Raw genomic sequence first — 133,880 nt, forward strand, 5'->3', positions numbered from 1 at the left:
AAAAACCCAATTTAAACCACTTGTCAGGTGACCCCCCAACAAAGACTTCTAAAAACAAATAGAAAAGAATTTCTTTTGGGTTTTGTTTTGGGACGGCCAATTTAAAATGTGTACGTACGACTCAAATTTCAATTTAAACATTAAAAAATACCAAAAAATTATTTTATTTTTTACAGCAAACCAAACTGGGGACGTAATGTTTATATCTGGTAAAAAAAGGGGGGTTCATGAATAAATTTTTATCAACTATAAAAATTTGGGTTTAAATTAAAAATTTCCCTAGGATAAAATGTTAAAATTTTTTAAAATTAAAACCCCTTTCCGTTAAAATTTCCCTTAAAAAGTTAAAAATTTAAAAACCGTTAATTTTGCATGACAAATTCCCTTTTGGGGTTAACTTAAAATACCTCTGATAAACATTTTAAAAAAAACAGCTGTTTCGCTGTCCCCGTTCCTACAAACTAATTTTATTTTCCTGCTTTTTCCTGCATTAAAATTGTTTTTCAAGTTAAAAAACCAAGATACATGTTAAAAACCACTTCAAACTTATTTAAAAATTGCTTTTTGGGAAAACTTGATAACCTTTGGGGCTGAAATATTTAATTTTTTCAGCCCACTTTCGGGCCAAAAGCCCGTTACATTTCAAACAAAATAGTTTCTCAAAAAACTTATCCCCTTTTTATTTTAAAGGGTTTTCTGAAACTCTCAAAATATTTAAAAATAAAAAAAGGTTGGCAAGACAAAGTGTAAATTTAAAAAAATTTTGCAACCTTTTTTTCCAAAAAAAACACGATGTTTGCCGTTTAATCCGGGGGATTTTAATCGAGATGGGAGCCGTATTCAATAAAAAAAGGAAATTTTAATTATTACGGTAATTTTTGAAATATAAAAGCGGGGCCTTTTAAACTTTCCCCTTTTTTTTTTTTTTTTTGGAAAACGAAATTAAATATAAACAAAATAGTATAAAAAGGGTTTTATATTAAGAAAAACAAACATTCAAAAAAAAAAACCCCCGCCCCTGGACTTTAAAAAATTAGTTTTCCCTTCGATTCGAAAAAGAAAAATTCTTAAAAAACCCTCCATGTTAGATAATTTTTGTAAAATTTGTTTGAGGAAAAACTTTATCCTCTAATACACAAAAAAATTTAAATTTTCCCCCTTTAAAAAAAAAATTTAAAAACCGATAAAAATTTATAATATCGGGGTTTTAAATTCCCCGCTTTTTCCTTATTTAAGGGAAGTTTTTTAAACAAACATTTTTCAAATTTCCCCGGGGTTGAGGGCCCATGCCCCCCTTTAATTTAAAAAATTAAAGGAGCGAATGATCCCCGGGGTCACATTAAGTTTAAACTCTTTGTTTTAGCATCGTGATTTCTGTTTCTCCGGCTTCCCCCCATGGCTTCTTTTGTCGAATTTTTTGAAGGTAGGAAAATTTGAATTTGGGGTTAAAATTAAACCTTTTAAAAAACGAAAAAAAACCAATTTGGGCCCCCCTATAGAAACCCAAAAGACTCCAAAAAAGGGGTTTTCATGGTTCACCCTAAGTGTTTTATTTACCTCGTGAACTGCCCCCTCCTTTTTAGTTTTTTGAAGCTGGTTTAACTTCCACGTCCCCGGCAAACACTCTTTACAAGCCCAGCTAAAAAATCCCCCAATCTCGTTGGGGTCCCGATAATGAAGTAGCCCCCCAAGATGGCAATTTAAGAATGGGGTTCCAAAATCAAAAAAAGGTTTTTTCCCCCCTGGAAGGTGGAAAAAGGGAAACGAACCAATCTAATTTTTATCGCATCTTATAGAATCCCTAAAATTCCGATTTTTTTTAGAACGAAACCATGTTTTTTTTTTTGTGGGAGACAGAAGCCAATTTTGAGCTCCCTTTTTCGCAAACTGCTCCAAAACCCTTTTCTTTTTCTTGTCAACCTTTTTTAATATCTCCTTTTTTTTCCCTTTTAATTTCCCAAAAAACCTGTTTTTTAAAAATAACTTGAACCATCCCCCCCCCCCCCTCGATTTCCTTTTTCAGTTGGGAGCAACGATTTTCCTTTTATTTAAATTTTCCAGTCCCCGGGTTAAAAAAAGCGTCAAACATGTTCTCTTTTGGGTAGATACTCCAAATGTGGCATTCCCATACCCCCCGTTCTTTAAAAGGTAAGACATAAGGTTTTTTCGGGTAAAGGAGAAATTTGGGCAAACCCAAAAATAGTTTTAATAAGCCAAAGTGATTTTTTTTGGGCAATAGGGGGCCCATTAAAAAGAGCTGAAATCCAATGACCCATAAAAATTTAAATTTTTTGGGGGGAAAAAACCGTTGCGAAAAAAAAGCGGAAAGGGGCCTGAAGGGTTTTTGAAATTTTGGGAAACTGTAAATAATTTTTTTAGCAAACACTCCACTCCAAAACAAGGTTTTTAATGTAAGTTATCCCTTTAATTCAGGGGTTTCCCCCCCCCCAGCTCCAAAAAACCTTTACCATCATTCCCGATTTAAAAATATTTGGCAATCCGGAAATATTTCCAGACTTAAAGTAAAAGGTTCCCGGAATTTTTTTAGGGTTAACCCAAGGGTTTCTCCTGGTTCCCCCGAAGTTACCATACTTAAGTCCTTTTTCAATGATATTTTTCCACCATCCTAGAAGTGCGTGAAAAGTAACCCCTCCTGTGGCGGGCACGGTAACCATACTTTTCCCCCTTTTTTTTTGTGATCCTTCTAAATTTTCCCTAGTACTGGTAGAGGTTTTCAATTTCAAAAAACGACATTGCCAGGGGGTCCCCCCTGGGGTTTTCCCCCCCCACTCGGGTTTTTACTCCCCCAACAAAAAGGGCCGGGAAAGGTTTTTCCCGGGACCAAAGTTGAAAACAATCAACCAACTCCCCAAGTAAATCTCCATTGGGTAAGAGAGCTTTTTCCCCTTTAACCCGAAAAAAAAAAGCGTTACTTAGGCTCAACTAAAAACAAATGCTTCTTCAATTCTGTTTTTGAATTTTTCTCCCGCAAAATTTTAATGTAACCCGGGTTTTCCCAACCACTTTTTGTCCCTTTTACAAACCTGCATTTGGGCCAGCACAACTTTTTTTCGCTGTTTTCAATTCCCAAATCAAAAAATTTTTTCCCCCTATTCGTCCCAAAATTCCCCCCATTCCTATTGGGCCTCACCCCCCCGGGGACTTTTTTAAAACCCGGGAAAGAATCTACTGTTAACGTAGGAGCCAACAAAATCAAAGGGTTAAACGGTTTTTTAAAGCGAAACCCAAACCCTTTCAAACTTAAATCTCCCTTTACCAAGTTTCTTTTCCCTCTTCTTTTAAAATTCTTATGCGTTCCCAAAAAAAAATCAAAAAAAAACAGCATCAGTTTTTGATTGGGCCCAGAACCCTTAGTAAATTTTGCCCCCCCTAAAACCATTGTCCCCCGTCTATATTATAAAACAAAAGTTCTTCTATTTCTCGTCGGGGCCCAAAAAATAAACTATTCTCCCATAGGCATTGGTTTTTGGTGCTTCCAATTAAACGGGGTTTCCCTATTTTCTTTTAACATTTCTAGTATTCCTTTGTTATCGTTTTCACACAAAAAACCACCGCAGACTTACTTTTCCCTTAAACAAGGTTGGCAAATGTTTTTTTTGGGACAATCCTTTTTGCTTCCGAAGCCCCTCGCAAAAAGGGCTTTTTTTGTTCTTGCCCTTTTTCCTCATAAGTGCAAAATAATTTCCCCCGCCTCCATAATTCTAAAAACCCTTTTTTTTTAAAAGGGCTTTTTGTTCAGCTTTTTACTTTTTTTCGGGTGGTTTTTCAGAAGCAAGCCGGAAGGGGGGAATAAATTTTTTGATTGATGAAAAACGAAAAAAAATATCCCATATTAAAATGTTCAAGGCCACGAAAAAAATTCCCTTTTCAAAGTCCCTCCCTATCTTACAAGGGTTTGGGGGCCCCAAAAAATTCTTTTTCCCTTGGGACAATTTTTCCCCATAGCAACTTTCCCAAATTTTTTTTCTTTTAAAAACCGTACAATTTTGCGGTATTCATCATGCCACTTTTTAAATTGGGGATGGTAAATACGGGTTTCCCCTTTAAGTATTCGAAAACCCCCGTTCCCCGAAACCCGGCAAAGATCCCGCATTTTTATTCAAATGGAGAGTAAGGGCCAATAATGAAAAAAAGAACTCAAAACCAAAAAAAACGAGATTACTTTTTTTAAAAAATGAAACAACCCTTCAGGGTTGGGTTAAATCCTTTAAAAATCACTGATTGGTTTTGGGAAATTTGATTTGATGTTAGAGGTTTCCCAAAAACAAATTTAAAAAAATCACAAAAGTTTTTTTGAAATTTTTAGTCGTTTTTTATTGGGGTTTTGGGCCCATTTAAATAAAATTAAAGTTTTTTAAAACCCCCCCCCCCCATAAATACGTTTGAGTAATTCCAACCAGAAACCATATGGTTTGGTATTTGGTTTACAAAAACTTTCCTGGCAGCTTTTTTTACAAGGGCCCCGTGACTTTTCCCCTTTCCGAGTACCCGGGAAATTTTTTTTAAAATTTTAACTAAATGTTATTCATCAATCAATTTTTGGGAGCCTTCCATTTTCTCCGGGCGATGGTCAGAAATGGTGCATTTAAATTTTAATACACAAAACTTTGCAAAAGGGAAACTAAATAAAGGGGACTAAATATCCCCCCATAATATCGGGACTAACGCTGCTTTTTTTATTTGTATCGCCCCGCATCTGTATCAAAAAAATCAAAAACTTTTTTTACTAAAAATTTCGAACTTTGAAAAAAATGTTTCCCCCGGGTTTTTTTTTAACTGGGGTCATTTTTTAGGGAACTTTTTAGATTAATTTAATACCAAATACCGGTACATTTACGTACCTGAAAACTAAAAGTGAAAAAATAAAATGGGGCCAAACCCGAATCCGTTCTTTCAAAATACAGCTTTTTATTTTAAAAACCCTGGAAAATTTTACGGGAAAAATACTTTACGATAAGTTATGTTTACGAGAAAAAGTCACGTTTTGTAAATTTTTATTGTTAAAACGGGTGTCACCACGATACAAACCCTAAAATTTTTAGTTTTTCCAAAAACCCCAAAAACCCCGCAAAAAAAAGACATTGTTTTAAATTTTTAAAAAGCTTGAGTTTTTAAAAAAAGGGAACTTTTTTTTACTTCTTCAATTTTATGTTTCACAAAGAACCCAAATCCTGTCTATATAAATTTTGCCATATTATTTTAAATTTGGTATTGTTCCGCAATAAAAGATACTTTTTTTTTTTTTTTTTTTTTTCTTTTTTTTTAAAAGAGGGGGGCCAAGAAGCCCCCTTAAAAGGGTAGCATTTAATGCTCTGCCTACCTCTGGGGTGTGGGAACCCCCTTGGGGGAAGGTTTTCCCGGGTGAATAAGGGATTGGTGGAGGAAAGGTTAAAAAACAGATACCATAGACAACCCCTAAAAAACAATTTTAAATTTGAAAACTGGACAAGTTAATCAAAATCAATGGGGCCTTTAAACAATAGGAGATTAGTCCAGTTTTAACAACAAGCTTAATAACGTTTAATGTTCATAAGATTATTGTACACTGCTTTTTCTTCCCAAAATTTATTAAAAAAATGGGTCAATTAACTCTTTTCTATAAAAAACCAAAGATAGAAGGGTGGACCAAAGCTTGTTCACTGGGAAAACTTAGTATTCCCCTTAAATTCTACTCCAACCTTCAAAAAGACTTACAGTTTTTAATAATAGGGAAAATAAAATTTTTTTAAAAAATTTTAAATATGCGTCTTTAAAAAACTAGTAAAAAAAAGCAAGAAAAGTAGACAACTTTTCCCAAAATGGGGATCCAAAGGCCCCCCGAAAGGGAAAAAAGACACTTTTGGGGAAGTTCCCTTTGGGAAAAAATTTAGGGAACTTAAGGGTTTTTGTAACCCGGGAATTGGGAGTCATCTTTAAAAATTTGCATGCCCTTTTTTTGGGTTTAAATAGACCTTTTTTGACCGGGGAACGGCCTAGCATGGGAATCAGGAAAGGCCCGGGGACCCCCAAAAAAACCCCTACTATAAACCCAAAAGAAATAATAGGACAGATTAATGAAACGGGGTTTTTCCTTTTGTAATAAAAATTTGGTTTTTAGGGTTTTTTAAACTTTTGCGAAATTCGCTGTAAAGTAAAGTTAAGGGGGTGGCTTTTTATGTATCTCTTTGGCTTTTGGGGAAAAAATGGTGGTACTGATATGTAAAACCCTATACTTAAAGTATGGGGGAGTATTAAATAGGTATTTTAAAAGCTGGTCCCCATTGATGTCTTAACCCGGTTTGGGAAAACCCAATCGGGTTGGTTTGATTGGTTAGGGGGGGGGGGGGGTGGGGGGGGGGGGGGGGGGGGGGGGGGGGGGAGGGGGGGGGGGGGGGGGGGGGGGGGGGGGGGGGGGGGGGGGGGGGGGGGGGGGTGGGTGGGGGGGGGGGGGGGGGGGGGGGGGGGGGGGGGGGGTTGGGGGGGGGGGGGGGGGGGGGGGGGGGGGAATTTTGGGGGGGGGGGTTTGGGGGGGGGTTGGGGGGGGGGGGGGGTTTTTGGGGGGGGGGGGTTTTATTTATTTTTTGGGTTGGGTTTTGGGGGTTGGGGAGTGGGGAATTTTGGGGGGGGGGGGGGGGATTTGGGGGGGGGGGGGGGGGGTTTTTTTTTTGGGGGGTTTTTTTAATTGGGGGGGGGGGGGGTTTTGGTTTTTTTTTTGGGGGGGGTTGGGGGGTTTTTAATTTTTTGGGTTTTTTTTGGGGGGTTTTTTGTTTTAAGGGGGGGAATTGGTTTTAAGGGTTTTTTTTTTGGGTTTTGGGGGTTTGTTTTGGGGGGGGGTTTTGGGGGGGGGGGTTTGGGGGGTTTGGGGGTGGGTTTTTTTTGGGGGGTAGAGGGGGGGGGGGGGGGTTTTGGGGGGGTTTTTGGGGGGGGGTTTTTTTTTTCTTTTTTGGGGGTTTTTGTTTTTTTTTTTTGGGGGTTTTTTTTGGGGGGGTTTTTTTTTTTTTGGGGTTTTGGTGGGGGGGGTTGGGGGGGGGGGTGGGGTTGGGGTTTTGGGGGGGGGGGTTTTTTTTGTTGTTTTGGGGGGGGTGGGGGGGTTGGTGGGGTTTTGTTAATTGGGGGGTTTTTGGGGTTTTGGGGGGGTGGGAATTTTTTTTTTTTTTTGGGGGTGGGGGGGGGGGGTTTATTTTTATGTCCGTTAAAAATTTTATAAAAAATTTATTGCCTTTAATGTTAAAAAAATCAAGGGAAAAATTTTCCAACTGTCAAGCTGCCCCAGGAATTTTTTTAAGGGAAAAAACCCAAAAAACCCCAAATTAACCTAAACCCCCAACCCTTAAAATAACAACCCCCCCCCCCAATTAATTTTCAACCAATTCCCTAAAATTTTAAAAAAAAAAATTTCCCGAAAATCCTTTTAAAAGAAAATAAAAAAAATTTGGTTTTTTAAAAAAACTTAACCCCAACCCAAAGGTTTTAAAAGTTTTAAGGCAGGTTCCAAGGGGAACCCGGAACTTAAATTGGGTTTAAACAAACCAAACGGTTTAATAAAAAACCAAAACCCCCCAAAATTTTTTTTAAAAAGGAAACATCCAAAACCCAAAATCGTTAACCCGGGAATTTGAAAGTTTTAATGGTTTTTTGAAACCCCCAAACCAAACAAAAACCCCCTCCAAAAATTTTAAAAATTTTTAAAAAAATTTTATAATTTTAAAAAAATTAACAAAAAATTAAATTAAATTTAAAAAAAATTTTTGGGGAAAAATTCCTTTTATTTAAAAAAACCTTTTTAATTTAAAAAAAAAATTTTTTTTTAAAAATTTCCAAAAAATTAAAAAAAATTTTAAAAACAAATAATTTTCCCAAAAAGGGAAATTGGGTTATGTTGGGTTTTTAAATAATAATCTGAAAAAAAGCTAAAATACAAAACCACAAAAACTAACAAGGTGAACTTTTAATTTTCCCCCACTAAATAACGACCTGCATTCCTCCCCCCCCCTCCCCAAAGTGCCCCCCCCCCCCCCCCAACTCCAAGGCCGCCCTTCCCCAAAAAAATCCCCCCCCCCACCCCCCCCCCCCCCAACCCCCCCCCCCCCCCCCCCCCCCCCCCCCTTTTTTTCCCCCCAAAACCCCTAACAAACCACATGCCATCCCCCCCCAAACCCCCCCCAAAACCCCAATCCCCCCCCCAAAAAAAAAATTTCCCCCCAAAAAACCCCCCCCCCCCTTCTTTTCCCCCCCAAAAAAAACCCCTTCCCCCCAGAACCCAACCAACCCCAAATTGCCCCCCAAGGGCCCCCCAAAAAGGAGAAAAAATGCCCAACCAAACCCGTAAAAGTTTAACCCGGCCTCCCCCCCAACCCAAGCCCAAAAAAATCTCCCAAAACAACCCACGCTCCCAAACCGTATTTTCCCCCCCCAACTCCAAAGCAAACCCTTAACCCGGAACCCCCCCACAGGGGCCCAACCCCCCCCCCCCCCCCCCCTTTTTTTTCATAAAACCCCAAAAACTGCCCCTTCCCAAGGGGCATCCCCAAGGGGCGTTCTAAGGAAAGGTTTCAAAAAGGCGCGTTTTTTAAGGAAATTTACAAAACGTTTAATAAGGGCCCCCACAGATGAAAACCCATTTTCCCGGAAGGTTTCCTTTTTGGGGGCCACCTTCACTGGCCAAAAAACCCAAAAAGAAAGCTTTGGCCCCCTTTTTCCCGCGTAAGAACCAAAAGGAAGTTAAACCCCCGGGGACATCTCCCCGGTTTCCCTTTTAAAGGAAGTTTTCCCAAGGGCTTGGGGAATTTGTTCGGCCAATTTTAAAACCCCCCCCAGATTTTAGGGGTTTCCCAGGTTATTCTGGTAAACCCTGTACCCCCTTAAGTTTTTTTTTGGCAGAAAAAAATTTCTTTCGACCAAAATTCCCCTCCGTTTTTTAAATTTACGAAAAGGTTTAGATTTATTTTTTTTATTTTCCCTTTACCGTTTTCCTTTTTTCTGTGTTTTTTTCCTTTTTTATTTAATTTTTTAATTTTTAAAGGAAAAGAAAAAAAACAATGCTCTTTTTATGTCACATCTTAGCTATTGTATAAGTTGCTGGGGTGGGATCCCTAAACATAAGCTAAATAAAATCTTTGCAATTCAAAAACGATGTATAAGACTGCTATTTGGTAACATTCCCAATTTTGATCATAAAGAATACTAGGTTCACGTACTGTAGTGCGACACGTACTCTAGTGCGACACGTATCCTAGTGCGATACCTCCAAGATCGACACTGTCGCAGTAGAGTACGCTACCTGGATCGTAGTGCGACACGTACCCTAGTGCGACAGAGAATTTCCAAGGCCGACACTGTCGCACTACAGTGCGCTACCTGGACTGTAGTGCGACACGAACTAAAGTGCGACAAAACACTTTACACATTCAATAAACATTTTATTTTCCATTTTTAATGACAAGAGTGTAGTCGTGTATGAGTAATGGGGTTAAATATAAAATCAAAGATTGCGATCACAATATTCAATTCAAAATCATTGTTCCAACACACTTCAACTAATCCATTCTGTCATAATCATCGTAGCTATCAATCACAGCGTTCAAGCGACGGTCGTAATCAGTCCACTTCTTCAGTCGGCGAGGAGGTAGTTGTCTGAGCATCTTCATTCTTCTGGTTGATCTTCCATTGGGTTAGATTCTTCAGGACGTCGATAAATCGCCAGATAGTAGGGTTGGTGCAGCCCATCAAGGGGGAGAGGAGGTTTGTGTTCCGACCCAGGTACGTTCGTAGTAGTCACTAGGCAGCAAAGGAATCCATCTCCGAGGGAAGGGTTGCTTTCAGCTGCGTCCAGGTCACAGTAGTGTTGTTCGTCATACTGAGACGTCCGGAGCAGGTCTTCTCAGTGCATCGCCAATAGGTCTTGTCGTCGCGATTCTTATCCAGGCAGTAGCGGTATCCGTCGTGGATAACGTTTCTTGAACCAGTAGTGCGTCCAGGAATTAATGTGATTGAAGAAGACATGTTGATGTTGTTCGATGCTTTGGTAGAATCATCGTGACCTTATTTATGGCCCAAGCATATGAACTTGTTATCCCAATCGGAGGTATACCTTCATACGATGCGTGTGATAGGAATGAGGATCATATGCTGCTTAAGAGTTACCCAGTGGATCACACACTGCATACGTGGCTTGAACTGACCCGAAGGAATTATGATCAGTGGATAACTTCGAAACACGTGATGTGAACCGACGAATCGTATTGGCAAGATCACTTCGAAATAAGTGACGTGAACCGACCCGACGAATCACTTAATGGTCCATAAGAAGGATAGGATGTGACCTGAACTTGGAAATAAGTTTGTCGGACTTCGCACTAGAGTACGTGTCGCACTAGAGTACGTGTCGCACTAGAGTACGTGTCGCACTACAGTACGATTACCAGAATACTACTTGACCTGTGCACGTTCAAGAACTTATAACGAACATATGGCTAGCAAGAACTACTGTCTTGAACACACTAAACCGCTGTTCACTGAGCAGAAAATTATGAACCTGGAGAATCTGCACATGTATCATACATTTATGGAACTATTCAAAATTCTTAAATTTGATGTCCCCCAGTCGATTAAAGATCTTTTCAAGTTCTTTCCTAGAAATGAAAAAAATTCGTCTGATCGTCCCATTACTGAGGTCAGATATCTCCCAACAGAACTTTTTGTACACTTCTACGAAAATTTGGAATGATCTGATCCCCTATGTATTCGAAATATGTGATGCTAATGAAGATGGGATCATAATCCCGGGTTCTTCCAAAAATTCAGACTTATCAGCCTCGTCAGGTATTATTAAATCCAACCTTAAAAAGCACTTGCTATCCCTCCAAAATCGAGATGACCCTAATACATGGTAACTAATCTATATTATATCTCAAATTCTACATCCGGTACGGCTCTGCACACATGATATCTCTCTCTGCCATGAAACATGGCTAACCTTTTAAACTATGATTTAAAACCTCAACCTAAACTAAAACTCAACTGGGCTCTCCTGTGTCACCAAACTAGACCAATAAGCAATTTTAGATTAATATATTTTTCTATATTTGTATAATAAGTATATTGACGTAGTGGATGGTTGAGGGGGTTTCAAGCACAGGTCACTCTCAAATCCTAAAGATAAGCAGTGACCTTCGGCACTTCAAACCTCTTCAAACCTCCATTGATTTATTTATTATTGGTATTGTTTGATTGTGCCGTAAAAATAAAAATTTCTTTTTTTAAATATTTGTTTTATTAATTTGTTTCATGTATGGTATTGCTATTTATATTTGAATCGTATAGAAGTTTGTAAATTAGGAGATATTTCACGTAATTACTTGTCATTTTTAATTCTATGAATTTGTGTATAATTTGTAGCCCAGGAAATGCAATAATAATAAAAGGTTGTGTGGCTAGCATAGTGCTCCTAAATATAGAACACGGGTTTGATTCGGTGAAGTTTTAACTTTTGAACCCCAGTTTAGTAAAACACAGCAGATCATTGTCTTGGCGAGAGAATAATACTGTACAGAATATGTGGTTTATATCAGTCGTTACTCTGTTTTATTATTAGAAGTTTTGTACGTGCCTAAGGTTTACACACCCTCTGAAATACTTACAAACAATATGCTCATATTACTCATGATACTCCTGACACTATATAAATATTCTCTTCTCCTCCTCTCCCTTTACTACCTTCATACACTGTCTATCAGCAAATGAGCCATATAAATATAACAACATGATAATGACAATATAATATTACAATGTGATAGCAGGGTTATAAAGTTAAACTATAAAGCTTAGCTAATTTCACAACGGCGGGGTAAATTGGGGGAAATGTGACTGTATCCGATGTAATGTGCGTATAAGCCAGGCTCTACGTACCAACTACCAACGACGAGGGTTGATAATTATCAGTTTAGAGGGATCAACTTGACGACAACACCAACAATTACTCTTTTTAAGTGTCCAACTCTTAAAATAACTCTTTTGAAGTGTCCAACTGTCGGGGGGACCAAGCCATCTGAGATCAATACTCGTATAGTACCGTACAGATAAGCTGTAACCTGTGTCCTTCTGAAAAACTTTTTATCGTTATCTGCATCCATACTGTTTTGTCGGTAAACTAAATAAGATAGTTTAATGTTTATTATTGATATGTTAACTCACAAAGGAGCGGTTCTGATGAAGAGGGTTCGTGTTTAGTTCATATTAGGAAACTTGGTACTGATTTATCTTGTGAAACTCTTTATAGTTTGCGGAATTATAATTAGTTAATTGTTTAGAAGTTGCAGTGCGTACACTGTATAATGTATATGAGTATATTAATTGTATATGTGTATATGGATATTTCAGTGAATAATGGGTTAAGGACTGTATGACTGGATTAATTAATCTACTCCGTCCGTTTGTAACTTTCCAATCCTGCTTTGATTTAGGAATCGTAAACACATCTCCATTTTTCCTGCGGCAAATATTCAGCCTAACGCAGTTTCATTTTTCACTTATCTACAAAACTTCGGCTAGTATAGATTCTTTTCCGTTACAGTTTTGGTTTCGTTCATATTTTATCTGTAAAGGACTGTAACGATGCTAATAAGCTAAAGAGCTAATTTATCAACAGTTACTGCCCGATATCTAAGTAAACTGCCTGACTTTGACAAAACAAATCTGCGGTGGCGAAGAGAACTGTTATATTAGTTAGAGACTAAAGTTCAACTTAAAGGTTGAACGTTCAACTTCACAGGTCTAGTGGCTACTCTGGATAAACATCAAACATCCCCCCACAAAAGTCCGGTCCTAGTTTGTTGGTCAACTGCTATCTCGAAACCAAGTTTCACAAAAAAATCAGGGTGAACACCCCCCCCCCCCCCCCCCCCTTAAATATCGGTAATTTTACAATTGTTTTACAGGATTGTTATCAGCTCAGTCAAACAAAACTTTTGGTACCAAATTAACAATATTTGAGGGTACAACCCTTATTTAAAACTTGTTTCGGGGATTTAGCATATTATTTCTTTAAATCTGACAATATCGGTTCCTAAAGTTTCGTCTCGCCAAGTTGATAACGGACCTATAAAAAGTGTTTTAGAATAACTGATACTATGGAAGTAACAGGCCAAAAACTTTGTTTAAACTGTAAATTTTGCATGCGGCAACCAAAAACCGTGTAGCATTTTTTGCTTTCTGGTAAATTATGTTATTCACATTTTAAACAACTTTATCAAAATCGGAAAGAAAAAAAATTATGCTCCAACTCTTAGAGCTTATTACTATTAGATACATAAACTAAACGTAAAATGTTATTATCAAACTGGTTTAAATTGTAGTGTTGAACTTTGAACTTGGAGTTTACAAATTAATAATAGTGCTCTGTGGAGGGCGAACATTTGTTTTATAACCTAGTTAGTAAATATAATTAGAGGCAGGGAGCAATGATCGGACTGTTCAAACGATATGGTAATGTCATTGAAATTCTCCTTAATTAGTGAGCAAACAAAAACTTGCCGGGTAACATTTTGTCTTCGGCCTGGACTAAATGGGCTATTATGTTTCTATTAGTATTATGAAGGCTTTAGGGCATTGTTGGCTACAAAAAGGGTTGTGTTGATGATGAAAGTGAAATAGAACATGGTATGGAGAAGCTGTTAATTCCACTCAGTAACAGCATCTTTGAGGGTTTGTTGTTTTAAAACATATATGTGATACGGAATTTGTATCTATATTAAGCAGGAGCCTTCCGAATACATGTGTAAATCGTCTACAGTATCTTGTTTAATTTTAAACAGTAAACACATTGTTTGGATAATGGTTTATAGTCTGCTTGGTACAGGAAGTGGTATTTACACCACTGTGCTGCTTACCTGCAATTACTATATTCTCTTGGAAGCCTTATATATATTAAAGTGATTTTATATTTACAAACGATTTCTTTTATTAAATTTTCCGGTACAGAATATGTCAAAGCTTGCAATTTTTTTTCTTCATAAATCTTAAATTTAAATTCTACGTTTTTTCAGCTGTAGGGGTTTAACGTTTGAGTGTATTGCGTTTATACTTTGAAATATATCTTATTTGTACACTCCAGCTGTGTCCATCTATATAATTATAAAGTAGATACTGCTAATCGTTTGCCAAGCCGTTAAAAGCCCAAAATTTCTATCGAATTATAATACTATAAACAGGTTGACATTCAGAAAGCAGCTTTAGCGTCCTTAGTTTTGTTTTCTTTTTCCAGCTTGCGCTTTTCACTTAAAATACATGGTGTTATCGAGAAATTTAATCAGATTCGAAAGCAATTCTGGATTCGATGCGAAAAAAATAGCATTTAAAAGATCTTCGTAATGTGTCTGTGAAGGTAAGAAAGTATTTAATAAAATAACGGAGATACCTACGTTATTAACAACTCCCTCAGTTTTTGCAATATAAAATGTGTCAGTTACTTATTACATTAGTCTGGCAGCCGTTATTACACATAAAAACGAAAGGAGGAGGAGGAGGAATCCGTCACGTACACTGGTAGAGGAGGCTGAACGTGTGAACTGCCTCTCATCGTAGTGCTGAAGGCGCTAACCAATGCTAACCAATGCTAACCAATGCTAACCAATGCTAACCAATGCTTACCAATGCTAACCAGTGCAAGTAGTAACCAATGAATATTTGTATCACTAATGATAGTTTGACAGCTCCTAGCATCTTGTATCTGGTATACGCCTCTCCTCAGCAGCGAGTGAAAAGTAAGATAAAGACTCCTCATGAACCGAGCTGAGTCTCATCTCTAACGTAGTACTAGTAATTTTGTTATGAATTTCGTTATGACTTTTTTGTATCGAATTTTTTGAATTTTTAACACTTGTTTTTAGATCATGAATACCGAATACGATGTAGTTACATTGAAACGTCGAGTAAACTCCTTTCCCTAATAAGAGCATTTTCACTTGTCGCAACAACCGGGATAAAGATAATTTTACACAGAATACATTACAACAATGCGACTCATAAATAATACTCCAATCCGGATTTTACACGTAGTACTATTAGCAAGGTCTCATCTCTAAAGTAGTACTATTAGCAAGGTCTCATCTCTAAAGTAGTACTATTAGCAAGGTCTCATCTCTAAAGTAGTACTATTAGCAAGGTCTCATCTCTAAAGTAGTACTATTAGCAAGGTCTCATCTCTAAAGTAGTACTATTAGCAAGGTCTCATCTCTAAAGTAGTACTATTAGCAAGGTCTCATCTCTAAAGTAGTACTATTAGCAAGGTCTCATCTCTAAAGTAGTACTATTAGCAAGGTCTCATCTCTAAAGTAGTACTATTAGCAAGGTCTCATCTCTAAAGTAGTACTATTAGCAAGGTCTCATCTCTAAAGTAGTACTATTAGCAAGGTCTCATCTCTAAAGTAGTACTATTAGCAAGGTCTCATCTCTAAAGTAGTACTATTAGCAAGGTCTCATATGATGAGTTCTCATAGTCACGTGATGCAGGTGGAGATTGTCTGACAGCTGCAATAAATCTGCTGTTTTATTGTTACATCGTAAGTTTGTTATTGTATCTAGAGTAGCATAGAGTATTGTAATATTGGCTCCTTATTATATCCATAGCACCAACGTCCAACAGGGATCAGTATTAGATGTATTATAATTTGCTGATTGATGCAGAAATGATGCTGATAGTGGAGGGAGCATCGCAACCCTTGTGGTTTCATTGTGCCCCGCGCTGCGTCATTATTCGTTTGTCAAGCTCCTCTTCTTCTTGATTATGGATATGACTTAGCAACTGTTTACTTCCATTAGGCTCTAAAAATACCCGTCACGTGATTTCATGACGTCATCTAGTGCACTTGTCACCTCTTAATGGAATTATTTTCCTTTTTAATGGTATTTTTATGCTCACGTTATTTTTACCCCCTCTAGATTGGTAGCTCATACAGACCTTTATCGTACGGGAATTAGAGACTTTGAAGTTTGATCCCGAAAATATCAAAAGTAATGGTGTAAGTGGTGGTCAGGGGGAGAGAGTTGTCAGGCACCCACTTTACATGGTTCCTTTGTCGTCCGCAAGCAAAGTTTCTCGATCTGGCCACTCCTGGTATATTTGCGTTGGTGCGGTCTCCTTATTTCTTTCTAAAGGACTATACCAGTTGTTTGGTTTGTACGTCGCTGTACTAAGAGCCTTAACCGGAACTCAAACCCTGTCCCGAACATAACCTGAACCCCAATCAGAACCTTTATCACTTATACCAACAAAACTGAGCCACAAGATACTGCTTGGTCATCGGATTTCAAATCAATTGGTCTTCATGAAAAGTTGACTGCAAGACGATTGAATGATACGATATTTGTGGATCCTATCTTCCACCATAGTAATCAGTGATTATCGATCAATTAAATAGTAGACCTGCTAGATGACAATACACTTATACACAGATACTATCGATCAATTAATATGGTATTGATCTTTTCAAATAGCATTGATCTTTTCGGTAACACGACATCTGTTCGACAGCGACATCTGTTCAACAGCGACTCTTGTCCGACTCTTGTTGCCAGAAAAAAACGACATCTGTCCGAAATTGTGATCTGATTTCAATACGACACATTTCCAATTGAGGACATGATCTGAACTGTTACTTGCTACTTTGTATGCGTATACAATCGATCTTTTCAAACAGCTTTTCATCCAATCTGTCAATCGACCGATGAAGAGTGAAGAATTATATGAAACGTTCGTTTAGAGGAGTTAGCTGATTTTCTTACGATCAATCACTATGTCGAGAAGGCCTCTGGTAAGATAAAAGTGCCCACGTGCATAAACTATGAGCCATGTGACCTGCTCTAATGAGCTCCACTCCAGTTGCCCAATTTGTGGATTCTAACGTCGAATAAATGTCATAATTGAAAGCCCTACTTTTGTAAAGCAATTCTATAGAAAAATCGTGCCCAGTGCGGATATAAAAATAACTGCACTGAATCGGACTTTTTGACTAATTATTGCAAGACCGCTAACGGGACGGACTGGTTCTGAAATATTATTCTTATATCTAGGAACCATAAACAAGCATTCGATTATCATGGTCCGCTTAACCCACGTGCAGACAACATCATCACGAGGTCATGTGCCATGTCAGCTGCCAGGGTGGTAACGCTATCCAGCAACACAATCAACCAATAGAACTAAACTTGCGATTTTCTCGTAAACCATGATGGTTGAAACCACCATTTTGTTGATGTCTGATGTCGTACAACTCTATCCAAATTGATCGGGAATACGACCTGAAAATTTGGGCTTAACAGCCCTAATTTCCAGGTGAATAACCATACTTTACATTTTGATACATAAATATTATAATTATATTTCTAAATCGAAGAGGTCTATGTTTTTGTAACGTGTGTTTATGCCAAGAATTTGTGGTATATTTATCATTTACGTGTCGCTCGATGTTACGAACTTATTGACAGGATCTCTCGTTGACAAGGCCCGTATTAAGCCGCGTCTCTCTGCTTCACGAACAACACAGATAACATGCTGCGTGCGAGCAACAATTCAAATTGTCATTCAAATAGCTGGCATATTTCTTGACCTACAGTTTCGGAGAATTTCTTACGAGATAAATATCTCTTACTGATTAAAGCTCGTTTGACGAGCAGGATTTGGATATAGTTAAGCTTGTCTTCGTGCCAGGCTATATCTTTCTGAGTTGACCTTCTTAATGACTTTAACTTTTACAATAATTTCTCCTTGAAAGTGAGAACAGAGCTCTCCCGAATGTTACAAGTCGAGAACTTTAATGATTTGAATTTGTAGCCAGAGCTCTCCCGAATATTTCTCAGCTTTTGGAACGAACCAAATAAGTTCTCTTCTTTATAGTGGAGCGTACCCGGGGATTTCTCGTATTTATTGGAGTGTACTTGAGCAATCCAATTTTATTTTTGGGCGTACTCAGTTATTTTCCTTTCATTTTGGAGCGATATCATTGATTTCAGTCACACGTCTGTCTGTCGTGCAAGGGGTCCCAAGTTCGCGGATACCAAAACGAATTCATGGTTATTGGTTACCATGGTTACCGACTATCGAGCCCATTACCATAGTGAAAATGGTACAGCTAACAGCTGCTACTGAGAATATACACTAAGGTACTGCAGTGCAACTGCAGTAACATATGTGTGTTTTCAAATACAATTGTAAATACAGGTCTTTTCGCAACCCCTCTCTTTCCCCTACCATTACACTCCTTAGTTCGATAGATTATGCCTAAAAACAGCATGAAGTGGATTGTGGAGCATTAGTGCACCATTAAATTTTATTTTTAAATCGATTTAACACTACGATTCCAGCTTCGCAAACCTCGTACGACTTTTCCAGCTACCGTTATAACACCAGCAGAGACTTTTACTTAAGATTGAAATTCGTCGAGAACTATTAGATCAGATATATTTTTTTGAACATATCTGGATACCTTGCTAAGCCAGTCCCCACTGTCTGACCCTCTCCTTCACTAAATCTAGGTGGCCGATCCTCACGCTTTAACATACACTAGCAGGAACCCGTCTAACCCTCGAGTGGTGTCAAGACTCAAGAGACTAAATAAATTATTACCTATGCTGATTTGAAGGCCATTAAGACATTTGACCCAGTCAAAAAAGTTTCACTTTTATATCTCTTACGTTTTTTGCGGAAAATCGTGTTAAAGTTGATGCCGTGGTGTCAGTGAAATGGTACGGATATATATATCGTCTCGCTTTATATATAGTAAGATGTTGTCAAATACCTGTAACCGGGTAACTCTTGCGGAGTGTTGAAAGTATTGAGCGAGGGAAGATCGTGGGGATCGTGTGTAAAACTATTGAAATTAACTACAGCTTCCTGCTGTCACAAAGTATGATCCTACACAACATTGCAGGATTAGTTGATTATAAGATTTCACATTCTTATATAATGTTTTCACTTGTATGAGCGAGCCTTGCATTGTTATACTATATCTGGTATCTTAGTACGGTACTAAACTGTACGGTACTAAGGGCTCAGCTTCCTAATCCTGTATACCTGGCCAGCTGTAAGGTGTCGTAATACTGCTTTATATAAAATACAATGATATTCAGTGTACACTATGCAGGGGTGTTATAATCGCATTATAATAACTTAAAGAGTACGATCAAATACTTCTAAAATCTTACCCGTATTATTTACCTGCTAGATATCGAATACTCCTAAAATCTTACCCGTATAATTTGCCTGCTAGATATCGAATACTCCTAAAATCTTACCCGTATAATTTGCCTGCTAGATATCGAATACTCCTAAAATCTTAACCGTATAATTTGTTTGCTAGATATCGAATACTCCTAAAATCTTACTACAATTTTGTGTAATAATTTTATAAAGGCTCCTAAAAGTAAAGGTGCTCCAGAGCCTTTGATGTGGATATTTTAATATTCTCAGATTAGATAAAAGTAGTTTGTATAATTAGTAAATGCGTATACCATTGTTAAACATAAAACCTTTCATTTCAAAGGTTTTTTAAATTTGCCGAATTCAAATTATTCGTTGATACTGAATTTATAGTCAGACTTTATAATGATACCGTTTATTAAATTCCATTTCTTTGTTTACAACTTATTGTAATGCCGAAAACAGATTGCTGCCGCGAAGACATTCGTTTCGATTGAGACGGTTCAAAATTCTGTGTTTTACAACGTGCCGTATAGGGGTAGATTCTGGTGGGTAGGTGAAGAGTATTTTCTTGACACACGACAGATATGAACCAATCAGCTTCCACTATTGACCAATCAAACTCCAGAATCCCTGTCACGTGTCAAGAAAATATGTTTCAACCCCCACTAGAAAACACACCAGGGACAAAAGGATTTCGTGATTATTTTGCCCAAAAATCGCGATACCGCGATTTTTAACAGACTGTACATAAGACTATACATAAAAGTTGTCGCAAATAATGAGAAAAATCGCGATTCCGCACATGCCGCGATTTCCTTTTGTCCACTAGAAAACACACCCATATATCTAGCATACCCTGACTAAACTGTTCAGGGTCAATGTTGTGGCACTCTCAGACAATGGAGCGTGTAGTGGTGATAATAGCCACGTGACTAAACCAGCACTAAACCCTGACGTCATCAGATAGTGTGACGTCGTCACTGAGGTTTTTAAATGAAGTTACTTTCGCTTTTGAGTACTTTCGCTTTTGAGTACTTACTACTTTCGCTTTTGGATTCTTTTGCGGTTTGAATGAATTTGGCTTATTTGTGCTTTTTGTATGTTTTATATTATGTTTAAAAGTTTATATTATAAAAAAAGTCTAAAAATTTTTTAGAAAGCGTGACGTCATCCCAGCCAGAGAGGTCACGACCCCCGCTGACGTCAGCGAAAGTAGTGACGTCAGCGAAGCACGTGACTCGAAAGACTCACGTGACATGTCCCACCGAGTGAGCGGGTCTAGCTCCCGCAGCTACTCCTCATCCCGCATGAGCATGTCCAGCAGCAACTTCTCCCGTGCCTCCACCTCCTCTAGAAGCTACAGGTGAGAGATATTTCACAATATATAATGCTTTTGGACACGAAGGGTCAAGGGAAACACACAAAATAAGGCTTGAAATATTCGTAAAACTACATCATTAGACTTTAGAGCCTCGAATTATTTGCTATATAGTAGTGTTGAAAGTATTAAAACCTCACAAAAATTTAACATTATAGCTAGAAGGTAGTAAGAAGTTAGCAAGTAGTAGTAGTTATAGTAAGTACAGGGTTCTATCAGTGAAAACTCCCTTATAGTTAGGGAAAGAGTAATAAACCCTGTGAGTAAATTCGTAACAAAGGTTTCTTTGTTGTCCAATGTCCCAGGAACCACCAAAAATTATTACTTTTATCCCTCCTATAGAACAGCGAATAAATATCGACAGTTCACCTGAATGATAAATATCACAAGGGCCGGGTGCGGTCTCAACAAGAGAGCACACCACCCGTTAGTGCCAACTTGGCCACACCACGTGGAGGTTCGGAGAGGATTTCGTGACCCATATTGACAGTTCACCTGAATGATAAATATCACAAGGGCCGGGTTTAACAATAACTTCCCCAGAACGAGTAGAACGTCCCAGATAAGAGGAAGATCAGAGAGCAGAGTTGCGGAGCGAGTGAGGAACAGTATCAGACGAATCAGTACCGTCTTCTTCGAGGCCCCTAAAGATAAGAACAAGTTGCTGGGCACTCTCGACGAGTCTATTGAAGACAGTGAGTTAATTTTCATCATATCTTCATTACCTTATATGGGCAATGGTAGTGTTATCATGGTTTCATAACCACATGGGTTAATGGGTAGTCATTTTACCTAGCCATGAGTCTACGCGTACTGAGTGACGCGCTTGTTTCAAGCGAGAGGGCACTGGATAGAGCAAGGTTGTCATCAATATTTATCTAATATCTATTCGCGTTAAGTTGTTGAAACTCATGTTTTTGGCGACGAATTCGAGGACAAAGACAGGATAATTAAATATTTTGGAAGGATGATCAGCCAATTGTAAATGAATCACCTGTGAGATTCTATTTCACCAAATTTCACTTGTTTTTTGGTGTCCATCCTGAATAGTAGCCCAAATTAGATCTATAACCGTTTGTGAAATTTCGAAAAATAAATTTGGACACCTTCCAATTTGTCTAATCATAAATTTGACACGGCTGTTGCATGGAACCACTTACTCATGAGACAGAGAAATTATAAAAGAGACTTTTAAGGAAGTGTTGTTCCGATAAATATATGTCTTCTTGAAATTTTGGTTGAACATCACCTATACATTTGATATAAGGGGTATTATTTCTAGCGTCCATATTAAATTGGCAGTTGTGGGTACTGGGTAACTGCAGTATTTTTGGTAAAAGCACTCAAACATCACCAGCTCTGCACATATATATGACATGTTGTAATGTGACATTACTTTATATCCACCCCATTATTGCCCTATATTGACATGCTAAATTGATTTTGGTGCTTCCCACGTGTGTTGCTATACCGACAAGACTACAGCACGTGTGTTAGAAACCGGGGCGCTATTCGACCGCATCTCCTACTATGAGCAGTACCCGGTAACTTTCATCTTTAATAATAGCCACTGACCCCCCGCGTACCGTATCAGATACTGTTCCTCGTTTGTCAGCGAAGTTTTAGTTTTTTTAGAGCCGGCTTGCTCCTCTAAAGGATCACAGGTTTTAAGCATTTGTAAACAATGTGTGTCTTCTCATAAGTATGACTAAAAGGTCTGACAGAACAGTGATAATGTTGATTATAATAGCAACTTTAGTTGCATATTAACTATTATAACATAGCACCACTGTTGTACATGCAACATTTTCTGTTGTTGCAGCATCAAGATTCTTGATAAGATGAATTTTAAGCTATTTTGTCTTTACGTACCTCGTTAAAACTGGTCTCCACAGCCTTGCTAGTTTCTATTTTCCGTTGATTTGCCACCTAATTTCAATGAAATGGTGTTTTTCATACAGCGAAATTTGTTTCAACGGAAATATTGAGGATTTAACCAGAAATGACGGTTAAACAGCGCACGGAGGATGAATGCGTAGTGTGCGACATATACTGGGGTTTAATGATGACATCGCTAAACTACGTCAAGGAAACCAATTAACCAGTATTCAGTAACTGGTATTTTCCTTTAAGCCTTTAGTACCTACATTATGATTAAGCTTATTTGGTGTTTGTTCCGGTATTTAAAATTTAATCGTACCGCACAAAATTTTTTGTTGATTTGAAATTAATTTCTAATTCACAACGATTTGCTCGTCCATTCTATCACAATTGAAGAGTTGGCGGACCTTTTAGCTAAAAGGTTTTTTAAAGCTAAGGGACTAAAAGCTAGGCTCAGTTTTCAGCTTAACCGAATTTAGCTATAAAATCTCACATCGGAAAAGGTACAAGATCAAATGACGCCATTTTCGTTCAGAGGGCCCCTTTTAAATTTTAAAATTAAAATACAATAAAACCTCTCGGTATAGATAGGTTCGCACTTCGCATGATATGATCCGGTTCTCCAATATCTAGAGACTCCCAAATATTCAGATAGGCAATAGGTTGTCAAGCGTCTCATATACTCCATAGTCCATTAGGGGGCTCATGTGCGCGTATTGTGTTGCATTGTGATGGAATACAGCTCGATATGTACTTAAATCACCACCAAAGGCGATATGAGCTATGATAATGTACATTTCTTGCACAAACCACAAACCAAACCAATTAACTAAAAGTTTGGATGAAAGGAAAAGACCCGGTATATATCGAGGTACATATATATTCAAAGTTCTAATAATGAGAGTAACTGTCTCCTAACTAGTCCTAAAATGTTGTCTTGTATGTAGTGAGTAGTGGCTGTAGTGACTACTGTCTTCTTGATGAGAAGGGGTGGGAAGGGGTAGGAGAAGAAGAATGGGGCAATGAGTGGGCTCCAGCGGAGAGCGTTGCAGGCTCTCTGATACTCTGATGCTGATATCTGCAGTTTCTCTTGTGAGGATTGTTCCTTCGCATATTTATAAGAATAGCATTCTGAAAATGCTGCTTTCCAGGAACAGAGCGACAAGAAACCATGATACCAGGTAACGACATTGGTATATATACACCATTATATATACCAAATGTCGATGGTGCATAACATGATCTTTAATTTTACTTAAGTCCAAACTCCAACCGCTAACCATTTAAATGGCCTTTAAACTGACAACTCCCGGGATCTTTAAGCAAAATTCTATTCTTGCACATATCAGCAAATTCATATTCAGATTAATCTTGTATAGTTCTGGTAAACCGTATGATTATTATAAGTAGTGCGTTTTAATATCAGTCTTGTTCTCCCAGTTTGACGGGTGTGGTTTATTAATACAGAGATACAGGCAACTCAGAAGTGTGTAATCGCACTTTTAGCCGTTTTCAGCACATATGCGCACTTACTGTCGTTTTCCTTTTTAAAACGTCCTGCACCGCCACCATCTGACTCCAGCAGTAATTTACCAGCTCCTGAAAAGCAAAAAGTCTTTGCTTAACAAGATGTTTCGGGTGCATTTAGTTGTCTCACTTTGCGACCTCAACTATCTTTCAAATATATGCCCCTGACGACACGCTGTCAGACCAGTATTAAGAGCTCAGGAATTTAGTTCGTCGCTTTTATGAAAGTGGAGGAAAACTGCAAACCACAAAGCTCCGCGAGAAGGTGGGGAATCTGAACATCGCAAGGTTACATCACCAGCAAGTTGTTAGTTACAACCCCACTATTAGCGTTAGAGTTGTTGAGGACTGGATCTTTATCAGTTATAAGTTACGCGTACCTCAGCTGACCAGCTGTATGCATTTCATTTATATTTGGAATTTTAGTCTATTAGGGTATATTATAGATCAAACAAAATTTTGGTGGCAAATTTTTTATGTGTCTTTGAAGTCTGTGGCCACGCCCTTTAATCTATAGTAGCATAGTTTTGTTGATAATGCACTTTGATGTACACGGGTTTTGAAAACACAGGATAATTCGTGTAGTTATTTGCATCGAAGTCATCTAGACCTACGCAATTTGTCTCGCTAGTCTTATTCATACAGGGTCAAATATATATGCAACAAAATTTACATGATTTGGAGAATTATTATACGAAGGACCCTGTGTTGTCAAAAATGGTGCACATTAAAGTGCATATTCAACTGCACCATGCTACTCTAGTACTTTTGACGAGCGTGAGAAAATCTTACATTTAAGAAAACGATTGGTCTCTACCCATTAACATAATAATGGGGTATTAAAACCTGTTTTTGAACCCAATGAATCAATTGGTGGTCTACTTGACTCTCAAACCATACCCAGATACCACATCCCTCTATTTCTGGGTTCTAGAACATTATGCTGTTCTTATGTGGAGATTTACATGAGACCGTGCCATCTTCAAAGGTACTCATTCTTTCAGCATCCTACCGTGTCCTTTATTTCGCCTTCTATGTCACTATTTTTAGTATGTATAAGTTCATATCCCCTGTGTCTTCTAGAACCAGTTCACCCGGCCCTGGGCCTCGGAAGTCGGACAGCTCTTGACCATTCCCAGACCCCAGTTAACTGTCAAAACCAGCTGAGGTTGACAATCAGAACTTTCTGCTATTCCATTGTTTTTTCTAAGCGTGTATATTGAGTATACTCCTACTACCCTTTAACTTCATGGACTTCGTAACACTTCATTGTATACTTACTTTACATAATATATCTCAAGGAATATTTAGTTCTTCTTTTGATTGGTCGGCGTCGACTGTAAGCCTTCCTTGCGGTGGCTTTCACAACGCGTCCCCATTCTCCAACTCCTGCTGCTAGAGAGAGAGACTCCCAAGTTATATACCATAATTATATTATACATAGATATCGACAACAGACTCCGAGAGTCTTGAAGTTCTGTTACCACCGCCCCTGGTGCAACCCCTTACGGGTTAACGATGAGGAGACAGGGACTTCCAGGGACGGTCATGGCCTGCTACATGCAACTCGTAGGAGTATGCAATGTTCCTGTAACGTCACTGTAGACCACTCCTCTATCGTTGTTTTGAGTGTCCGATCCAAAAACCAAATCCTAGGGTACACGAGACGTGGAAGCCTGTGAGCGTGTTAGAGTCTGTTAAGTGTTAGAGTCCTAGGGCTACACGAGACTGTGAGCGTGTTAAATCCTAGGGTTACACAAGACATAGTAGCCTGTGAGCGTGTACGCCGCTCCTCTATCGTTGTTCTGAGTGTCCGATCCAAAACCAAATCCTAAGTACACGAGGCGTGGTAGCCTTTGGACGTGTAAAATCCTGGGGTTACACGAGACATGGTAGCCTGTGAGCGTGTAGTCCGCTCCTCTATCGTTGTTTTGAGTGTCCGATCCAAAACCAAATCCTAGGGTACACGAGACGTGGAAGCCTGTGAGCGTGTTAGAGTCTGTTAAGTGTTAGAGTCCTAGGGTTACACGAGACGTGGTAGCCTGTGAGCGTGTTAAATCCTAAGGTTACACGAGACTTGGTAGCCTGTGAGCGTGTTAAATCCTGGGGTTACACGAGACGTGGTAGTCTGTGAGCGTGTAGACCGCTCCTCTATCGTTGTTATGAGTGTCCGATCCAAAACAAAATCCTAGGGTACACGAGGCGTGGTAGCCTGTGAACGTGTAAAATCCTGGGGTTACACGAGACATGGTAGCCTGTGAGCGTGTAGACCGCTCCTCTATCGTTGTTTTGACTGTCCGATCCAAAACCAAATCCTAGGGTACACGTGACGTGGAAGCCTGTGAGCGTGTTAGAGTCTGTTAAGTGTTAGAGTCCTAGGGTTACACGAGACGTGGTAGCCTGTGAGCGTGTTTAAATCCTAAGGTTACACGAGACATGGTAGTCTGTGAGCGTGTAGACCGCTCCTCTATCGTTGTTTTGAGTGTCCGATCCAAAACCAAATACTGGGGTCACACGAGACATGGTAGCCTGTGAACGTGTCTAATCCTGGGGTTACACGAGACATGGTAGCCTGTGAGCGTGTAGACCGCTCCTCTATCGTTGTTTTCAGTGTCCGATCCTGGGGTACACGAGGCGTGGAAGCCTGTGAGCGTGTTAGAGTCTGTTAAGTGTTAGAGTCCTAGGGTTACACGAGACGTGGTAGCCTGTGAGCGTGTTTAAATCCTAAGGTTACACGAGACATGGTAGCCTGTGAACGTGTCAAATCCTGGGGTTACACGAGACATGGTAGCCTGTGAGCGTGTAGACCGCTCCTCTATCGTTGTTTTCAGTGTCTGATCCAAAACCAAATCCAAAGTCATGTGGGGGCCTGTGAGCGTGTTAGTTTCCTGCGGAAGGTGTTATTTGCCTGTGGGAAAAGCGGTTATGCTGCGGTTCTAAGGTTAGTAGAGGCTATTAGAGCCTTTCCTTGTTGTAGAGATGGCTAGTCCCTTCCTTTGCATAGGTTAGAAACACCCATGCACCTCCCGTTCGAGCCACCCACCCCACACCGCGTGGAGGTTCGGTGAGGTTTTTCGTGGGGCTGGAATATTTAGTTATTATGCAACTCCCTTTCTTGATTATACAATAAGAACCTCTGTAGTTCATGTTACTTCTTGAGACATGGCATCACGTTTATAGTTCTTAGCCTTTTGCTGTTAATCGTTACGTTTTTGATTTATTTTGTAATTATCCTCGCACATAAACGCTCATATTGATAGCTTAGCACCACAATTCCCGAACGAACGACTGATTTATTCCTTATTGGACTAGAATTCGTTTGATTCTGATTATTATTTGCTTCTCCAACGGGTTCACCTTTCATTTCCACGAGTTTATAATGTTAGAAGCTTATTATCATTAGCTGCTGATTCTTAAAAATACGATTTATCAATTATCATAAGCCATATCCCATTTGGTGGTCATTTGAGTACCTATTTCATTACAATACGACACTATACGTGCATACATATAAGGCCCTAATGTTAATGGGGGCGGGGGGGGGGGGGGGGAGTCTGCTTCACTTTTTTACACCGTAAAAAGGCAAAAGTGTAGTGTAAAATAGTGTAAAAAAGTGTAACATACCCCCCCCACCCCCCCCCCATAATGGCGTATATGAGACGTTATTGTGTCTGGGTATGATTAAAGAGTAAAATAGACATTACCAATCGATTTATTGAGAAAATATTGATTTTTTGGCATATTTGCGGCACTTACCATGTATCGCGCGATTTAACCGTAAAGTACTATTTACATATAATAGGCATTAGACAGTGTTTTACTTCGGAAAATATCCTGGAATCAGATCCATTTAATGCGATAATGAATTCGTGGGTGGTTTATTAAAAATAACATTTCCTCTCTCTTGTGACCTCTGGCGTTTCTGATTTTAACTAATTATTTACTTCTATCGAAGTGGTATGTGAATAACCGTTATTTCGCATCTGTAGTGGTATGAGATTAACCGTTTTTCATCTGCAATGGTATGTGATTCTCACGCCTGGTATTAAGTTGGATATTACCAGCTGATGATGATGTAATAACAATCTCTGCAGTTTTATCTATCAAATTAAGAGGTCCTGTCCACAATACAGCAAACAGGGTCCCCACTCAACCACATTGCTATACATATTACACATGTATCTTATAGTCTCTTATCATCTGCAAGTAAGGCGTGGCAAGCGTTGTTGACCTGCAAACCCCAGTTACCCTGCTCAGTGACCTGCAAACCCCAGTTACCCTGCCCAGTGACCTGCAAAACCAGCTACCCTGTTTACAAAGTGAAGACATCCCTACTGTACTCTTCCTTGATACTCATCTTCTCTTCTCTACCCGAAAATTCTTTAGTATGTCTCTTTTCATACGACGTGCTTTTGAGGAAGCTCTTGCGAAGAAGAGGGCTAAAATTCGTGGTCCAGGTTCGTCTTGTTTCAATCTGATATTAGGGGTCGTATATATATATTACGTAATCATTTTTTGGGACATTTTAACCCCCCCCCCTCCGTAATCAGTTTTACACATAGCTATTGTGTCAAAATTACACTAGCGTAATCATTCGGAAACCCCCCCCCCCTCAGCTGATTACGTAATAATGTGAACGACCCCTTATGATTGCTGTGACAAGACCTTGTTTAGTCCTGTTTAGGGTTGTGCTGCTTGTATTGTTGATTTCAAAATTGCTGTTAAATTCCAATATATCTAAAAATCTGCGGATACATTTCCAGCTCAATTTTTGCTGATTTCAATGTTAAATTTTGCTGTATTTTGTAAAATAAATCTTCGTGTGATGGATACTGCTGAAAATGAATAAAAAATACGAAACTATTTAAAGTTCAAACAAGAAGTATACTCTGAACTGGGTACAAACTCACTAAACTGAATTAATTCCAAACAGCAGGTCTATGCTATAAATATATGTATATTTTAAATTTCTAGAGCAAATATCGATCGATTTGTTACACATTTAAAATCTCGTTTAAAAATAAATATCGATTTGCCACAAGTAGCAGCATTCAGCAAGTATATGATCGACATTCGACATGTTATTTTATTATTATAAAACTTTATTCAAATAAATAAATCGTATTTAACAAATTAAAAATCTGATAAGTAACCTACTAAAACTAAAATAACTTTCTCCACTTAGGTCTGTCTTGGGCTAAAAAAATCAAATTATATGACGACATGTTAAACAAAATAAAACTGAACCAAACAAGGTTTAAGCTATTAAAAAGGAGTTTTATTTGGGACTGTCCACGAGACACGAAGACTTGGTTTACTTGTAGCAATATTCTTTAATATCACAATGTCATACAACATATTACAATATGAGGTAAAAATAAAGCTTCGCAGAATTGGCCAGAATTCCTATACAAACCCGAAATTAAGGGGACATCTAAAAAATGTGCCCGCAAACATTTAACAAATACCAACAATATCTCACTTCCCTCACCTTAACAATACCGTTAACTGTTAATGATAAGTATTATAATTGTCAGGTCAGTTGTTATCGGTCGAACTATGCACGAATTAGTGCCGCTTATCGAACCCCTACAATAACAGATGATATCCGGTACTAATCGGGGAGAGCCCAACTCGGGTGGTGTTGTTTGAACTGTTGTAGTGTCGTGATTGTGTCTTAATGTTGTACTGATTGTTCATGATTGTGTGCTTGCGACATTGTTATGGGACTTGTTACTGTCATTGGTGCTGAGCGATTGTCATGTTTAGTAAGCAAGTTTACTGTAGTCCTCGTTTTGTTTTAGATCTTCCAATTAAAATTTATGCTATGAAATTAATAGTCTGTACTTATAATGTAGACTGGATTAATCCAACTGACATTTCTCGCCCCACAGCCGTGTTTAATTAGCGAACAATCCAAATCTGTCTTTTTCTGCAATCTTAATTATTTACCTTAATAACCTATTTCCTTCCAAATTCTCCGAGCCTAATAAGTTCATTAAAAATAGAAATAACAACTTCTAATCTACCACTGACTGGTTTCAGTAGCTTCTAATTTACTTTTACATTACATTATATTATATTATATATAATATACTATATGTTAATTAAGACAGGTGTTATATCCTAGGACAGGTGTTAGCCACGTGTTAGCCACGTGTTACCCACGTGTTACCCACGTGTTGCCCACGTGTTACCCACGTGTTACCCACGTGTTACCCACGTGTTACCCACGTGGTCTCTACTACCACTACGTATAATACCCGTCAGGACAGTATCCACTCCCTTACTTCACGACAACAGTAGTTTGCATGCAGCCAATCTTCTGCTGTCTGTAAAGTGGTTGTATCTTGTTCGGTATCTTCTCCGGTATCTTGTATCTCCTATGTTGTCCGGGTATATTTTGATCAGTGTAGACTTTCATAGTTTGTTATGTATTTCGTTGGATATTACTATCTTTTTGAGTTTGGAGAAGCTGGTGTTAAACTGTTATTTAGTTTTCTTGTGCGCATGAAATAATTCATTCTCGCTTAAATATGTCAAATAGGTGCCTATTTGGTATTATCCCCATCAGACGAATATATGCAAATAACACAGCTGACAGGTTTGAGAGTAATTATTCGGTATAATCTGGTGACTATCGGTGATATATTGCTATATACCATTTAATGGCTGAACAAATATTTAACCCATTAGGGACGATAGGGTCGTTTTTATGACCCACCTTTTCTAGACGAAAAACCAAATTACTAAACGCTATAACGAATCTATAGCATATATGCTCAAAATTTATTGGGCTACATATAATGAAGCCCAATAAATTTAGAGTATATATGCTATAGATTCGTTATATCGTTTAGTAATTTGGTTTTTCGTCTAGAAAAGGTGGGTCATAAAAACGACCCTATCGTCCCTAATGGGTTAAACATAGCATCTCTGTATAACTATTGTTAAAATGCGCACTTTAGGTCGTAGACAACACGTCATTACAATAAATATAACCACCTGAATATGTCACTATCTCTAGTTAAGTTTAGTTAAGTTTTATTGCGGCTAAAAATAGAAGATATTTACAATAACCGCTGGTTTACTCAACAGTTCTATTGCTCACAGCGGCTCACAGATGTTTATCGTTTAAGGTAAGGAATCACATATGTTTAAGGCACTTACGAATAACGGATGTTTAGGACAAGGAAATGTCTTGGTTATGGAATGCGGATCAACTATTTAAATGATGTCAGGATTATAAGTGGTATCAGGATTAACTGGAGAATCAGTTCGATCACACCGCACAGTGCACACGGATGTCATAATCTGGCCATCTGGGTAACAAATTAAAAAGTTTGCATACGGATCGGAGTATTACCTTCAGTTATTAGGATCAACTATTTAAGTGATATAAGAATTATATTTGTTGGAGAAACAATTTAATCGCACGGTTGACGGTAAAAATTAGGGTATTAAATAAGCTAGTTTGGATACAGTATCAACAGTACCTACATAACAGTGCCTATCCTTGCGATAGCTTTGTTGACATTTCCTTAACTGTCGACCCCAGATTTAAATCAAAGATATGGTGGAGAGTCAAGTAAACATTATCTCAAGAAAGATGATCACTACAATAGTAATAGCAGAGTTGAGGTATTGGGACACTGAAGCACTTTTCAGTTTGGGAAGACTGCAGATAGCTAAGGATACAAAATAAATTTTCGCCGCGAAAATTGACGGTAATTCCGACTTTTCGACGCTGTCGAACATTTAGCTGGTGAAAATATCTGTAACCAGAATATACCAGAATTCATGAAATTATCGAAAAAATTGAAAGGTTTTGTCAATTAAAAAAAGTAAATTTCTATATTATTAAGCAGGTAATTTAGAAGAATAAAACTGCTGAAACTTTTCGCAACGAAACAGTTGGCCCAAAATCTTTCGGAGTTGACAGTTAAATACATAATATTATACACTATACACTATACAGTATACACAGTACACTATACAGGTTCTGTACTGCCTCTTATAGTCACAATAGACCCAGCTACAATGTACTTCCTTCAGACTGTCTAGATCAGATGAATGATCTAACAGAGAATCAGTTGATCACGCGTTGTTTACAATTAGTGTTTTAACAAAACGGTCGTGCATGCAAAGCTCCTACCTGCAGCCGCCAGGGTGGCTTATTGAACGTGTAAACACATACTAAACATACCAGTAACTAGTTTTGTGTTTGCTGGGAGTTCTCCAGTTTGAGTGTGTCCTGATAGCAAGTATAAGTGTATATTAGTTAAATATACTCTGTAGTGTAGTAGTGAGTGCTGCATATTATAGTACTCATTTAATATATTATGCTCTTCTTCTCGGCGTAAGAACAACTATGAAATTAATTTCGATCACGTATTCGCGATTTTTGATACGCTTCTTCATTATTGATATGGCAGATAACATTTTAATTTTATTAACAGTCTTACGCACAACTTTCTTTTGCATTTGTCGGAATTGGAGCTTGAAATTGGAAACCAAATGAATTCTGTTGAAAATCGCGTACCGTAGATCGTAAGACGAAAGTTATTTGATAACTGTTCTATCACGGGAATGATAGTACGTATTTTTTATAATTATACAGTTAGTAGAGGGCACTACCTCTCTGTCAATGACATATTCGACAACCAACACATCTCCACCATTGTCAACTTTACAAACCACACTAAACGCTTAGTGGTGCCAGAGGAGTTGGACCAGACAGGTGTAACATAGCGACTACTTTAACGCCGTCTTATTTCGCCTCTCTCTTCCACACTCAACCACCACTTAAGCGTTTATCTATGACACACCCCACAACACTTACCATCATCCTTGATTACACATCTTGATTCCACTGGCATCCTCCCACAGGACTGCCATACCCCAGAGGTAGGCAAAGCATTCATATGCTATCCTCTCGTGGGCCAACCAGGCCCAGCCTCTCTAAAAAAAAAAAAAAAAAAAAAAAGAGGGCACTACAAAGTAGTTATAGTATTAAATGGTAGTTTTCGAATTTTAAAAGATTAAATCAGCGATTTCCCGGCTTTTGGAAATCACCTTGAAATTATAGTAACAAGAACATTATATTAGTTATACTTATAATAGTCGTGAGTTCTTTACATTAGTTGTTCTAGCGAGACTGAGAGCAAGAACATCATATTAGTAATACTTATAATAGTCGTGAGTTCTTTATATTAGTTGTTGTAGCGAGACATTATATTAGTTGTACTTATAATAGTGGTGAGTTCTTTATATTAGTTGTTCTAGCGAGACTGAGTAGCAAGAACATTATATTAGTTATACTTATAATAGTCGTGAGTTCTTTATATTAGTTGTTGTAGCGAGACATTATATTAGTTGTACTTATAATAGTGGTGAGTTCTTTATATTAGTTGTTCTAGCGAGACTGAGTAGCAAGAACATTATATTAGTTATACTTATAATAGTCGTGAGTTCTTTATATTAGTTGTTGTAGCGAGACTGAGTAGCAAGAACATTATATTAGTTATACTTATAATAGTCGTGAGTTCTTTATATTAGTTGTTGTAGCGAGACATTATATTAGTTGTACTTATAATAGTGGTGAGTTCTTTATATTAGTTGTTGTAGCGAGACTGAGTAGCAAGAACATCATATTAGTAATACTTATAATAGTGGTGAGTTCTTTATATTAGTTGTTCTAGCGAGACTGAGTAGCAAGAACATTATATTAGTTATACTTATAATAGTGGTGAGTTCTTTATATTAGTTGTTCTAGCGAGACTGAGTAGCAAGAACATTATATTAGTTATACTTATAATAGTGGTGAGTTCTTTATATTAGTTGTTGTAGCGAGACTGAGTAGCAAGAACATTATATTAGTTATACTTATAATAGTCGTGAGTTCTTTATATTAGTTGTTGTAGCGAGACATTATATTAGTTGTACTTATAATAGTGGTGAGTTCTTTATATTAGTTGTTGTAGCGAGACTGAGTAGCAAGAACATTATATTAGTTATACTTATAATAGTGGTGAGTTCTTTATATTAGTTGTTGTAGCGAGACTGAGTAGCAAGAACATTATATTAGTTATACTTATAATAGTGGTGAGTTCTTTATATTAGTTGTTGTAGCGAGACATTATATTAGTTGTACTTATAATAGTGGTGAGTTCTTTATATAAGTTGTTCTAGCGAGACTGAGTAGCAAGAACATTATATTAGTTATACTTATAATAGTCGTGAGTTCTTTATATTAGTTGTTGTAGCGAGACTGAGTAGCAAGAACATTATATTAGTTATACTTATAATAGTCGTGAGTTCTTTATATTAGTTGTTGTAGCGAGACTGAGTAGCAAGAACATTATATTAGTTATACTTATAATAGTGGTGAGTTCTTTATATTAGTTGTTGTAGCGAGACTGAGTAGCAAGAACATTATATTAGTTATACTTATAATAGTGGTGAGTTCTTTATATTAGTTGTTGTAGCGAGACATTATATTAGTTGTACTTATAATAGTGGTGAGTTCTTTATATAAGTTGTTCTAGCGAGACTGAGTAGCAAGAACATTATATTAGTTATACTTATAATAGTCGTGAGTTCTTTATATTAGTTGTTGTAGCGAGACTGAGTAGCAAGAACATTATATTAGTTATACTTATAATAGTCGTGAGTTCTTTATATTAGTTGTTGTAGCGAGACTGAGTAGCAAGAACATTATATTAGTTATACTTATAATAGTCGTGAGTTCTTTATATTAGTTGTTGTAGCGAGACATTATATTAGTTGTACTTATAATAGTGGTGAGTTCTTTATATTAGTTGTTGTAGCAAGACTGAGTAGCAAGAACATCATATTAGTAATACTTATAATAGTGGTGAGTTCTTTATATTAGTTGTTCTAGCGAGACTGAGTAGCAAGAACATTATATTAGTTATACTTATAATAGTGGTGAGTTCTTTATATTAGTTGTTCTAGCGAGACTGAGTAGCAAGAACATTATATTAGTTATACTTATAATAGTGGTGAGTTCTTTATATTAGTTGTTCTAGCGAGACTGAGTAGCAAGAATATTATATTAGTTATACTTATAATAGTGGTGAGTTCTTTAAATTAGTTGTTCTAGCGAGACATTATATTAGTTGTACTTATAATAGTGGTGAGTTCTTTAAATTAGTTGTTCTAGCGAGACATTATATTAGTTGTACTTATAATAGTGGTGAGTTCTTTAAATTAGTTGTTCTAGCGAGACATTATATTAGTTGTACTTATAATAGTGGTGAGTTCTTTAAATTAGTTGTTCTAGCGAGACATTATATTAGTTGTACTTATAATAGTGGTGAGTTCTTTAAATTAGTTGTTCTAGCGAGACATTATATTAGTTGTACTTATAATAGTGGTGAGTTCTTTATATTAGTTGTTGTAGCGAGACTGAGTAGCAAGAACATTATATTAGTTATACTTATAATAGTGGTGAGTTCTTTATATTAGTTGTTGTAGCGAGACTGAGTAGCAAGAACATTATATTAGTTGTACTTATAATAGTCGTGAGTTCTTTATATTAGTTGTTCTAGCGAGACTGAGTAGCAAGAATATTATATTAGTTATACTTATAATAGTCGTGAGTTCTTTATATTAGTTGTTGTAGCGAGACATTATATTAGTTGTACTTATAATAGTGGTGAGTTCTTTATATTAGTTGTTCTAGCGAGACTGAGTAACAAGAACATTATATTAGTTGTACTTATAATAGTGGTGAGTTCTTTACATTAGTTGTTCTAGCGAGACTGAGGGCATGCTGACCCCGCGTCAGTGTATGAGGCAACACCACAATCGTACTAGTTACATATCCTGCACCCGGGCAAATAGCACTGTCGACAACAACCTCATCCAACTCTCTGATGGTGAGTACAACTGTACTGTAGGTACTGTAGGTACTGTAGGTACTGTAGGTACTGAAGGTTCTGTAGGTACTGTAGGTACTGTAGGTACTGTAGGTATTGTAGGTACTGTAGGTACTGTAGGTACTGTAGGTTCTGTAGGTACTGTAGGTACTGTAGGTTCTGTAGGTACTGTAGGTTCTGTAGGTACTGTAGGTTCTGTAGGTACTGTAGGTACTGTAGGTACTGTAGGTACTGAAGGTACTGTAGGTACTGTAGGTTCTGTAGGTACTGTAGGTTCTGTAGGTACTGTAGGTACTGTAGGTACTGTAGGTACTGTAGGTAATGTAGGTACTGTAGGTTCTGTAGGTACTGTACTACTGTAGGTACTGTAGGTACTGTAGGTACTGTAGGTACTGTAGGTTCTGTAGGTACTGTAGGTTCTGTAGGTTCTGTAGGTACTGTAGGTACTGTAGGTTCTGTAGGTACTGTAGGTACTGTAGGTTCTGTAGGTACTGTAGGTTCTGTAGGTACTGTAGGTACTGTAGGTTCTGTAGGTACTGTAGGTTCTGTAGGTACTGTAGGTTCTGTAGGTACTGTAGGTTCTGTAGGTTCTGTAGGTACTGTAGGTACTGTAGGGACTGTAGGTACTGTAGGAACTGTAGGTACTGTGGGTACTGTGGGTACTGTGGGTACTGTAGGTTCTGTAGGTACTGTAGGTACTGTAGGTTCTGTAGGTTCTGTAGGTACTGTAGGTTCTGTAGGTACTGTAGGTTCTGTAGGTACTGTAGGTTCTGTAGGTACTGTAGGTTCTGTAGGTTCTGTAGGTACTGTAGGGACTGTAGGTACTGTAGGGACTGTAGGTACTGTAGGTACTGTAGGTACTGTGGGTACTGTGGGTACTGTGGGTACTGTGGTTACTGTAGGTTCTGTAGGTACTGTAGGTTCTGTAGGTACTGTAGGTACTGTAGATACTGTAGGTACTGTAGGTTCTGTAGGTTCTGTAGGTTCTGTAGGTACTGTAGGTTCTGTAGGTTCTGTAGGTACTGTAGGTAATGTAGGTACTGTAGGTTCTGTAGGTTCTGTAGGTACTGTAGGTACTGTAGGTACTGTAGGTACTGTAGGTACTGTAGGTTCTGTAGGTTCTGTAGGTACTGTAGGTTATGTAGGTACTGTAGGTACTGTAGGTACTGTAGATTCTGTAGGTACTGTAGGTACTATAGGTACTGTAGGTACTGTAGGTTCTGTAGGTACTGTAGGTACTGTAGGTACTGTAGGTACTGTAGGTAACTCGGTGCTGTAGGTACTGTAGGTACTGTAGATACTGTAGGTACTGTAGGTTCTGTAGGTACTGTATGTACTGTAGGTACTGTATGTACTGTAGGTACTGTAGGTACTGTAGGTACTGTAGGTACTGTAGGTACTGTAGGTACTGTAGGTTCTGTAGGTACTGTAGGTTCTGTAGGTACTGTAGGTTCTGTACTACTGTAGGTACTGTAGGTACTGTAGGTACTGTAGGGACTGTAGGTACTGTAGGTACTGTAGGTACTGTGGGTACTGTGGGTACTGTGGGTACTGTAGGTTCTGTAGGTACTGTAGGTACTGTAGGTTCTGTAGGTTCTGTAGGTACTGTAGGTTCTGTAGGTACTGTAGGTTCTGTAGGTACTGTAGGTTCTGTAGGTTCTGTAGGGACTGTAGGTACTGTAGGGACTGTAGGTACTGTAGGGACTGTAGGTACTGTAGGTACTGTGGGTACTGTGGGTACTGTGGGTACTGTGGTTACTGTAGGTTCTGTAGGTACTGTAGGTTCTGTAGGTACTGTAGGTACTGTAGGTACTGTAGATACTGTAGGTACTGTAGGTTCTGTAGGTTCTGTAGGTACTGTAGGTACTGTAGGTTCTGTAGGTTCTGTAGGTACTGTAGGTAATGTAGGTACTGTAGGTACTGTAGGTTCTGTAGGTTCTGTAGGTTCTGTAGGTACTGTAGGTACTGTAGGTACTGTAGGTTCTGTAGGTTCTGTAGGTTCTGTAGGTACTGTAGGTTATGTAGGTACTGTAGGTACTGTAGGTACTGTAGATTCTGTAGGTACTGTAGGTACTGTAGGTACTGTAGGTACTGTAGGTACTGTAGGTACTGTAGGTACTGTAGGTTCTGTAGGTACTGTAGGTACTGTAGGTACTGTAGGTACTGTAGGTAACTCGGTGCTGTAGGTACTGTAGGTACTGTAGATACTGTAGGTACTGTAGGTTCTGTAGGTACTGTATGTACTGTAGGTACTGTATGTACTGTAGGTACTGTAGGTACTGTAGGTACTGTAGGTACTGTAGGTACTGTAGGTACTGTAGGTACTGTAGGTACTGTAGGTACTGTAGGTACTGTAGGTACTGTAGGTACTGTAGGTTCTGTAGGTAACTCGGTACTGTAGGTACTGTAGGTACTGTAGGTTCTGTAGGTACTGTAGGTACTGTAGGTACTGTAGGTACTGTAGGTTCTGTAGGTAACTCGGTACTGTAGGTTCTGTAGGTACTGTAGATACTGTAGGTACTGTAGGTACTGTAGGTTCTGTAGGTACTGTAGGTACTGTAGGTTCTGTAGGTACTGTAGGTACTGTAGGTACTGTAGGTTCTGTAGGTACTGTTGGTTCTGTAGGTACTGTTGGTACTGTAGGTTCTGTAGGTACTGTAGGTACTGTAGGTACTGTAGGTAACTTGGTACTGTAGGTACTGTTGGTACTGTAGGTTCTATAGGTACTGTAGGTTCTGTAGGTACTGTAGGTACTGTAGGTACTGTAGGTACTGTAGGTACTGTAGGTTCTGTAGGTACTGTAGGTACTGTAGGTACTGTAGGTACTGTAGGTTCTGTAGGTACTGTAGGTACTGTAGGTACTGTAGGTACTGTAGGTACTGTTGGTACTGTAGGTTCTGTAGGTTCTGTAGGTACTGTAGGTACTGTAGGTACTGTAGGTACTGTAGGTACTGTAGGTACTGTAGGTACTGTAGGTACTGTAGGTACTGCATGTACTGCAGGTTCTGTAGGTTCTGTAGGTTCTGTAGGTACTGTAGGTACTGTAGGTTATGTAGGTACTGTAGGTACTGTAGGTACTGTAGGTACTGTAGGTACTGTAGGCACTGTAGGTTCTGTAGGTACTGTAGGTACTGTAGGTACTGTAGGTACTGTAGGCACTGTAAGTTCTGTAGGTTCTGTAGGTAATGTAGGTACTGTAGGTACTGCATGTACTGTAGGTTCTGTAGGTACTGTAGGTTCTGTAGGTACTGTAGGTTTTGTAGGTACTGTAGGTACTGTAGGTACTGTAGGTACTGTAGGTACTGTAGGTACTGTAGGTACTGTAGGTTCTGTAGGTACTGTAGGTACTGTAGGTACTGTAGGTACTGTAGGTACTGTAGGTACTGTAGGTACTGTAGGTACTGTAGGTTCTGTAGGTAACTCGGTACTGTAGGTTCTGTAGGTACTGTAGGTTCTGTAGGTACTGTAGGTACTGTAGGTTCTGTAGGTACTGTAGGTTCTGTAGGTACTGTAGGTACTGTAGGTACTAGGTACTGTAGATACTGTAGGTACTGTAGGTACTGTAGGTACTGTATGTACTGTAGGTACTGTATGTACTGTAGGTACTGTAGGTACTGTAGGTACTGTAGGTACTGTAGGTACTGTAGGTTCTGTAGGTACTGTAGGTACTGTAGGTACTGTAGGTTCTGTAGGTACTGTAGGTACTGTAGGTACTGTAGGTACTGTAGGTACTGTAGGTACTGTAGGTACTGTAGGTACTGTAGGTTCTGTAGGTAACTCGGTACTGTAGGTTCTGTAGGTACTGTAGGTTCTGTAGGTACTGTAGGTACTGTAGGTTCTGTAGGTTCTGTAGGTACTGTAGGTACTGTAGGTACTGTAGGTACTGTAGGTACTGTAGGTACTGTAGGTACTGTTGGTACTGTAGGTACTGTAGGTACTGTAGGTACTGTTGGTACTGTAGGTTCTGTAGGTACTGTAGGTACTGTAGGTACTGTAGGTACTGTAGGTTCTGTAGGTAACTCGGTACTGTAGGTTCTGTAGGTACTGTAGGTTCTGTAGGTACTGTAGGTACTGTAGGTTCTGTAGGTACTGTAGGTTCTGTAGGTACTGTAGGTACTGTAGGTACTAGGTACTGTAGATACTGTAGGTACTGTAGGTACTGTAGGTACTGTAGGTACTGTAGGTACTGTAGGTACTGTAGGCACTGTAGGTTCTGTAGGTTCTGTAGGTACTGTAGGTTCTGTAGGTACTGTAGGTACATTGTAGGTTCTGTAGGTACTGTAGGTACTGTAGGTACTGCATGTACTGTAGGTTCTGTAGGTACTGTAGGTACTGCATGTACTGTAGGTTCTGTAGGTACTGTAGGTACTGTAGGTACTGTAGGTACTGTAGGTTCTGTAGGTACTGTAGGTACTGTAGGTACTGTAGGTACTGTAGGTACTGTAGGTACTGTAGGTACTGTTGGTACTGTAGGTACTGTAGGTACTGTTGGTACTGTAGGTTCTGTAGGTACTGTAGGTACTGTAGGTACTGTAGGTACTGTAGGTACTGTAGGGTACTGTAGGTACTGTAGGTACTGTAGGTTCTGTAGGTACTGTATGTACTGTAGTGACTGTATGTAATGTAGGTACTGTGATCAAGGGAACACGTTTATTAGCCAGCCAGTTATTTACTCGAATATAGAATCTTACATTTATTATATTAATTAATTTTATTATTATAATTATAAAACACAAATCAACCATAACATAAAACATAAATTAATCAAATCTTGATATGAATGAAATGTTCTGACATCTGCACGCAATTGAAACATGGTTCATTCAAACAAAAATAACATATTGTAGTACTTACAATTTTTAGACTCACGCTAAGATTGCTTGGGACATTTTGACTTATTGGATTTTGTTGAATACACTGTAGTCATTGCATGCACTGTATGCACTGTATAATGTAGGCACTGTAGAATATAGGTACTGTAGGTACTGTAGTTACTATAGGATGTACCTTTCGTAACTACAGTTGGTACTCCAAGGTACTGAGATGAAAGTACTGTACTATGTACTGTCGAGTACCAGGTTCATACTCTAGAAACCGATTGTGTAACTTAACTTATACCGTTATTAAACTATTAATATCCCTATTATAACTTTATAATCGGTGAACTGAAGAACACCTGGCAGGCAGAGGCACATATTAGGTGCGGTAAAAAAATCGAAATTATGCGGTACCGCACCCGACTATAAAGGTAAAATGTGCGGTAAGGTGCGGTAAATTTTTACCAATTATGCGGCAAATGTGCGGCGATTTTTTCGAAATTTGTGCGGGAATTGTGCGGTTTTCTTTTTTTTTTTTCTCAAGGACTTTGGAAATTCTAAACGTATAACCGCCGCTCTTATCAAAAATAGGTCTGTTTATGTGTTACTGAGGGTGTAGTTCTTTACTAAGACCATGATTGAACCTATATTGAGATTCAGTTATCTGAGAACAGTGACTTGATCTGGTAGAGATCAGGATACAGTTATTTGAAGACGCCTCTTGATAGAGTCGATCAGATCCCATGCGTGATCGCAAATATGTGACACGCTTGTTGGCATTGATCAGGTATCTTCTGTTTCTTGTGTGGTGAGCTTGATGATGGGTCACTGTCTGTAGCTGTTCGTTTCTTTAGATAACGGTGCATGACGTTGTGATGTGATATAGAGTAATCAGATGATGTGGTTAAGTTACGAATGATAACTGATACACTATAATCGAAGTACGGTAACGACGAGGGTTCCATAACGGCCTGGGTCACGGTCCCGAAAGGGACTGGGTAACGGTCCCGAAAGGGCCTGGGTCACGGTCCCGAAAGGGCCTGGATCAGAGTCCCGAAAGGGCCTGGGTCAGGGTCCCGAAAGGGCCTGGGTCAGGGTCCCGAAAGGGCCTGAGTCACGTGCTAAAGCTGGGTCACGTGGCCTAGGTATGAGTTCCAAAAGGGCCTGGGTCACGGTCCCGAAAGGGCCTGGGTCAGGGTCCCGAAAAGGCCTGGGTCAGGGTCCCGAAAGGGCCTGAGTCACGGTCCTATAAAAGGGCCCGACTTTTAACATATTTTGGTTTTTAAGTTTTTACACTCAAAAATCTTAACGCGAAAATTTCAAAATTATGCGAAATAACGCGGAAATATGTAGATAATTACAAAATGTGCGGAAATGTGCGGAAAACAATAAATTATGCGGAAGTGTGCGGAAAACGGTAAATTGTGCGATCCCGCACCCATCGCACCTAATATGTGCCCATGACACCTGGTGTATAAACTGATAGTGACGACAGTCTAACCACTTTGTTATCAGTCTACTGTAAATAAAATATTAACTTACTTTATATTAACTTACTCTAGATCTTACTGTCAATTATATTTTACTGTTGTGATACATTATCTCGTAAAACTGATATATTACCGTATTGATAAATCACCATGGCCTGGTGATACATTACCATGGTGATACATTACCAAGGTGATACAATTTAGTCGGCACTAATGTCTTCATGGTTTGACCGCCGTGTTTTGGTTTAGCCGAAATAGATTTTATTAATGTTTTACACTCCAGCTTCAGTCTGGTAGTGTTGAGTTTCATTAATATTTTCATAACCTTCGTCAATCATGTTGTCGCCTCATTGTAGATATTTTGGTCTTGTGTAAAATTAATTCGAATTTTTAAATTTTAACAAATTACCATAGTGAATAGTGATACATTACCATGGTGATACTGATAAGTGATTTTATCATGGCAATGGTGATATTTGACCAAAGTGATACATAACGACGATACTTTGTCTATCCTTCTATCCTCCGATAAATTTTCTAAAATATCATTATTCAAATAAATGTTCAGCATAATTCTTCGAATTCTCGGGCCTTCGACATATTTATTATTGGAATGGTGACATCTCAATAATAAATAGATATTTTGAGTGCTTAGGCTAATATGCTACATAAAGTGGTATATAAAATTAACGTAAGGAAGTCAGTTTGAGGTTTAAGTCCTCAAAAATCATTTATCAAGATTTATATTTTAACTCCGCGAGGAGCTCGTTTTACTGCTTAGACATTTTCTTTTTGAATCCTTGGGGGACATAGCCATAATGTAGTTGCTCGAAGCTGTTCCGCTCCGCTTCTTTTAAAATCTTATTTAAAATTCCTGTTTAATTTCTGTCCTGAACGGCTAGGAAGTTGTACAATTATAAGAGTGGATCATTCCAACAATTTGTTGTATGCTCAATTTTATTCCTGGCTCAATGAGTGTAGATTAGTTGATTTTAGACAATTTATCAATATAGTAGGTCATCACCAAGAACTCGAATTTTTTAATAGTTGAGTTAAAATTACTAAAACTTTACCACTACTGTGTAACAAATGATTTTAGTTCCCGATGATAACGTAATAACGATGAAATATCATAGTAATCAATTTCTGTTTAAACCAAAAACCATGCCCCAGTCATTGACTCAAGATGAGAATCAAAAGTGGATTACTTCTGTTTGAAGGATCGGAACTCTCACCAGTCATAACTTGCTGACTTCCCCAAACCATCTCCAAATAAAATTGACAGAATTGACAGGAATAAAGTCTAAAGAGCTTAAATACTTGTCTACATGGTAGTCACTGCACGGAGAGTCGCTTAAATGTTACATCTGTCACTCCTTGGTTTCAAACATTCTTCTTGCGAAAGATTTGAAATTATCTCAGTATATTCAACCTCTTGTCCACTAGTTGTGCAGTTTTGAAGACGCGTTAAAAACTAAAGCACGCTGAGAATGTTTAGAGCTAATAGTAGTGTATTGCTTGTAGATTAACAAATCTGCTGTTATAAGTATTGTTATAAGTCTAGAAGCTCTATTTAAATTTTAGACTTGACCTTGTCCAAAATGCAGCAGATCGTGCTAGTGCCAGGATCCCCTGTTTGTTACACTGTGTTAATAGCTACTGTAATAACTGGTAGGAGTGTAGTTTAATATCCTTCCATATCCTCTAAACTTTTGTAATTTGCTACATTTTAGTATAGTTAATAGTTATACTGTTATATCAATACATATTATCTCGTTCGTTCGTTCGTTCGTTCGTTCGTTCGTTCGTTCGTTCGTTCGTTCGTTCGTTCGTTCGTTCGTTCGTTCGTTCGTTCGTTCGTTCGTTCGTTCGTTCGTTCGTTCGTTCGTTCGTTCGTTCGTTCGTTCGTTCGTTCGTTCGTTCGTTCGTTCGTTCGTTCGTTCGTTCGTTCGTTCGTTCGTTCGTTCGTTCGTTCGTTCGTTCGTTCGTTCGTTCGTTCGTTCGTTCGTTCGTTCGTTCGTTCGTTCGTTCGTTCGTTCGTTCGTTCGTTCGTTCGTTCGTTCGTTCGTTCGTTCGTTCGTTTTTAACCATTTTTAATTTGTCTAACGCCTAAAGGCCCTAAACTGCATCGTTTTTGATATTTGCTATACATTCGTGAATTTCACATTTTATCTTCTTGAAGACTTGACCTCCATTTTAATGTGCTTAATAACTAAACTGCATCGTTTTTGTGCGTTGTGTATTGAAACCAAATTTAAGTATCCAAGATGGCAGCTATAGTAAAGACAGTGACAAGACCCAGAAAGCTGATATTCGCGGGCCCTACCGAGAGCAAAGATAACACAACTACCCGGAAACAGTCAGACAAAAGCGTTAAATCGTATACTGATGAGGAGAGTGAGTACCCAGCACAAAAGGAGAACGTTCGAGATTAATAATTAGTCTCGTATAGTCTGACTATTCTCTTTCAGCTCCTATCTTTTATATGATTATCATATTTTACCTCTGATTTAGCACTTCCCTCATAATGTTCATCAGAGAACACATTCCTAATAATAATATCTGGTATTATCTAGAAGCAGTGAATAATAATTTAGAATTATCTATAATTTTGATAAGAAAGAAATTGGTTACGTACTTACTTTTAATGTTTGGAACGTAATGTTTTCGTTATTGGACCGAGGAGCGAACAATAAATCAATCTAATCAAAGAGTCATGCGATTTACTTATAACCATGATTCATTCAGTTAGGTCTCATCACCATACCAGCTAATTTATACAATTAATCCTCGTCTGCACCGCTACCATGGCAACCTATCAGCCCTGGTTCGACCCGCCAATTTATCCAATTACCTCTGTCAGAGTAGTATTATAGGTGTAACATATGAAAACTCCCTGCCACTTTCCATGTAGCACTCTGTTCGGTAACTCTCTGGAGCTGGTACTGTATTGTGACTAGCTGTAACTCTGTTATTTGGCTGTGTTTCCTCTTCACACTCCGCAAACTGCCCAATGTTCCTCAGTTCATGTAAGTAAGGGTCTGCCCACACTACGCCTCTATTCCCCGAAGGTCTGCCCAAACTACGCCATGTGGCCCGACACCACATGGCGTAGTGTGGGCAGACCTTCGGGGAATAGAGGCGTAGTGTGGGCAGACCCTAAAGTTCACTGCTAACAATAACAGGTGTAGTCAGTAATACAAGGTAAGTTGTTGTGGAATGTGGATTAATCTGATTTAGTCGTGTTTTATTGTTGAGTCTCATCATTTAATGTTCCTTGAAGGGACATTAAATCATGAGATTTCTGATTATTTCTGAATGAACTCAGTGATTCTAGTGGAATTAAATAGTTGAATAGTTGTAGTGGATCAGTGGGCGGTGCCTCTACGACGTTGTAAAGCGTATCTTGTAAGTTTCAGTTGAGTCTCATTCAATAATACAACAGTATTAGTTAATTTATGGATAGAAGCAATGACATGTATTTGTTTAACAATGGACACACAATTGGAAATAAATTTAATAGGTGTAACCGTGTAATATAAAGAGTTGTGATACTGATAAAGACTGGAACAAAAGGTCGTGTCTCACACGCGCCATAAGTATCAAACAACAAAACAGATCATTTACCTTTGTCACGTTTAGTCGCCGTCCTCGTTTCATCACAATACAAGTTAAAACCTTTTCATGTAGACCAGTTTAAAATATTGTTCCCCTTCTCCCCCTGTTCGGGTCCCCTCTTCCACTCCCCTTTCCCCCCCCCCCCCTCCCTTTTCACTCCCCCCTCTCGACACGTCCCCCTTCCCCCTCCCCTCTCCACTTCCCCCTCTCCAGTCCCCATTCCCTCCTACTGTCTCATCATAGGTATAACTTTTTCCAATCTCGTATGTCATAACTTTTTAAATGTTCCAATACTACACAATTAGACAAAAATTACCTTCCCAGCTAATGTTCAGTAGAAATTTGATCTGATTGTGGAAGCTAAACCCTTGAATAATAATCTCCTTCTTCTCACATGTGACCAATGAGTAGTAGTTGCTTCAGCTATTATGTTACCATGGTTACCTTATCCAGGAGCTTGTCTACGGCTGACAGATGGTAGAAATGGTTTCCAGCATTTGTAATAGAAATAGGTACCATGATCGTCTGGACAGGCCTCGCTGTGAGAATGACCTAATTTTAAGATGTGGCATGTGACATGTGACATGTGACATGTGACATGTGACAGGTATGAGCGTGGGTAATTGCCTGCTACCTGAATTTGGAGCTCCTACAGTCGTGCGTCTCTTAACACACTATATTTTAGCACATTTTAGTGGGTCCTATATAATATAACAGTCGTGCGTCTTGGCAGACACTCACCGACTCACGTTCACCACATTTTAGTGGGTCCTCACACCTCAGATCCATTCCATTTGCTGGAAGTCTTTGATAACTCCGCTTTGACCCCGTCATTACACTGCTTAATAGGAATTCAATAAAACTTGACAAACTGAGCTCAGTAGACCTGTTATGCCGTTGAAAGGACCCCAACAACGAGGGGTTCTGCCCCTGAAGGGGGTTCTCCGCTCCGATACAGCTCCTCTTCTCTCCAGAAAAACCTCCGACAAACTTTGTCATAAAGATAGCTGCCAAATGGATGAGGAAGGTAGGACTTACTGTTACTGAATTTTTTTGCCGTAGTTACCGAGATACGCGCATTCTTTTCGGTATTTTACACTTCTTCCCGCTAGAGTTGTCAGTTTTAGCTGGATACTAGCCAATCCGAGCGATAACAAATACATATTTCAAATAGATTTAAAACAGAAAAACCTGCACAAATTTGGATCAATTAAGCTGCCGGGCGCCGGCAATATAAGGCTTGTGAATAGGTTGCAATTTGTAATTAATAATTAGTTAAAATTGTTGTAATTTTACTTTAATAAAAAATGTTACCGTGGAGACTCCGAGTATGTTTGTCAAGCTAAATAAAATACATTTATCTATCAGTTCCGATTTTATCTACCTGTCAATACTGTGTTACTATGATTTGTTACCTGTAGTTGACCCTGTATAGTAGTTGATTATGAGTTCAATCACATTTGATTGGCTTTTCAATAAGCTGCTGTATAATCCGAGCGAAGTTTTCTTTAAAGTAAAAGGTATGTTACTTATCTTTGTCAATTATACGGCTTATTAAATTCATACCAAACCCTCCCAAGAACTAATATATACCCATTACATATCTATAATCTCTGAAATTTTGGTGCAATTTGGAGACGAATTACGTGAGTTATTAAGAGGTTGCGTGTGGGTAGTCACTTTTGGGCCACCCTGTATATATGATAAGTTACTTCTTTCTTTGCAATTGTTAATTTTATAAATTGAACCACATGGCGCGTATCACACTGTAATAAAAACTGTGCATCTCATCCGTTGTTTAGCAACAGCCAATCAGATAGCTGTATTCTGGTCACGAAACTTAAACCAACCAATTAAAGAGCAGTGCATTTAACCTGGGGTTTAGTGGCAAAATATTGACAAATTTCCACAACTTTGAGGATTAAAATTCGTGTTTGGTATCATTGGCGGGATCTGAATGTAGGAAGCCGCAGTTTCTATTTCAGTAAAAGTTTTGCATGTTAAAGTTAACATCTGCACTCCTGTTTTTTAAGATTACCAACGACTACTAAAGACTTTACATTACCAGTTGCCTAGGTTACGAAGCTGTTGCCAAGTGACTAAAGCTTTCACATTAGCGCCCGTTTTCACACTGCTGCTATCGATGTAGTTATTTTGTAGCGAACTTCTAGTTTCTACGACTTAAATTAGTTTAAAATCATTAGAAAGTTTAGAAACTCTTAAGACTTCTCCATCTTATGGAACCCTCTAAGTGTCTTGTAATTAGGGTGAATTGTCATATGACGTGTCCTGGGTGAAGTTTTCGTTTCTAGCTGATTTTGGCCGTTCTAACTTAAGACTTTTAAGAATTAAAGCAGCCGTATTGATCTTCCAAACCTACAACTTTCAAAGTTAGTTAGCTACACCAAGATCTATCTGATTTTAGTTAGCTACAGCAAGTTCTAGCTGATTTTAGTTAGCTACACCAAGATCTAGCTGATTTTAGTTAGCTACAGCAAGTTCTAGCTGATTTTAGTTAGCTACATCAAGATCTAGCTGGTTTTAGTTAGCTACATCAAGTTCTAGCTGATTTTAGTTAGCTACACCAAGATCTATCTGATTTTAGTTAGCTACAGCAAGTTCTAGCTGATTTTAGTTAGCTACACCAAGATCTAGCTGATTTTAGTTAGCTACAGCAAGTTCTAGCTGATTTTAGTTAGCTACATCAAGTTCTAGCTGATTTTAGTTAGCTACATCAAGTTCTAGCTGATTTTAGTTAGCTACATCAAGTTTTAGCTGATTTTAGTTAGCTACATCAAGTTCCAGCTGATTTTAGTTAGCTACATCAAGTTCTAGCTGATTTTAGTTAGCTACATCAAGTTCTAGCTGATTTTAGTTAGCTACACCAAGATCTAACTGGTTTTAGTTAGCTACAGCAAGTTCTAGCTGATTTTAGTTAGCTACACCAAGATCTATCTGATTTTAGTTAGCTACAGCAAGTTCTAGCTGATTTTAGTTAGCTACACCAAGATCTAGCTGATTTTAGTTAGCTACATCAAGATCTATCTGATTTTAGTTAGCTACATCAAGTTCCAGCTGATTTTAGTTAGCTACATCAAGATCTAGCTGATTTTAGTTAGCTACAGCAAGTTCTAGCTGATTTTAGTTAGCTACACCAAGTTCCAGCTGATTTTAGTTAGCTACATCAAGTTCCAGCTGATTTTAGTTAGCTACATCAAGTTCTAGCTGATTTTAGTTAGCTACATCAAGTTCTATCTGATTTTAGTTAGCTACATCAAGTTCTATCTGGTTTTAGTTAGCTACATCAAGTTCCAGCTGATTTTAGTTAGCTACACCAAGTTCCAGCTGATTTTAGTTAGCTACATCAAGTTATATCTGATTTGAGTTAGCTACATCAAGTTCTATCTGATTTTAGTTAGCTACATCAAGATCTATCTGATTTTAGTTAGCTACATAAAGATCTATCTGATTTTAGTTAGCTACATCAAGTTCTAACTGATTTTAGTTAGCTACATCAAGTTATATCTGATTTTAGTTAGCTACATCAAGTTCCAGCTGATTTTAGTTAGCTACAGCAAGTTCTAGCTGATTTTAGTTAGCTACATCAAGTTCTAGCTGATTTTAGTTAGCTACATCAAGTTCCAGCTGATTTTAGTTAGCTACATCAAGTTCTACCTGATTTTAGTTAGCTACATCAAGTTCTAGCTGATTTTAGTTAGCTACATCAAGTTCTATCTGATTTTAGTTAGCTACAGCAAGTTCTAACTGATTTTAGTTAGCTACACCAAGTTCCAGCTGATTTTAGTTAGCTACAGCAAGTTCTAGCTGATTTTAGTTAGCTACATCAAGTTCTAGCTGATTTTAGTTAGTGCACACTCAGCTCTACTCACCTGTTACCTAGCATCATGATCTCGGTTATTAATAGAAGCTAACTTAACGATCTTAGTACAGATAGTAAAATCTCATCTACACGTATCAATAAATTACTATCCTACCTGGTGTTACCACGTGCTCTACAGTCGCACAAAGTCGCACAAAGTAATACCAGATTGCTTCTACCCTCCTTATTGTACCAGTTCAATTTAACTTTGTTACGCTAGTTTCTATGAAGCCGCTGTTGTTACCTTTCTTTGGGAAGAGGAGACCGCACAAGCTCACAGGTAGAGTTGATATTATTTCACAGTCGCGCTTGCCAGTACTTCATATGAAATAGTCATTCGGTTGAAGAGAAAGAATCCACGATATCGGAATTATCCAAACCTGAGGACCCGAAATAATATTTTCAATAGTTGTAAAATTTTCGACATCTGATTAAAGGTCAGAGAATTTAGGTTTTTCCTAAATACACAATTTTGAAATCGTCGATCTCTGGTGACGATCTTTTTCGAACTTAAATTTACGTCTATTCGTTCGTTTGTTTCCCACTTGTCTCATGCTGTTCAACTATGTGTAAATGTAATCTGAATACTATAAGGAGCTAATTGAGACAATTGATCACTACAATTTGGTGTTTAGCTGACCTCAGACTTTATTGTAAGTTAGCACAATTGTAGACTTTGTGGAATGTGGAGAGATAACTCGTACTACGTTTTATAGATATAGATTGTAGAGTAAGCATACATAACACATTCGATATAATCACAAACAACAAGGAACCGAGTACCGGTCAAGGAATTTGGCTGCTGGACTGAAAACGGTCGCATATTAATATAATTAATCTATTTTCCTGTTTGCTCGTATCAAAAAGCACCAAAATGCGATGTTCTGCATTGTATCTGATCCCGCAAGTGCAATATTTTGATCGAAAACACAATAAAACGTAGCCTTGGCTTTTATTCTCATGTCTACTTTTTCTCACTTCCGAAGTTATTTACAAAAAATCGAAGGCTTGAATTAAAATTCTAAAATGGTTACCTTAGCTGCATAGTGCATATACTTTTTCTACAACCTTGATAAACAAAATGTTGTTGCCAATTTTCCGTGTTTTAAGCCATTGTATATATTGTATGATTAAATGAGAGTCTCGATAAGTCAGAGGTTGCAATGTTTCCTTATATAGCAAGTAGTACAAGTCTTTGTCTAGGTACGTTTTACGTCTAGGAGCTCCACGAACCTTTAATTAACCCGAAAGCCTGGAAAGTGGTAACCTTTAATTAACAGAAACTCATTAATCAATTTATCAACCATCAAATCAGATAACTGCTACCAAGACAACCAATCAAGTCTGGTCACCGTGCCAACCATCAAACCATTTCCTCGACTGAATATTAAAGTCTCAAATTCATACGACCGTGGACGATCTGTCAATTTAGATCTCGTAAACTTGCATCAGTTTCTAAACTGTAACTAAACGTATGCAGTCTGCGACGACAGGAGCTATATAATATGCTTCAGTGAGACATTATAAGAATCTGGCCCAGACATGCAACACTATTTACACTGAAGTATGAACCCGTAAACTCCTGTCCTGCAAGCGAGAGTGATTACTTTGGCTGCAGTTTTACTGATTTGCTTTGTTGCGCAATGCTCGGTAACGTTTCCCCAAGAATACCTCCCAGATTTTCCCCACGTTCGCCAAGGTCGCAGCATCTTCTTCAACTAGGGGGGGAACTTCTTCAACTAGGGAGGGAACAAAAGTCAGTTTCCCTCCCAAAAAGTTAGCCGCCTCCGCGTATTCTGTCGACTTTCCCTTTAAAATATTCGCTTTTTTTGTAGATTCACGTCTGCTCTGTTATTTGATAATCACTGCTGTTCAAGTTTCGTTGGATCTATTATTTCGCTCGCCCACAAATTATCACGAGGATTGGGTTTTGAATTCAAACAAAACAGTTTTACCGTAACCCTGCACAATCGAATTTGCGTTTTACTAGCCTGTACAGTTCCTAGAGGAAGCATTTTTACGTTATGTCATGGGGTGATTCGTAATCAGCGTCCAAAAGTACATCGTTTAAAGTCCCTTTCACACCCTCGTCCCTCAGTGCCTTTTCACAAGATTTTTTTGAAATTTGGACGAGCGATATAATCGGGAACTAGTTTCGTAAGATCATAAAATTACATACAGACGATTTACAATTTAATCCTTGTGTTTGACCTCCCATATTCCAGGTCCGTGGAGTCAGAACAGATGGAGGCCGCCAGCGTGGGAGTCTTCTGAAAGAAGAACATTAGCAGAGGTCCTCACGCAGGTATGCTAAACCACATACCCCCCATTTTTTCAGAGGGCTTCGAATTTCTTTCATGGCCAAAATCGTTTAAAATTGATTTTCGAGAATTATACTTATAATACCTATACTAGAGTTAAATTAAATTTTTCAAAACGACCATTAACGTCCACGTGCCCCACATTTGTCGTTGCCCAGGTAGAACCATTACAGGATTATCACTTCTTACCCGGCTTACAATTCATTCAGGTGCCAAATTACATCATAGACAAGGGAGATGACGGGTGCAGGGAGGTAGTGTCATACGTGGACGGAGTGGTCATGTTCACTGACCTGTCCGGGTTTACAGCTCTCTGTGAGAAATATGCAGAGTCTGACGAGAAACCACACACTAACGGGGAGAAGATCCCGTCCAGAGGGGTGGACGCTCTCACTGCCTCGCTCAACGATTATCTGGGCAGAATAGTTCAAGGTAGGTTCTCATGTTAATTTCTGCTTCGCTCAACGACTATCTGGGCAGAATAGTTCAAGGTAGGTTCTCATGTTGATTTCTGCTTCGCTCAACGAATCTCTGGGAAGAATAGTTGTTGGGAAGGTTCTCATAGCACTCACTGCCTCACTGAAGGATTATCTAGTAGAAATAGTCTATGGTAATTGGTAGGTCCTTAAAGCCTTTCAACGACCACCTTCCATTTTACAGATCTAATGTGCGCTAACGGGGATATTCTGAAGTTCGCGGGGGACGCTATCCTTACTCTGTGGCAGTGTGAAGAATCAGAGTTCCCGGCTACTATAGACAGAGTAGTTACTGCTGCTATCAACATTCAGTGCAAAATGGACAATTACATGACCGGTAATACTTCAACTTTCAGTTCAAAACAAATAACGGTTTTTACTAGTTAGATAACAATAGGTAGATAAGATAACAATTGAGTTGTGATGGAATAGTGAATTTTTCAGCTCAATAGACTCACTTAATTAATTAAAGTATGGTAATCAGAAATAGTAACTACTTTGGATTTGTGTAAAGTTTGATAATAATCAGAAATATTTGTATTTTATTTTTGATTTGGCTGAAAATGATGCCAATTTTGCCCATTAATTCCTCATACGCATTAATTACTCAACGCATTTTTTGTCAAATGATAACTTTAAAAGCTGTAATATTAGTGGTTGTACTATCATAGTTAGTAACAGTAGCATGACGTGTGGTAGTACTCACTATCATTCCCCGTCACACAACACCGATCCTTTGCAGAAGTGGGAGTGAACCTGCGAGTAAAGATAGGAATTGCAGTGGGATGTGTTATCTTCTACCACATAGCTAACGATAACGAGCGGCACTTTGGCGAGGCTGGTCAGACGATTGAGGAGGTCAATATAGCTCAGAGTAGTGCGAGTAGTGGAACTGTCGTGGTTAGTACTTTAGTTAGTACTTAGTACTTAAGTTAGTACTTAGTACGTTAGTTAGTACTTAGTACTTTAGTTAGTACTTAGTACTTTAGTTAGTACTTAGTACTTTAGTTAGTACTTAGTACTTTAGTTAGTACTTAGTACTTTAGTTAGTACTTAGTACTTTAGTTAGTACTTAGTACTTTAGTTAATACTTCAGAGTAGTGCGAGTAGCGGCACTGTCGTGGTTAGTACTTTAGTTAGTACTTAGTACTTTAGTTAGTACTTAGTTCTGTAGTTAGTACTTAGTACTTTAGTTAGTACTTAGTACTTTAGTTAGTACTTAGTACTTTAGTAAATACTTCAGAGTAGTGCGAGTAGCGGCACTGTCATGGTTAGTACTTTAGTTAGTACTTAGTACTTAGTACTTTAGTTAGTACTTAGTACTTTAGTTAATACTTCTACCATTTTCAATTAGTATAGAACCTGATTATTAGAAAATTTCGCAAAATATCGACCTTTTTTAAACGATTTTTCATGATTTGACTTTGGCAGATTCATGTCACTGAAAGAACTTTTCAGATAGGTATATAATATTTCACACATTAGTAATATATAAGTTAGGGCAAGAGTTGATTTTTCTGTGAACAAATTCGTAACAAAGGTTTGTCTACTGGAATGTGTTGTCCATAGTCCCAGGAACCACAAAAAAAAACCGTCCAGCTGAAACTTTTGGGCAAAAATTTTTATAGTCATTTTTCTCCAGGAACCCATACGCCCCACCCCTAATATTGGTTATTCGGCTCCCGAAGGTCTTGAGATCTCCATAGGGGGTGCAAAATGACCGCAATGGCCACATTATGGCAGGCGAATGATAGTTTCAGAACGATTGGGGCTTTAATTTTCGAAATAAATGGAATTTTTCGAAATTTTATTGAAATTTCGAAAAAAATACACCGAATTATTTTTAACGCTTATTTCAAATCTTACTCGGGAAATAACTTCAATTAACAAATATCAAGGTTAACTAACAAACAACAGATTATTGACCAACCCCCAGACAGCTATTCGACGGTACATACTACTCTGGTTGAATGTCTTAATCACATTCGATTTGCCATTGTGGATTAAGGCCACCCGAATAGTACTGGAAACTGGGATGCCTATTGTGGTCAGGGTTGGGGGCTTCCACACTCTCACGAGTTTTCTTGGCTGCATAGGCTATATAATGGCAGACTCGGGTTTAGAGGAGCTCATCAAACTCGTGTATCCTGGAGACGTCACGCATATATCGGATGGAGGATCTTACTATAAGTATAAAGCGTTGAGAGCCCACTTTCTGATCGACGCCGCTCTTTGTTGTTTCATTATATAGAGGAAGAAGTTTACGACGATGAACTAGTAGACTTGGAAGGTTACATCAACAAATGTGTGAACGAAAATCTAGGTGTTAACTTTAAGACTAAATCTATTCAGGATCTATCAGAGAAAATAACTCTGCTTCTAAAGAACCTGTTTTCCAACAGTAGAACAGCAGCTCTATGGGTTACTTACCACAACATGATAACACTAGTAAAGGACTTCATAAGAGCAGAGAGGTTGCACGACTACACTATGCATTTATCAGCAGTAGCTTTAATGCTGCCCTACTTCGCAGCAGCTGGGAGGGGACAGTATGCAAAAGCTTTAAGACTGTATTTGGAGCAGGATGCTATTTTTAAAGTCAACTATGGGGCGCTTTTAAAGACCTTTAAAGTAACTGGGCTTCACACGGTTTGTTACAACGACCACGAGTGGGCCGGGGTGTGGACTGACCTCTCCATAGAGCAGAGTCTTATGAGGGCAGCTAAATCTAGTGGTGGATTAACAAGTGGAAGGATGCGTAATCGTGAGTCCACTCACAAGTTATGGGTGGCCACCCTGAATCAGATGGCTTTAATAAATCAGTCTTTTGGAGATTCATTAGCTAATTCATCGAAGCGAGGAGTATCAACTAAAGCTGCCATCCACTCAGATCTTACCAAGTCATCAATCAAGAAAAACTGTGATGTATTTGGAAAATTATTAACTTGGTTTAAAGTTACTGTCGACTTTACAGAATCCGAAGATAAGACTAAGTTAATATCTTTTTCGACTGGTCTTATATCACAGCCTGGGAACGATGAGGTGAATCCCGAGGAATGTTTGGCCGTTGGGGCTGTCCTTCAACGTGAGCTAGATGGGTTGACATTCATCGATAAGATAAGTATCAAAGGTAAAGCAAAGAACTTGACACAACTAAGAAAGCAGGTTAAAGTGAATAATAAAAGCGTTGCAGTCGATCCGTTGAAGTGTTTTAACCGCCTAGTCTTGGTTGCTGATAGAGAGACTTCAATAGAGGAATGCCTAACATACGAGTTAACTGTGGTGCCGATGAGCTTATTTGATCAATATCAGATGATGAGGAAATCTAATAAGGCTGCTCTTGGTATAAACCAATCTACACTTAAATCTTGCAGCTTCACGATCCCACTAGTCATTGATGGAGGTTGGCTAATTCACCAACTAAGCTCATTTAAAGGGTGTGACAATTATGGTGAGGTAGCAATGGAGTACTTGAAGCTTATCCCTAAAAATCGGGAAGTTACTGTGATTTTTGATGGATATGAGCCTTCTACTAAAGATCACGAGCACAAGAGGAGAGTAAAAGCGTTCTGTGCTAATATTGCTGTAAAGAAATCCACCTTTTGTACTGTCACCAAAACAACATTTCTGAGCAACAACAATAACAAAAAAGAACTGATCGACCTTATCTCAAGCATTTTTACTGTAAATGGTATTGAAGTGATCAGAGCTTGTAACGATGCTGATACTTTAATTGCAAAGAAAACATTGGAAATGTCATTCCTTGGCGATGTTGAATTGAAGGCAGAGGATACCGATATAGTTCAAGTCTATTAGTACATCATTTCAACAGTGACCATCACAATGATATTTATCTAACAACGAAGAAGGGTACATATTCAATCAAAGAAATATCAAGTCATCTAGATCATAAAGAAAAGGAGATACTTCTTCTAATTCATAGTATTTCAGGTTGTGATAGCGTCAGTGGACTGTTTGGTTTTAGCAAGGTTAAAGTGCTAAAGAAAGCTCTCACCTTTGATGAGCAAGGTCAGTTGGCAACATTACTTTCGGTGAGAGAATCAAAAGAAAAGATTATTGAGGCAGGCCTCTTTTTCTTGCAGTACATTTATGGTGACAAGAAAAAGACTCTTTCTGCTTTGAGATTCCTAGCATACAATAGGATGATAGCGAAAAAGAGTCTCAATCCGAATAGGCTACCTCCAACAATAGCTTCAGCAACAGAGCACATCCTTAGAGCTTACTTACAGAACCATAACTGGGTCATGCTTAACGCTGACAGTCCGAATCCCCTTGACTACGGCTGGAAATTGGCTCCTGGTGGCACTTACGAACCATTTGCAACAAAAGCTATAATTGCTCCAGAGTCTATTTTGAACCTTACATGTTGTAACTGTTCTGTCGATGTGGAACAGGCCTGTTTGACTTTCAGATGTTCATGTAGGAAATATGGCTTCAATTGTTTGCCAGCTTGTGGACGATGCCATGGTATGAACTGCACAAACATTAGACATGATGAACCTGAAGAACAAGCGAATTTTGATTAATATTAACTGTGTATTAATAATTGTCATGGTATTTACTGAGAATACACATTTTAGATTAACTGTATTTGTTATTTGTAGATGAGTTTTTAAATAGATTTGAAATAAGCGTTAAAAATAATTTGGTGTATTTTTTTTCGAAATTTCAATAAAATTTCGAAAAATTTCGAAAAATTCCATTTATTTCGAAAAATAAAGCTCCAATCGTTCTGAAACTATCATTCGCCTGCCATAATGTGGCCATTGCGGTCATTTTGCACCCCCTATGGAGATCTCAAGACCTTCGGGAGCCGAATAACCAATATTAGGGGTGGGGCGTATGGGTTCCTGGAGAAAAATGACTATAAAAATGTTTGCCCAAAAGTTTCAGCTGGACGGTTTTTTTTGGTGGTTCCTGGGACTATGGACAACACATTCCAGTAGACAAACCTTTGTTACGAATTTGTTCACAGATTGACCCATAAACAGCAATTCTTGCCCTAACTATATATTAGTAGTATATAAGTAGTATATTAGTGATAGTAATAATTCTCCCTCCTACAGTTTAGATTTGCACTCCAACAGTTGATATATTCAGTTTTTCAGTTTAGATTATCCCCTAAAAGCAACATAACAGACCTCTTATCATGTTTTCTTAAATTTCAGATATCCCCTAAGGCGTGGGACTTGTTGGAGCAGAAGCTCTTCAGTTATAATATTTTAGAGAATGGATACGTAGAGGTAAGCTTCCATTGGCCTAAACCCTACCAAATCACAAACCTAACTATCAACCTGATATATAACTCTGTGGGTATATTATCTTCATATTGACTAAACTTTTGAAGATTATATAACTCAAAATAAGGAAGAACGTTTTTTCAGATTAACCGAAGGTCGTCCCTATCTAAAACTCTTCAGACCTTTATGGAGACGAGGGACCCCACAAAAACAGAGATCTTCAACAACACCCCTGAACCAGAGTGCTTGAGTAGGTTCTAATAACCAGTAATACCAGTAATAACCAGTAATAACCAGTAATAACCAGTAATAACCAGTAATAACCAGTAATAACCAGTAATAACCAGTATGTAGTGTTAAGTGTAGTGATAACATCAGTCACCTAAAGCTGGCAGAGTGCCAACTGCCAAATTAAATAAATGTAGTGCCAAATAAGAGAGTGTTAGTCACCTTTCAAGCAACTTGGAAAGTGTCTTATTAAATTATTAAATGTTCCTTTTCAGGGCTGACCCAGCTAAGCAAGGTCTCTGAGAAGGATGAGACGATATACCGGATGTACACCAATCAGAACGTTATCTCCAAGTTAGATGCTTGTGCTGAGCTGAGGTGGCTCAGTGAGATAAGAACAGTCACTGTCATGTTTTTAGAGGTAATCTTTTTAGAACAGTCACTGTCATGTTTTTAGAGGTAATCTTTTTAGAACAGTCACTGTAATGTTTTTAGAGGTAATCTTTTTAGAACGGTCACTGTCATGTTTTTAGAGGTAATCTTTTTAGAACAGTCACTGTCATGTTTTTAGAGGTAATCTTTTTAGAACAGGTCACTGTCATTTTTTTAGAGATAATCTTTTTAGAACCGTCACTTTCATGTTTTTAGAGGTAATCTTTTTAGAACAGTCACTGTAATGTTTTTAGAGGTAATCTTTTTAGAACAGTCACTGTCATGTTTTTAGAGGTAATCTTTTTAGAACGGTCACTGTCATGTTTTTAGAGGTAATCTTTTTAGAACAGTCACTGTCATGTATTTAGAGGTAATCTTTTTAGAACAGTCACTTTCATGTTTTTAGAGGTAATCTTTTTAGAACAGTCACTGTAATGTTTTTAGAGGTAATCTTTTTAGAACAGTCACTGTCATTTTTTTAGAGATAATCTTTTTAGAACGGTCACTTTCATGTTTTTAGAGTTAATCTTTTTAGAACGGTCACTTTCATGTTTTTAGATGTAATCTTTTTAGAACGGTCACTTTCATATTATTAAACTTAATATTTTTACAACATTGTTCCTTTATAAATTTAACTAAATTTAACTAAACTTACAGGTGCACCTATCAGACTACAATCCAGAAAATCACATAGATATTCTCAACACTATACAGCTAGCCTTCACAATTATATACGATCAGATGACTCGTATGTTAGGTTAGTAGTAGACTTTTAAATAAGTTAGATAAAATAAATTATTAAATCATTAAATATGATCAAAAAGCTCGTATGCTGGCGTTTATCTTTGAATTTGCTAAACGTCTTGGTTAGATTTGCAGACTAATAACCTAGAGCCCGTCCTGATATATATTTATCATTTGTCTGGTGCCTCCCTGCTTATCCGACCAAATTAGGGCATTTTGCAATAAAAGTTTGAAATGAGCTTTCTCAGTAGCTATTATAGACAGAAATTATATCAGAACCAGGGTGGTGGGTTCCGCCCAGCTGCTTCTATCAGCGTCATTATCTGATTATGCAGACAACTTGTATAAGCTGCAACGGAGATTTAATAAACAATTCGAGCAAGTTCTGATAATACTACCAGCTATGAGAGTGAATATTATGTTGTTGTTCAATTTTTCTACCGCAACTTTGGAAATTAAAATTGGTCAAAAAAGCGTGTTTAAAATTTTCTGCGGAAACACCAGCTGTTAATGTTTGATATTTCAGGGACTATAAACAAGTTATACATGTTTGATAAAGGCTGCACCTTCCTCATCATATTTGGGATGCCAGGAAAGAAACACGAGGATGAACCAACCCGGGCTCTTAAAGCCGCTGATAATATAATGAAGGATTTCCACACCAAGAACCTCGAGGCTAGTATAGGTGCGTCTTTTTTTTTCTTTTTTAAAGAGAGGCTGGGCCTGGTTGGCCCACGAGAGGATAGCATATGAATGCTTTGCCTACCTCTGGGGTATGGCAGTCCTGTGGGAGGATGCCGGTGGAATCTGTGTAAGCGGGTCAAATAAAAGATTTAATATAGTCAAATTCTATTTATATTTGTGAATATTATTATTATCATTATGGAGAGGAGCGAGTTATAACACTATTATATTTATTATCTTGACAGTTGCTGTTGTAACTTAAGATTTGAAATTTGTATTCCTTGTATTCCTTGTATTCTTTTGATTATTCTATGAGTTGCTTTATATTTTTTAAATCTCTTAGTATTTGATCTACAGAAAATGTCTGTAAACCTCTGATTATTTAGGGATCACCACTGGCAGAGCATTCTGTGGAATTATTGGTCATCCTCAAAGGCACGAATATGGAGGTTAGATTTCATTTTCTAACATATTTTGTATTGAAATCTTTCAAATCAATCAATTAAATACAAATTTACACAATGAATGAACAACATTAAATCTTCTCAAAATATCTCATATTTTTCCTGGAATTGTCAACATATAGATATAAATAATTATACTTGTATTCTTCGTGGGTGGCTTTACTCCTTTATAATAACGATAAACGAATCATAATGAAAAATGCCAAAATCATAATAATAACTCAACGCGCTTGAACGCCCCCATGTTACCTTTAAAACCTTTTGTTATTTAACAGTTGTATAATAAAATGTTCACTGTTGCTTAACCATCCCCCGTTTTCTAACAAATGTGCTTAAAGACCATGTTTAAAATTATGAATTCTCTAATCCAAATTGTTTTTGGGTCAAGAACCTATCCCTGAAAACCATCAGAAACCATTACAACCAATCCCTAGCCCTCAGAAACCCCCTTTTGAAACCGCTTAAAATGCCACAAATTGTCATAAATGTTTCAAAAGTGCTTAAAAACCTCGGGTTTGTGATTGGTCTTCAAGCACTTTTGTTATAAAACGGCAGCTATAACACCCATACCCTGCAGTAATTGGTAAGAGCGTGAATCTAGCAGCGAGGCTGATGTCTAACTATCCTAAACGTATAGCGTGTGATGACACCACGCGGACACTTTCTAATCTCGACCCTCAAGATTTCCTGAAACTGTCTTACATAAAGGTACATAACAAGGATGAAATGTTTCTACCTTAGTTAATTAACTGGGTATAGGACACAAGGGCGGAGGACACATTTGATTTTAATATTTGAGGGAGAACACTAAACAAGTGCTTCTTGTTTCGGTGCTATCTCATATCACACACTGTAGGTGAGAACATCCCTGTACTTGGTGGTGTGATATTATGTGTGTTATATCTATACTATAATTTAAACTTGACGAAATTTCCCCGGCAACGGGGACATAGAAGAAAAAACACCGAAAATCGACCTCAAAATGACCCTCTGGTGAAATCAAACCCAGCTCGCAAATGGAGTTGAAACCTCGCCATTTTTAGCAGGGTTGTAGAAAAAGGATAGGAATAGGCTATAGCATTCTTAGAATTTTGATTTAGGCTTTAGATTTTTTATAATTAACGTCGGAAGTGAGGTTAAATAATCGTTAGAACAATGGCGTTATTTTAGCAAAGGTTTACTGCGCTGTTGCGTAGCAACGATAAAAATGCACGTGCGCGAGCAAGAACATCTTAACTACGCGCGTTGTTATGCTGTATGCTACGTCATAACTTCAAAACTAGCTCACATTTACGCTCACGCTATGACTTATATTCATAACTTTGGTTGTGATTGGTATTTTTTGATGCGGTAAAAAGTATCGTTTTGGGAATCCGAATACTAACAACGCTGTTGCCATTGTTAAATAAATTCCATCATGTCTACTGTATAACAGAGCTGTATGATGAAGAGAAATTAAAACATAACTGATTTTTAAAATTTCCTCGAACAAAGCTTTCGACTAGCGGGTTTCTAGTGTTATTATGTTATAGTAGGTTGACGCGTATAGACAAAATTTAAAATAAAATTTTTTTCCCTACTCTTGCCGAAGGCAAAAAGATCGTAGGGAATAAGTAATCGGGTTTGGATATATGAGGTGGCCCGATGGACCTGCGATGATGACAAAAGTCTGCTCCTTCGCAATATATACCACTCCCCTATAATTAAGTGTATAGGAAGCGTCTGTTATGCTGCGCGCGACGCTAGCCATGTGTTAATTAATTACAGTGAAATTCATCCTTCGCAAAGTTATTTTCCGCAATTTTCTGGATTCATTTATTGTTGATGCGCGGCGCTGCATTGGTCAAATGAATCGTCAATTTTTCGCTCCTACTAAATCGCTCGCCCAAATTTTAAGAAAATTCTTGTGAAAAGGCCTTTTGGGTATGAAATTGATCTGAATCGGTGTATTTTTGGACGCTGATTCCGAATCACCCCCCATGACGTAGGGTAAAAATGCTTCCCTGGAGAGTTATGGGCAAAAAAACCGTTTTGGTCACGTGACCGGCTAGTAAAACATGAATTCGATTGTTTAGGGCTCGGGTTAGGGTTAGGGTTGTGGTAAGGGTTATAGATAGCTTCAAGGTTATGGTTGGGGTTAGGGTTGGGATTAGGGTTTATGTAAAACCGTTTTGTACGGCTGCAAAACCGTAAAAACCAAAGTCACGTGAAATTTTTGGGCGAGCGAATTAGTAAGAGCCTCAATTTTTACCATGCACGAATCCCACTCCTTTATGAACAACGTAGTATGTAAATATGGTGCAATTTTTCCAGTCACACTTTTCACTCAAAAGAATTAATGGTACAAGTACATCGTAGGGAAAATTGATCGTGCGTGGTTTAACCACGGCGAAATTCTTGTTGATGGTACAAGTTTATTACTATTTCGTTATTTAGTACGGTGTTTCATGTTTGGTTTCGCCTTCGTGTCCAGTTCCGCTCTCCATGTTAAAGTGAGTATCATGAGATCGGCTCTCGTGTCCACAATTTTAGGAAAGTACCATCCTTGTGTCCTACGCCCTCTTGTCCGGTTCCCTTGTTAAATTGTTCTGTTCAATAATTGTTTGTGTTGAATTACCTTACGAGACATATTTATATGGTACGAAATTTGGGGATTTTTGGAAAAAATCCCCATATTTTCGTACTACCAAAATTGTGGCCGCCATTTCAAAATCCCACACATTAATTTTTATGTAATTGGCTTAAATAGGGCTAATTTGAGGTGAATTTGTCAAATAAGTTGTTTTACGTGTTTTGTGAGACACGGACACGCATTTCTCAGGTAAATAGAAAGTTACTTATTATAAAAATTACTGAATAGAAAATACTGGTTTTTCAGTGTTACGTGAAAAACGTGCGTCAGATTCAAAATTAGGGTTAGAAGTCAAACTTAGTCTCACATTCAAGAGTAGGGGAGACTTAATTGACAAGCTCAAACTTCTGTTGAGGGAGACATACACCTGGGACTACACCGGTGAGCAGACTCAAAGTGAAAGAGACGACGATGAAGACGATTTAAACGAAGAGAATGATTTTTAATTAATTTAGTTTTTCACGATTTTTAAAAATTCCATCAAAAACTGATTTTGATTTCTCTGAAATAATTTAGCGTGAAAATGCGACAATTTAATTTGGGGTACGAAATTTGGGGATTTCTGAAAAAAATCCCCATAGTTTCGTTCCCCCATAATTCCGATCCCCAGAATTATGATCCACATAAATATGTCTTGTAAGGTATTGTAAATAATCAATAATTATTAATATTGAACTAATTTTAATTTCAAATAATTTAATTGTAACATAATGTTTAATCATTGTTAACCTATTTGTTTGTTGCTTAAATTGTACTTTAATCAGATGAAAGGTGTCCCCTCTAACAATGTTCACTACGAGTATAAGATAGACAGAAGGAAAGACAGACTCTTCAGTACCTTCATTCCTCCTCAGCAGATCGAGGACGATGGGGGAAAGATTATAGGTTGGCTAATTAATGATTAATTAATGGTTAATTAATGATTAATTAATGGTTAATCAATGATTAATTAATGGCTAATTAATGATTAATTAATGGTTAATCAATGATTAATTAATGGCTAATTAATGATTAATTAATGGTTAATCAATGGTTAATTAATGGCTAATTTATTATTAATTAATGGTTAGTTAATGGTTAGTTAATGGTTAACTAATGGTTAGTTAATGGTTAATTGATGGTTCATTAATTACTTGTTATATGTTAGTAGCAATTTTAGAATGCCAGTATTTTCCTCTCCCAGTGATATTGTTAAAACTACTAATTTATTGCTCTATAAACTGAATGATTAATTATCTAATAATTAATACCAGGTAGAGTGGAAGAGATGAAGATATTCGAGCAGGAACTTACCAGACTAATAGAACAACCTAAGGAGGACCCCCCAGGTATGTAAACAGGAATGTATACTATTTATCCGCTGTGACGTGTGAACTGAGTTTTAAATAGTAGGTGGAGAAGTTGCTGGCAACTGCGCAACTATTTCTCCAACCTAGCAATTAATATTTTACAGTCTCTGGATCTGACACTGTAAAGTCCATAGTTATGAAGATAGAATCAGCGACTGGTATGGGCAAGACAAGGTTGCTTCAGGAGATGAAGAACGTTGCAGAGAAAAAGAAAGTCAGGTAACAAATAAGCTTTTTCTCATTCGCTGGTAAACCTCAAATCAAAGTTAAGAGTCTTGATTATTTTTAGCGGGCTTTTACTCGCTATGATGACCGTGATTTGGAGCGGAGCCGTTTTTCTGGTAACCATTCTTCTAGAACTTCTTTCTGCCCTCAGGGTTATATTTGCGGCGGCTGGTGCTGTGGAACATGCCACACCCCACTTTGCTATCAAAGCTCTTCTTGTCCAAATGTTCAGGTAACTGCAAATAAAATAGTTTATTAATTGATTGAAAGTAGGTAACACAAATATCTGTATTTCTTGACTTTAATTGCGGAAACTACAAATTTGAAATATAGATATGGTTTCAAATAATAACTACCTTACTCGGGAATATTATAGCGGGTTAATTTATGACTGGGAAAATTAATGACCGGGAAAAATATGGCGGAATTTTCCAAAACCCACCAAGCATCAAAATGTATTACTATTAGTTTACCTTACTCGGGAACATTATAGCGGGTTAATTTATGACTGGGAAAATTAATGACCGGGAAAAATATGGCGGAATTTTCCAAAACCCATCACTTTATCCCAGTCATAATATTCCCAATATTATGACACAATCACACACAATTCTGACCAGGTTGATGGAATGTTGCTCAGCTACGGACCGGGCAGATGTTATTATAAAGTTCGTAGAGGAGGATATGATAAAAGAGATATACTTGTTAAACGAGCTGCTTAAAATACACGTAAGTATTCTTCCCTCCTCCTCCTTCTTCTTTCTCCTCGACTAATGTGTATTCTACCCTCCTCCTCCTTCTTCTTTCTCCTCGACTAATGTGTATTCTACCCTCCCCCTCCTTCTTCTTTCTCCTCGACTAATGTGTATTCTACCCTCCCCCTCCTTCTTCTTTCTCCTCGACAAATGTGTATTCTACCCTCCTCCTCCTTCTTCTATCTCCTCGACTAATGTGTATTCTACCCTCCCCCTCCTTCTTCTTTCTCCTCGACTAATGTGTATTCTACCCTCCTCCTCCTTCTTCTTTCTCCTCGACTAATGTGTATTCTACCCTCCCCCTCCTTCTTCTTTCTCCTCGACAAATGTGTATTCTACCCTCCTCATCCTTCTTCTATCTCCTCGACTAATGTGTATTCTACCCTCCCCCTCCTTCTTCTTTCTACCCTCCCCCTCCTTCTTCTTCTTTCTACCCTCCCCCTCCTTCTTCTTTCTCCTCGACTAATGTGTATTCTACCCTCCCCCTCCTTCTTCTTTCTCCTCGACTAATGTGTATTCTACCCTCCCCCTCCTTCTTCTTTCTCCTCGACAAATGTGTATTCTACCCTCCTCCTCCTTCTTCTATCTCCTCGACTAATGTGTATTCTACCCTCCTCCTCCTTCTTCTTTCTCTTCGACTAATGTGTATTCTACCCTCCCCCTCCTTCTTCTTTCTCCTCGACTAATGTGTATTCTACCCTCCCCCTCCTTCTTCTTTCTCCTCGACTAATGTGTATTCTACCCTCCCCCTCCTTCTTCTTTCTCCTCGACTAATGTGTATTCTACCCTCCCCCTCCTTCTTCTTTCTCCTCGACTAATGTGTATTCTACCCTCCCCCTCCTTCTTCTTTCTACCCTCCCCCTCCTTCTTCTTTCTACCCTCCCCCTCCTTCTTCTTTCTACCCTCCCCCTCCTTCTTCTTTCTACCCTCCCCCTCCTTCTTCTTTCTACCCTCCCCTCCTTCTTTCTCCTCGACTAATGTGTATTCTACCCTCCACCTCCTTCTTCTTTCTACCCTCCCCCTCCTTCTTCTTTCTCCTCGACTAATGTGTATTCTACCCTCCCCCTCCTTCTTCTTTCTCCTCGACTAATGTGTATTCTACCCTCCCCCTCCTTCTTCTTTCTCCTCGACTAATGTGTATTCTACCCTCCCCCTCCTTCTTCTTTCTCCTCGACAAATGTGTATTCTACCCTCCTCCTCCTTCTTCTATCTCCTCGACTAATGTGTATTCTACCCTCCTCCTCCTTCTTCTTTCTCCTCGACAAATGTGTATTCTACCCTCCTCCTCCTTCTTCTATCTCCTCGACTAATGTGTATTCTACCCTCCCCCTCCTTCTTCTTTCTCCTCGACTAATGTGTATTCTACCCTCCTCCTCCTTCTTCTTTCTCCTCGACTAATGTGTATTCTACCCTCCCCCTCCTTCTTCTTTCTCCTCGACAAATGTGTATTCTACCCTCCTCATCCTTCTTCTATCTCCTCGACTAATGTGTATTCTACCCTCCCCCTCCTTCTTCTTTCTACCCTCCCCCTCCTTCTTCTTCTTTCTACCCTCCCCCTCCTTCTTCTTTCTCCTCGACTAATGTGTATTCTACCCTCCCCCTCCTTCTTCTTTCTCCTCGACTAATGTGTATTCTACCCTCCCCCTCCTTCTTCTTTCTCCTCGACAAATGTGTATTCTACCCTCCTCCTCCTTCTTCTATCTCCTCGACTAATGTGTATTCTACCCTCCTCCTCCTTCTTCTTTCTCTTCGACTAATGTGTATTCTACCCTCCCCCTCCTTCTTCTTTCTCCTCGACTAATGTGTATTCTACCCTCCCCCTCCTTCTTCTTTCTCCTCGACTAATGTGTATTCTACCCTCCCCCTCCTTCTTCTTTCTCCTCGACTAATGTGTATTCTACCCTCCCCCTCCTTCTTCTTTCTCCTCGACTAATGTGTATTCTACCCTCCCCCTCCTTCTTCTTTCTACCCTCCCCCTCCTTCTTCTTTCTACCCTCCCCCTCCTTCTTCTTTCTACCCTCCCCCTCCTTCTTCTTTCTACCCTCCCCCTCCTTCTTCTTTCTACCCTCCCCTCCTTCTTTCTCCTCGACTAATGTGTATTCTACCCTCCACCTCCTTCTTCTTTCTACCCTCCCCCTCCTTCTTCTTTCTCCTCGACTAATGTGTATTCTACCCTCCCCCTCCTTCTTCTTTCTCCTCGACTAATGTGTATTCTACCCTCCCCCTCCTTCTTCTTTCTCCTCGACTAATGTGTATTCTACCCTCCCCCTCCTTCTTCTTTCTCCTCGACTAATGTGTATTCTACCCTCCCCCTCCTTCTTCTTTCTCCTCGACTAATGTGTATTCTACCCTCCCCCTCCTTCTTCTTTCTACCCTCCCCCTCCTTCTTCTTTCTACCCTCCCCCTCCTTCTTCTTTCTACCCTCCCCCTCCTTTTTCTATCTACCCTCCCCCTCCTTCTTCTTTCTACCCTCCCCCTCCTTCTTCTTTCTACCCTCCCCCTCCTTCTTCTTTCTACCCTCCCCCTCCTTCTTCTTTCTACCCTCCCCCTCCTTCTTCTTTCTACCCTCCCCCTCCTTCTTCTTTCTACCCTCCCCCTCCTTCTTCTTTCTACCCTCCCCCTCCTTCTTCTTTCTACCCTCCCCCTCCTTCTTCTTTCTACCCTCCCCCTCCTTCTTCTTTCTACCCTCCCCCTCCTTCTTCTTTCTACCCTCCCCCTCCTTCTTCTATCTACCCTCCCCTCCTTCTTCTTTCTACCCTCCCCCTCCTCCTTCTTTCTACCCTCCCCTCCTCCTTCTTTCTACCCTCCCCCTCCTTCTTCTATCTACCCTCCCCTCCTTCTTTCTCCTCGACTAATGTGTATTCTACCCTCCACCTCCTTCTTCTTTCTCCTCGACTAATGTGTATTCTACCCTCCCCCTCCTTCTTCTTTCTACCCTCCCCCTCCTTCTTCTTTCTACCCTCCCCCTCCTTCTTCTTTCTACCCTCCCCCTCCTTCTTCTTTCTACCCTCCCCCTCCTTCTTCTTTCTCCTCGACTAATGTGTATTCTACCCTCCCCCTCCTTCTTCTTTCTCCTCAACTAATGTGTATTCTACCCTCCCCCTCCTTCTTCTTTCTCCTCGACTAATGTGTATTCTACCCTCCCCCTCCTTCTTCTTTCTCCTCAAGTAATGTGTATTCTACCCTCCCCCTCCTTCTTCTTTCTCCTCAACTAATATGTATTCTACCCTCCCCCTCATTCTTCTTTCTTCTCGACTAATGTTGGCAATATTCAACTCTCATTAATGGTTTTTTCATGAGCCTTTGTATAACAATAATTAAATAGAGGAACTAGTCCAATTAAGTAACATGTTGTCAGTTCACTGCATTCTGAACATCTCCCAGGTGGGATACGTGAAGCGTGCGAGGGAAAAAGATAAAAAGAAGAAGTTGACTAACATGATTTGCTATTTGTTCGAGAAGGCCGCCAAAGAACAGCACACTATGATTATACTAGACGACGCTCAGTGGATTGACAAGGACTCCTGGATAATGTTACATGAGATTATAAAACGCTGCCGGGTAAGTGTCAATACTGTCAACAATTATGTTACTTGGGCAACAATCATGTTACCTTGGCAACAATCATGTTACCTTGTCAACAATCATGTGAGCTTGGCAACAATCATCTTTTCTTGGCAGTTGGCAACAATCATGTTACTTTGGCAACAATTTTGTAACTTTGGCAACACTACTGTTACCATGACAACACTACTGTTACCATGGCAACCACTCAGGCGCTTATAGTTTGTAGTACGCGACCATTTCCTGCTGCTCATCCTCCGATGGAGGAGGCTAAAAGAATCCTCAACGGTCCGTTTACTAAAGAGATCCATTTATCTAGTAAGTAAATTTAGTAATGATATTATTTGTGTAAAATATAAGTGTAAAATTGTAAAATTGTTAATCCTGTGGCTGAATGAAACCTCTTATCATATCTTAAAAAGAAACCAGGCCCGGCCCCGCGGCTTATTATTATATAAGAATTATTAAAAGCTATGTCATTACCATTCAACAAATATTCAGATATTATATGTAATGTAAAGGTTGAACTAGTTTAACTAAGATTGTTTGCAGGTCTAAAGCCAGATGACATGGTAATGTTGGCGTGTCAGTTGATAAAAGTAACCAGGTTACCAATACAGCTGATAAACATCCTGAGAACCAGGTCCCACGGTGTCCCGCTCTACGCTGAGCAGCTAGTCAGCACCATGCTCCAGTTTAAAGTTCTTCAGGTCAGTCAGATAGTAATTAATTATTAATTAATGGTTAATCAATGGTTAATTAATGGCTAATTAATGATTAATTAATGGTTAACTAATGGTTAGTTAAGGGTTAATTAATTACTTGTTATATATCAGATAGTATATGTGAGCGGGGGAGGGGTATCGAAAATACCATCTTTTGAAGTATATTAGCTAATATTGACTAATGATATTGATTATTGACTAATGATATTGAATAATGATCGTTGTAGTTTCTGATTCATAGTGCATACTGAATCACTGATAATGATAGATTACCGTAAATTTGTAATGCAGCTGAAGGGTGGAAGGGTGAAGGGTGTGTGGGGTGGGTCATTAAGTAGCTAATTATGGATGTTTGTCTGTTTCTATATTTTATTGTAACAGTAGCTATAGCGGTTATTCTAGTCGCTACTGTAACTATTGTACCGAGTGGTTCAGGTGGTCCCTATTATTGTACCGAGTGGTTCAGGTGGTCCCTATTATTGTACCGAGTGGTTCAGGTGGTCCCTATTATTGTACCGAGTGGTTCAGGTAGTCCCTATTATTGTACCGAGTGGTTCAGGTAGTCCCTATTATTGTACCGAGTGGTTCAGGTGGTCCCTATTATTGTACCGAGTGGTTCAGGTGGTCCCTATTATTGTACCGAGTGGTTCAGGTGGTCCCTATTATTGTACCGAGTGGTTCAGGTGGTCCCTATTATTGTACCGAGTGGTTCAGGTGGTCCCTATTATTGTACCGAGTGGTTCAGGTGGTCCCTATTATTGTACCGAGTGGTTCAGGTGGTCCCTATTATTGTACCGAGTGGTTCAGGTGGTCCCTATTATTGTACCGAGTGGTTCAGGTGGTCCCTATTATTGTACCGAGTGGTTCAGGTGGTCCCTATTATTGTACCGAGTGGTTCAGGTGGTCCCTATTATTGTACCGAGTGGTTCAGGTGGTCCCTATTATTGTACCGAGTGGTTCAGGTGGTCCCTATTATTGTACCGAGTGGTTCAGGTGGTCCCTATTACTGTACCGAGTGGTTCAGGTGGTCCCTATTACTGTACCGAGTGGTTCAGGTGGTCCCTATTATTGTACCGAGTGGTTCAGGTGGTCCCTATTACTGTACCGAGTGGTTCAGGTGGTCCCTATTATTGTACCGAGTGGTTCAGGTGGTCCCTATTATTGTACCGAGTGGTTCAGGTGGTCCCTATTATTGTACCGAGTGGTTCAGGTGGTCCCTATTATTGTACCGAGTGGTTCAGGTGGTCCCTATTATTGTACCGAGTGGTTCAGGTGGTCCCTATTATTGTACCGAGTGGTTCAGGTGGTCCCTATTATTGTACCGAGTGGTTCAGGTGGTCCCTATTATTGTACCGAGTGGTTCAGGTGGTCCCTATTATTGTACCGAGTGGTTCAGGTGGTCCCTATTATTGTACCGAGTGGTTCAGGTGGTCCCTATTATTGTACCGAGTGGTTCAGGTGGTCCCTATTATTGTACCGAGTGGTTCAGGTGGTCCCTATTATTGTACCGAGTGGTTCAGGTGGTCCCTATTATTGTACCGAGTGGTTCAGGTGGTCCCTATTATTGTACCGAGTGGTTCAGGTGGTCACTATTATTGTACCGAGTGGTTCAGGTGGTCCCTATTATTGTACCGAGTGGTTCAGGTGGTCCCTATTACTGTACCGAGTGGTTCAGGTGGTCCCTATTATTGTACCGAGTGGTTCAGGTGGTCCCTATTATTGTACCGAGTGGTTCAGGTGGTCCCTATTATTGTACCGAGTGGTTCAGGTGGTCCCTATTATTGTACCGAGTGGTTCAGGTGGTCCCTATTATTGTACCGAGTGGTTCAGGTGGTCCCTATTATTGTACCGAGTGGTTCAGGTGGTCCCTATTATTGTACCGAGTGGTTCAGGTGGTCCCTATTATTGTACCGAGTGGTTCAGGTGGTCCCTATTATTGTACCGAGTGGTTCAGGTGGTCACTATTATTGTACCGAGTGGTTCAGGTGGTCCCTATTATTGTACCGAGTGGTTCAGGTGGTCCCTATTACTGTACCGAGTGGTTCAGGTGGTCCCTATTATTGTACCGAGTGGTTCAGGTGGTCCCTATTATTGTACCGAGTGGTTCAGGTGGTCCCTATTATTGTACCGAGTGGTTCAGGTGGTCCCTATTATTGTACCGAGTGGTTCAGGTGGTCCCTATTATTGTACCGAGTGGTTCAGGTGGTCCCTATTATTGTACCGAGTGGTTCAGGTGGTCCCTATTATTGTACCGAGTGGTTCAGGTGGTCCCTATTATTGTACCGAGTGGTTCAGGTGGTCCCTATTATTGTCTCATCATCATGCTCCGCCTTATTATCTTACTACACACAAGTTTAGAGCTGTATATTATTAACATGGCACCTGTGTGGTCCCCCCACGTCACTTCACCCCGGCACGAGGCGTCTCTCTGTCCTCTTCAGTCTTCCTCCCTATTGTTTCACTTAATTACTCTGTTCCTATATTGCAACATCATTAACAGTTCCGATATTTGGGGTCGAAGTTAACTCGCATTAAAAGTGCAATTTGAGATATGTTTCCCTCAGATCAGTAATTCGCTTCGTGCTCTGGTAGGATAGAAGTGATGAAGTGTGCTTTTTCTGTGCGTGCTGCTCATTAGGGTGTTCATTAACACTAGTTTTTAAGGTTTATCGTTTTGTGTTATGTAGCGGTTACATTTCAACTATCTACTTACTTATTCTTACTAACTTAATAAGTATTATTTACTATTTAGTAACACCTCTTAGTCGGAATACCGAGGTTGCCATGGTAATATTGCAGACGAATGAGTACTTCGTTGTTCTAGCAAGTTTCTACTGGACACACAGTAGATTGTTTGTAACTTTGTTGATGCTAGAGAGGACTTGAGGAGGTGTCACTTGTCACTTGTCATTTGTCACTTGTCACTTGTCACTTGTCACTTGTCACTTGTCACTTGTCATTTGTCATTTGTCACTTGTCACTTGTCACTTGTCACTTGTCACTTGTCATTTGTCATGTTAAACTGTCCCAATTTGTTAAAAGGGAGCGGAAATTTGCATGCGTAGTCCTGGGCACTGGAAGGATTACGTTTTCTTTTCGAGAATATTTGGTGCATGTAAATCGAAACCAATGTCACGAAGTTTTAATGAGAAGGAACAATAGTTTATTTTGTGACAACTGCTGACTGGCTAACCTGCTAGAAAAACTCATCAACATCTAAAATATCATACAAACTGCTAGACATATTTAAGCAGCCCTGATGGGCCGAAACACGTCAAATTTCCACGTGAAGCGGACTCCCGGAGGAAAATGATAAAATTTTAGGGTCGGTAAACTTGGAACATTCCAGCAGTTAAACTATGTTGTCAGTCTAACTTTCAACTGGCGGTTTAACATTGTCTCTACTTAGTAACCAACACCATGTTACCAAGACAACAGTTACCAAGACAACATCCAAGTTTAACCTTATTGCTAATTAGCAAGGAACCCCATAACATGCAGCTGCTTTTCAGTATTTACCAGACTTACCTTCTCTATGTTATATTTACCATGTAGCTATCACTCCACCATTAAGGGGGGTTATTAGTTATTGCGACACTTTATTTTGTATTGGCGTCTCTCCCATCCATTAGTCTCTGGCTTTAACTGCGTCTCTCCCCCGCATATTGTATACTCTACAGTCCTGGTTATGTAGCAGACTGCAGAACCGTACAGAGCATGCAATATGGTTTCTTGTGGAGTATGCAAATTGCAATAAGTGTCCTTAAAGAGTCAAGTACTGCACACTGCACGTTTTTTATTTGAAATTCAATTATTCTGATATATATGAGAATCAAGCGTTACAATAATTTCAGCAACAGAGGCAACGTATAAGTGCGGCGGTGTGGATCGCACTATTTGCCTTTTCGCGCACGTTTTCGCACTTTAAGCTGTTTCCTGGCTAAGCAGCTTTAAACCGGACCATAAACGGATATCAAACCGAAACCGAATTTAGCCGTCTCTCCCCTCGTGAATAACCGAAGGAAGGGAAAAAATCTTGCTACCAAATCATAGCGATATTTTCCAAATAGGAGCTATTTTTGAAGAAATACGACTGCTGAGTAGCAAATTGAAAACTTAATACCAATTATTTCGTTTTGAGAATCCAGATGGTACACATTTTGGGTAAAAGGACACCACATTTATTTAGTGAGTAGATACACATTCCAATGATTTCAACGAGAGGATTGCACAAGTCACAGCTTAAGGAGAATAACATCATCAATCATCATACCATTATGCTGTGAGATAACTTGTATCATTATCAGACTGTATTTAAGGGGACATATACATACAAAAAGCTTTTATGCCCTGGTCCTGCTGTTAAAAGACACAACAAATTTTGTGTCTTTAAGTATTATAAATTTGGTACGAATTATAAAATCCTTTCAATGGCTTCTTGTACGGATTGTAAGTAATGTTCATTAAAAATATCAGCCAAAAAATGTTTAAAATGACTGAAAGATCGGTATTACAGTGACAGACTTCTCAAAATTTGCAAAACTTTCGAAAAAGAAAATATATATTTTTTAGAAAGTGAGTACTCTCAAAAATAATTTTCAATGTATCAAATCTTATTGTTTTTATGTATACTTTCTTAATATGAAGTTAACAGCAGGGCCAGGGCGCTAAAGCTTTTTGTATATGTCCCCTGACTGAGCCGCTTCAAAATAATCATATCTCTTAGTCTTTTTAGTCGCTTTTTGTTGTTTATGTTAGGGAGCGTTCATATTTTCATAAATTACGTCAGCAAGTTTTTAAGCCAATTTTGAAGACGTCAACTAGGTCCACACCAGCAAGGCACAGATTTTGCTAAATTTGCAGCGCACTTTAAGCATTTTGAGGCAAGTGTTAACGGGTGATACTCGTAAAATATCTGTTCCATATATTGGACCGTCGACGAGTCCAACTCGGCGCGCGTCCTGGTAGGTTGTAAACCTACAAGGCAAGTGCAGAATCGCACTTTTGGCAAAATTTTGCCGCACTTAAATGTTGCCTCTGTTCAGCAATGTTTTGATATAAAACTGATGGAAACAATGGTATTGCAATATAAGTTGCATACTTTTTAGCCGGTTGATAACTAAGAAAAATAAACTTAATTATACAATAATTAATTCGGCTGAACGCAACACATAGCAGGAGCCACATTAACCCATTAGGGACGATAGGGTCGTTTACGACCCACCTTTTCTAGAGGCTATAGAGGACAAACCATAATACTAAACGCAACGAATCTTTCGCACATATGCTCAAAATTTATTGGGCTACATTATTGACTTTCCAGTCGAGACCCAATTAATTACTAACAACTAAATAATTAGGCTAATTAGTCGTCATAATTGGAAAATATTTCACTTTACTTCTTGCCTTGATTGGGACATTACAACTTTATGTAGGCTTATTTTGTTGAGGACAAAATAGTTGCGGGCAACGATTTCCTTGAGACATATGAAAAGCCCGTGATAATCAGATGTTCACAAACAGAGCTAGACGCTGTTTACTAACTGCGGTCGCATACGACCCACTCGTCCGGGTCGCAAACGACCCATCACGGTTTTTCGGCTTTAACTTCTGAAACAAAGACGTTAGGATAAAATAAAATAAAAAGCATAAGTTAAAAACATATGGTCAATACTGTGTAACTCTAACCTTTTAAAAATAAAGAATTTGGGTCATTAACGACCCACTCGGCTCACTTGCTTATTACTACATATGTCCATGTAACTTCTTGAATTCAGCCTAAAGCATGACATCATAAGTTCAAAATCGCCTCTCAGCAAGTGATAATCATCATAAACTGCGAAAAATCGGTTAAATGGGTCATTAGCGACCCACTAGGACCACAAAATTGATTAATTAAATATAATGTTGTCAAACTTTTACAAATATTAGTATAAAAACATGTTATATCTTGGTCATTACTCCTGTACGTTGATTTAACTTTTAAAATCGATCAACTGGGTCAATAACGACCCACTCGGAAGTTGAACCACCTCATCAATTATTATCAGTATCATGCTGTTCCACCATCAAGAAAGACACTCGTAGGTCTTAATTCCACGCAAACCACGGGTGGCTGACTACTAGCCCTTCTGAGATCCAGGGCCAACTGAAGGGCCGTCATCACTCATCAAAGAGCTGCGAGAATAACACTACTGCATATGCCTGGAGTTGCGTCCTGACTATAATACTATGGTGCGTGGAAATCTGTACCGAAAGGACCGTGGCCGTGCCGCAAAAGAAAAGGAATCGGCCCTCGTTCCTAACTTGCTAGGTAATAGCCATGCTGTTGTTGTTGCTTATTAGATTCTGTTACCTTTTTCGTCAATTTCGAATCTTGGTAAACGACCTGCTACAACCCACCGCTTGAGACCCAGGGTCCCACGGTGATCAGATCATGTCACTCAAGAAAAATCCCCTGAACGAAGTATACGAGATATCATGTAACCTTGGGTAAATACTGAAAGACGAGTGGTCAAATTGCATATTCTAATCCAACATGCCAAGATGTTTTTTTCATTCCTAGAAAGTACGAGAATAACTAAACAACTGCTGCATTCAGATGGCTACATCTACAGCTCTGTGAAGGAGGACAAGGAAAAAGCCCCCCCCCCCCCCCCATTTGGCTGGCGGTGCTGCAACCTGCAATCTCTCAGACAACTACCTCGTTTTGGGTAACAAACCCCGCAACAACGAGGCAGCTTTCAAAACGAAAACAAGTATTACGTAATCGGCCGAGAGGGAGGGGAGTTTCCAAATGATTAAGCTTGTGTAATTTTGACATAATAGCTATGTGGTGGGGGGGGGGGGGTGGCGTAAAAATTGTCCAATAAGTGATTACGTAATATATGAACGGCCCCTAAGAAGTAAAGAAAGGGAGCTGCGAAGAGAGTAGATGCAGCCATCTGAAATCTGAATCCAGCAGTTGTATAGGTAGTTCTTTTTGGACGTTCTAGGAATCGGGAAAAGATAGGCATGTTGTTTGCTGTCTCACGACATTACGGTCGTGTACTAACAGCTGATAAACTCACCTACCTATCAATCCAACCCATTATTCGTCAGTCATTGGGTGACGTGATCTGCAGATTACCGTGAGACTCCAGATCTCAGAAGGGCTAGTAGTCAGCCACCCGTGGTTTGCGTGGAATTAAGACCTACGAGTGTCTTTCTTGATGGTAGAACAACATGATACTGATAATTAATGTCGTGGTTCAACTTCCGAGTGGGTCGTTATTGACCCAGTTGATCGATTTTAAAATTTAAATCAACGTACAGGAGTAATGACCAAGATATAACATGTTTTTATACTAATATTTGTAAAAGTTTGACAACATTATATTTAATTAATCAATTTTGTGGTCTTAGTGGGTCGCTAATGACCCATTTAACCGATTTTTCGCAGTTTATGATGATTATCACTTGCTGAGAGGCGATTTTGAACTTATGATGTCATGCTTTAGGCTGAATTCAAGAAGTTACATGGACATATGTAGTAATAAGCAAGTGAGCCGAGTGGGTCGTTAATGACCCAAATTCTTTATTTTTAAAAAGTTAGAGTCACACAGTATTGACCATATGTTTTTAACTTATGCTTTTTATTTTATTTTATCCTAACGTCTTTGTTTCAGAAGTTAAAGCCGAAAAACCGTGATGGGTCGTTTGCGACCCGGACGAGTGGGTCGTATGCGACCATAGCTGTATCTTTTAAAGTAAACGAGATACAGATTAGCTTTTTTGGATATCTCATTTTTGCTGTAAAGTGACCTAGTGTGTTAAACGGCATCAAAATCGGCAAACTTTAAAACTCGTCGTCCCTAATGGGTTAACGTTTGGCCGTAATGTACAAGATAAGTCTACCCTAATGTCTTCAGGATTAGTCTACCCTAATGTCTACGCTTAGTCTTAGTGGCCAGGCTTCTTGGATACTACCCATCATTATACTCTTCTGTCTGCAGTTTAATTTCACAGTATTTCATGTATTGGTGACGGACTGTAAATCTTTAAATAGCGGATTTAAATTTCAGCACCGCTGATAATATACTTTACAATCCAGATCTATTTGAGTAAAACTTGTAGTGTACATGATTAGTAACGTGAGATTAATCCCGGTCATGTCCTCATCTAAACAAAATGTTTAGTTCTTTTTGTTGTTTAATGAACCTCTCACCACCTGCTCTCTCACCAGCTTGCACCAGGCTCTGTTAGTAGTGCTCAGTTATATTAGTGCTCGGTTAGTGCTATTTTAGTAAGGTCTGGTTGAGAGGTAACCAGGTAACCAGGTAACCAGGTAACCAGGTAACCAGGTAACCAGGTAACCAGGTAACTCTCACCAGCTTGCACCAGGCTCTGTTAGTAGTGCTCAGTTAGTGCTATTTTAGTAAGGTGTGGTGTGCTAGGTGTGATGCACTGCGGTTATTTCAATCCTCACACCTTATCAGTTATCTCTCTTGTTATTTTCTCTAGTTCTTTTGATTTCTACATCTTGTGTTATTTTATCTTGTTCTTATAATTTCTACACCTTGTTATCACACCTACGTTAGTTCTTGTGAACTATTTCTTTTACGACTTCTCTTACACATACTTTTTTTTGTAACATAATTTTTTGTGTCCGTTTAATTTGTAACTCTTATTTGTTAGATAAATGCCTGCTTTTAGTATCTCTGGTTAGGTTTCTCAACTATTTGTTACAATGATAACGATCTGATTTATTCATTCTCAGTATTGTAATAAAGGGCAGCCGTCACTCACCAAACCATGGTGTAAATGGTAGTGGCTTTCATTAGAGCTGCGAAAATAACACGAGTGTATATGCCTGGGGTTGCGTCCCGACTAAACTGCAGGGAAATCTGTACCGAACGGACCGTGGCCGAAATGCAATTAGACAGGGAAATCGGCTCCCGACTGCGGTCGACCAAATTATTATTATTATTATTTTAATATGTTATCTGACTGCTCCTCTATTATAACAGTAGCTGACAATGATAGACAGAGCAGAGGAGCCGGTGTGGTTAGTGCTAGCAGGAGTAAACGTGGTGGTAGGAGTAGTAACAATCCTCTTCAACCTCCTCGTCCTACAATACTACAAACCACGTACCAAACAACCCACTACCCACTTCCTCTTCTTCCTCCTCGCTCTGAGTGACGTCATGTCGGGGGTCTCAGCTCTGCTGCACTGTGGAGTTCTTATCATCTACTATCAGGACTCCAGTACGGATCAGCACCCCACTGATTCCCCTCTCACATCCACTCCTCCCACCACTACTGGGAGCAGCACTGAGACCAGGGAGACTGTGCTGGGTTGGAGGGCAGTGTTTTGTCTGGTCACCTACTTCGTAACTCAGTTCAGTAAACATCTCTCAGTGTTTATGAACCTGATACTCTCCTTCATCAGGACATACCTCGTCATCTCCCCCTCCCACTCTGTAAAGAGACTGGTGGTGACGCTTACTGTGGGGGTTTTCTCTCTTCTCACTGCTCTATTCCTCTGTGTTGTGCTGGCTTACTTCGTGCAGATTCTCCTCCAGGATCCTGGCGAAAGTATTTATCTTATCTTCTCCATGTGTTTTAACAAGATATTTGAAGCGTACGTAGCTGTGTTGGAGCACCTTCACACCAGAGTTGATGACAAAGTGATAAACACCATCCTGATAATAGTCCCTTACGTGCTCCCCTCAGCTCTGTGCCTGCTCTGCTGTTGTGTGTTCGTTTGGAGTCTGTACACTAAACCAGCTCTGTCATGCAGAGTGGAGAAACGAAACAGGCACATTCTGGGCACAGTCCTCATCCTCACCGTCCTGTTCATAGTGTCCTGCTCGGCTCTGATAGTAGTGTGGGTATATTACGACCTGTACCCGGGGGGTCCTAGTACCCTGAGAACTGCAGCGTATGTTCAGTACACCTTCTACAACCTCCTCCCCATCCTCAACAGTGCGCTTAACCCTATGGTGCTCATTCTGAGAGGCAAGACTCTCCGTAACTATGTGACGAGTGTCTGGACGAGGTCTCACTCTGGTCACAGTCACAGTACTAGGACAAAGGGTCCTGACAATTTGCAGGCCAGTTAGTAGAAGTTAGAAGACAAACTACCCACCTGTCTGGACCACTACCAGTACCCACAGCTGCCTTACTTTTCTCAACAGCAGCGCAACTGATCGTGTTAAATTAACTCTCAATGTCTGGAAAACTGGTTACCCTGGTTACTGTATTTAACAGACTGGGTTACCTAAGTTACTGTAGGGCCCTTCCGACAGGTGTAAATTAATTCCTTCTAAGTGTATTTCTCAGCTGTAGTGTTGCACTCCTAATTACTTAAGCTTATTTTGTTATTCATCTTCTTTAAATGAAACGTTAACAATTAATGTCAAGCGATACTCAAAGTTTCAATAAGTAATAAATAATCATGCTCTCAAAAACGCTTTAGCGTACCTGTGATTTGTTGTAATATTTTGTAATTTTGTAAAGTTTCATTTCCAATATAAAATCCTGTCTTGAATTTACTTTACACTCGGTACTGAAACCAATGACGGCATTGGTCATCTATCAAAAATATAAATTGCTATGGATCATTTAGGCGGACTTCACTCTTTACCCTTCAAGTTCAACAACTCTAAACCAATGAGAGGGAATAGTTGTCTACAAATATGACAGAGGATACCGCAGATAGCTGCAAATATGACAGGTAGACAGTTGCTATCTTCAACCTTGACTCTGACCCAATATAACCTCAGGTACACACAGAGAAGCAGCGTCACGACATGAACAGGACCGGACCACTGGTGACAGGACCTCTTGTCACCGACACTATTCAAGAGGTTTGCGGCCTTATACACTTTTTCTGTGAATCGACAAGAATTGCGGTCTTATTTCTAGAGTCTTCTCTCTTTGGTCGACTTTTAGGCCAAACAATCGGCGATAATGTAAGAAAAAAAAGAGGCGATATTTAGCATACCCTTTCACGCCGCACTGCATCATTTCTAGTTTAAATAGAAACGAAGTATAACCAATAAACCTGGGGCAAAATGACATTTATTTGAAATTTAATTGAAAATATGACACTCAAATATGACATTTCAAAGATGACATTTCAAAAACGACATTTTATCAAAAGAATTAAATAAAAAGAATTTGCCATATTTTGAACTACAGCCATTATACATTATATGTATCTATTTGAAAATATGACATTTAAGAATGAATTTTAAGAATGAAATTCAAAGATGACATGTAGAAATGGTATTTAAAAATGACATTTAATTGAAAATAAAAGAAATGAATAAAAATATTTTCCAAATTTTTAACTACAGCTATTATATTTGTCCCGATGAATTTTCTAGTGTGTTTTTATACAGAATGCAGACTGTAAAAAACTTGCTCGTGGTAAGCACTTCCCCGATCCCCTAAAAACAACCGAGTATGATACCTTATATTTACTATATTATTGCTAGCTATCTGCTATATTATAGCTATCTGCTATATTATCATAATAGGCTATCCAACATAGGCATGTAGCCGTGTAATTGTCTGTCCTATAAGTACCCTCTCAATGTTTGTGAGTCCTCTTCAATAATCAGAAATGTGTAAATAGTTTAACCAACGACATGTTGTCCAGTAAAGCCCAAATCCTCCGCATAACATCCACCCACTTACTTTAACAGCCTTGTTTAATAATCTAGTATACCAGGTAAATTATATAACGATACAATAACAAACTCACAGGAATTAACAAAACCCAGTGTAGTAAGTGTACCAACACTTACAGGATAGATTTTCAGATTCCCGCCGACTCGTCTCAGACGGGCTCAGTTACTAGACAGCGTTACTTTTCCCTGGCCACTCCTCGGCCCCGACCGCATCACAAAATAAGCGTGGGCAGTGTCAAGAGGATGTCCCTGATGGTCAGTAGGGTTGGTGTGTACCTTGGTTAAATTGCCGAAGGGTCTTGCTCTGGGTGACAGGGACAAAAGGAAATCGCGGCATGAACGGAATCGCGATTTTTCCCATTATTTGCGACAAATTTTATGTATAGTTTAATGTATAGTCTGTTAAAAATCGCGGTATCGTGATTTTTGGCCAAAATAATCGCGAAATCCTTTTGTCCCTGCTGGGTGATAACACTATAAACTATCATGTGTTGCTCTTTAGGGGATTAGCGCTCTCTCTCTCTATATCGCTCTGATATTATTCTCTGGGTGCTGCGCGCACTTTTCAGTTTAAACAGTGCTGCTCTCACTATGTACAATTGTCCGTGATGTTAGAGTGAATAATTTATGTTTATATGCACGTGCATAATTTGAGTAGTTTATCACCAAACAATGGTATTGTTTTACTGCACGTGCAAATATACTGATTTATTGCACGAGCAAATAAAATTGATTTATTGCACGTGCAATAAATGACTGTTTGATAGTTTTTGGCATGAAGGCTGTTTTGAGATGAAAGTGTCAGCTTCTTAATATCAGGGATCCTTATCGTGGAAAACGATCGTTTAAATTAGTGAAAATTTACAAAAGGGGTTATTTGTTCTAGATCCGGTGTTCCCATGTGTTTTGCTGGTTGGGCGTGTTGCCATGGTAACTTGTATTCACTCTGCTGAAAATCTTTCTTATTAAGATGTCTTTCCGAATTGCTCTCAATATAAATATAACTATGGGTCGCACATAACGACAACCATGACTTACACAGATGGGCTAAAAGTACTCCACTGATTAGGCATTATATATGAGGAATCATTGTACCCGGGACTGTGCCTATTCGAAAGCAGTTCTGACGAGTCAATGGAGGGATTTACAGGTTCCTACGTGGAAAACTTCAGTGTTGTGTACAAATGAAAGATTCCCTGAGTGAAATTTTCATTCAACGAGATGCGGGCCATTTTCGTCAAAGCTTCTATAATATTTTGCTATTGAGTAATAGCTATTATCTGACTGATAACTCGTTATCTGATATTGATGATATGTAAAATATTACTCAAAACTCAAGTGTAAACAAAAATCACCGCAATTCGTACGCTTTATATTCTTCGCTCTGGCACGTGCACAAATCAATTTTTGTTGACTCGCCCACGTGCAGAAGGAAGTTAAAGTATGCACGTGGTGCGCGGAACTAACTTGCACGTGGTGCGCGGAGCTAACTTGCACGTGTTGCAGGAAAGTTTGCAAGACCCACTGGCCGGGAACGACCACCACATGGTGATGAGACTATGTAAAACACCCAGCTTTAAAAGGAAAGTTATCAAACAGCACTCCCGGCAGTCCACTTGTCCTCCTGTGGTAGTCAGGTTGGATTCTAGTCCAAATAAGTGCTCCCCCGGCGCTGGCAGCACCCTTCTGGTGAGCCTCTGCAGTTTCAGCATCTACTTCAGCACTTTGTCGGGAGTTTTATAAGTGTTACCATGGCAACGTCTAGTGCACCCGCCTGGGTTACTTAGATTAAGATATTACACTCAGTTTTACTATGAGAAACATCCAGCTAGTTTCTAAACCATTTTCTTGATTTTGATCTACGTATCAAGACAATATTTTTATAGCTGGAAGATAGGTGCTGATTGGTATTGTTGAAAGAAAACGGAATCATATTGGGGACTGGGAATAGTCCATTTCAACTGCAAGGTTTCTTCATTTCTACTAAGTTAAGGCTAGGTTTCTGAAATTTGTATAAACTCCAAGCACCGTTTTCTAACCTGCATAAAATGTAGACTTAGTTTCTTTGAGCGAGTTCCATATAAAAACTGAGTGTACTCTATAAGTACTCTATTGTGCATGTCAATTAGCAATTTCAAACTGCATGAGTTTCGCACATATAAAAATGTTAAACGCCTAAAGACTCAATTAATAATAACCGAAATTGAATGCTGATCGAGCTCAACAGAAGCAAAATGAGCTCAGTAAACGATAACCAGGCACAAACCGAGTGTAAGACCATGGTTATTTCCGACTAAGACCCCGCTGTGTCTGTCACCACTCTCACCAGACTTAATCGACTAACGAGTCTCCCTTATACTGAGCGGAAAACGGTGCGCTGATTATTGTTAGCCTATTACTCGGCTGACAAACTTTTAAGGGTTAATCATCACAGTGATTCTCAAGAATAAGAAATGATTGGGGAGCCCGGGAGCTCGCTGGCCTGAAGTTTTAAGAAAAGTCTGATTAGGTTGACTCGACACTGTCAAGCTAAGGCCGCTGTGATCTGCGTTACCATGGTTACTGAATGCTGTTATACCCTGGGTCTCTACTATACTATAGTGCACTTCAGCTAAACAGACAACTGCAAGCTTGATCTTCCACTGTGTTACTGATTATTGCGTTATCATGGCAACCTATTGCTGCGTTACCTTGGTAGCTGACTGCTGCCTTACCATGGTAACTGATTGCTGCGTTACCATGGTAACTGATTGCTGCCTTGTAAGCACTGAATTCTACCCTGGTGTGGTCCGCATGATCTCTGTTACCATGGTTATTGACTTGTGAAGCACATTAGTAAATAGTTAATTTGATAATTAGCCAGTTAAGCAGTCAGATAGTTTTATTGCCCGATGATTTTGATTATCAAGGTTACTTATAGTGGTTATCTCTCAGACAGGCTCCTCAAACGAACTGATGAACAGGTCACATCCCAAGTGCGCTAAAGACAGTGCTGATGCTAAAACAGAGACCATCAAATACTACCACAGCATTCCTGAAATTCAGGTTATTTAAATTCTTGAACATTTCATTAAATTTTAATTAAACTGACTGGTTTGTTAGCCATGTCATATTTGATAGTGTGTAACATATTGTGTAACATATTGTGTAACATATTGTGTAACATATTGTGTAACATATTGTGTAACATATTGTGTAACATATTGTGTAACATATTGTGTAACATATTGTGTAACATATTGTGTAACATATTGTGTAACATATTGTGTAACATATTGTGTAACATATTGTGTAACATATTGTGTAACATATTGTGTAACATATTGTGTAACATATTGTGTAGCATATCGTGTAACATATTGTGTAACATGTGTAACATTAAGGCCAGTACGGAGAAGTTGTCGTGTTCCCTGCACGCGGGGGCAGATCTGAGCACAGTTCCTATAAAAGACAGTGTCACTGGAGTCATCCTCACTCGTATAGACCAGCTCTCCCCAATCAACCAGATGGTACTGAAGTCAGCTAGTGTGCTAGGGCGGAAGTTCCACTACGAAACTTTACAGGTTATTTTATAACACTTCACTAGCCTCGTGATTATGCTTTACATGATTATAGGCTACGAATGTTTATGAATCATAGTGTTTAAGTTTTACTGTGCACAATTTCCATTAGGCTATTCTCTCGATCGTATACATATTTGATAAACATGCTGTCTAAGCTCTGTCGTTTGTAAGCAGCTGATCGGCTTCTTTATGTTCGAATTCAGAATTGCTTTACCCACTGCAGGCGATAACCCCCAACATTCGAGAAGCTTCACTTGAGAAAGCTCTGACGGAGTTGTTAGCAGCTAAGATAATAGAGCGGTGCCAGGAGGACCGGCTGAGTGTGGCCTTCTTCAGGAACAGGAGACAAGACAGTCTCCCCCAACTTAGGGGCCAGAAGATGTCATACACGTGAGTAGTAATTGCTAAATGTAGTCATAACTTTAGTCATAGATTTTATTTACATACCACGTGCATACTTTTGACGAAACTACAAATCACGTGCACAATTGCACATTGTAGTCAGTGGTCGAAGAAAATTCTTAATAACGTGTTTCAAAAAAATGTGTTAATCTGATGATGTTGTTTCAGGTTTACACACTCAATCCTACAAGAGACTACCTACGGTATATTGTGTGCAGACCAGAGACGAGTCCTGCACGAGGGAGCCGCAGAACACCTTCAACTCAGGTTACCTAGCAACCCACCATTACCTTTATTCTTATCTTATTAATGTTACCTAGCAACCCGCTCTTATCTTCATTCTTATCTTATTAATGTTACCTAGCGACCCGCTCTTATCTTCATTCTTATCTTATTAATTTTACTTAGCAACCCACCATTACCTTTATTCTTATCTTATTTATGTTACCTAGCAACCCGCTCTTATATTCATTCTTATCTTATTAATGTTACTTAGCAACCCACCATTACCTTTATTCTTATCTTATTAATGTTACCTAGCAACCCGCTCTTATCTTCATTCTTATCTTATTAATGTTACTTAGCAACCCACCATTACCTTTATTCTTATCTTATTAATGTTACCTAGCAACCCGCTCTTATCTTCATTCTTATCTTAATAATGTTACCTAACAAACCGCCATTATCTACATTAAATGTTACTTAGCAACCCGCCAGTATCTTCATTCTTATCTTATTAATGTTATCTAGCAACCCACCATTACCCTGGTTACCTATCAATGCACATCAAAACACAAATGGTTGATAAAAATATAGCAACAATTGAGAGTAAAATAGTTCGTATCACAAATCCAAAATAATTTATTTGTCAGAAAGACCTGTATGTGTTAAATATAGTAATGTAAGTTTAGTCTAGCTTCACACAGTAGTGCACTTGATCAGAGAGTCGGGGCCGACAGCTGATGAGAGGGGGTCCTCTGTTGGAGCACGTGCAGGTAGCCTGGGAGGAGTCCGTGACAATCCGGGAAGAATGGAAGGAGGGTCCAGCAGAGGGGAAGTAGGGTCAGGCTGAGGAGAAGTAGGGTTGGAAAGAACGGACTTAGGACCACCGAACAGAGTGGAAACAAGGTCGCCCACAGTTGAAGTAGGAGCACTTGGAGGAGCACTTAGAGCAGGGGTGGTTATGGCCTCGGATCCACTATGGGAATCACCCGGTCTGGGTGAGGGGAGTATGAACTCTCCAGCGTGAGCTTCAGAGTAGACTATTGGGGGGAATGGAAGTCCGGAGCTGCCTTCTATTTTAAACTTAACAGCACTGAGCAACTTGTTACCGTAAGTGCAGCACGAGAACAGTAGGGTAATGCCCAGAAACATCACTATCATTGGTGTCCAGTCAATTGCTGGACCTCCAGCACCTGAATCCTTATCTGTACTGTTACTTCTGAAATAAAGAGGTATAACGAGGTGTGAGGTAAAATGATGGGTATCTAAAGTTTATACAGAGGTAGAGCTGGATGCGAGCAAGAATGAGGGGTAAGAATAAAGTTTAATAATGAGGGGTACGAATAAAGGGTAATAATGAGGGGTAAGAATAAAGTTTAATAATGAGGGGTTTCTAACTTTTCTATAAAAGTAAAGCTGGACATCTCCTTCCTTGATGCTTCGGCTGGAACAGTTAACAAAACCACCGCCAAACACAATATCATTTTTAACTGCATCCTGAAAATACAGCTGTTAACTGTCGTGCAAAGTGTTTGACTAAGAGTTAGTTAATGTTACTAAAGAGTTAGTAGATAAACTGAACTGAAGTCCACATCTCAACCTTATCAAGTGTTCGATTCAGTGGTCGACCGGGGCCCCCAAAATCACAACCCCCGGCCCTTCCCGGGCCCGGCCAAAATTTGGCAAATCGCCGGGAGTAAACCCCTGCCAATAAATTTAACCCCGGCCCCGGCCAAAAACCATGCATTTGCCGGGGGCACAGCCGGGGATTTCATGAACGATTTTGGCACATTTTTGAAAGAAATCAAACACAATTTAATGGTAATTATGAGATTTCAAAGTTGAAAAATATATTGTCTACGTTGAGTACGTTTAAATATAGAAAATACAACATACGGCTTAAATAAGACTACGGCTAGTAACATAAAAACCTTGGTTCTTCCTCAGTATGATCAGACTTTTCAATTAATCGTCTCCGGGAAATTTGCGATAAAACATACGTAGAAACTAGAAATTAAAAATACTGCACTGCAGCTAAAACTACGGCTCAACGTAAACTACAGAGCCTAACATTTATGGTAAATTTTTATGAACCGAGCCATATTTGGATGTGGGGTTACTTTTAAATCCCGAGGTCCAGATAAAGTAGCAGCTTGAGGATTAGAAATTAAGTATGGATCTCAGGATAATGAGGATTATCCTGAGTTGGTTCACAGCACGAAGTTGCGGTTTAATCCTCAAGTCGGTGAGGATAAGCCGACCTTGAGTTTATCCTTCCCGATTGCATCACACCAGCCTGAATTATTATCAAATTCATGTTTCAATTTCTGACTTCAGTTTGGTAAACTACCCCCTGCCCTGGCAAAATGGAAGATTTCCCGGCCCCGGCCCCGGCCAATTCTCAGTGGTCAGCCCCGGCACCGGCCCCGGCTATATTGGGGCTCCCCGGCCCCGGTCAGAATCCTGCCCCCGGTCGACCACTGGTTCAATTAAACTTCAGTATTTACACAATATTTCACAGTTGGAGTAAATGTTGATTAAGTATAAATACAGCTTAAGATAATGCACTAGCGCACTACAAAACAACATCTATGAGCGGCTATTTAACTTAACTGCTTATTGTAATGAGTGTGTGCCATTATGCCAGTTGCAAATGCGGGGAAGTTTTGAAATATTTATAACGGGTATAATATGTCCAGCATTTGTTCAGCAATACTTCTCAGTCTTTTCTGCCGTATAAATATACATTTTTATTTGGCTAATTACTTTAGGATATACATTTTACATTACGGTAGACATATGATATTTCCTCTCACTCACACTGGTTTCTACAGAATCTACAAATGTGGGGATAGTGGTTACCATGGCAACGATGAGTTGGTTGCTATGACAACACCGAGATTGTTGCCACGGTAACGTAGTGTTTTTACCGTGACAACATGGTGTTTTTACCACGGTAACAGTGTTTTTATCACGGTAAAACAGTGTTTATTACCATGGCAATAGTGTGCTAGTTACCACGGAAACACAGTGTCAGTTACCACGGAAACACAGTGTCAGTTACCACGGTAACACGATGTTTCTTAGGTTTCACAAGTGCGGAGAGTGCGGATGCGGAAAGTTCCTCCAGAACCCACTCGGACCTCGAAACCCCTCCTCGGGAGTTGCCTTTATTGGAGCCTCTCACGGCCTCAGTCTCCTGGGTCGCTCTCAGTTGGAAACTTTTGAAAGTAAGATAACACTTTACTGTACCACAATTATTTATTATAACCACCATTGTACCGTATTCTGTGTAAAATTATCTTTATCCCGGTTACTGCGACAAGTAAAAATGCTCTTATTAGGGAAAGGAGTTTACTCGACGTTTCAATGTAACTACATCGTATTCATGATCTAAAAACAAGTGTTAAAAATTAAAAACGTAAAAAACATATATCTGAGGCAAAATTGTACCAACTAACCAACTAACCGTATTTCCACCGACCAAGTTAAAACGGTGTAATTAGAGCCAATTAATGCCGCCTATACCGATATCAATCTTTAACCATGTCTACACCAATTTCCAATTCCATTCGCCCGAGAAATTTTCACTATTCTCGCCATCCGAAAACGCAAATATTTCTCGCTTTTGACATCATCATGAGTCATGACCAATTTCTCCGAGGAGCCTCAAAAATGGCGTTTATTTCCAAAGAATAATCCCTCAGGCGGAGGAGACAACTCAGAGCCAGCTGTATCGGAGGACGAGGACGAGATGATATGTGATATGACTCACAGTAACTCCGACAGAACAAGTATTATTATTAGTTAATTGATTGTTAATATCTTGTAACCACCAAGACCCAAGACAGATCTTGTCGCTTATTCAAAATAATTGGTGAGAGTGTTCGGTACCATAGTAACCCAGGTTTAATTGCAGGTGCAGGTAACAGTAACAATAAAAGAGTTACGATCGGTAAAACCACTGAGATGGAGTTCCCGTTTAATGGTCGTCGGACCACGTTGCTTGGGAAACCAAACTTTGCGGAGCTAGTCCCTCCACATAGAGCATGTCGACCTTCACTAGCTAGTGTTAAACTAGAAGCAAAGTTCCAGGTATTTTACCCTTGCTTGTTAGTGTTAAATTAGGAGCAAAGTTTCAGGTATTTTACCCCTACTTGTTACCTTCACTATCTAGTCAGCTAGTAACTTCAATTATGCCATATTATTTTACATTTATATATAATTGTTATACTATATCATATTTACATAATCCTTACAGAATCATCACACTGCGCATCTATCATTCTATCGGTTAAAACACAATGTCACAACTTCTTTCAGAGCACCAAATGTGAAGACAACTTTAAGACACTGATAAACTACAAGAAGAACTTGGAAACATCAGATACAACAGGAAACAAGTATTCAGAAACAGATACCAGACAACCAGACGATTACAACTCGGATCAAGACAGGTAACTCATCTCCCTCCCTCCTTCTCTCCTTCTCTCCTCGGCAAAACTTTCTCCTTTTCCACTCTGCTATTTCTCCTTCTGTACTGTTATTTTCTCCTCATCTCTTCCCATGCTCTGTCAAACTAAAACTATCTTCTTATCTTCTCGTCTCCCCTTCCTCCCCCTCCTCTCTTCCACTCTGTAAAGGTCTTCTCCTCCCCCTCCTCTCCCCTTCCTCCCCCTCCTCTCTTCCTCTCTGTAAAGGTCTTCTCCTCCCCCTCGTCTCCCCTTCCTCCCCCTCCTCTCTTCCTCTCTGTAAAGGTCTTCTCCTCCCCCTCGTCTCCCCTTCCTCCCCCTCCTCTCTTCCTCTCTGTAAAGGTCTTCTCCTCCCCCTCGTCTCCCCTTCCTCCCTCTCCTCTCTTCCTCTCTGTAAAGGTCTTCTCCTCCCCCTCGTCTCCCCTTCCTCCCTCTCCTCTCTTCCTCTCTGTAAAGGTCTTCTCCTCCCCCTCGTCTCCCCTTCCTCCCCCTCCTCTCTTCCTCTCTGTAAAGGTCTTCTCCTCCCCCTCGTCTCCCCTTCCTCCCCCTCCTCTCTTCCTCTCTTCCTCTCTGTAAAGGTCTTCTCCTCCCCCTCCTCTCCTTTCCTCCCCATCCTCTTCTCCTTTCCTCCCCATCCTCTCTTCTGTGCTCTGATAATAAATATTTCAGCGGTACAGGTTCTGGTATGTGTAGTGACGATGAGGCTGACAGGGCTGATAAACTTAACACTCGCAGGTCCACTTCTGAGAGCAATGTCTTCAGGTAGGTCGCTTTACCGATACATACCATGGTTAATCGTATAATGAATTACTTTTTTATGCTTATTATTTTCTTATTTGCACTGACAATCTGACATTTGACTTGTATTAAATTTGTGATTTGACACGAGTCTACATGATGAACATTACAGACCGTTACCGAGAATTGCAGTTAATGGGCTGTAAGTAAAGAGATCGCATCTGATTACACACTAAATTACACACTAAATTAATACTATGTATTCAGATGATTAGATTATAACCACGTGACTCAAACTAATTAAAGATGAGCAACTGATTAAAATTTGTAGCAAAAAGTAAAAAAACGATTATATGTACAGCGTACACTTATCGTCTAGCTATCATGGTTACTAGAAGGCCGATTGCCCTGGTTACCAGTTATTCTGGTTACCTGTTACCCTGGTTACCTGTTACCCAGGTTATCAGTTACCAGTTACCCTGGTTACCTGTTATCCTGGTTACCAGTTACACTGGTTACATGTTACACTGGTTCCCGTTACCCTGGTTTTCAGTTACCCTGGTTACATGTTACCCTGGTTCCCGTTACCCTGGTTTCCTGTTACCCTGGTTACATGTTACCCTGGTTACCAGTTACCCTGGTTCCTGTTACCCTGGTTACCAGTTACCATGGCTACATGTTACCCTGGTTACCTGTTATCCTGGTTACCTGTTACCCTGGTTATCAGTTACCAGTTACCCTGGTTACCTGTTATCCTGGTTACCAGTTACCCTGGTTACCAGTTACCATGGCTACCTGTTACTCTGGTTACCTGTTATCCTGGTTACCAGTTACCCTGGTTCCAGTTATCATAGTTACCTGTTACCCTGGTTACCAGTTACCCTGGTTACATGTTACCCTGGTTACCAGATACTAAGTTACACTGGTTACTTGGTCTCAATTAACATTTTATACGAGTTTTTTTCCCTACTCTTGCCGAAGGCAAAAAGATCGTAGGGAATAAGTAATCGGGTTTGGATAATATGAGGTGGCCCGACAGTCCTACGGTGTCGACAAAAGTCTGCTCCTTCGCAATATATACCACTCCCCTATAATAATTAGGTGTATAAAAAGAGTATATTTTGCGCGCGCGACGCTAGTTATGTGTTAATTAATTACAGGCATAACAACCAGTTTTTGGTGCTTGACGACTGTTACACAGGTTTCCATCGGGTTACAATTTACTCTAATTCGTTAATATAGCATATTAGTCATCTGAGCGGATCAATCATCAATAATATAAGTGTTATTTTGGTGAGACAAGCTTAATAAATTACTATACCGAGGGATAAAATTCAGCAAGTCAAAACAAATAAAATTATGATATCAGCTGATAAACTCGTGGCTGATTATTAAACAGTTGATCGACACTGAATAGTAAAAAGCGAATACATAGTTGAGAACAAATGATTAGATTATAACCACGTGACTCAAACTAATTAAAGATGAGCAACTGATTAAAATTTGTAGCAAAAAGTAAAAACACGATTATATGTACAGCGTACACTTATCGTCTAGCTATCATGGTTACTAGAAAGCCGGTTGCCCTGGTTACCTGTTACCAGTTACCCTGGTTACCTGTTATCCTGGTTACCAGTTACACTGGTTACCTGTTACCCTGGTTACCAGTTACCTGTTACCCTGGTTCCCGTTACCTGTTACCCTGGTTACCAGTTACCCTGGTTACATGTTACACTGGTTCAATCATCAATATAAGTGTTATTTTGGTGAGACAAGCTTAATAATTTACTATACCGAGGGATAAAAAGCAAGTCAAAACAAATAAAATTATGATATCAGCTGATAAACTCGTGGCTGATTATTTAACAGTTGATCGACACTGAATAGTAAAAAGCGAATACATAGTTGAGAACAGATTTTACTTTACATTTACATCCAAGAAGCAACTAAGATCAAGATTGCGGTACTATGCTTTTAAAGAATCCTATATCAAATCAAATGCTCGATGGTGCTGTAGATGTGTCGAATAAGCATCAAAATGTATTAGTTTATGTTAGACTTAGATACAAATAATAACTAAGATGAGACAGAATATTTTATTACAGTCAATAAAGTTGGCATACGATGCAATAATATGACGTGACATGATACGCATCGTTAACACGAAACAAAACCGCGCAACATATGAAATGATCTACAACCAAACCACATACAAATCGACGGCGACATGCACCTCAGATGTGCGCAGGATTTTTCAAGTTCTGCACGCCTAATATAATATAAACGATTAATGATTATCACGTGCGCCAAACACCACTCTGGGATACAATAAAGTAGAACAATTACATTGTAGGCAGTAGGGAAATTTGATCGTGCGTGGTGTTACCGCGGCGAAATTCTTGTTATTGGAAGTTTCTTCAAAATCTGTAATACTTCTTGATAATTCCGAAAAAGGTTACAAAACCAAAAGATTTCAAAATAATTTCAAAGCTTCACACTGATTAAACGACAAATCTTTTAGCGTTTTATTTAATTTGATCTCCACAACTGGCTATTAATCATGGCTGATTGAAGAAAATCTCTTATCAACAATTACTGTTAGTATCTCTATAATAACTGATATTATATCTATAGTAACTGTTCTCTCTGCAGTACAAGTTCGTCATCGCCGGAAAGTGAAATGTTAGCGGCCCCTTCCCAAGACTCGGATATCGACACAATGAACTCCTATCGTACCAATATGGATCAGGTCTGTGCAGAGATACAGCGTGTCAGATAAGATACGTCCCTATAATTTAGATTAACAGATAAGATACGTCCCTATAATTTAGATTAACAGATAAGATACGTCCCTATAATTTAGATTAACAGATAAGACACGTCCCTATAATTTAGATTAACAGATAAGATACGTCCCTATAATTTAGATTAACAGATAAGATACGTTCCTATAATTTAGATTAACAGATAAGATACGTCCCTATAATTTAGATTAACAGATAAGATACGTCCCTATAATTTAGATTAACAGATAAGATACGTCCCTATAATTTAGATTAACAGATAAGATACGTCCCTATAATTTAGATTAACAGATAAGATACGTCCCTATAATTTAGATTAACAGATAAGATACGTCCCTATAATTTAGATTAACAGATAAGATACGTTCCTATAATTTAGATTAACAGATAAGATACATCCCTATAATTTAGATTAACAGATAAGATACGTCCCTATAATTTAGATTAACAGATAAGATACGTCCCTATAATTTAGATTAACAGATAAGTTAGTCCCTATAATTTAGATTAACAGATAAGATACGTCCCTATAATTTAGATTAACAGATAAGATACGTCCCTATAATTTAGATTAACAGATAAGATACGTCCCTATAATTTAGATTAACAGATAAGATACGTCCCTATAATTTAAATTAACAGATAAGATACGTCCCTATAATTTAGATTAACAGATAAGATACGTCCCTATAATTTAGATTAACAGATAAGATACATCCCTATAATTTATATTAACAGATAAGATACATCCCTATACTTTAGATTAACAGATAAGATACGTCCATATAATTTAGATTAGCAGATAAGATACGTCCCTATAATTTAGATTAACAGATAAGATACGTCCCTATAATTTAGATTAACAGATAAGATACGTCCCTATAATTTAGATTAACAGATAAGATACGTCCCTATAATTTAGATTAACAGATAAGATACATCCCTATAATTTATATTAACAGATAAGATACATCCCTATACTTTAGATTAACAGATAAGATACGTCCCTATAATTTAGATTAACAGATAAGATACGTCCCTATAATTTAGATTAACAGATAAGATACATCCCTATAATTTAGATTAACACATAAGATACATCCCTATAATTTAGATTAACAGATAAGATACGTCCCTATAATTTAGATTAACAGATAAGATACGTCCCTATAATTTAGATTAACAGATAAGATACGTCCCTATAATTTAGATCAACAGATAAGATACGTCCCTATAATTTAGATTAACACATAAGATACATCCCTGTAATTTAGATTAACAGATAAGATACATCCCTATAATTTAGATTAACACATAAGATACATCCCTGTAAATTAGATTAACAGATAAGATACGTCCCTGTAATTTAGATTAACAGATAAGATACGTCCCTATAATTTATATTAACAGATAAGATACATCCCTATACTTTAGATTAACAGATAAGATACGTCCCTATAATTTATATTAACAGATAAGATACGTCCCTATAATTTAGATTAACAGATAAGATACATCCCTATAATTTAGATTAACACATAAGATACATCCCTGTAATTTAGATTAACAGATAAGATACGTCCCTATAATTTAGATTAACAGATAAGATACGTCCCTATAATTTAGATTAACAGATAAGATACGTCCCTATAAATTAGATTAACAGATAAGATACGTCCCTGTAATTTAGATTAACAGATAAGATACGTCCCTATAATTTATATTAACAGATAAGATACGTCCCTATAATTTATATTAACAGATAAGATACGTCCCTATAATTTAGATTAACAGATAAGATACGTCCCTATAATTTAGATTAACAGATAAGATACGTCCCTATAATTTAGATTAACAGATAAGATACGTCCCTATAATTTAGATTAACAGATAAGATACGTCCCTATAATTTAGATTAACAGATAAGATACGTCCCTATAATTTAGATTGACAGATAAGATACGTCCCTATAATTTAGACTAACGGATAAGATACGTCCCTATAATTTAGATTAACAGATAAGATACATCCCTATAATTTATATTAACAGATAAGATACGTCCCTATAATTTAGATTAACAGATAAGATACGTCCCTATAATTTAGATTGACAGATAAGATACGTCCCTATAATTTAGACTAACAGATAAGATACGTCCCTATAATTTAGATTAACAGATAAGATACGTCCCTATAATTTAGATTAACAGATAAGATACGTCCCTATAATTTAGATTAACAGATAAGATACGTCCCTATAATTTAGATTAACAGATAAGATACGTCCCTATAATTTAGATTAACAGATAAGATACGTCCCTATAATTTAGACTAACAGATAAGATACGTCCCTATAATTTAGATTAACAGATAAGATACGTCCCTATAATTTAGATTAACAGATAAGATACGTCCCTATAATTTATATTAACAGATAAGATACGTCCCTGTAATTTAGATTAACAGATAAGATACGTCCCTATAATTTAGATTAACAGATAAGATACGTCCCTATAATTTAGATTAACAGATAAGATACGTCCCTATAATTTAGATTAACAGATAAGATACGTCCCTATAATTTAGATTAACAGATAAGATACGTCCCTATAATTTAGACTAACAGATAATATACGTCCCTATAATTTAGATTAACAGATAAGATACGTCCCTATAATTTAGATTAACAGATAAGATACGTCCCTATAATTTAGATTAACAGATAAGATACGTCCCTACAAAAATTGTACTAAGATTCCATTAAAGTTAAGCACTCACTCGTTGTCTGATTGCGGGAAATATTGATCCTTGATCTTGCCAGATAGAAGACTGGGTTCTCAACAAGGACAGATGTCACTGCAGAGTGGTGATCAGAGAGTTGGTACCCAGCATAGTGCGACACTGGAAGGCAGCCGAGAACTTTGATAACCTCATATCAGTGATGATAGAAGCTGTGGCAGCTGCGGTCTATATGGGGGACAGCGAGGAGGCTTTTTATTGGATAGGGGAAATTAATCGCAGACAAGACGACAAGAACACTGTATCCTTCCAGGTAATTCAACTGTAGTTCCTCAGTGGTTAAATAATATATTTCCTGTCTATGAAAATGTAAAAATTATTGATTAAAAGAATGTGCTGTGATATATCGTGTGTTATTTAAAAAGAATGTGCTGTGATATATCGTCTGTTATTTAAAAAGAATGTGCTGTGATATATCGTGTGTTATTTAAAAAGAATGTGCTGTGATATATCGTGTGTTATTTAAAAAGAATGTGCTGTGATATATCGTCTGTTATTTAAAAAGAATGTGCTGTGATATATCGTCTGTTATTTAAAAAGAATGTGCTGTGATATATCGTGTGTTATTTAAAAAGAATGTGCTGTGATATATCGTGTGTTATTTAAAAAGAATGTGCTGTGATATATCGTCTGTTTAAAAGAATGTGCTGTGATATATCGTCTGATTAAAAGAATGTGCTGTGATATATCGTCTGTTTAAAAGAATGTGCTGTGTCACGTGCTATATCACGTGATATAGCACGTGATATAGCACGTGATATAGCACGTGATATATCGTCTGTTATTTTCAGGTGTCCATGACGCGCATGCAGGAAGCAACAGTCAGGTACTTACAGGGGCAGGCTCACTTCAAGAACAGTCAGATTAATGATGCTATAGACTGCTACAGGAAGTGTCTCAAGCAACTAGGTAAATGTTACCTGTTACCCTGGTTACCTGTTACCCTGGTTACCTGTTATCCTGGTTACCAGTTACCCTGGTTACCATGGTTACGTTACAGATGGGTTAATAAGGGGTTATAATTTGTTAACATTTGGTTGATGGCGGAGAAAGTACAGCTTGGAAATAGGGGTTAAAGTAAGAATATAATTGAGTTACACATTCTGTTATTGTTGTTTTCCAGTGATTTGTATCTCACAGTGTATTTTCAGGAGCTCCCCAACCCTCCTCAAAGATAGAGGCCCATTTAAACCTAACGCTATACGTTATGAAACACATGTTGGACGAAAAGTTCCACTTCAAAGTTAACAACTCCACTTTCAATTACGAGGACGCAGAACGCTTTCACATCATCATTCAGTGCCTTGGTGAGTTCAATTTCCCTTTCACTATCATAATTCAGTGCTTTAGTCATTTTAATTTCACTTTCATTATCGCTATTCGGTTTCACTTTCTCTTTCACTGACATCAATCAGGGCGGTTGAGAGTAGCACTAGAGGTGCAACATAAGAACGTGTTGGCGTATAGTGCTGCTGTAGAACAGTACAGGTACTGGTCTAGCAGTGCCATAGAGGAGACCTCTATGAAGCTGGAGACACTCGCCAACTTCATTCATGCTGCTCAAAAATACGCCCTCAGAGTCCCTTACAATCAGTGCGTTTTTTTACCTTATTCTTCTCTTTACTCTTGCTATCAGTTCGTACTGATCGCAATTGCTCTGATTAATTGGTATTATTAAATTTCCAAGGGCCGTCTTTTTCACGATATCTAATGGATTAACCCGCCCAGCATTGAAGACAAACTGAACGCCTCTATGGAGTTTGAAGCCCTGTCTCCTGATAATTCCATGGCATTGTTCTACGCTTACTTGCTGCTCACTGAGACTAAAATATCTGAGGGTGGTATAAACGCTGGTAAGCTTTGTAAGAATTCCAACGGAATTATACTCAAATTTATAAATTATGTTGGTTATCGAAATTAACTGACAGCACAGGTTGACAAACTGATTGGATTTATAATTAATATTATTTTCCCAAGCTTATACCCTGTCTAGGAAACTTCCAAACTGGGCTCCGTTTTCCGGTCTATTCATTGACATTTGACAACTGAGATAGTGACTATTCAGTGACACAAGTCTCTCTCAGAGTGCACGGCAGTAACTTTCCATTTTGTCACAGGTGTAGAGCACGGGAGTAACGCTCTCCTTCTCTCCGATTCTATGAAACATCGTTTACTGTTTGTTTCCGCTTCACCCAGTTTGGTTCTTGGCTTCTTCTTTAGCAACGACAGGAGCAAACTCGTAGAAACTCTGAAGAATATGAACAGATTCGCTGTGGAGGTAAACGATTTGTCAATCATTTTCTACACAGTCTCGTCTGCAACTAGATTGATATTTATAGATAGTTTGGTAAAATCATTGATATTCATGGATATTTTGGTAAAATTATCCTTTATTTCCCCACAGATTTCCGACCACGAAGGGCAGGCCTGGTTTGTAGCGTTCGCACTGTTCCTGGAGACAGAGCTGTACGAGCAGCTAGAATCCTCCCTCATGTACAGAGAGTATATATTTAGTAGTGTCAGCAGCGCAGACTTTACCAACGATTCTATCGCCAGGTTTATTGAATTTAATAGATACAGGGGTAGTTTTACCTAGACTGGCCCGTGAGGGTGACGCCAGACTGGGAACCAGTGTACAGTGAGAGATCGGGTGTAATTACCCACGTCTAATAATTCACTCCTATACCATTTTTGACTTATAAAAAAAGTCTAAATCATTGCTGGTATTGAGTGTTTGAATCAAAGTCACTGAGAAATAATCTACAGGTTCTGCATGCTGATATCGCTGGCACTAAGTTTTGCTCGTCAAGGAAACGGCCAGCGAGCAACCTCATGGGTAACAGTAGCTCGAACTCTCGCCCCTCCAGTAATCAGCAGCCTGACGTGCGCCTTCTTCCACGCTTTACTACTAGAAACTCTTATACTGCTCTACCAGATGGGATACGATGTTAAGAGGCGACTTCGCTCTACTCTCAAAGTGTGCCTCAAAAATATGAGCGTTTATAATTGTCTACGACCTCGTGTCTACACGTATCTTGCGTTTGTTAAATTGTTGAGAGGGAGAACTCGTGACGCGCACGCCGCCATTGCACGTGCGATGCATTTTGCGGAATTGTACGACCAGAGTCTGGATATCGTGCGGATAAGGCATTGTAAGCGGGCCTGGTTTGGGGAGAAGAAACCTAAGAATTTACTGAATAAAATGCTGCAGCCAGGCAAGAGAGCGTTGTCGAGTAAGAAAGTACACACCTTGTTGGAGGATCAGGTGGAGGTGGGAGAGGAGGAGGAAACTAGTAAAGTTTATACTCTTCCTTTGCACCTGAACAATGCTAACCTCTCTGAGGAGGCACCCAGTAACCCTAAAATCAGCAGCTCCAGTCAGGAGAGCAAAGGGAAACAGAACTCCAGCACCCAGGAGTTTACTGACATCCAGAACCCCATGGGTGGGGTAGGGATGGGAACGATTGCGGAGTGCGAGGAACTTATACTGCCAGATACTGACAGCTCAATTAATCTTATCCTTACCTCTTGCGCTTAATTTAATTAATTTACCTTCAGTTTGTTTCAGTGTTCAGACCTACAGTCGTTATTTACTGGATACGTATCAGAATTATTCTTTGTTAGTTTTTTTTTCGTGACTGCCATGTTGTGGTAGTAACCTCGGTTAACTTTTTTTTAATTCTCAATTTTTATTGATTTTCTATATTATTTGTTTTGTAAATGTTATGTCCTTGAAATTCATCGTTTTGCATCACGTTGATATTGGATATAATTAGTTTGTAGTTACTGTTAGTGTTAGTAACTACTACTGGTAACTAATTATTCTTGTAAGGACCATAATGCAGTAATCCTTAAATATTGTGTGTTGTATTACCTATATACTATTGTATTCCAGACTGTTTGAAATGGCAACTGGTTTTTCAAGAAAGTGGAAAATTTGATCGAGTTTGAAAGTTTACAGAATCATGCATGATTCATGTTCGTTTGTCTGTATGCGAATAAGATTGAAGATATTAATCTAAAATAACTTCACTGTAATTGCCCCAAGTAAACAAAACAGAATGGAATACAATGTCGAACTATACAGAGTCAAACTATTTGTTTAATTTATTAATTTTTTATTTTTGTAATATTTCCAGATATGTACATACGTATAATGATAGGTGTGTTCTTTGACCGGAATTTGTCTTCAATGTAATCAATTTACGTTTCATCACTGAAAACTTGATGTGTATGAATTGTTCCTTGCGCGAAGCGCGATGCTTTCTGTCGCCGTCTACGCTAGGTTTTTATCATACATCACTGAATAAAATCAAAAATCGCCCGACTTTATTATTATACATGTACATCATAGGCGCCTAATACAATTTAATACTTGTCATTTCATTGCCGTTTCACTAGTATCGCGCAGCTGTATCGTAGCCACGCGTGGCTACGATACAGCTGCAGCTGCGCGGCAGCTGTCTACAACTAGTCAGTGTAATAAGCGCCAAGTGCGAGCAAAGAACTTTTTTTCTCCGATTTCGATAAATTTGGTATCAAAATTTGTCTAAAAATGTGAATAAAATAAATCCACCGTGTATGGTGTAGCAATTTTCGGGAAAAATGCTACATGGCGCTTGTTCGCCGCGCGTGCTTTTTTCGCGCAAATTTTTAGTTTTTGGCCTATTACTTTCACATTTTCAGTTAGGCGCAGTTTATATCTCCGCCAAAAGCATCACATTTTAGCATTAATGCGCGTAGTTTTCTCAACTATTTTCACAGTCGCGCCTTCCTGAAGTTACATTAAACAGCCTCTTTTGCTTCCTAACATACCAGTTTACAGGAAGCAAAATATTATATATAAGTAAAGTGCAAGAAACCGAATTCGAACTTGGCACATTAATAGCATGGGAGACGATATTATACATGGGCGATATTTAGTAGAGAATAAACCAGTACCTATAACGGTGTACCGGTACCGGTATACCTACGGGGGTGATATTAGTACAATTTTGTAAGAACACCTCCTCCCGTATTATTGAGAATAAATTTACTTTTCCATACAATTGTGCACTTCAGTCGTATAGTAAACCGGCAGTAAAGCATGAAATGCTTTAATGATAAAAGATTCGTTTGTTACATAATTATGCTTTTTTTGAGTCGAGAAATACAAAATATGATGTTAACAAAACACAACTTTAAAGAACGATCAAAATTCTTACAAAGTTTTATTATAAAACTCTGTGACTGTTAAAAAGTATTAGGTAAATGATTCTTTTAATTCTGCCTTGATGGTCTGTAGCTTTTTCTCCTGTTTCCCTATTCCTAGTCCTTGCTATGTTATTATCACATAATTATTATGGCATAGTAATCAACTCATCGAGACGAAACTTTTAGTACTAATATTTTAAGATTTAAAGGAAAATTATTTTGAAAATTTTTCAAATCTCAAATCTAGTGTGAAATTTTAAAAAAATTTGTGCTTCAAATATTATAATTTTGGTACCAAACGTTGCGTCTGACTAAGTTCATTACGATACTGTTGACATACGTTGCATGCCACTTTTCGCGCGCGAAGCGCGCGCCGCCGAAGGAGTTATAGGCATTTTAAGCAATAAATTACCCATTTTTCGTACTTTGTACATTCTTGTAATGCACAGGAGGCCCACATATAGCTCGACGTTATTTTGCTACACGGTGAATTTGCATTATTCACACTTAGAGGAAACTTTTAGTACCAAATTTATCAAAATCAGAGACAACAAATTCTGTGCCAACTCATGGCGCTTATTACATAGACTAAACGTATGACTCATACTTACCTGGGGACCTCAGGCTTGTAGCGCGATGCGTTACTGTGCCGCGCCGCGCACTCAATAAGGCTTCTCACAGCGACAGCTAGATCGGCGAGATGCGCTACTGTGCCGCGCCGAGCTGCCATGAATTGACATCGTCAATTAAACCTCAGGCTATCATGTTCATTCGGCTATCATGTTCATTCGGCGGAATGACAGGCTGAGCGCGGCCCAGTAAGACTCATACGTGCGGCTGTATCTTGATTCACGATGTCAATCCTTCCTAGCTCGGCGAGGCCCAGTGGTGCATTAATTCGCAGATCTACGGCTGTATCGTAGCCACAATACTAGCGCTCCTACTAAATCGCTCGCCCAAATTTTAAGAAAATTCTTGTGAAAAGGCCCTTTGGGCATAAAAGTATTTTTGGATACACCGTGACGCGCTAGTTTTACAATTAATACAAAGTATTAGTAAACAGAATCTCGTGCCACCTTCGCCGCGATCGTGCGCTACAGCGATCGTGCGCTACTGCATATCGTGCGTTACTAGCAAGCGCGAACGAGAGGGCTCTGGTTAGACAATAAAGCAAGTTTTGACCATTGGCATTATTAATGGTCTGGCCCGTCGCGCGCGGCGCGCTACTTCGTAGCACTTGCCATCGCGGGCCAGTAACATTTCGAGAAAAAAGCGGCGCGCGGTACTTCGAGGAAATTTAGACGAGTAACATCCGTCAAAAGCAAGTCTGAAGTCATGCGTGATTGATCGGAATCAGCGTCCAAAGTACATTTGTTTAATTGTTCAAGTTGGTCTCAACTGTATCTTGAAGATAGACTCATGTGTATAAAGTAAATGGTAAAGTGATTTAGCACGCTCGCTCCCATTACACATTACTTGACGGATGCTACTCGTCTAAATTTCTTCGAAGTAGCGCGGGCCTCTTTTTTCTCGAAATGTTAGCCCGACGGCACGTGTTACAAAGTAGCGCTCGCCGGGCCAGACCATTAACAATGGTCAATCCCATTACTTGTCATACGTTGTAGACCCACCGTTCACTTAGCCATTGCGCTACTGCAAGCGAGAGGACTCTGGTTAGGGCAAAACCCCGCCGTACGAGTGCGCGGCTGTATCGTAGTCACGATCGTTGTAACGCGATGCACTATTAGGCCACGCCGCGCCGCTGCGCATTTTCTCGCAACCATAGTTTACCTGGGGACCTCATGCTATTATGTTCATAAACATATAGAATAGAGATTCGGCGGAATGACAGGCTGAGCGCGGCCCAGTAAGACGTAATACAACTTAATACAAAATCAAGGATAAACACTTTACACAAGTAAACATTATATACTACAACTCACCAAATTTCTCTCTCTCTCTGGTTTGGTCAACGGTTTCTGGCCTCCTAGTTAAGAGGGAGGCCTTCTCGCCGTGCCCACAGAGTGTGATTCCTGCTAGCCACACTCCAGGACTCCCTAAGTATATACAAAAGCATAGAATAATAGATATCAACGCAACAGACCTCTGGAGTCTCGAAGCTGTTACTACCTTGCTCAGAGCAAACCCACTTCAGATGTTCTTCTTCGGCGGGCAGGCGAGGGACTTCTGAGCATGGTCCACTGGATATGTGTCACTATCTGATATAGTCCTGTGTGGGTCTAATGTATGATTGTTTATGAGCCTTGGTGTATGTCCTAGGTGTTTATCCAAATAGATCGTCTCTGTCAAACCTTGTTGACTTTTCCACAAATTTGATGATGAGGTCGAGTTTACTATTGATGAGTTCCTCAATTGTTAGGATGGGTTTACCAAATATCCTCAATCTAGTTGTCATCAGCTGGATCAGTGGCGTAACTTAGGGCCCCGCAGACCCCGCTGTTCACAGTCTTGTGTTTCGAATTTGGCGTTGTTTGCTACCGTCTGGAAGTATGCTAGTGGGCTGTGTCCTGATAGTAGCCATGTTAGCCATCTGATGTGAGTACCTGTGATGTTGATTATCTTGTACCTGTTTTTGTTGAGGAAAAATGTTAGTGGGGTTTTTCCTTTGTCACTGAGTGCCACCTGTTTATACTTCTTGATATGGAGATTGAAGAGGTAATCTTTTATATGGGTGTTGATTATGCCTTCCGAGAGTGGGAGGAAGGGTTCAGGTCCAATGGGGTTCACCAAATTTATGCTGATTAACGGATTGTTAAACAAAATTGCAATATAAATTTAATGTTTTATTTTTCCCCGTCTTCGAACGTTAAATTATATTTTGAGCGCCGCGCGCATCTGAAAAATTATTTTAAAATCGAGCGCTACCCAAAATTTCTTAGAAACCGTCCACAGTCGACTCAAACAGCTCATATAAACTCAGTACTAATAAAGCCCTAGTACAGTATGCAGTACATTAGTAATTTACTAATCTACTTGTGATTAAGTTTTAAGCTTTTATAGTTTCCTTTGATTAATGGAGGATATGATGTAATTTTAAGGTATTGTCACGACACATGACAAAATTGAACAACTTCATCCTACATCTAAACGAATGAAAATATAACAACCACACAACACATTAGGCGTCATTACCCCATTTCCTTGGACGCAAAGGATATTAACAGAAAGATACTTGGCCGGTGGGCTACAATATGCAAGTATACAAACCGCAACTGGGGATTCAGACAACATGTCATTGTAAGGCTAATTGAAGTTCTCATATATTCACGGATCCACTATGCTGGAACTGTCTGGATCAATAATAGAAGTATCAAAGAAATTGAAAGCGCTTGGTATAGGACTATAAAAGCAGCTTTGGGTGCAGTGTTCAATGTAAGACTAACTACAGCTGAAATGATACTTGGTGTGTTGCCACTCAACATATCAAACAAAGTGAACTCAGTGAAGCACATCCTTAAACTGAATATATTCCCGAATAAAGAGGATCCACTGAAACACCTTATTGATGACCAAATGAAATCAGGCAGTTACAGCGCACTAACTGGAAAAGTAAAAGATGTATTTCAGTTTCTATTGTGGAAATCTTCGATACTTCCTGAACACTTCACTAATGAGGATCTAAAAATCATAAATAACCATGATCTAGAAAAACTCACCAGTCTATCAATAAAAGGATGCAGCTACAGTAAATCAGTGATGAAACATTACAGTGAACAGCTTTGGCAATCGTGCATAAACAGCCAGTACCAGCTGGAAGGGTATACAGAGGCACCTACAGTGAGCGCCACAAAGCTCAAGTTTCCGCCCAAAACATCAAGGCAACTTGAAACCTTGTTTCTAAGCTTGTTCTATCCGAACAACATAATGAATGAATTTCTTCACCGCTTCAAAAGCAGTAAATTTGATTCTCCACTGTGTGATTGTAGGCGAGGGGCTCAAAATTCACTTCACCTGCTTACCGACTGTCCTGATGTACAAGCAGATAAAAGGAACAAAATGAGTGAGCTTCTTGAAAGACACCCTTTCCACAACATCAAAAACCAAGGCTATGGTGGGAACTCAATGTTGATATCATGGAGCAGACTTCGTGAGTTCTTTGATCTAGCACTGGAAATAACAAAGGATGCAGAAGAATTCCTTCGAATAGAGATAAAACTTTAAACAGTTGATTATACTCCAACTACCATAACTACACCATCCCTATGATTAGTGAGCCGGGTTCAATGTTAGACCGGACGAAGCATATGCATATATTTCATGAGCCGGGGTCAATGTTAGACCGGACGAAGATATGGCTACATCTCAACAGTGGATAACACAGCAGAGGTTCTATTACAGTTAAATTCTGTTACCTGAACTCAACTTAACAGTTCTAATATTATAGCATATACTATAATATTATGAAGATATTTTGTGTCAAAATGAGGCTGTTTAATCATTCTTACACACCAAAGGTTGTTGTGTGTTTTTTAATTAATTTATTATTGTTTAAAAGTTTATATTGAGAATTTCATACAGTAGTCTATAGACTAATTAAATTATTTACTGGTCACATATATGTGGTTTTAGAATTATATAATGACATTGAACGAACTTATTTATTGCGAATTTAAAGGATTGCTAGTATTTTATTTATTTGTTTTCACTTCTGCACGTTTAGGCAGTTGCTCTTGTGACCAGAGTTTTAGAGTTATATATATATATATATATATTGGATTGGAAATTTTCCTTCTGTTGTGCTCACTTGACACTTTGTCTCTGGTTTCAAACAATAAACTGCGGACAGGAGGTATTTTTAATCGAGTATTAGTCAAGAATTTAAGTCAAGAGTCGAATAGGAGATTATTTATCAATTTGGATAATGAAAAAATAGCAGAATTAGATATAAATTTGGAGCCAGTTCTTTAAACTGGCTTACTTATACTACTTAAAGGGTGTTTATAAATTTTATTTAGTTTCTATTGAATTTATATTGAATTTTTATATAGGGTAATTGTTATATTATGTGTATATTGTTTTTATAGCATTTAATCTAACAAAAAAAAAAAAAATTTGGATAATGATAATATGTTCATTTACTCGAAATAGTTTTTTTTTTTGAATATATCCTAAGAAAAGAGCTTCTCCAATTTCCAAATCAATGAAACTAATAAATCGATGAAACTAATAAATCAATGTTTTAGCTCATTTTACAAAGTCAAATATTTAAAACAATTAAAATTGTATAGTGCTCAATTTGTAAATGACTAGTTGATCTTTGCTATAATGATAATATGTTCATTTACTCGAAATAGTTTTTTTTTTTGAATATATCCTAAGAAAAGAGCTTCTCCAATTTCCAAATCAATGAAACTAATAAATCGATGAAACTAATAAATCAATGTTTTAGCTCATTTTACAAAGTCAAATATTTAAAACAATTAAAATTGTATAGTGCTCAATTTGTAAATGACTAGTTGATCTTTGCTATTGGAAGTTTGTCAAGGACTGGCAGCTAGCGGGGCAAGGAATGCACGGGCTTAGGGGCTATTTGGCACATTGAATAAATATGTCTTCATCCCAATTTTAAACATATCCACGTACTGTATAACACATTTTGACTGTTACACATCACTCACAGTCAGCCACTCTGACATGGTTGACCACCTTCCTTGTGTGCCTGTCCGGGTCAATAAAGCAGTCAAGCATCATGTATGTTATGTTGAGCATTCTCAACCAACAAATGTGGGAACTCCCACGAAAGACCAAAACAGATCTGAAGAGACACTTAACAACATTGGAAAATAGACTTTAATTTGTTTATATAATTTATAAAGCGTATATTATTGCCCACGTTAAGGGGCATGTTAATAATTTATTAAATTATTAGCTATTTTAGATTTAATGATAATAATAATTCCTTGTGTTGTTGGTTGATCATATGAGGGGCTATAAATAACTCATTTCATTGTTATAGATTTTGGGTCAAATGACATTGAAAGATCTTTGCTCTTGAGTCTTGATTTGATTTGATTTGATTTCGGCATGATAACGACCATCTAGCAAGGTCACTGAGGATAGCACAAGACCCAATTGTCATATAGTCAATTTCAGAGTTTCATTCAGATCGATTGAATTCAGTTAAAACAGTTATTTGTATTAAATGATATAAATGTTTCTATTATATCACATGAACGAATTCACATCACTAAACATCCATATGCCACAAGTAGAGAATTGCGTCATTTGGGTAACAGATATTTGAGTAACAGATCTTTCTCTCATACGTCACAAGAAGAGATTTACGTCATGTGCCATCCCTCCCTAGGGGAAAATAAACTTATCAATACATCTTATAAAATCAATATATGATATAATAATATAAATCACAATCAAATATAAATCACAATCAAATTAGATAGAAATCATATCAACAACAATTGTAGTACTGAAAGTTCTATTCCCAAATAAAGCCTTGATATTTAATGGAAAATCATCAAAACATAAAATGAGAATTTGGAAGATTGTTTAGCCATTTCCTTGAACAAAAATTGACGGTTTTGACTGATATTGTTTACCAGTGACTAATCAGTGAGGTCGGTGAGAGTGACACAAGTCGCCATCAAGGTACTAGAACCAGTATATCCGGAGAAAACTTTGATGCAATGAAAATTTTGAATATGTCCTACTATACCGGTACGACATTTTCAAATTTCAGCTTTCGGCGACCCAAATTTCACTGTTTTGACTGAATTTTTCTTGAATGACCATCTAGCTAAGTCACTGAGGATAGCACAAGACATGATTGTGGTACTGAAAGTTCTATTCTGTGAGTAAAGTATGTGTGAGAAAGTTTTAATAAAATTATTGTATATTTACTTTTGAATTTTTTAAATCTAATTTGAGAATGAAGTTTAAAGAAATTTTAATTAGCACTGTATAGTTTAAGATATTTATAGCTTATTATAACCATTGATACAAAGGCCATAATCTTTCGCCAGCTCTCCAATATCCACCTTGAAAGCTTGAAGCTGCATTTTATATCCTTGAACTACACAATATAAACTAAAGAATGTTTTAGTGTAGACTTTTTGTCACAACAAGACTGCAACCTATAATAACAACTATAAACAGAACCCCTAATGTCTGCTTACAATTTTTCTTCTAGTCCTAATTTGAGCCTTGTCTCTATAAACTTAACTGAACTAGCGTTTCGGTGTGTGCAAAAGCTTCCAGGCACGCGCATTCCTTGCCCCGTTAGTTACCTGTCCTTCCAAAACCAAACTAGCAGTCAAGGACAAAAAGTCATACACCAAATGGGCATTATATTTTATGAATTGTTTTACATCTTTTTATTCTGTAAAAATGTGCTAAAATTAAATTTCTTGTTTCATTGAATTTCTTGTTTCATTGATTCCCAAATAAAGCTTTGATAAATTGAAAATCATCAGAAGATAGGACAATGCGTTTGAGAGAGTGTCCGTCCATGCTGACTGTAAGAAAACATTTCCTGTAGATACTCAGGGGCATTCCCTGAATAATATTATCTTTTAACATCAAGCCAGTGAAGATTCCTTAAATCATCTTCCATGTGATCATGTTTGTACTTTCCTGTATAAACTGTAGAATAGCCCATTACAATAGTCTTAATATGAGACAGTCAAACTGTTAGATTGAATTTAATATCTCTGATGTAAAAGAATGTTTGAAAAATGTATTGTTTTATTGAACATACCTATCTATTGTTTCATAATTGATTTAACTTTATTTTTGCTTTGTTTTGATTACAGTAGAACATTTTTCAGGTGAAACCATGGCTGCAACTTCTACAACTGAAGATGAGCAATTACTGCAAGCAGTTTTAAGCTACCTGAAAAAGAAAAATTTACAACAGACTGAGCAGGCTCTGAGAAAAGAAGCAGATATTCAAGGAGATGAAGATTCACTTCATGTTGATAAGATGAAGCAGGTTCTAACTACTTACAAGAGTGCTCAGCACCAAGAGCGCGCCCTGTCTCAGTTTGGTGCTCTCTGTCAGTTTGTGGAGAAGAGTCTTGAAATGTATCGTGGTGAACTTAGTCTTGTGATCTATCCATTATTTGTGCAAATCTACCTTGAATTGATACTTGGTAACCAACCCAAACTGGCCAGGGAATTCTTTGAGAAGTATAAGGGCCAGCAAGAGGGGCGAGAGGACGACCTGTATGAGTTAACAACCATCACAACAAAAGAGGCGTTGCAGCTAAATTCAATATTTTCCCACTTTAGAAGCAACAAGTATGTCATCAGAATGTGTAAAGATAGTTTCAACTGTTTATTGTCTCACCTACAAGATAACTCTCATGTTTTACTGCTGAACTTAATCAACCTTCATCTTTATGTTGACGTTTTTGATGGTCTTCCAAAGCAACCTTCCCAGCTTGCGTTATCTAATTCAACAATGATGGGGGATGGAATGAAATCAGTAAATCAGCAGAAAATGCATTATGGTGTGATTCACCCTCCTGCCCTATTAAATGCCCTTTTAGACCCTGACGAATTTGATGATCCTGGAGGGGAGGCAGACAGTGATCCTAAGAAGAAGAAAAAGAAAGAGAAAATGATTTTGGCTACTGTGAAAATAAAAGACAAAACTGAAAGCCATGCTCCACCTCCTGGAAGGATTCCCTATCCGCCCTTGACTGAAGCTGATATAGCCGCTAACAATGAGACGATTCAAGAGTTAACTGGTCGATACAGGATTACTCATGGTAATCAACCTACCATTGCTTTCTATACATTTCTCAATGGAACAGAGGTTGTTAATTGTGCAAATTTGTCTGAAGATTGCAAGCTTTTGGCTGCCGGATGTCAGAACAGTGCTGTTAAGATTTGGTCACTCACCAGAAACAAGATTTACAAAATGAAAGAAGCTGCAGAATTAGACTCTTTAAATCTTGCTGATGAAAACATAATCGACATGATAATAGATGATAGGACAGGGACACAATCTCTGACTTTGTATGGTCACATTGGTCCTGTTAATGATGTAGCTTCAAACTATAACAAAAGTTTGGTTTTGAGTTGTGGCAATGATTGTACAGCACGTTTGTGGTCCCTACAAACTCACACACAGTTGGTGTCCTACCGCGCACATGAGGATACCATATGGCGCTGTGCCTGGTCACCTTTAGGACACTATTTCGCCACAGGTGGCGTTGACAGACTAGTGATCCTATGGAGCATGCAGCACATAGCTCCAGTCAGACTATTCAGTGGTCATTTGGGTGATGTTACGAGTCTGTGTATCCATCCCAATGGGAATTATGTTGCTTCAGGCAGCAGTGACAGAAGTATTAGAATATGGGATATGTCAGGTGGGGGCTGCGTACGACAACTCACTGGCCACAAGGAACAGTAACATCTCTAGTCTTTTCACCTCATGGTCATTTACTCATTTCAGGTGATGAGAAAGGATCCATACTAGTATGGGATTTAAGTAATGGCTCTCACACAGCTACTCTGTCAAATCACACGGACACAGTGACAAGTTTAGCAATGAGTAGAGAGGGAGGCACCCTGGTTAGTGGGGGGATGGACTGTGTGGTGAACACTTGGGACATGGCTTTCGTTGTGGATAACTGCGAGACTGAGCTGGCTAATGAAGACGTTCTCATTAATATGAGCAAAACTAAGAATTCACCTGTCTTGCATTTGGGTTCAACCAGGAAGAATCTTATTATGGGTGTAGGAAATTTCTATTCCACCGATAAAATATAGTGTAAGTTAATAAAAACTAGCTTATTTTCAAATCTATGATATTGCTATAAGGTGACTAGTGACATTTCTTAACAGCTTCTCAGAAAGAAATCACGACAAAGATGTTTGCTGTGAACATTTTATTATTTAATTAGTATTCTTTATTTTTATTGTCATGGAAATTAAATGCTATACAGCAATGGTTACATTATACTAATATTGTAACAAGTATGTATTTATTGATTGAATCTTGCAATTGGATTTACTAGAATACTGTTACTTAGATTTCGATAATCACACTCCAATGACTCTACATTGAACTGCTAAAGTTTGTACTGTCAAATTGTAAGAAACTAAGGATTTTACTCCGTAGAAATAATATTTAGAAAAGATCGAAATGAGTTCCTTGCAATTACAAGTCACTTTACCCTTCCTTTCTCAGAAATATGTTTTGATGGAATCAGAACCAAAAAAGGAAGATATAAATGTTTCTGAAAGACTGGAAACAGAACAGCAACCACCATCACCCTTAGATTTTGGCAGTGCCTTTGCTGAAGGGAGGGAGGGAGCAGGTATTGTACCAGTTGAAGAGAAAGAGGTAGTGGAGAATGCTGAAGGTAATGCGACAGTCGAGAATGTGCCTGCTGCAGAGATTGGAGCAGAGATGATTCCATCTGCTTCAGAGAGTGGGGCAGTGGAGAATACAGCTGCTGCTGGGAAGGAGGCAGTGGAGAATACAGCTGCTGTAGGGAAGGAGGCAGTAGAACCCGGCCCCTCTAACAGTTCTGATCAGTCAAATATTCCCCAAACTCTCTTTTATATCAAACGATTTCAGACGAATCTAAAAGAGCAACCAATGATTCTACAGTCAGTCAACGGGCCTTGTCCACTTATTGCAATTATAAACTGTTTGTTATTACAGCAACGCCTAGATCTGTCAGGAGCAAGCGAATGTATAACTGCAAGTAGTTTGTGTTCGCTGCTGGGAAACTACCTCTTAGATCGGGCTCAGCAAAACGAAAACAAAAGTCACTCAGAACAATATATACTGGACTGCATGGAGAGATTTGTACAGATACAGACTGGTATTGATGTGAACGTTAGATTTAACTCTGTTGAGGGATTTGAGTACACACCAGAATTATCCCTCTTTGATTTAGCTCAGGTCAGGTTACTACACGGCTGGGTGGTTGATCCACAAGATACATTTCTGTCAGAACTGATCGGTGATCTTACATACAATCAGCTTGTTGAGAAAACTATGGAGAAATCAAGCAGTACAGATACAAAAGAAGTCTCAGAATCGTTTGTTTTAAAAGAACACCTGGAATCATCTCAGTTGACAGTCCATGGTATTTGTGAGATCAATGGGGCCCTAAAAACAGGAGATATTGTAGTTCTGTTCCGCAATAATCACTTCAGTACCATAACAAAACAGAAAGACAGACTATACGTGCTGGTGACAGACATTGGGTGGGCTGAAGAGGGGCAAGTGGTGTGGGAAACTTTAGACAGTACGTGTAACTCTTCATCTTTCGTTGATGGTTTCTTCAATTCAGCTTCCACCTCTGTAGATAAAACAACGGTCCTTGCAGACGAAGTAAGTTGCAAATAACTGTGTCTCTTCCAACCGTATTATTTCTATCCAGCCCCTTTTTCAAGAAAGAACAAATATTGAGTCAATAGTGATGGTAAGGATTGCTGGATATTAGATAGCCGGAAACAAAGCTTGCTACTGATTCTTGATTTGGGAAGTTATCATGCTCAAAAGGGGAGTTCCACCTCTCTGCCACATTAAAGCGACCCTTACAACGAAGTGGGCCCGTGTTCTTGTTTCATCTTTAACCATCAAGAATTTGAAAATTCATCTCTAGATATCCATCCAGTTCGTATACTTATCGGTTTCTGACCTTACCGGAATTCTTACCAAGCTTTAGAGATAGTATATACTAGTGAAATTGTATCATTCGTGATTTGTGGGAGAAAACGTGTAAATTTGTGTTTCAGGAGTATGCGTTATCGTTAGAGTTACAGATTAGCAAAGAAGAACAGCTGGAACAACAGCGACTTTGGGATCAAGCGAAGGTTTTTAAGATTGCACGATGAATTATGACATTGAAATTTACCAAAAAGTAAAAACAAATGGCTATAATTTACATTAAATCCAAATACTTGATGAATGTTATGAATCAGTTGAGTTGCTGGCAAGGCTGTCCAGGAGACTCATAACGGTTATGTCGGTAGTTTTTTAACCTGTATTCCCGTTTCCAAATTTAATCAATGATGACTCTTCAGTTGAACTATGAACAACAAGACCGAGAAGAAGGTAACAATCAAGCCCGCCCACAGAAGGTTTGCATTACTCGTTATTTCACTTAATTTATAATATGTCAGCATAGCGTTCACGCGCATTCCCATTATATTGATTTATTTATTTGTGTATACAGCGCGCGCATTAACCGGAATTGATCTCTCGGGTTCTGATCTCTCGGACCCGTATTTGGGCGATTTTACGGATTTTAGGTTTATGTGAATGTACATTTTATGAGTCGGACGACTTTGTAACCTATTTTCGAATAGAATAAAAACATGCCTTTAACATTCATGATTGAATATCTCAACCACAATATTTTTGCGATATGCTTCTGATAGGTGCGATATGTATCCGATAGGTGCGATAATTGTATCCGATAGTCGTGTACATTCGCTTACGACGCCTAACAATAAATTTGTATCGTTGAACACATGCAAGCATCACCTTATTTAACCGACAGTCTAAGAAATTCTATAGCGCCATCTCATTTCCGAGCTCTTGATAAGTGAACCATAATAAATTCAGAAATTGAACAGACGAAAATTAATCAAACTAATCCCTTAAATTTCAGAAAGAAAGAAAAAAATCTGAAGGAGGTTGCTCGGTGATGTAGTGACTATGGTTGTGTACAGTGTAGTTTTCACGGAAACTAATGTAAAGTGTTTAGTAATTGTTGTGGAAAAAAATGTATTTTTGGAGACAGAATAGAGAATTTTTGGAATGTTTCATGTTTAAAATGTTTAATTTTAATTGTTACACTTAGGGGTCGTTCACATATTACGTAATCACTTATTGGACAATTTTTGACCCCCTTCCCCCTCCGTAATCAGTTTTACACATAGCTATTGTGTCAAAATTACACTAGCGTAATCATTTGGAAACCCCCCTCCCCCCTGATTACGTAATATGTGAACGACGCCTAATTTAATGTTTTTTGATCTCAGATAATATTTGTGTGAACGCTATATCTAGATCTTTATAAATATAAATTATTAGATTTAATTGTTTTCATGGTAACAAATTAATAATATCTAATTTCGGGATTGATCACAACTCCAATTGTTTTATTTATCGATGCACATGCTTAGTGCTTCATTTCCAAAAAGGTAAAACTATTTGGTAACACCCCCTCGAGATTCCCTCAGTCTAACTAAACTTCGAGTTTAACAATTGTAGCACACCACTTTGTCCCACCGAACATTTTTAGATATCAGCTTTCCTCGACCCAAATATCACTGTTCTGAATGAATTTGTCTTTTATACGACCAATTAGTGAGTTCACTGTGCACTGTGGAATGTGGATGGGTCAAGACACGATTTAGGCACTAAAAGCTAGATTACCGAACAATGCATTGATTTAAATGGAAAATTATCAGAATAGAAGGAGACATTTTGAAAGAAATTTAATAGTTTTGACTGAATTCTTGACTAGTGACTAATCAGTGAGGTCAATATGAGTGACACAAGTCACCATCGAGATACTGTAAGCTGAATGTCTGGAGAAAGCTTCGATGAAAAAAATCATGAAAATATCCTACCGGTAGGACATCTTCAGATATTAACTTTCCTCGACCGGAATTTCACTGTTTGGACTGAATTTTGTCCTCCATGCAATGCAATGACCAAATAATGGATGGCACAAGACACGATTTAGGTTAGCAGTTAGGGGCCATCTACTTATATAGGACGTCTGGCAAATAGGGAGGGGGTGGTTTTGGAATTTCGGACAGGGGAGGGGGAGGGTGGTTTCTGAAAATCCGGACGTCCGGAAATTTTTGCAGAATTAACGAAAAAGTCCCATTTATTTCAACTCTTTGACACTAATTACTCTGTAAGTTTAGATCCCTGTATTTTGAACGAGTACTTAAATGTAACTGTGCTAAACTTGTTCACCATTAAATGTATTGTTTTCTATTTTAAGTAACTACACATTTTATTAACAATGAATTTGAGTCGGTTTTATTTGTACTCTTAAAAGTAGCTGGAAATCTGGACGTCCGGGGGAGGGGGTGGTTCTGAAAATTCGGACAGGTAGGGGGGTGGTCTGAGAATCTGCGATTTTGGCGGAGGTCCTAAGTACAGTAGATGGCCCCTTATGAACGCTAGATGACCGAACAAAGCTTTGGTATTATCCGTTTAAAACAGAAAATCGTCTTAAATAGAATTTGGTAAACCTGGGGACCGGGCCTTAGGCTTTTGTGTACAGAAACACACAAAATTGAAGATTGAAGATATGGTGGAATGACAGTCTGACTGGCTGAGCGGTGTGATGTATTACTGTATTATAATGTCTGTTAGCGGATCAATATAATTATGAATACGCGAGCAGATAGCAGGGGTCGTTATTACCTATCACGTAATCAGCCGTGGGGGAGGGGGTTTCCAAATGATTACGCTAGTGTAATTTAGATATTATTAATTTGTTACCATGAAAACAATTAAATCTAATAATTTATATTTATAAAGATCTAGATATAGCACAAATATTATCTGAGATCAAAAAACATTAAATTAGGGGTCGTTCACATATTACGTAATCAGTAGAGGGGGGAGGGGGGTTTCCAAATGATTACGCTTATAGTGCGATTTTGACACAATAGCTATGTGTGAAATTGATTACGGAGGGGGAGGGGTTAAAAATTGGCCAAAAAATGATTACGTAATATGTGAACGGCCGCGTGAGCTGAGGTCAGCTTTTTAACCCACTAATCATGACTACTTTTCTCAGCGCTATTTTTATTCTAAAAAGATCTTAGCGGTTCTAAATTAATCGGCACACCTTTAACTAGCAAACCGGCCGTTCACCGTTGGGCAAACATATGCACTTGCAGTTGATAATATTAATCTGGATAAGAGTGAATAATCTGGATAGGAGTCATGGATATGATTGGATAATAATGAATCTTAATGTTTGTTTCAATGTTTGTGAGGCACCCACTCTACCTCTGTTTCTAACGTATACGGTTCATCGTTTAATGAATCGTAATGGATCGTTAGAAAGAATACTTATGCCAAAAGCCACTACATAGGTACGTGCGCACCTGTTGTACCAGTAATTCTTCTTACATTTTACAACCTAACGTAAAAAATAATGATCTGAGATAACACTTTTACTTTGGTGTTCATTACATGATCTGTCCAAACTCCAATCAGAAGTATTCTCTGCCCCTAGCTCTTTGAACTGAATAGCGATAGTATGTAGTACTTTTGCGATAGTTAGACGGGATTCTGCTAGTTAAAATAAACGCTGATACATGTAAGGAAGTAAGTCAATTTACCAAATTTATCGTTAGAGTTACAGATTTAGCAGATTTAGCAGATTTAGCAGATGCAATGCTTGATGCTTGCGTTAGGATAGGGTTGGGATCAGATTAGGAGGGTAAGGTTTTGAATTGTTCGTCTATACAAAACGTTTTAAAGTAAATCACGTGATTGTCCTGTATAAAATGATTAATCATCATCTCCTCGTGAAGCTGTTTTTTCTTCTCTTCTTTAAATATTAGATAATAGACCTTGTCCCAGGAAAAAGCATTCCTGATAGATCCTTTTGTATATTGGTGCGTGGTTATATAATTTCAAACGTCCAACCATCTCTCATCCCCACCTTAAGCTTAGTTTGGTATTGTTAACCACTTCCGTTTTGTATTGTCTTAAAACGCACCGCTCTATAATATCAACAATAGGAATTTTTCCGACCGTCACTCCATATATATATCCTTTTGATAACGGAACAATTTATTCCTCAAATGATAATGTAAAGTTTAACTTGGAACCTCTTTTGAATCTGTTGTTAATGTTTCTAAAAAGAGTGAAGCATTGTTAGGCTTCCCTAACATCTAATGATGAAGACATAAGTAATTTTTATTGGAGAGGCAATTGCAGTTGTCAGTTTATGTTGTTGGTTTGAGTTAGTGAAAGGATGTTTAAAAGTAAACGACTCTCAGTTGCAGAAAACACTGGACAATCGCCCCACAGTCTCAGATTCGTTTCTAATATCCGTCTGGGATCTGACAGTATTACTTGGGACGATGGCCCAACATGTCTTGATGCTGATGTATCAACTTCAAGTGGAGCAAAACATAGTGTCATGGTTAACGGCAGCTCGGCCAAGGCCCGATGGCGCAGATTGAGTGTAAAAGAGAAGAAAAGGGGCCGCTATTCTTTTGCAGACGTCGTTGTCAAAGTACAACGCCGGATGGTAAGTAATACTTGTAAGTAGTACTAATAGTACTGGTTAGTGGTTACTGGCAGTATAAATAACGGCTGAAATTCTTAATTTTCACTGTATCACGGTATTATAAAAAATCGACATCACAGATTCGGATACAAATTAACAAGGATTTGGAATGTTCCTTTTAAAATCGTTGGTTTGTCTTCCTCAGCACTCAGAATTCTCAATTATTTTCTTCAGCTTCATATTGTTTTTAACCATAAATATTTAATCTATATGAATATCTTCTTCAAACATGATTTTCAGTGTAAATTTGCAGCAGACTGCAGAGATTCATAAAATACGTATTTTCCATATTTTTATTTTTTCAAAACATCCTGTCCCTATAAGAAATATTTGTAAAACAGAAAATTTGAATTTAAAATACTGTTCTCACGGGTCAAAAAAGGTTAACGAATAGTTGCACAACGTTGAGCACGGATGACGAATACAAAAAGCATCGAGCTGAATCAAATTAGAAGTTCCACGGCAGGTAAAAGATAGAACGTCATGGTAACTGAATTTCATGTTTTGTTCTAGAAGAACTATTTAGTCAGTAGACCAGAACCACGTTCAAGTAATCCGATTTATTGACAACGTGTTGCAGCCTTTATTTACTATTTATTCTAATTGTATTTAGAATATATAAATTGTCACCCGCACAACTGTTGTGTTTCAGTCTAATGTATAATGAAAATTTCCTCCTTTAAGTAGTTTTATTGGTATTTTTACCGCCGGCCGGCTTCTCCCTCTCCCGCTCCTACGTTTACTGCTGATATTATTGTACTGTTGGTGGTAAAGAGTTTTGCAAGATGGTGCAGACCCAGCTGAGCAGGGTTCTCCAGAGTGGAGCTTACAGAATAACAGCCTTCTCTTCTGACAACAAGGTACAACTACATGGTTACTGATGTAATCATGGTTAACTACAACGGTACCCCCGCTATGCCAGGGGGGGGGGGGCATTTTCCGGATTTTAGGTATTTAAAAATGATTTTTATATTATCCTCGTCCAATTGAACGTTCGCAATTTTGGGGGTACGAACTGCTCTTAGGGGGGGGGGGGGGGGGGGGGGGGGCAAAAAGAAAGTTATCCTGTACTGACCAGGGTCACCAACAGAAATAGGATATAAATTAAATGGAGGTGCGGCTAAAGGCAATAATGGATGCATCCCAATATAAAAGTATATACATTTCACAAGATTAAATCACCGATAAAAACGCTGTGGAACAAATAACAAATTTCCTCCTATCCCACGGTAACTCGCATTGTTTTCCGTCTATTGATTAGTTTTAGCCATTTTGTTCGCAACTAAATGATGTTTTTTACAAGATGCTGCTATTACTACTTTTGGTTATTATATAGAGAGAGTTTTTATGAACGAGCATTGTAGTTGGGTATGTATAGGAAGAGTTGTTATGAAGGAGCATTGTAGTTATAGTGAGAGTCCACTATACATTAGGCCAGTATGAATACCAGTAAAGTGAGTAGTTCCCCTAATTTGAACTGTTAATTACTCATTATAGTCCCCTGCCTGTCTTGAGTATTTCCTAGTTTTGTTTTCTCCCTTGTATGTTATTTTTTCTTGCGTACTGACAATTATTGCCGAAATTCGATAAAAGTATATATTAGTACAAACTGGCTATTTCATAGTTGAAACAGTGATGTTCAAGTTTGGAGCAATAGAAATACGGCGGGATTCTGATCCCGAACCAGATTTAGATTACACAAAACTCCAGTCCTCACAACTTTGTCCTAGTGTACGTGGAGTCACTACCCATTTTTATACATTTCTCTTATCATATAATTTTAGGTATTTCTTAACGGATAACCGTCTGATTTGGCAGCAAAATGTACCATAGCCCGGCCAACTTAATATTTTAGTTAGTGTCATTAGCCAGAAGATAAATAAACTATAATAAATAATGCAATGTTTCAGTCGATATCACTGGCTATTGCTCCGATATTTGGTTTCTTTGGCAGAGTAGGAACTAATGCATGGTACTCGGTGTGTCTCCTGTTCGTTGTTGTTGTTTACATTACAGTGGGAGCCTTTGTCTTCAGCACGTTCGAAACAGGTAACAAGTTTACAAGTAAACCCAATCCTTAATTCTGATATGATTGTCTATTTTTTGACAAGAATAACCATAATTATTGGCGGTAGGTGGGCGCTAAGAACTTATTAACTAACGTTATACATATAATTCCATATTTAGGAATCAAAGCATTTTTCGCATCAAAAACTCTTACCGAATACGACAATTTTTTTGCCTCGATTAAAAGATAAAAAAGCACTCTGTCCCATGTCCGAATATTTGGGCCGCTACTTGTGACAAATATTGAATTGAAATAAAATTAGATTTCAAACAGGCGAGTCGTTTCAAAGGATAGTGGACGGGAAAATTCTTCGAAAAGAAATGTTGCAGTATTTTACTAGTGAGTAATTCACAATGTAAAGGTTTTAAAAGTGATTTCTTATGGAGATTCAAACCCAATCTAGTTTTAAAGTTTTAACCAACTCTCGTCCAATAGTTTTCCACCGATGAGCACTGCTCTGGTTACTACAATGTAAAAATTAAATTATTAATAACTTATAAACAATTAATTAATTATTAACAACATCAGTGGACTCACACGAGGGTTACACTGTGATGAACCCAGTGACTAACCAAACCTTCACTCGCTTCCTAACCGACAATGACTGGGAAACTCTTTATCGCATCTCTAAAGGACGATGTTTTAAAGCTGATTCTAAGGAGGCTGAATATCATTTCTGGAACTTTTGGAGCTCGATGGACTTTGCGAGCACTATCATGACGACGATAGGGTACGAACTACGGAGAGATTAGCCAATCAGATCGCTTTATTCATACCACGTGTCACAAACTAACCAATAAGAGCACAGTATTCATACCACGTGTCACAAACTAACCAATAAGAGCACAGTATTTATACCACGTGTCACAACTTAACCAATAAGAGCACAGTGTTTATACCACGTGTCACAACCTAACCAATAAGAGCACAGTATTTTTACCACGTGTCACAACCTAACCAATAAGAGCACAGTATTTATACCACGTGTCACAACCTAACCAATAAGAGCACAGTATTTATACCACGTGTCACAACCTAACCAATAAGAGCACAGTATTTATACCACGTGTCACAAACTAACCAATAAGAGCACAGTATTTATACCACGTGTCACAACCTAACCAATAAGAGCACAATATTTATACCACGTGTCAAAAACTAACCAATAAGAGCACAGTATTTATACCACGTGTCACAAACTAACCAATAAGAGCACAGTATTTATACCACGTGTCACAACCTAACCAATAAGAGCACAGTATTTATATCACGTGTCACAACCTAACCAATAAGAGCACAGTATTTATACCACGTGTCACAAACTAACCAATAAGAGCACAGTATTTATACCACGTGTCACAACCTAACCAATAAGAGCACAATATTTATACCACGTGTCCCAAACTAACCAATAAGAGCACAGTATTTATACCACGTGTCACAAACTAACCAATAAGAGCACAGTATTTATACCACGTGTCACAACCTAACCAATAAGAGCACAGTATATATACCACGTGTCACAAACTAACCAATAAGAGCACAGTATTTATACCACGTGTCACAACCTAACCAATAAGAGCACAGTATTTATACCACGTGTCACAACCTAACCAATAAGAGCACAGTATTTATACCACGTGTCACAACCTAACCAATAAGAGCACAGTATTTATACCACGTGTCACAACCTAACCAATAAGAGCACAGTATTTATACCACGTGTCACAAACTAACAAATAAGAGCACAGTATTTATACCACGTGTCACAAACTAACCAATAAGAGCACAGTATTTATACCACGTGTCACAACCTAACCAATAAGAGCACAGTATTTATACCACGTGTCACAAACTAACCAATAAGAGCACAGTATTTATACCACGTGTCACAACTTAACCAATAAGAGCACAGTATTTATACCACGTGTCACTAACTAACACGCAGGTACGGCGGGATGGTGCCGCACACCTCTGGAGGAAAGTTACTCGTCCTTGTGTACGCCCTTCCTGGCATGCTGTTGATGATGAGCTATCTTAATCTATTTGCTTTATGCATCCTCATTATTATTCGTAAGGTAGGTAACGTTATTCAGGTGAATCAATCCACATCAAAATAAAGCTGGAATCAAGTTATAATAGAGTAAATTATTCAGAACCCATTTGGTATTATTCGAAATGATGGCAAAAATTCATTAGCCTGCTTATGATCTAGATTCAAGTATTTCACGAAATTAAATGGTTACGATGATCACCACTCAAGTCTGACACTCTTCCTATATTACCTGTTATAGTGTTACTATGGAAACATGATTACTATGGAAACATAATTCATTTACGTATTTTCAGATATTAAAGTTAATTGAACGACTTGTTAATAGGTTTAGCGTATCACACGCTGGCCAGACAAGAAGACTTACAAAGTTTACAACATCATTAATACTAACAGGTATAATAGTCAGTTATACTTTTAATTATACCAGTAGACACAATAATACCGAATACAGGTAATTATTGATAATACCTTACAAGACATATTTATGTGGATCATAATTCTGGGGATCGGAATCCCCAAATTTCGTACCATATAAATATGTCTCGTAAGGTACTTATTTTTGCTATATATTCGATATTTTAACGATAATATATATTACATTTTCAGTGATAAGTTTGATAATGCTAGTAGTTTACTTGGTGATAATGTCCAGCATATTAGCGAACAGTAACCCAAACGACTCGTTTTTAAAATCTTTCTATTTCTACACAATCACAATGACCACAGTGGGATTGGGAGATATCGCTGTCATAGGTTGGTCTTTTTATTTGTAGTGTTGTCATGGTAACAGTAGTGTTATCATGGTAAAATTAGTTTTATCATGGTAACAGTAGTGTTGTCATGTTAAAAGTAGTGTTGTCATGGTAACATCAGTGTTGTCATGGTAACAGCAGTGTTGTCATGGTAACAATAGTGTTGTCATGGTAACATCAGTGTTGTCATGGTAACAGCAGTGTTGTCATGGTAACAGCAGTGTTGTCATGGTAACAGTTGTGTTGTCATGGTAACAGTAGTTTTTTCATGGTAACAGTAATGTTGTCATGGTAACATCAGTGTTGACATGGTAACAGCAGTGTTGTCATGGTAAAAATATTGTTGTCATGGTAACAGTAGTGTTGTCATGGTAACAGCAGTGTTGTCATGGTAACAGTAGTGTTATCATGGTAACAGTAGTGTTGTCATGGTAACAGTAGTGTTGTCATGGTAACAGTGATGTTGTCATGGTAACATCAGTGTTGACATGGTAACAGCAGTGTTGTCATGGTAAAAATATTGTTGTCATGGTAACAGTAGTGTTGTCATGGTAACAGCAGTGTTGTCATGGTAACAGTAGTGTTGTCATGGTAACAGTAGTGTTGTCATGGTAACAGTAGTGTTGTCATGGTAACAGTGATGTTGTCATGGTAACAGCAGTGTTGTCATGTTAACAGTAGTGTTGTCATGGTAACAGTAGTGTTGTCATGGTAACAGTAGTGTTGTCATGGTAACAGTAGTGCTGTCATGGTAACAGTTGTGTTGTCATGGTAACAGTAGTGCTGTCATGGTAACAGTAGTGTTGTCATGGTAACAGTAGTGTTGTCATGGTAACAGTAGTGTTGTCATGGTAACAGTTGTGTTGTGTACGATAATGCCATCCCCTTGTAATGAAATTCCTAAGTGTAAGAGGGAAAACATGTTAAATACGTTTTCTTAAAACCCATTTTCAATAAGTATTTTAACGTATGTTTATGTTGTCACTGTGACAATGGTAGCAATAATTAGTACATATAATTAGTAGCAATAATTAGTACATATAATTAGTAGCAATAATTACAGATCATCTGTGGTACGGTGTTACTGTTAAAGTGCTGGGTGTATTCTGCATTGGGTTAGCATTGGTAACGACTGTGTTTGGTGCATTAAGGGGGTTGGCGGCAGCCAATAGAAAACGAGTAGTTAAGGTTAGTGTGGTCATGATTATCCAATTTTCCATGCCATTGTAATACCTTCTAGTCTTTCCTATTTAGGTATGTGCTTGATATTGCAATAATTTACAGGCCACAAAGAAGCTAGCTGAAAAAGTGGACTTTAAAAGAAAGCTAAGACAGCAAGATTCATCGCATAGACTTCTTGCAAGACTTTGATTTTTTAGAACAATAAAATAATTTTATTAAAATCGTGTCGTGTAGAAACTGTAATAAATTCATTGTTTAAGATTGCACAATTTTATCCTCAGTAATAATTCGAAATTGCTTGATTTCTTTGACTCTTCTGACTTCTCTGACATTTGTTTTCAATAGCCGTCATTCCTTTTCGACTGTACACAATTTAATTTGTGAAGGAGTTCGCCTCTATCATGATAAAGTGACTGAGTGCTGCCCCCTTAATTTTACTGTTAGTGGGGTATAACAAACTCGAAGTTGAAAAGGTTGCAACTGCAATCTGGTCTATTATATCGAAGAATCTTTTAGTAAATTAATGATCTTATCAGCTGGCTACTACTCATTGATGAAAAATTTAACTCGCAAAATAAAAGTGTATTTTAGTTTCGTTGAAACTTGAAAATTTTTAAATATTTTTTAAAGTTAAGAAAGAAAAATATAACAAAAAATTCTTGCTACTTAAAAAGCTACCGTAAACAAAGTTTAATAAATGATGATGAACAAGATCTTCCACCACAAACCGAATATCTAAAGACGCGGTACTATCTTTTTTCTTTAAAAAACTTACAAGAGATTAAATTTATACAATTTATTCAATTCGTGTTAAATGTTTTTATAATGTTTTTTTAAATGTTCGTTTCTTTTTCAAAATGCATCATTCAACTCCAAAAACTGCCACAGTGAGTGGGGACTGCAAAACCCAAAAAAAACATTCCATAAGATAATTTGAGAAGGTAGGTTACTTTCTTTTTGCTTTATGCGCTTTCCGTCAAGGCTAAATCCACGAGCAATTTCCTGTAATTAAACGTTATGTTATGTTTAAACTTTAAAAATCGAAAATGGTTGAAATAGCAAAAATGGTAAAATAGCAAATATGGTGAGATAGCACAAATTATGAAATAGTAAAAATGGTGATGACATAGGTATTAGGTGCACAATAATTTTAAATACTTGAAAGTTGGACAGCTGGCTGGTTCCTTGAAGCAAATGTAATCGACCACAGCGCTCCAAACAGTATTCATGCCATCACACCCAGCCTGTCCTGCTGAACATTCAAACGTCTTAAACAAGCTGTCAATATTGATTACAGCTGCTCCAGCTGCCGGAAACTTCTTAGCAATTTCTTGCAAATCGGCTCCATAATCACCTGCATCTGCAACTGCAGCAAACATTAGCACCAAGATCACAATCATATCGGGCTACTTCGCTAAGAGATTGTTTGTTAGCGAATAAATAAGAAACATTTTGATTAAAGCAGCTCATCACATATGTGTTTACATGGCACACAGGCATGGTATGCCTCATGGAATCTCAAGTTGCTTTATGAAACAAAGGTTGACATAATAGTATTTTAGCGAGGAGAGCAGTAAATTATCACACATGACAACAAAGATGTCTTTTGAAAATCGTTACAATAATTCCAACATTAATAAAGCAATTATTCGTGCAACCAGTTTTATAGCACTTCAACTACATGTTCGTATTAGTGATGATTCTGATGCAATGTTTTTAGTCATTCCGTTTGTTACGACAAGGAAAATGCTTTTTATCAGGAAAAGGGAATGGCCGAAGTTTCAATGTTACAAAGCGGAATAACTATAAATTTTGCAACAGAATCATTACAATTGTGCGACTAATAAAAATGTTTTGATTACACGTTTGTATTAGTATTGTAAGTTAAAAAGGTTAGAGCACTGAGAGAAAAATACCAATTCTTGGTTGCCCAGAAAAAAGTTCTTTTTAGAGTCATTCCTATTCGTTATGCGAAAACGGTTATATCGTACAACCATAAGCTTACAAAGGGGTAGAACGAAGTATAACATGGTCAAAGCTAGGGAGTTCAAAAAACTAAAATAGGTTTGTTAAAAGTTAAGAGGAAAAAAAGAAAATGTTTGCTTCATGAAACAACTTGAACTACCGTAAACAAAGGTTTAATATGACAAGTTTTTCTACCTCAAATTAAGTACGATATATTTTTTCTGAAAATGGAGAAAATACATGCTTCTTGCTTGACATAATCTAAGAAGGTAGCTAAGTCTTTTTTACTTCGGGACCCCATGTTATAATGTTCATAACCAACCGAATAAAGATTCGGTAAAATAACAGGCGCCGCCCATCAAAGTCTTTTCTTTCTTTGTCAGCCTCATTAAGGTTCACCACCATGTTCCAAGTTTGCCACGTCACTCATCAGTGCTCTGAAATTAAACGTTTTGCTCACACTACAACTATTTGCCATCATAGGAAATATGTCAAAATCATTTTTGTCATTTTTTTCATCGATATCGAAAATGGCTACAATATTTTTGACTTTTCTTGTTATTTTCATTCTAAAAATCTAAAAGTCCGAATTTGATAAGGAAACGGCAAAAATGGCAATGGCGTACCCGAGAAATATAAAGCACTACAAAATTAATAATAAATAATTTTAAATACTTGAGATCGTCGCATGTGATAGGAATCTTGTTGCACAAGAAGTCCGCAACACCACCATAAATAGCATTAAGCAGCCTATCATGGTCCTCGTCCATGACCATTTGCATAGTCATCGCCGCCAGCTTAGGTTGCATGTCTGCGTTAGACAAGCTAGCATCCCCGAGTAAGCCAAGTGCTACCACGCAATCATCTGAAGTCCTGGCCGAATCACAGTTGGTTATACCCTGCTCGATATGTTCGAGTATTTCAGCAGCGGTCCAAACTGCACAATCTGGATCACCTTCACGAGCGCAATCATAGTCTTTGAGAACACTGTCAATATTGGCTTCAAAGGCGGTCGCTGCCGGGGCTTTTCCTTGTAATACATCTAAATCCTTGTACCCGTGTATCCTTGTATTCTTTTCCATATCCATGTTAGCTTTTCCATGTCCTGCCTGTGCCTGATGAGCTGCAGCAAACATTATCGCCAAAATCACAATCATGTCGGGCAACTTGTTTTTCTTCGCTAAGAGATTTGTCGTTAGGGTAAACTGCAAGTATTGTACCCAGAAAAACAATCCAAAAAACAATACTATTTTCCAACCAGATTTCTCAGTTGTCATGGTAACGGACGGAATGACGACAGATTTCTCAATTATTTAATGACGAATCATCAAAAGGTTAAAGTAAGGAGTAGAATGCTAATAGCATATATAACATGAGATGATATGCAATGTGCAGACCTTATAATCATGGAATGTGGTGCCTAATGGCTAATAATGACTTAATTATTCACGAGAAAGAACTGATTATAAGATTATTGTTTGAAATACTATTGGGTCACCTAATGCGGGTTTTGACTCAGCGGGTAATTCCTCCTACCCTTTTTAACTGCGGCAGTTAAAACCCGGTCGAAGGCCGGGTTACACTAGTATATAATATGCTTGTTCGCAATAAGGACACCGCAGTTATTGTAATGGAAATGAAAATGAAGGCCTATGTACTGAGTATGTAATGAGTATGTAGTGACTAGTGCAGATGGTTTATCAGGATTGGGACCCTTTCATATCACCTTACTTTTACTTTTAGTGTACTTTTAGTAATCCATCCGCTAGAACTAAAAGTGAAACATTTTTAGAAAATGCATTTTCCTGACACCACGATACACAACGTTTTGCGAAAACTGTAAAATATATGCGACTACAACATATTCGGCTGTAATAGAAGGAGAAAGATGAAGTTTCTGAATGATTCCACTAGTCTTAATCTAACTTACCCATTTTGGCCAAAAGTGATTATGTGATATATGCCAACGATCCCTAATGCTTTTCGCAACCAATTGATTATTGCTTAGGTGATATCATAATAAAAGCCTAGGTAGATCAATTGGGTGGTAGAATGTAAATATATGGATCGAAAAGAGCCATCTATGATCTATTTATCTATTTCTACCATCCAATTGATTTTGCAATTGCAACTATGACCAGAATTAAGTTGTACCTGAGTGGGTGACCGACAACTTCGCTCAATTTGACCCAGTTCCCACACAGTTAAAGGGCACCATATCAGCTTAAATCTCAAAACAATATATCCACCCAAATTGACAAAACTCAACAAATACGGTGTCATACGTTGTATGACCCACCTGTATCGTTGAAACGACAGTGGGGGTCACGACGTGATACAACAAATACGGTGTCTCAGCACTAAGAACACAAGTTAACTCATATAGATAGAATTAAAAAAAACTTTATTAAAATAATTTTGGACGCTGATTCCAAATCACTCCCCATATCAATATGACGTAGGGTAAAAATGCTTTCCTGGAGAGTTATGGGCAACAGAACTTTTTGGTCACGTACGTGACAGGCTAGTAAAACATGAATTTGATTATTTAGGACTCGGGTTAGGGTTAGGGTTGCAACCGGTTGTGGTTAGGGTTATTCATAGCTTTGGGTTTATGGTTAAGGTTAGGGTTGGGATTAGGGTTTATTAAAACCGTTTTGTTCGACTGCAAAACCATAAAAACCAATGTCATGTGATAATTTTTGGCCGAGTGAATTAGTAAGACTAAGAGCCGAACCAACGTCAAAAACTTAAAATAAAGATGTTCGTCTGTCGAACTTGGTACAGAGTAGTAGCAGGATATTGATTTACTTGAAGATTACACCCACCGCACCCCATGGTTTACAAACATATTGATATAAGAAGTAGGGACGGTGACAACACTATATCCTGCACAAAAGAGATCATCGACGACTATTGTTATTAAAATATAGCAAAATATCTTATCGAGCTCACGTTATATAAAATCTCTGACAGTTAAACTCAGCATCACTACGAAATGACCATGTTGAGTTCCCCCTCCTCTCATTAGACTGGAACGAGTTGAGACACAGTTAATAAACTGCGGAGTGACTAAAATGCTATACAGCAAAAACAGAAGGCTCCAACCAAACACTCCACCTACTGATCCTAACCACCCTAACAACTCTCAAGCTCTCTCTCTCTCTTCAACCCTCACTCCCTCACTCCTCTTGGTGCACAAAACCATTCTAACCTATGTATGTCCCCCTTACGGGTTCCACAAGCCCAACGGTACATAGTTAGACGAAAAACAGAGAAGCTCCTTGATTGCCAGATCAAGGACTGCATCAGTAGCAGCGAAATACGGATATACCTTCTCCCTTACAGTCAGCGAGCTGACAACTATCTGACTGTGTCTTTTAGGCCTTGCCACACCACCTTCGCTATTGCATCCGCTCGCCCGTATTCACTGACACATGCCACACCTGGGTTTAGTATGAAGATGTACGCATATTCACCCAAGATGCGGAGATGCCTCAGTTTAGCGAGTTGAGATACAACAGCAAACTCACAGGAGCATGGATCAGAATCATCAGTTACCAACCTGACACCGTTTCGGGGCTTTAATCGCAATACGGTTTCCTGTCAGGCGCCCCAGCAGTCCACCCTTGAACCACCATCTGATCCGAGAGTCACTTGAGGAGACCCGTTAGAGCTCGCAATTGGCGACGAGATAACGTTTATGGTACCTCTAGATGTTATAGTGAACTCTCAAGCTCCAACCTTCCTGAACTCCCACTCCCTCTTTCTCGATAACAAGTAAATCCATCTGGAACAGTGGGCTGCCTCTTTCCCACTGTCCTGTACCAGCTTCTTCAGCTCTCTTCCCCTAAAACCAATCCTCCTCGCAGCTCTCTCCAAACTCTGCGCAACCACTCCCCTAGCTCCAACTTCGACTGCGGCATTATAACAGCACCAACCTTTCGCCTGAATCTCAGCCTGCAGACCACTGTATCGGTCGAGTTTGTACTCGTGCGATTCAGCGATCCGCTCTTCAGATGGTACTGTTAGCTCTCACCAAATAACTGCCTTTGCTGACCTTGAGAATATCACAAGGTCCGGCCTCAGCCGTGTTTCCACAATCTCACTGGGAAACTTAAGCTGCCCCTCAAGGTCTGACAGCACTATCCAATCCCGATACCCACTCAGGATCCCGAAACCACGACTCTCCTTCCGGTCGTCTTTACCTGCTTTTCTCCTCCCAGCAGGAACAAAATCAATGAACTGTCTTCCATCGCCGGCCTTGTTCTTATAAGTGTTCACTCGGCGATCACAATGAAAGACAACCTGTTCAGATATCTGCTTCAGAACCTTGTCGTGCCGCCATCGATACCTTCCTTGACTAAGGGCCACCTTACAGTACCCAGCCAAAATGTGCTGAATGGTGCCCATCCTCTCCTCACATAACTTGCACTTCCCATCCTCATCTTCACTCCACTTGGAAACCATAGAGGGGGTTAAGAGGGTGCCGTACACAGCACTTAGCATGAACCCAATAAGTGAGTCACCATACTTAAAAAGTGTATGCCAGCTCAAATCCGTCTTCATTACGAGCTCTCTCCACTCACCCCACCTGCTCTGCATCTCCAGAGAACCTACTTGCACCTCCCTCTCTCTTTCAATGTTCTCCTTCACTCTCAGCATAACCTCCCTCTCTCTTTCCCGCTCATCCATCCTCTCCCAAGGTTTTTTCCAGTCACCAAAACCGATGCCAACTCTTTTTTGAGGTTGCACCATCCCTCGCACCGATTCACAGACCAAATCTCTTCTGGCCTCTTCCAGTTCTGTCTCAGGCCTCCAAACTCTACCAGAACAAACTTGGGGCTGGACTGCTTTAATCAGGTCATCCTTAGATGTCTGATAAGATTGCAACAGTCGACACTTCTCTATCTTCCATGTATCTGTCAGGCTGCTCACCGGTAAGGCCACACTGGATGATTGACTGAACAGACAAAGACCACTCAGAGTGTGCCCCACCCCTAACCACTTTCTGAGGAAACTATTGGTATTCTGTTCCCATCTGGTAACTGTTGTGATCGGAATATCATAGATGGCAAGAGGCCACTTCAGTTTTGGAAGGACCATGTACTGATATCCCCAGCGCTTCTGGAGTCCAGTAAGGGAACTTTCATCGAGTCTCCGAAGAAAAGTGTTAAGGTCGACCTTGGTTGAGTCGATGACTGATTTGTCATTTCCTTCCACTCTTATCCATCTCCCAAGGAATTTTATCGGCTTCTCTGACACATTCGGAATCACCTCACCACCCAACTGCAAACACACCTCTTCTCTCTCCACCTCCTCCTCTCCTACCACTACCTCCTCAACCCACCTCACAGCCACTCCCTTCTTCAACACCAGTGCTCTGGACTTGGAGGACTTTAACTTAAATCTGGACCAGTCCACGTACTTCTGAAACACATTGAGTAACGTTTGCATATCTTCTGCACGTGCGGTGGTCAGACAGCTATCGTCCATAAACAGCTTCAGAGTTGGTATTGGTGTGTCATCCTTGATGTACTCAATGCTTCTCGGAACCTTAGATTTTAGGTGTTCATGCCCAAGGTTCATGCACAAGACAAACAAGATGACTGATATCACACACCCCATGAAGATTCCTATCTCAAACTGCTGCCAGTCTGATGTCACCGTTCTTGAGGAGAACCTTCCGAATACCCCGGAGAAGTACCGTAGGATAATGTTGATAACCTTCTCAGGGACATTGTAGAAACGGAGGGCCCTGGCAATCAGAACATGGGGTACCGCTCCGTAAGCGTTAGCCAGGTCAAGCCATACTACACTCAGATCCTTCTTCTTGACCTTTGCCTCCTTCAGTACCTCCCACATGGCACCAAAATGCTCCGTGCACCCACGGACGCCTGGCACACCACCCTTCTGTATAGAGAGGTCTACATATCCATTCGAGACAACAAAGCTGGTCAACCTCTTCGCCAGGATCGCCAAATAGATCTTCCCTTGAATGTTACCCAGGGAAATAGGCCGTCCTGAACTTGGTGAAAAGTCGCCATCCGCCTTTGGGATGTAGACACCCTCGAAATACCTACAATTGTCAGGATATTCTTCTAACTTATATCCAGTTCTTAACAGGTCCCAGAGATTCTTGGCAATACCAGGACATCTCTTGTACACTGTGTACGGGATCCCGTTGTTACCCGGGGCACTCTTGCTCCTTGCCTTCTTTACAACCTCCTCAAACTCCTTCTTGGATACCGTTGTGAGGTCAAAGGCAACAGAGGGTTCAGGAGCACACTCAGGCAGACCCTCAAGTATACCAAGGGGCTGCTGCCGGGCTGGATCTCCGTACGTTCTGGCCAAGTGATCATCTAGCTCCTCCTTTGAACACTTAAGCTCCCCCACTGGACTTGGATTTAGCACTCCCTTGACTGTCTTGAAAGGGTCGCGTCCAAAATCCCCTCTAACTCTCCTTATCTCTCTCTGCTTCTGTCTCCTTTTCTCAGCCCTCCTCAACTTCATCAAACGACCAGCCAACACTCTCAATAATGCCTCATAACCATCCTTCTCTATCTCACTCCTTGCCTTCCTTTTCTTCCTCCTCAACTGCTTCCTCTTTTCAATCAGGCTGTCAATCTCCTCCTTTCGCCTGTTCTTAAAGCTCATGGACTTCTTTCCACTACCAGCACCTACTTCAACAATACCAAACAACTTGGCACCCTCGTCGTACACTACATCACAATGACTCACCATCTTCTCTTGAAATGGTTTCCGCTTGAGAACCACTGCAAACTTTTCTACCACACACTCATCAAACTTACTCCATCGACCATCATTGGACGCCGGCCACTTCACCTTGTCTCTTTTGCTAGCAGGTGGTTCGACTGAAATTCTCTTGTCAAGGAGAGCCCGGATATCTCTAGCACTGTGGTTGTTTTCCTGGCTAGATACCTCCGTCGAAGTTACAGGCATACTGCCAGCCGACGACTCCCCTTCCCAAATGCACTTCATTCGACCCCGATGGATATTCCTGCCTTTGACTGTGTCAAACCGACGTCCACATACACAGATACAACTCTGTCCCTCTCCTGCTTCAACCGTCGAGGACTCTCGACTACCTAGGTTTGTCCTTTTCCGGAGTACAGGTAAGTGGAGGGATGCCTACAAAGCCTTTATTGTTAACCCGGGCAACTCGTCTCTAAATAAAGACTCCCGGGGCCTTAGAGAAGCAGGAGGCGTGGTACCGATGTAGGCTGAGGTAGCCACTTTTATGACCCCGTCTGACTTCTCTATTGCAGATCCGCTGCAGGCTCCGACCACTACCCAACCTAAAGACCAAAACCAGGCATACTATCTGTCTTATCATATGGGTCTTACCCCATGGTAGCTGGACTATCCCAGCAGTATTCAACAAAGCAGAGTTGAGACACAGTTAATAAACTGCGGAGTGACTAAAATGCTATACAGCAAAAACAGAAGGCTCCAACCAAACACTCCACCTACTGATCCTAACCACCCTAACAACTCTGTGTCAGCTATGTTGGAATGCAGTATTGTAACAATAGTTAATAGCTAATACAATATAAGTTGCCCCCTTCCTGGGGCAGGAAGACTGGGGCAGGAATTTGAGCCAAATTGACGATCAACAATCCATTGTTACAACAATGACATTGCATTTCAACATAGCTGACATTGCTGAACCAACGTCAATAATCTTAAAAGTGACCGGTGACGGTAAGTGACCCGATGAGCCCCACTTCTTGTCAAATTATTTTTTGGATTACGACCGAATCATGAAGTAAAAAGTATAAGCTGCAGTTTAACGGCAAAATAAAGCTAATTTTATGCTTGCCAGCATTGTGATAAATTTTTCGGTTTCTTCTTTGTTGGTCAACTACTATCTCGAAGGCAAGTGTATAAGCAAAATGTAATAGGATGACGTGACCCCCCCCCCCCCCCCCCCCCCCCGTAACTCGTACTCTGTTTTAAATATCTGGTACATTGTTCGCTCGGTATGTTGTTCAATATAATACATTACGGGGTCATGAAGTAATCACTGTGGATTAGTCAGCCCACCACATACTGCCAGGTCCGAGGGCGTACTCCCAAATGTGAACCACACAGATGACAGAAGGGGATGTTAAACAGGCAGATAAA

General features: G+C 38.8%; 4 protein-coding genes across 4 annotated transcripts; 2 read left to right on the forward strand and 2 right to left on the reverse strand.

The window, feature by feature from the left end:
• The first annotated feature begins 20,508 nt into the window (after positions 1-20,508).
• On the forward strand, positions 20,509-100,450 carry LOC134820195 (uncharacterized). Its single transcript, XM_063830418.1, has 41 exons — positions 20,509-20,558; positions 21,117-21,268; positions 51,915-51,994; positions 52,220-52,442; positions 52,671-52,823; positions 53,229-53,386; positions 57,676-57,750; positions 57,892-57,997; positions 58,251-58,396; positions 59,065-59,164; positions 59,678-59,836; positions 60,222-60,284; positions 60,877-61,007; positions 63,696-63,816; positions 64,185-64,259; positions 64,385-64,499; positions 64,657-64,737; positions 65,126-65,234; positions 68,645-68,821; positions 69,037-69,142; positions 69,377-69,534; positions 80,316-80,399; positions 82,734-82,916; positions 84,162-84,272; positions 84,611-84,790; positions 85,014-85,180; positions 85,361-85,459; positions 88,502-88,644; positions 89,122-89,208; positions 89,334-89,509; positions 89,738-89,871; positions 90,556-90,648; positions 93,277-93,373; positions 96,250-96,480; positions 97,019-97,136; positions 97,379-97,534; positions 97,643-97,820; positions 97,956-98,080; positions 98,345-98,505; positions 98,632-98,783; positions 98,994-100,450. Exons 1-41 carry the CDS (start codon positions 20,509-20,511, stop codon positions 99,763-99,765), a joined length of 5,985 nt encoding a protein of 1,994 aa, XP_063686488.1. The 3' UTR covers positions 99,766-100,450.
• Positions 100,451-109,223: 8,773 nt separating this feature from the next.
• LOC134820196 (transcription initiation factor TFIID subunit 5-like) lies at positions 109,224-114,179 on the forward strand. Its single transcript, XM_063830420.1, is given in 7 exon segments — positions 109,224-110,809; positions 110,812-111,178; positions 111,356-111,360; positions 111,545-112,758; positions 113,166-113,243; positions 113,454-113,510; positions 114,044-114,179. Coding segments are annotated over 7 exon segments (3,339 nt in total). The 5' UTR covers positions 109,224-109,233; the 3' UTR covers positions 114,086-114,179.
• An 11,177-nt stretch (positions 114,180-125,356) lies between these two features.
• On the reverse strand, positions 125,357-126,908 carry LOC134819445 (uncharacterized). Its single transcript, XM_063829396.1, has 2 exons — positions 126,408-126,908; positions 125,357-126,169 (listed from the first exon to the last, which is right to left on the reverse strand). The coding sequence occupies exons 1-2, from the start codon at positions 126,887-126,889 to the stop codon at positions 126,121-126,123; spliced, it is 531 nt and encodes a 176-aa protein (XP_063685466.1). The 5' UTR covers positions 126,890-126,908; the 3' UTR covers positions 125,357-126,120.
• A 2,859-nt stretch (positions 126,909-129,767) lies between these two features.
• LOC134820197 (uncharacterized) lies at positions 129,768-132,695 on the reverse strand. Its single transcript, XM_063830421.1, has one exon. The coding sequence runs from the start codon at positions 132,693-132,695 to the stop codon at positions 129,768-129,770; it is 2,928 nt and encodes a 975-aa protein (XP_063686491.1).
• Positions 132,696-133,880: the final 1,185 nt, after the last annotated feature.

Source organism: Bolinopsis microptera, chromosome 8, assembly GCF_026151205.1.
Source record: "Bolinopsis microptera isolate Bmic1 chromosome 8, MBARI_Bmic_1.0, whole genome shotgun sequence".
NCBI lineage: Eukaryota > Metazoa > Ctenophora > Tentaculata > Lobata > Bolinopsidae > Bolinopsis > Bolinopsis microptera.

Excerpts from the sequence above, each read along its gene's own strand:
- LOC134820195 (XM_063830418.1), top strand. The coding sequence starts at position 20,509 with ATGTCCAGCAGCAACTTCTCCCGTGCCTCCACCTCCTCTAGAAGCTAC. Across the intron at positions 20,559-21,116 it reads ACCTCCTCTAGAAGCTACAG|AACGAGTAGAACGTCCCAGA; the intron begins GTGAGAGATATT and ends TAACTTCCCCAG. Across the intron at positions 85,460-88,501 it reads GCAGAACACCTTCAACTCAG|GTTTCACAAGTGCGGAGAGT; the intron begins GTTACCTAGCAA and ends GATGTTTCTTAG.
- LOC134819445 (XM_063829396.1), bottom strand. The coding sequence starts at position 126,889 with ATGATTGTGATTTTGGCGATAATGTTTGCTGCAGCTCATCAGGCACAG. Across the intron at positions 126,170-126,407 it reads ATCACATGCGACGATCTCAA|AGCACTGATGAGTGACGTGG; the intron begins GTATTTAAAATT and ends GTTTAATTTCAG.
- LOC134820197 (XM_063830421.1), bottom strand. The coding sequence starts at position 132,695 with ATGCCTGTAACTTCGACGGAGGTATCTAGCCAGGAAAACAACCACAGT.